This window comes from Dendrobates tinctorius, unplaced genomic scaffold, assembly GCF_039654945.1.
Source record: "Dendrobates tinctorius isolate UK_male_01 unplaced genomic scaffold, ASM3965494v1 ptg000042l, whole genome shotgun sequence".
Classification (NCBI taxonomy): Eukaryota; Metazoa; Chordata; class Amphibia; order Anura; family Dendrobatidae; genus Dendrobates; species Dendrobates tinctorius.
Genome location: NW_027361710.1, coordinates 798,740 through 942,918, shown reverse-complemented (window position 1 = coordinate 942,918; position 144,179 = coordinate 798,740). Strand labels below are relative to the sequence as shown.

At 42.5% G+C, this 144,179-nt stretch overlaps 1 long non-coding RNA gene across 2 annotated transcripts; it reads left to right on the top strand.

Moving 5' to 3' along the window:
- The first annotated feature begins 65,687 nt into the window (after positions 1-65,687).
- On the top strand, positions 65,688-121,949 carry LOC141088897 (uncharacterized). Of its 2 annotated transcripts, XR_012232097.1 has the most exons (4): positions 65,688-65,906; positions 98,609-98,665; positions 99,083-99,252; positions 121,903-121,949. It is a non-coding gene; the product is annotated as an uncharacterized lncRNA (long non-coding RNA). The 2 variants fall into 2 exon arrangements; XR_012232096.1 differs by lacking the exon at positions 121,903-121,949 and having other exon boundaries at positions 99,083-99,662.
- Positions 121,950-144,179: the final 22,230 nt, after the last annotated feature.

Sequence of the window (144,179 nt, the reverse complement as noted above, 5' to 3'; positions counted from 1 at the left end):
CTATAAGGCCTTTATTTCACGTTTGTGTCTCCAGTACATACATTATTCATTTTTTCACAGATACCACATGTACCCATTATAGCCTGTGGTACTTTGCACATGTCTATATTTTTACATGAACCGTGTTCCTCTGCAAAACACATGGAGACATGTCTGTTTTTTCCAGCAGCTCGGAAGACAAGGGCCAATACAAGTCTATGGGTCTGTGAAAAACACGTACAGCACACGGATGACATCCGTGTTCTGTCCGTGTTTAACATTGCAAAGTATGAAGGAGAGCTTAAAGACTATCAGTACTTTAAATAGAATCTCTAGAAGAGACCTTTTTACAACTTTTCTTCTCAATAAAATTGATCAGTTTTACAGCTTTTCATTAAATCTTGCTGTGATGTTTTGCATAAAACATTGCCGAATATGCTAAATGTTTTACCTACATATTGATTAAAAACATTTTTTGCTAAATTAAAAAAAAAAAGAGCCTTCAAAAACATAAAACAGTTTTTTAAAAGAGAGTGGTCTTGAGACAAAACTACACATTGATTCAGCTAATGAATTATGAAGAGCTTTTAATGGCCAGCTACCAATATTGACTGAGTGAATGAATGAGCAAGATTAAGTTACCCGCAGTACTTTAAAAATAAAAGTCTTGCAATCAAAGGTAGAGATTTTTTCATTCCGTTTAATTTGGGAAAGGTTCAGTATCCTTCCAGCAATGAAATTCAGAATGGCCTCTCTCCTGAATTAATTCCTCAACAGATGTTTTAATCTCACTCGTCCTTTTGGATACCAGACCAAGTTTAATTTAACCTGCCTGAACTGTTTCACTGGAAGCTGTTTCTGCATGAGTGGATTTAATTCTTTGCTCCACCATATAATTATATGTTATTGCTTCCCTATGTGTATATACGTCTCTCATTTACCATGTCATCTTCACCTTATGTGCGCTACTTTTTTTTTCTTTATCTCCTAACACTGTACTTTTTCACTAAAATATATCAAAGAGCAAACATAAATCTTAAGTACATTGCATATAATGGGGTCAGAACATGAACATTTTAAAGTGTTTCGATTAGAAAAAGATAAAATAAATTTTATTTAAATTGAGCATGTTATTCACCACTCCTTGGGCTAGCTGATTGCATTTCACCCTGACTTTCACCCTGACCTTGTCTCTGAGTTCTTTATTTGCCATTTGGATTTTTCATCTGGTACTTGTAAATTAAGTTCTTTACTGTGCCGCCTTGTTTGTTTTCGGATGACATCGTAAGGTGATTTTACACTGCAGAATTATCGTGAATGGGCGTTCCTAGGAACACTAGTTTCACGATGATCATGAAACAGGCTGCCTGACACCAAACAAACAAGCATAATGCAAACTGATCATTTGTCAGATGCAGCGATCTTTTAGTTTTGAGGGAAAAGATCAACATGTTCAGCAGTGCATTGTTCTGTGTCATCAGGTCCAACGCTGACTAGAAGAAAAGTATGTGTGCTGAATTATCTATTAATAATTGTTCAGTGTCTACACATCTGGAGTGAGATAAGCCTGTGTAAACAGGTAATTAGGTGTAACGCTGGTGGCTTTGGACCCACTGCGCCATGGGCTAGTCTCAAGTGCCCGTTACACATAGCGATATCGCTAGCAATATCGCTGTAACGTCACCGATTTTGTGACATAGCAGCGATATTGCTAGCGATATCGCTACATGTGATACTTACCTCCGACCGGCTCCCCCGCTGGTTATCGCTGTTGGCGCGAGAAGGTCCTGGACCATTTCTCGTCGGGCGCTTCCTGTGGCGCCGACGAGCGACGCGTAGAGGCGGGCGGGAGGACGTAAGGATCGCTGTGTCTGACAGGTAAGTAGCGACCCCCGACCCCTGCTATGTCGCTGGTGAGATCTGCCTGTGTGGCAGCTCACTAGCGACCACTTAGCGATGCACCAGCGATCCATATCATTGTCGGGATCGCTGGTGCATCGCTAAGTGTAACGGTACCCTCACCCTGAAGACGCTTGACTAAGTGACTATCTGGTTTTTTCTAGAGCCTCTGATGCTTTGACTATGGTGAGTAGAACATTGCTGAGGAGGCATGTGAGTTATTGCCATGACATAAGTCAAATGCCAAGAGGTGAAAATGTTGAGGTTGGTGGCCCATTAAACCTGCACATTATGCAGTGTAAATAGACCTTTACTAACAAGTATAATGTGAACAAGGGTTACCTATAACCGACTAACTGAAAAAAACCCTATTAAAATATAACTTTTATTAAGTACAAAAATAACCATATAAAATTGCACAGATGTCCCCTATTATAAAGCCTAGTAAAAAATGGGCTATTGTATTGCTGGAAAGAGATAAGGTATAACAGTCAAACCAAAACTAACCAGCTGAATCTGCCAATCCAATCATGTGGTCAGAAAAACCTGAATCATAGCAGTTAAAAACTGCACAATGCTATTATAGCCCAAAAACCTCAAAAAATGGAAAAAAAAAGGGGAAATGGACATAAAGAAGATGTATAAAAATTGATAATACGTGCTACCATCTGATAACAATTTCACTCAGCCGATGTGAAGAAAAGAGTGACCTGGCCCTATACAAAATGACTATCTGAACACCTACCTAGGTGCGGAGGGTGACACCCTAAGAAATACGAGAATGGCGCCCCCACTCGTGCGATGGCTATCCCTAATCTCCTATATCATCCTATAAGACAACAGATTAGAAACAGAGGGCCAGATGGCCTGTATCCATTTGCTTAGAATATCTTCATGAATGCAGTAAAGTAGATTTATACAATCATATATGCATGTGAGGAAAGGTAGAAAGTCCAGACAGTCTGAATAGATGCATAACATTCACACACAGTAGAACCAGTTACATATACATTTGTAGCAAATTATGCCCTTTCCCAAAACCACTTTTTTTTTTTACTAGGCTTTATAATAGGGGACATCTGTGCAATTTTATATTGTTATTTTTGTACTTAATAAAAGTTATATTTTAATAGGGTTTTAAATAGACCTTTAGTCTAATCCTCTGGTTTGCTATGGTCTGCCTTTGTCTTTGATTTTACTGTGTATCTGCTGTCATTCTCTATGTATCTGATGACAATCTCTTCACTGTAGAGAATTTTTTTAACACATCCCACTGATGAAGCTGGGTGAAACGTGAGTTGGAGGGTAAGGTTACACAGCTAATAGGGCTCCACATTACTATGTAAGTCTGCATCCTATATTCTTCTATGTGATATATATGTTATACAATAGGGAAAGTGCAGCATAGATATGTGGGTATAATAAATATAAACTGTTCATAGCCTGGGGAGGTTTGCTGTTTGCATCCATTGAGCTATTCTTTTTTTTTTAGCAAAATCTGTTTTAAAATTTTATATTTATTAAAGTTGATATATTTGTGGGATATTTTATAGCACCATATTTCTTTTGGTTTATCTAGAGATAATTTCTGGCCTCAGCCAGAAATTATTTCTGCAGTGGGACTTTAGACTGACAAGTTACATAAGGCGGAACTTCTATTGTAATTGGAATTTATGTCTGATTGCATTTGAACTCTTGTGGTACCCCAGCACAGAGATTTTACTTAGTAATAGACATTGTTTTGTAAATGACTTACAGGTGTCCATTTTATCTTGTGTAGCGGGTGTACCTTACTTTAGAGGTGCCAGTATATTATGGTAGTTGTATTATTATTTCTATTTAAAAAAAAAACTTGCTGCAAACAACGTAATTTTTTGAGCATTTTTCCTACCAAGGGATTTGAAAAATATCTGGTGAGTGAAGCTAAAGCATATCCCGATGCAAAATGCTCCAAACTAGGCACAGTTCAGTAAATATGCTACAAAAAATGCTACTGTAAAAATAAAATCTCCAGAAACGCTATAAAAACTTTTAAGAACCGCTTAAGGAAATGAAAATTTCCTTCCCAAAGAATTTATTTTCCTGAAATGTCTTGTTTTAGTCATTTCCTGATGCTTTTTTTTCAATGTTTTTTGCCACAGAAGTCTTTTTGAAGATTTTTTTCCAGCATTTGTAGGTAGTCTTTTATAATGGCATTTTTTAAAAAAAAAATTCTATTCAACAATGAATACTTTGGTATGCATCCTGCATTCCCCTGCATGCCTATCTTTAACATTGGGTGCACAAGGATGTGTTGTATGCGGATGCGTCCGCATGCAGCGATTTGACATGGGCAGCGACCGCACGAAAACGCTAAATTTAGCATTTTCGTGTGGTCGCCGCACACATCAAATTGTCGCATGCGGATGCATCCGCATACAAAGCATGTCCCTGTGTACCCAATGTTAAAGATAAGTATGTAGGGAAATGCAAGACGCCTACAGAAGTAGGCGGAGCTTCAGGGAGGAAGAAATGAGGAAGTAGGCAGCCATCCACAGCTTCCTGAATGCAAGTGTGAACCTAGCCATAATGAGATGTTGATGCTCCTGAGTGGGACTGTAGGCAGGGTGTTGTCTTGGTGCTGTAGGCCAGACAAACCAATAAAAGATCTGCCCACAAGCCCACCCCAAAGCACAAACATGTTCCACATCATAGAGACAGAGAAAGAGATGGAATATTACCAATCATACTACTATACTAAGGACAAATAATACTACTAAACCTTAACTATATATTACCACCACAGAGAGAGTGAATAACACCACCACACTGATGATTAACAAAAACCAGTGTAGCAAAACCAAAATTACTATTAAGGGAAAAATTATAGAGTCAGACCATAGCCACTTATTAAGACCATACAAAGTAGTAATATACCAAAATCAACTTTAAAATAAATACACTAATATGAATATTATCACAACACAGTTACACTATATTGTGTAAGCCCATCTGTACCACTAATCTCCACAACAAGAGGAAGCAAACAGAATAAACACAAAATCTCAATATTATCTCAATTATTGTATTCACATTTATTAACAAAAATTAATTAGTTAAAAATCCATGGTAACCTCACATACTGAGGGACACTTCATGCTACTATCACCTTTAACCATTCCATCTATAAGCAAATATTGCCTTTCTCAAGCCTGTATATTAATCTCATTAAAGTGCACACTGCACTAATTAAGGGGGAAAAAATAGCTCACGATACTCCTGAGACTAAATACCGTACTTGAAATCATTCCACCACTTATAGCGCAGGTGACATTACTTTATTATATTGAGCTTCAATGCAATAAAACTTACATGGCATGTGGCTACAGTGCAGTGTCCCTTCACCCCGACACGCGTTTCATCCACACTTCTTCAGGGGCGCCCGCCAATACATCTTTTTACTGACCTGAGATAAAAGAGAATAGCTTCCCCATACAGATGACAATCCAGAAACTGATGACTGTACACTATAGCTGTCAACTTGCTGCATCAGCCACGGTCAGTGCTGGCACCGTCCATATCTGTTTAACCGCTTTTATGCTGCTGCCTATAGTGACTATATCATATAAAATAAATTTATCATTAACATAAAGTGCAACATGTCACGAAAAAACATTCTCAAAATCATTGGGATCTGTTGAAGCGTTCCAGAGTTATTACCACATAACTGGACACTGGTCAGATTTTAAAAAAATTTGGCCCCGTCGCTAAGGGGTTAAATTATGTCAAACAGAGATAATTTATTTTTTTTAATTTTGTTTAGAAAGTCTAACCCTTTTTGATACTTACCCAGGATAGATTACCTAGATTTAGGGAATAGTGGACAGAGTTGTTTTAGGCTGGTTTCACATTCGCGCTTTTTAAGCGCACGCACGGCCGGGGGTAGCTCCGCCCTCGAGCCGGCTCTCTGCCCGGCGTGCCCCCCCCTTCCTTGTAGCGCCGCCTCCTAGCGCACAGCGGCGCCTGCAATCGGCGCACCCTATCTTTAGCATAGGGTGCGCAGATCGTGCGCAGGCCGTGCGCTAGTTGCGCTTTGACCTGCACTGCGCACTTTTGACGGTGCGCCGTGCGCGCCAAAATCAAACTTTTCGGATTTTGGCGCGCACGGCGCACCGTCAAAAGTGCGCTGCGCAGGTCAAAGCGCAACTAGCGCACGGCCTGCGCACGATCTGCGCACCCTATGCTAAAGATAGGGTGCGCCGATCGCAGGCGCCGCTGTGCGCTAGGAGGCGGCGCTACAAGGAAGGGGCGGGCACGCCGGGCAGAGAGCCGGCTCGGGGGCGGAGCTACCCCCGGCCGTGCGTGCGCTTAAAAAGCGCGAATGTGAAACCAGCCTTAGTCATACATTCGCAAAGAGCATTTTTACCTATTTTCCCTTTTGAAACCTTGCATAGCTTTTTATCTATTGAATTAGTCAATAAAAAACCTTTTATACCAAAAATGCACACCGTCGTATCTACGATGTCTCTGTCTCTGGTGGGTATTACAATATAATTGCATCAGAGATATGCATTTCCATGATTGAAAATTAATTCTCTATCTGTTGTGCTGTAAGGCACTAGATTATTCATTCTGTACATACAAATAACATGTACATTAAATCAATTATTCATACATTGCTGCTTGCTCAATGAATAATAGCAAACAGAGTGCATTTTGTATTATGCAGCAAAGGACAAAATAACAATAAGGACTGAGCTACATAAAAGCTCAAGTAGAAAAACAGTCACGCTCAGCAATTTCATCCATTGGTGTTGCTTTGAGGAAAAATTGTTCAATGTTAGTGGACATTGAAATTGTTGCATCTGTAAAAATCCAGTCTATTAAAACTATCAAAACATAAAATTAATAAACCCATATACTATGCTACCCATATACTATTGCGTGGTCTGTGGCACATTTCGGTGTTGTTTAACACTCCAAAAGAGCTTTGAATTTTTTTTGTATTCAGTTATTAATCCATATACTATTACATGGTCTGTTGTACATTTCTATGTTATATAACACTCCAAAAAAGTGTTAAAACTTTTTTTCTGCATTCAATCAGTTATTCATATACTATTAAGTGCTCTGTGGTACATTTCAGTGTTATATATCAGTCCAAAAAAGCATTAAAAATGTTTTCTGTATTCAATCACTCTTCCACATACTATTAAGTGCTCTGTAGCACAATTTAGTGTCGTATAACACGCGCAAAAAGCACTGAAGCATTTTCTGCTTTCAATTACCGTATATACTCGGGTATAAGCCGAGATTTTCAGCCCATTTTTTGGGGCTGAAAGTCCCCCTCTTGGCTTATACGCAAGTCATATACGCCAGGGGAATGGCAGGGGAGGGGGAGCGGGGGTGTCATATCATACTGACCCCCCCTGGCGCATCTCTGCAGCCCCTGCTTCTCCCATGGTCTCCCTTCCTTCCTTTAGCGGTCAAGTGGTACCGATCATTAAAGTAATGAATATGCACATATTTATGACTTTAATGAAGGGTATCACGTGACCGCTGAAGGAAGGAAGGGAGACCATGGGAGAAGTGGGGGGGCTGCAGAGACCGTGCCAGGAGGGGGTAAGTGTATGCAGTATTCACCTGTCCCCATTCCAATGTTGCTTGCCGCTGTCTGCCGCGTCCTCTGTCAGTGACATTCAGGCAGCAGAGGATGCGATGACGTGGTTAGTGCGTGCCAAACAGTCACTGACAGAGGATGCCGCAGACAGCGGCGAGCAGAGTTGGAATGGGGATAGGTGAATATCTCAGGTGCTGGGGTCCTGAGCCAACAGTGACACCGGCACCTGGCCCCCAGCGACGAGAGGTGAGTATGTCATTAGCTTTTATTCGCAGCAGCGGCAGCAGTAGCATTTGGGGGTATAATCTATGGAGCATCTTATGGGGCAGCATATGGGACATATTCTATGGAGCGTCTTATGGGGGCATAATCTATGGAGCATCTTATGGGGGCACAATCTATGGAGCATCTTATGGAGCAGCAAGCATATGGGGCATATTCTATGGAGCATCTTATGGGGTCATTATTAACTTTGTGCAGCATTATATGGGGTGTATTTTGTATGGAGCATCTTATGGGGCCATCATGAACTGTATGAAGCACTATATGGGGCTCCTGATTCAATATGGATATTCAAAAGCATTTAACCTACTGATTTCTCAATTAATTTTACTTTTATTGGTATCTATTTTTATTTTTGAAATTTACCAGTAGCTGCTGCATTTTCCACCCTAGGCTTATACATGAGTCAATATGTTTTCCCAGTTTTTTGTGGCAAAATTAGGGGGGTCGGCTTATTATCAGGTTGGCATATACACGAGTATATACAGTACTCATCTACAGTATATACTATTATGTCCTCTGTGGTAAATTTAGGTGGCATGTAACACTCCCAAAAACGCGTTGAAAAATGTTTCTGTATTCAATTACTCATCCATAGAGTATTATGTGCTCTGTGGGTGACAAAGATTGCAGAATCAAGCAAGACTACAGAGGGAGTGATCAGAGGAATATTGGAGCCAGAGGAAACTGGTGCAACAATGTAGGTGGAAGGAGACTGTGATCCAGAACCGGACGTTTTCCCAGAACAACCAAGGCATGAACCCAGGCAGCAAGCTTCACCACAGGGGTTTTTGTGCACTGCAGACAGGAGAGCCAGGATCCAGGAACTGATTAGTGGACTGCAGGACTTGGCAGGTTGGAAGAGACATAGAATCAAGCCAGGCCCAGGACTGAAGAAATGCTAGCCCTCTAGCTGAAAAGTATTGACAGTTTTTATTCTGTGGGGAGGTCTTTACATATGACCAGCAGGAGAGATGCAAGTCCAGTGACAAGTTTGGGGCCCGTCATCACATCTCATTCAACCAGGCAATGAAGACAAAACACTTTCCTCAAAGGCTACCAGAACTGAACAGGCCTTGGAGAGACTCCTTTAGGTGACTTGAGATGGGGCTTTTTCCACCCCAGAGATTGGACTGTCCTTGGGATTCTCTACCTCCTATGCGGGGGCAGGCAATGGTGCAGGTGACACAGGGGCTGTAGCTCATTTTTTCATGTTAGGGGCTTTGGTGCTACACAATGGTCACTTACATGAAAAGCACTGGGGAATTGGACCCCAGGAAGCAGAAGGAGGCAGTCCCCCAGCCTCCCAAGGAAGGAGAAGAAGAAGCAGACACCTGAAGAGGATTATTGTTTTGCTCAGTTAAAACCCTTTATGTGTTTAGGAATACAGAGACTACACTTTAAAAATGTCTGAATGTGGCCCCCAGTTGTTTCCTTTCTGGGGTCTATAGATGACTGAATGACCCGCCTTATAAATTTTTCCTGGCATTACATTTTCTGCAAAGGCTTTATAAGTGTATGAGCACATGAACTAAACTTTGAAAATATTTACATACAAAAATTTTTTATGGATTCAATTATTCATCCATACATTATTATGTGCTCTGTTGTACATTAGTGTGGTATATTAGACTTTAAAACAGTTAGGGTTAGCGGATGGCACTGAATATAAAAGATAGTAAAGTGTGATCGCAACCCGAGCTCCACCATGCAGTGATGGGAAACCACAGCTATTGGGCAATGGCAGAGTGAAGCTGTGAGCAAGCACAGTAAACACACCAAGGTAAATGTCACTCAGCATGAACAGAGTGCAAAACACCTGACTTTATTACTTCACAGAGCAGTATAAGAAGAGGAAGCACTTGAGACTATACCTTGTTAGATGTCACAGGAGAATAGTGTTAATGACGCTAGATGGAGTCCCTATAGCTACCCCCAGGGAAGACTAGGCTGGTGGTTGTACTCGCTCTGACACTCAGCTGGGCAACTGCACATGCAACTTAGGATGCCAGGAGTCAGATGCTGAATCAAGCAGGAGTTCCCACCCTACACTGCCTGCCTAGACACACAATCGCCATGCTAGATGCAGCACAGGTACACAAAGGGTGGTAGCATATCCACCAACACACCAAACACATATGATCTTAGAGCACCGATGCAGACAGGACCTTGCTCATGCTGGAAGCTCTGCCGCACTACCTCAGGGAAGCAACAACAGACGTGTGTGATAATAGCTGTGACCTGTTGTTGGCTGTGAAACTTGGCAAGCTCATACATGTATACATGTACTGTGCTTGACCAATATAATCAATAGTATTTCATCAATTTTTGAAAACCTTCCCTTATTTGCCAGAGCTTCTGGTCAAGATACGTCTCATCAGTGGCCATTTCTACAGTTAGCTACAGCTGCCACCGCAATGGCAGTACTGCAGCAACTCATGTAAGTGCCAGTTCACCGACTGGTATGCGACATGACCACACACTAGAACTCCACACTGTACATGGTGTCAAGACTTTGTGAGCAGAGGAGGCCAGTTATGGAATACTAGCTCCAACACATCCACCGGTATTCTGGTCGACGTCTGCACATAGCAACTGAAGAATGGGCATGGATGTATGACATTTGTGGGGTTATTCAAGACATTGAGGACTTCACAAAGATGGTGAGTGGAGATGATGCCATCATCAGGGCAACAATACCTCTTCTGTGCCTACTTAAAAAGGCGCTGCTGACAATTAAACATGAAGCTTTGCATGTGGACCAGGTGGAGAAGGAGGAAGACATGAGACAGGGAGATACTACCCAGCCTCATTTCATCTTTTTAGCATGGATTGGGTAACAATGAGGATGTGATGGCTGAGGAGGAGGAAGAACAGGAGCTGAAACCCACACAAGGTTTGTCCTGCCTCTCCTACGTGGATGGGCTAGGTAGGGGAAAGAGGAGGAAGAGGGATGAAGATGAGATGGAGAGTAGTCATCATTGTGCAGACAGGGAACTGTTGGCTGTAGGGAACTTGGCATATATGGCTGACTTTATATACCGCTGCCTTTCCAATGACCCTCATTTTGGCCAAAAAAGAGTACTGGTTGTTCACCCTGCTAGACCGACGCTCCAATGATAACTTTGCTTCTCTTCTTCATGGGGCAGAGAGATTTTCTAAAATGGTGCTATAACAGAAGGCCATTGTGGAAAATATGTAAAAATTCCCATCAGACCACACTAGCAGCAGGGGCAAGCTTCTGTGCCCAACCAAGGAGGAGAGGAGAGGGAAACACACAACACGTAAAGCAGATGCAGGAGTACACTGTCAAAGGCCTGGGCCAATTTCATGACACTCTCCCAGCAAACATGCCCTGATAACTGGATATTTTTGAAAAGGAATTAAACAATTTTAAAGATGATCATGCATTACCTGCCTGACAAAACCAGCATACTCCCTTATTCCTCAGCAACCACCAGCTATTGGGTCTCAAAGCTGGACACCTGGCATGAGCTGCCTCTCTATAACTCGGAGTTGTTGTGCTGCCCTGCCACTAGAGTCTTGTCTGAGCAGCTTTTTAGTGCCATCAGTAGGGTCATAACAGACAGATCATTTTGCCTGTCAAAAGTAAGTGTTGAGAGGCGCACTCTGATTACAATGAACAAAGCCTGGATTAGACTGGACTTTTCCACACCATCAAATGACAGAAGTAGAGATAAGCAAACTTGTTCGAAAAATGATCGCCAGTCTCAAATTCGGCACGAACATATCACATACAGATTCGGGTTTGGTTTCGTGAGCATTTTTACTCTAAGTTGTCAAAATTCAGTCACTAGTGTTTTTGTTATGACTTAGGCTAGGATAATGCTGCATGATGAGCGGTGCTTACGGAGGGACTAGTTTGATGAGGGTCAGGGTGTGTCTAGCTCAAAGGAGCTGCAGAGTATAATTTTTTTCATTTTTATTTCTTTAATAACTTAATATTAGAGTTGAGCGACTTTTGGTTTTTTAGGGTCGCGTTTCGTTTCGTGAAACCCGACTTTTCCAAAAGTCGGGTCGAGCAAGATCGTCCGATTATAGGGAAAAGTCGGGGTCGTCCCGAAACACGAAACCCAATGTAAGTCAATGGGGAATAAAAGTCGGCAGTGAGAGGAGGACAGGAAACACACCTACAGTGCCCATTTGAATGTCAAAAGCATCAATTCTTCTTACTTAAGCTTGTCAACCTTAATTAACTTCATAATACAAGTTACGCACTGAAAAATGGGGGTTATTTGGCTAAAGTTGTGGGGGGGAGGGCTGGCTGCAGGTTTTCATGTGCCCTGGGCGAAAGATCGCCCCTTTAACACATACCACAACTCATCATGCTTCGATACGGCAGAGAAATAGCGGTATAGTACAATGAAAAATACCTCACTTTTTACATCTCATGACGAGGCCCATCTATTTCTCCATACAGAATCATTGGTCCCATATAATGTTTGAAACAGTATATGATGAGCTCCACATAATGCTACAGTATATGTTGGTCCCCATGGATGAAGCTCCACTGTCTTATGGGCCCAAATAATGCTCCAAACATAATGGGCCCCATTTCTAATGCTCTAGTGTATAATGGGCCCTGTAAATGCTGCTCCAGTGTCTGATGTCCACCTTTGGAATGTTCCAGTGTATGGTGGGCCCCATCTATCATTCTCCAGAGTATAGTGCTCCCCAAAAATTGCTGTCCCAACATTGAAAACAATCAAATAAGTCTCCTCGCTAGGGAATCCCTGCACTTGTCTGGATTCCTCGTCGTCCCCATCTTCCATCTCACTGCACAGTATTTCAACTTTGCAAGTGCTGTGATCCTAAGCAAGCAGGGGGGGCCCACTCATTGGCGACGGCACTGGCACAGGGCCCCTGATAGTACGGTGGTGTGTCTGATGGCGGGTGGGCCGAACCTGCACTTTCATCTGCAGCTTCCTCTTTGTCACCGTGTAAGATGGAACTGTATATGGGAAGGGTAACCTGAGTTTCATCAGGGTCAGATTCAGGTCGTGTAGCGTGCGAGGGGAATGTAGTGGTCTGGGTCAATGTACCAGCAGATTCATCGAGCAGTGGCTGGGCATCAGTGCACTTGTGTCGCCCCCAGGAGTACGGTCACCACAGTGGCATTACCTTCTTCCTAGGGAGTGTGATGTCATGCTTAGGAGCAACGAACGATCTCTCTAGCTGGTTAACTGATTGGGCGGCGTTATTCCCACGAGTCATGACCCTCCAAACAGCGCTCATGAAGGCAAAGTGTTTGCTTTACGTGGGCAGTATGGTTGCAAAGCTGAACCTTAAAGGAATGTCCAGAAGGGCACCACCAGGAGTGGAGCCTACTGTTAAATTCGACTCCACCTGGGAAACCTCAACCATGCCAGCTACAGAACAGATGCACACATTGCAAGCTTAATTCCGTTAACGAACGAGACTCCGTCATGCCCCGCGGTCCGAGTCCGGCTTACTAGAGGGACACGTGAGGCTCTGGCACATGAGATTGGCCAATAACTGGTGTGTCATGCCCTTACATGTCCGTGGCTGCATGTGCGCTACACTGAAAAGGCCAGCGTTTGTCGCTTACAGGTGCAGATAACCCGCTGAACAACGTTAGTGATGGGGATCACTGATTACAATTATTACCCGCGAACAATGATTTCCCAGTAAGTGCAGGTCAACCGCAATTCCGGAATTAGGCCTAACCGTCATTCCTGAAAAAATGAAAAACTTACGTGTGCAAACCACAGGTGCTGTAGCTTGCTTAACAGCTCGCCAGCCGTTCTCACGCCCAGTATGGATTACACGTGATTGCACAAAGGTGAGAAAGGGTACCGTATCCCCAGATAACATGTATGGATAGCGTACACATTCAAAATATATGTCTATACATCAGGAGGCAGGCTCAGACGGTGTTAGGCCCAGTATGGATTGCACAAAGGTTAGAAAGGGTACCGTATCCCCAGATAACATGTATGGATAGCGTACACATTCAAAATATATGTCTATACATCAGGAGGCAGGCTCAGACGGTGTTAGGCCCAGTATGGATTGCACGTGATTGTACAAAGGTTAGAAAGGGTACCGTTTCCCCGGATAACATGTATGGATAGCGTACACATTCAAAATATATGTCTATACATCAGGAGGCAGGCTCAGATGGTGTTAGGCCCAGTATGGATTGCACGTGATTGCACAAAGGTTAGAAAGGGTACCGTATCCCCAGATAGCATGTATGGATAGCGTACACATTCAAAATATATGTCTATACATCAGGAGGCAGGCTCAGATGGTGTTAGGCCCAGTATGGATTGCACGTGATTGCACAAAGGTTAGAAAGGGTACCGTATCCCCAGATAACATGTATGGATAGTGTACACATTCAAAATATATGTCTATACATCAGGAGGCAGGCTCAGACGGTGTTAGGCCCAGTATGGATTGCACGTGATTGCACAAAGGTTAGAAAGGGTACCGTTTCCCCGGATAACATGTATGGATAGCGTACACATTCAAAATATATGTCTATACATCAGGAGGTAGGCTCAGACAGTGTTAGGCCCAGTATGGATTGCACGTGATTGCACAAAGGTTAGAAAGGGTACCGTATCCCCAGATAACATTTATGTATAGCGTACACATTCAAAATATATTAAGTACCAAAAAAATCCCCTGTTAATGGGAAATAAATAATAGCATAACTCAGACAACAGTATATATCAACAAAGAACCATATCTCAACTATTAAGTGAAAATTAGGGACCAGAAGAGTTTTAGCAAAAAAAAATTAAATTTTATTACAAAATAATTAAAAACAAAAACAGAGCATCAATGCTAAAGCAGGCAGTGATAGACATGAATAATAGGTGACATCTAGAGAAAAAATCCAAGTGAAAAGAATAATAATAGAGAGCATTACTCCCTTAAGGTACTCAATAAAAAGTCTCATCCATATAATATAAATATGATCTAGAAAGCCTTATTCATTAATCTGCCATATTTATGTAGTAGAGATAATGGGGAATATTTCTTTTGCCAAAGAATTTATTATAACAAATTCACTAAAATGTTGGTTATCAGCTAAGGAAAAATACAGAGTCAAAATTGTATAATGTACATACCGCCGTAAACAGTTTTCACCGCATGGAGAATGGATTTCAAAGAGCTGCACCAATCACGTGAACTCGCATAAAGTGGCAAGAGTTAACAGTGAGTATAAATAATTGCCACAATGATAGCCGGCAGAAAAGTTTTTTTTCACTATAATGTTCAAAACGAACAGTATAAGCAAACAATTAGTTGCTCGGCAGAGTAAACCACTTATTAAAGCAAATAAGACTAACCACAATTTGAAAAGAAAAGTACAAGTAGTAACCTCAGCAACTACTGGCGAAAGTAAGCCATAGAGATAACCAACCTAGGGCAAAGCAAACTATACTCTACTATGCAGAGAAAAAGACCTAATAAATAAAGTGGCAAGAGTTAACAGTGAGTATAAATAATTGCCACAATGATAGCCGGCAGAAAAGATTTTTTTCACTATAATGTTCAAAACGAACAGTATAAGCAAACAATTAGTTGCTCGGCAGAGTAAACCACTTATTAAAGCAAATAAGACTGACCGCAATTTGAAAAGAAAAGTACAAGTAGTAACCTCAGCAACTACTGGCGAAAGTAAGCCATAGAGATAACCAACCTAGGGCAAAGCAAACTATACTCTACTATGCAGAGAAAAAGACCTAATAATAAAAGTTGGACCACCACCGTCAGAGACACTTGATTGCACTATGAAGGACCCTGTACCAGTGCCCGCGCCCAAGAGTCGGCCTACCCACCTGTCCAGGGCAACGGCACTCGCACGGTGTCGTGCGCTAGGTGGTGACCCCAGCCATGGGGGGGAGGCAGCACAGTTAGGGAGTTTTAGAAAGTGGCATATGTTGATGTTGGACATTCAGCTGATGCAAAAGGTGAAATAGGTCAAGTCCCAGGAAGAGGTGGACCAAAGCAAGCCATTTTTCTGTCACCCTATGTGTCATCAGGGGAAGGTGAGACAAAATCCTTGGAAACCCATGCGTGGTTCATTTTTTCTGTCAGGATTGATCCAGCTGCACTGAAGACTCTTTCCGATAGCACACTTGCAGCTGGGCAAGCGAGCTCCTGTAAGGCATATTGTGCCAATTCAGGCCAGGTGTCCAGTTTAGCGGCCCAATAGTCAAAGGGGAATGACCTGTGTGGGAGAACATCGATATGGGAGGAAAAGTAGTTTGTAACCATAGTTGACAACTGCTGTCTCCTGTCACTTTCCATCGATGCAGTATTACCAGTTGTGTGAGCGGTACTTGAAAAATCAGTCCACAACATTGTCATGAAACCCCTGTCTCCAACGCCACTTCTGCTGTGTGCACCACGAACACCTCTGTCAAGCTGCCCCCGGCCCGTACGGCTCGTGTGAGAACCATCACCGCTGCTGTGTGCTGGGAATGCCTCAAGCAACCGATTTACCAGAGTTGCTTGTTTATTAGCCAATATTAGGTCAAGGTTCTCCTGTGGCATGATGTTTTGTAATTTGCCTTTATAGCATGGATCCAGGATGCTGGCCAACCAGTAGTTGTCATCGTTCATCATTTTGGCAATGCGTCGGTCCCTTTTTAGGATCTGCAAGGCATAATCTGACATGTGGGCCAATGTTCCCGGTGTCAATGATGCACTGCGAGTGCTGGTTGGAGGAGCACTTTCTGGCAAATCCACATCCCTCCAGTCACGCACAAACCCTGTACCAGACCTTGCCACGCCAACATTTTCACTTGCCCCACGAGATGCATCCTCCTCCCCTAAGTAATCATCCCCATCATCCTCCTCCTCCTCCTCTTCTTCCTCCACCTCGTCCAGGAGAGGTCCCTGAGCAGACAATGGCTGAATGTCATCAAGGATTCCCTCCTCCTCTTCCTCCTCATCAACATTGGCTGCAGACGCCTGCTCCTTAAGGTGCGTCAAAGTTTGCATGAGCAGACGCATAAGTGGGATGCTCATGCTTAGGATGGCGTCGTCTGCGCTTACCAGCTGTGTGCATTCCTCAAAACACTGAAGGACTTTACAGAGGTCTTTCAGCTTCGACCACTGCACACCTGTCAACTCCATGTCTGCTCTCAAAGTGCCTGGCCGTGTATCCTCCCACAAATGCATTATGGCCTGCCTCTGCTTGCACAGCCGCTCCACCATGTGCAGGGTGGAGTTCCACCTTGTTGCAATGTCGATAATGAGGCCGTGGTTGGGAAGGTGGAGCAATCGCTGCAGCTTCTGCAAACGAACGGAGTGTACAGGCGACCGGCGGATGTGCGCGCACAGTCTTCGCACCTTCTGGAGCAGGGCTGTTAACTCCGGATAATTTTTGAGGAAGCACTGCACCACCAGGTTCAAGGTGTGAGCCAAGCAAGGTATATGGCTGAGTTTTGAAAGGGCTATGGCTGCCACAAAATTACGGCCGTTATCACTAACTACCTTGCCTGCCTCAAGATGTACACTGCCCAGCCATGACTCAGTTTGTTGCTTCAAGTACTCGGCCAGCACCTCGGCGGTGTGTCTGTTGCCCAAACACATCATCTGCAACACAGCCTGCTGACGCTTTCCACTAGCTGCTCGATAGGGGGACACATCGTGTGCAACAGTGGCAGCTGCAGATGGAGTGCTCGTACGACTGCGCTCTGTGGACGAGCTTTCGCTTCTGGAGGAGGAGGAGGAGGAGGGTCGAACGCCTACAGCCAACTGTTTCCTATACCGTGGGCTAGGCAGCACTGTCCCACCACCGCTGTCCCCTGTGGACCCTGCATCCACCACATTAACCCAGTGCGCAGTGATGGACACGTAACAGCCCTGGCCATGCCGACTGGACCATGCATCAGTTGTGAGGTGCACCTTTCCGCTCACTGACTGCTTGAGTGCATGGACAATGCGGTCTTTCACATGATGGTGGAGGTCTGGGATGGCTTTGCGAGAGAAGAAGTGGCGACTGGGTAGGTCATAGCGTGGTACTGCATAGGCCATGAGTTCGCGGAAAGCTGTGCTTTCCACCAACCGAAAGGGCATCATCTCAAACGAGATTAGTTTGGCAATGTGGGCGTTCAAACCCAGTGTACGCGGATGAGAGACTGAGTACTTTCTTGACCTACTCATAGTGTCTGGGAGGGTGAGCTGGACTTGAGAGCTGCATATGGTGGAAGTAGCGGTGGACAGGGCGGACTGAGAGAGGGTTGATGATGGTGATGGAGTTGTTGTTCTTTCTGATGGCCTAGAATCAGTCTTTCGTTGATATAACAGTGGGATTCCCTGACTGCTGTGGCCTTGCAACGACACCTCAACATTTGCTGCTGTGCTAACCGGTGGGCTTACAGTGGGGGAAACAATGTAGCGTTGCTGACTACCTTCGGTGTGATCAGTTGCACATGTGGCACTTGAGGTTTGGTGTTGTGTCCACGCTTGCAAGTGCATGCTGGTTAAATGTCTAAGCATGCAACTGGTATTCAAATTTTTCAGATTTTTCCCTCGGCTAAAGGTCTTTGTGCACTTCTTACAGATAACCTTGGCCTGATCATGAGGATTTTGGTCAAAAAAGTGCCACACTGCACTCTTCCTACTTTGGCAGACATTTTGCGGCCTAGCACGCTGTGATCTTTTGACCCTCTGGACAAGCTGTCCAGCAACTCTTTTGATGTTTGGAACCTGTCTTTGGAGTGCTCCGGGCCTGCCAGATAACAGCTGTTGCGATGTCGATGTCTGCTGTGGATGCTCCTCATCTGAGCTATTGGAAGCAGCACCCTCTTCCCCCAATGGATGCCAATCTGGGTCAACAACTGGGTCATCCATCACCTCCTCTTCTATGTCATGTGCACCTTCCTCTGTGTCACCGTGTATGGTGGTATAGTGTGCGGGAAGGGGCACCTGAGTCTCATCAGGGTCAGAATCTGGCTCTGTACACTGCGAGGACAATGTAGTGCTCTGAGTGAATGTACCAGCAGAATCATCCATCAGCGGCTGTGCATCAGTGCACTCCATGTCAGATTCATCTTGGCCTGGGTAATTCACCATTTGACTTGATAATCCAGGCATGGTATGTGAAAACAGCTCCATGGAGTAATCAGTAGTATGGCCTGCGTCATCCTTCAATCTTGGTTGGGGTGAAGGACACAAGGAAAGGTGTGGTTCATGAACATGAGCCTCCAATGACGACTCAGTGCTTTTTCTTTTTACAACTGAAGAAGAGGAGGCGATAGAGCTGGAGGCTGAGTCAGCAATGTAAGACAAAACTTTTTCCTGATGCTCTGGCTTTAAAAGCGGTTTGCCAACTCCTAGAAAACTAAGCGTTCGAGGCCTTATGTAGCCAGACGATGACGCAGGCTCAACACCTCCTGCATTCGGTCCTATTTTGCTCTTGCCACTACCATCAGATCCACCACCAACACCATCATTACCAGCTGCCAACCCCCGCCCAATTCCACGGCCTCTTCCACCAGCCTTCCTCATTTTTGGTAGAAATGTAGACAAAATCCAACAAACTATATAGTAATGTAAAACAAGGTACAAGGTGTCTATAGGACAGGGGAGATTTTGAATTTCTGCAGACACTTGTGGACACTGGACACTTTTGGATTGTGTGAGGCCCACTGATATCTGAGCGCTATGTCACAGGCTCGATGGCACAGCTGTGACCAAAGTGACTAGAGGATAAGGGAGATTTTGAATTTCTGCACACACTTGTGGACACTGGACACTTTTGGATTGTGTGAGGCCCAATGAATATCTGAGCGCTATGTGACAGGCTCGATGGCACAGCTGTGACCAAAGTGACTAGAGGATAAGGGAGATTTTGAATTTCTGCACACACTTGTGGACACTGGACACTTTTGGATTGTGTGAGGCCCAATGAATATCTGAGCACTATGTGACAGGCTCGATGGCACAGCTGTGACCAAAGTGACTAGAGGATAAGGGAGATTTTGAATTTGTGCACACACTTGTGGACACTGGACACTTTTGGATTGTGTGAGGCCCAATGAATATCTGAGCGCTATGTGACAGGCTCGATGGCACAGCTGTGACCAAAGTGACTAGAGGATAAGGGAGATTTTGAATTTCTGCACACACTTGTGGACACTGGACACTTTTGGATTGTGTGAGACCCAATGAATATCTGAGCGCTATGTGACAGGCTCGATGGCACAGCTGTGACCAAAGTGACTAGAGGATAAGGGAGATTTTGAATTTCTGCACACACTTGTGGACACTGGACACTTTTGGATTGTGTGAGGCCCAATGAATATCTGAGCGCTAAGTGACAGGCTCGATGGCACAGCTGTGACCAAAGTGACTAGAGGATAAGGGAGATTTTGAATTTCTGCACACACTTGTGGACACTGGACACTTTTGGATTGTGTGAGGCCCAATGAATATCTGAGCGCTATGTGACAGGCTCGATGGCACAGCTGTGACCAAAGTGACTAGAGGATAAGGGAGATTTTGAATTTCTGCACACACTTGTGGACACTGGACACTTTTGGATTGTGTGAGGCCCACTGATATCTGAGCGCTATGTCACAGGCTCGACGGCACAGCTGTGACAAAAGTGACGAGAGGATAAGGGAGATTTTGAATTTCTGCACACACTTGTGGACACTGGACACTTTTGGATTGTGTGAGACCCAATGAATATCTGAGCGCTATGTGACAGGCTCGATGGCACAGCTGTGACCAAAGTGACTAGAAGATAAGGGAGATTTTGAATTTCTGCACACACTTGTGGACACTGAACACTTTTGGACTGTGTGAGGCCCAATGAATATCTGAGCGCTATGTGACAGGCTCGATGGCACAGCTGTGACCAAAGTGACTAGAGGATAAGGGAGATTTTGAATTTCTGCACACACTTGTGGACACTGGACACTTTTGGATTGTGTGAGGCCCAATGAATATCTGAGCGCTATGTGACAGGCTCGATGGCACAGCTGTGACCAAAGTGACTAGAGAATAAGGGAGATTTTGAATTTCTGCAGACACTTGTGGACACTGGACACTTTTGGATTGTGTGGGGGCCACTGATATCTGAGCGCTATGTCACAGGCTCGATGGCACAGCTGTGACAAAAGTGACGAGAGGATAAGGGAGATTTTGAATTTCTGCAGACACTTGTGGACACTGGACACTTTTGGATTGTGTGAGGCCCACTGATATCTGAGCGCTATGTCACAGGCTCGATGGCACAGCTGTGACAAAAGTGACTAGAGGATAAGGGAGATTGGATTGCTTTTAAAAAAGCAGTTTGCAGAGCAGTGGGTAAACAGCAATGCCAGCCTGTCAGGAAGCCTTAAAAGGCAGCCCAACAACCAACACCACTGATACACCACAATATAGCCTCCCCTTGCACTGCACACACAGTGACAGGTGTGTTGTGCAGGCCAAATCGCTAGCAGCAGAAGCAGTTTTTTTTTCTTCTCAGCAGGACAAAAAAAAAAAATTGGGATTGCATTTAAAAAAGCAGTTTGCGGAGCAGTGGGTAAACAGCAATGCAGGAATGTCAGGAAGCCTTAGAAGGCAGCCCAACAACCAACACCACTGATACACCACTATATAGCCTCCCCTTGCACTGCACACACAGTGACTGGTGTGTTGTACAGGCCAAATCGCTAGCAGCAGAAGCAGTTTTTTTTTCTTCTCAGCAGGACAAAAAAAAAAAATTGGGATTGCTTTTAAAAAAGCAGTTTGCGGAGCAGTGGGTAAACATCAATGCAGGAATGTCAGGAAGCCTTAGAAGGCAGCCCAACAACCAACACCACTGATACACCACTATATAGCCTCCCCTTGCACTGCACACACAGTGACTGGTGTGTTGTGCAGGCCAAATCGCTAGCAGCAGAAGCAGTTTTTTTGTCTTCTTCCCTGCCTAACGCTCTCCCTACAGAATCAGCAGCAACCTCTCCCTATACTGAGATCGGCAGAAGTAAGATGGCGGTCGGCGTGCACGCCCTTTTATACCCCCTGTGACGCCCACCAAAGCAAGCCAATCACTTGCATGCCCTTCTGAAAGATGGTGGTGACCCCTGCCTATGTCATCACGTTGCCCACAGTGTCCGTGGATCCTGATTGGCTGAAAAAGAGCGCAAAACAAACTTTTGAAACGCGACTTTGGCGCGTAAGTCGCCGACCTCGTGGCCGACCTCATCCTAGGGTCGGGTTTCGTTTCATGAAACCCGACTTTGCCAAAAGTCGGCGACTTTTGAAATTTTTCGACCCGTTTCGCTCAACTCTACTTAATATGTGTACATTCCAGCAGACAATCAGGGAACAGAAACCATTCACGTCATAATGCAAGGTGTTCTGTGTTTGTCTGTTCCCTAAGTAACATGTTCCTTTCCATATGAACAGCAGACATTTTACTTTTTTTCAATGTCACAGTGCAAAGAGGTCACTCCTCCTAGTGCTGCTGCTGAAAGTGGACGTGCTAGCTACCAAGATAAGGATCCTGTCCTGTGTGAAATCAATCTTTCAGAATCAAGCTAAATTATGCTAAAACTGTGTTGCAGTCGCAGGAGGCCCCATTTGCTAATCCAAATTGTTTGTGACAAAACTGTTTCAGTGTGAAATCATATTGCCAGATTTCCACTTAAAAATCATTATGCCTAATATTGGGGTGCAGCCAGGAGGCCCAATTAGCTAATCCAAATTGTTTAAGATAAAAGTTGTTTCAGTGAGAAATTAGAAAGTCAGATTTCCACTTAAAAATTGTTAGGACTACTATTGTGGTGCAGCCAGGAGGCCAAATTTGCTAATCCAAGTCTTTTGTGATAAAACTATGTTTCAGTGAGAAATTAGAAGGTCAGATTTCCATTTAAAAATCGTTAGGACTAATATTGGGTTGCAGCCAGGAGGCCCAATTTGCTAATCCAAACCATTTGAGATAAAACTGTTTCAGTGAGAAAACAAACACTGCCTCGACCTAACCAAAGACCCCTGACAACATCTGTTACTAGATAGATTACTCTACTCCCTTTCTTTTGTAGCCACACAGCATTACACCTTGTACATGGGGGGCCAGAAGAGCATGTGTTCCAGTGCATGGCAAGCACTGAATCAAGTGGCCTCTCCTTCTCTTCCTTCACCTTAATAACACACACAATACAATCCTCGAAGGTGACACCTCCATCATCCTTGCTTCCCCCGCGTCATAATTTTCCAAAAGCTTAACTGACTGTGGTGAATCACAGATGGGCCATGCTGCAGAGCTGTTCACACATTCTTTTCCATTGTCATCAGAGGTTTGCTCCAAAAATTCACAGAATCCAAAGGAGATTTTGCATCGATGCCCCAAATTTTTTCATGTTGGGTCTAGAGCCGGACAAAGTAAGGTCCAAGCAGAATCAAGTTTCTCATCAGACGTTAACAACCGGGGATGGGGGTGATCCTGATGAGACTCAGATACCAGAGGAGCATGAGGACTTAACTGTGGTGTCAGGGCAGGAGGAGGAGGACGACGACTCACAGGGTGAGGAGTGTAAGAACAAAGAGGATGACAATGAGGTTGTAAGTCGCACTTGGTGTGAACTAAGAGGCAGACTGTTACGGATCTGCAACACAGGACTAGGGTAGAAGGGGAAAACTGATCCTGCACTATCACTAGGCTGATACCCTATGATGGAGTGGGCAACCCATTCCTTGCGAATAGACCCACTGATGATCCTAAGTTAAACTCAAGCAAAGACCTATAGATGGGGGAAGGGGGTCCCTGAAAGATCTAACGACTGGGTACAAAAACGGGTGACCTCCTAATAGATAGCACAGAGAAGGCTGCTGAAACCAACGGAATACATAAACAAAGGCTAGCAGAACCAGAGGTCCCAGCACTGCACAAATTACACACACAGAAGGCAAAGCAAAGCAGCAAGCCAGAACTCAAGCAGATAAACGCTGTTGTCCAGCAAGGACTGGGAGGCAGGTGCTGGGTAATAAAGAGTGATACCATCACCTGACCCAAGACAAACCCAGCACCATAAGAAAAAGACCAGCAGCCAGAACACCACAAGAAAATGACAGATAGTCACAAACTAAACAGATTCTAACTAGAGATGAGCGACTTTGCCTTTTTTAGGGTCGAGTCGGTTTCATTAAACCCGACTTTCGCAAAAGTCGGGTCGAACGAAATCGGCCGACTATAGGGAAAAGTCGGAGGCCGACTCAAACACGAAACCCAATGCAAGTCAATGGGGAAGCAAAGTCGGCAGGGAGTGGAGGACAGTAAACACACTGACAGTGCCCATTTCAATGCCAAAAATACCAATTCTTATTACTGAGGCTTGTCAACCTTAATTTACTTCATAATAATAGTTATGCATTGAAAACTGGGGGTTATTTGGCTAAAGTTGTGGGGGGGTAGGGCTGACTCCAGGTTTTCGTGTGCCCTGGGCCAAGGAGTGTCAGTGCGCCCCTTTAACACATACCACAACTCATGATGTTCCGATACGGCACAGAAATATAGGTATAGTACAATGACAAATACTTCACTGCTTACATGACATGACTGATCTATTGTAAATTGTACGATAGTTCAAAAAAAGGACAGTATATTACTTCATACAGTATGGCCACCACATTGTGCGCCATACAGAATAATGAGCCCCATATATTTCTCCATACAGAATAATTGGTCACATATAATGTTCCATACAGTATATGATGAGCTCCACATAATGCTACAGTACATGATTGTCCCCATGGACGAGGCTCCAGTGTATTATGGGCCCAAATAATTCTCCATATATAATGGGCTCCATTTCTAATGGTCCAGTGTATAATGGGCCCCGTAAATGCTGCTCCAGTGTCTAATGTCCCACATTTGGAATGCTCCAGTATATGATGGGCCTCATGGATGATGCTCCAGTGTATGATGGGCCCTAACAATGCTCCATATATAATGGGCCCCATTTCTATTGATCCAGTGTATAATGGGCCTCATAAATGCTGCTCCAGTGTCTGATGTCCCCCATTTGGAATGTTCCAGTATATGTTGGTCCCCATGGACGATGCTTCAGTGTCTTATGGGCCCTAAAAATGCTCCATATATAATGGGCCCCATTTCTAATGATCCAGTGTATAATGGGCCCCTTAAATGCTGCTCCAGTGTTTGATATCCCCCATTTGGAATGCTCCAGTAAATGATGGGCCTCATGGATGATGCTCCAGTGTATGATGGGCCCTAATAATCCTCCATATATAATGGGCTCCATTTCTAATTTTCCAGTGTATAATGGGCCCCGTAAATGCTGCTCCAGTGTCTGATGTCCCCCATTTGGAAAGCTCCAGTATATGACGGGCCTCATGGATGATGCTCCAGTGTATGATGGGCCCTAATAATCCTCCATATATAATGGGCTTCATTTCTAATGCTCCAATGTATAATGGGCCCCCGTAAATGCTGATCCAGTGTCTGATGTCCCCCATTTGGAATGCTCCAGTGTATGATGGGCCTCATGGATGATGCTCCAGTGTATGATGGGCCCTAGTAATCCTCCATATATAATGGGCTTCATTTCTAATGCTCCAGTGTATAATGGGCCCCGTAAATGCTGCTCCAGTGTCTGATGTCCCCCATTTGGAATGCTCCAGTATATGATGGGCCCCATTTTTAATGAACCCAGGCATGGTATGTGAAAAGAGGTCCATGAAGTAATGGGAAGTGTGTGCTGCTGCATCCTTCACTTTTGGTGTGGGTGAAGGACACAAGGAAAGGGTTTGCTCCTGACCGGAATACTTAATCCAAACAAAAGGAGAAAAAATATATATCCACCCTAAAAGTTTTTAATAATTATTTATTTAAGTAGACACACTAGAATCATATACCCAAAAGAAACTACTTAAAAATCAGACTTTTTCATAATACTCTTCAAATAGATAATTTTTATTAATTGTAGACACCAACAACATATTTTTTTAAAATTTGTTAAAATACAATAGTGGAAACCGGTCAGCACACACTGTAAGTATACAATAAATCATTACCCAGGCTATATGATATCTCCAAGAGGTTAGAGGACAATTAACATTACCATCTGTGAAAAAGTGCAGTGCTCATGTGCAATCTAATGCTAATATGCTTCATCTACACTAATGGAGATATCATATAATATATCAAGTAACACAATATTATCATTATATATTAGAGACTCTGTAAAGTGCATAGTGCATTTTTCATGTTTTGAAAGTAAATTTAAGCCATAAAGATAAGGGGTTAAATAAACTACCGACCTGGATTTATGCTGTGCATGTGAACGCTGTGGCCTCTCACTCCAACGTGCGTTTCACACGTTTGGTTCCTCAGGGCCCCGTAAATGCTGCTCCAGTGTCTGATGTCCCCCATTTGGAATGCTGCAGTGTATGATGGGCCCCATTTTTAATGAACCCAGGCATGGTATGTGAAAAGAGCTCCATGGAGTAATGTGAAATGTGTGCTGCTGCATCCTTCACTTTTGGTGTGGGTGAAGGACACAAGGAAAGGGGTTGCTCTTGACGAGAAGCCTGCACTGACGACTCAGTGCTTGCATTTTTTTAAACTTCAGAAGAGGAGGCGATAGAGCTGGAGGCTGTTTCAGCAATGTAAGCCAAAAACAGTTCCTGATGCTCCTGCTTTAAAAGCAGTCTACCTACTCCCAGAAAAGGGAGCCTTACAGGCCTTCCAGAGCTACACCATGATGCAGGCTCAACACCTCCTGCCTTAGCTGCTATTGTGTTTTTGGCACTACCAGCAGATGCACCATCACCACCATCAGTATCAGGTGGCCCCCCCAAGCCCATGTCCACGTCCTTTTCCACCATACTTCCTCATGTTTTGGAAAATGGACTCAAAATACCAGCAGATATATGGTACTGTATCAGAAGTGTACAGCTCTATACAGTCTAGGGATAACAGTAAATCTCCATATATATTTCATGAGTCATACACAGACACTCACATGCTCAGTATGGATTACACAATAAAATAAAAAGTTGAAAAAGGGTACAGTATCACCAGATACAAGGTATATATAGTATAGTGTAAACATTCTGAATCTCCGAAAATATTTCAGGAGGCAGACACAAATGCTCTCAGGCCCAGTATGGATTACACAAGAATATGAAAAGCTGTAAATGGGTAATGTAACACAAGCATACAACTGTATACAGTGTTGGGGTAATCTTAAATCTCCAAAAATATTTCCGGAGTAACAGAGAGACGTTTACAGGCTCATTATGGATTACACCAGAATTTTAATAGCAAAAAAGGTTACTGTATCAGAAGCATACAGCTATATACCTTGTTGGCCAAATTTGAAATCTCGGTATATATTTCCGGAGTCACCCTCAGACGCTCACTCAGTCTGGGTTTGACAATAATAAAAAATGTCGTAAAAAAGGTACTGGATAACAAGAAAGCAAGTATATATAGTATAGGGTACAATTGAAATCTCTGTATACATAGTCCCGTAGTCACTCTCAGATGCTTACTCAGTATGGATTTGACCGTAATACTAAATGTCGAACAAAGGTACTGTATAAATAGATACAAGATGTATCGAGCATAGGGTAAATATTGGTATCTCTGATTCACCGTATATATAGAAGGCTTAAACCACATACGCTTACTCACTATGGATGATACCGTAATAAAAAAATTTGAACAAAGGTAGTGTATCAGCACATACCAGGTGTATCCAGTCTAGGGGTAATTGTAAATTTCCGTCTATACTTCCGGAGTCAGACACAGACACTCACAGGCTCAGTATGTATTACACCAGAATTTAAAAAGTAGAAAAAGGGAAAGGTATTCGAAGCATGCACCAGTATACAGTATTGTGGTACTTTTAAACCTTCGTATATATTTCAATCTCAGTAAGCCAGTCCAGACTCTCCACTACTGGAAACTAAATGGATACAAGTACAGACGGAAAGTCCAGTGTTAGCAGAAATTTGGGAATTACTCATCGCGGGAAAACCTCCCGGTACATGTTGCAGAGGCGATGCAGACCCTCAATTACTGTGTCTGTGGAGACAGCGAAAACAGTTCTTTGTGAAGAAAGGATTGCTTTATCGCAGTAGCGTGGATCACCTCACCGTTACTCGTCTCCATCAAATTGTGATCACAGGGAGAGATGCAGACATGGTCCTCACTGCCTATCATGATGTGTCTGGTCATTTTGGAGTGCAAAAGACAGAAGCCACAGGCCGTAGGCGATTCTATTGGATTGGCATGAGTGGAGACATTGAAAAATGGTGGCAGGAATGTCACACGTCGGTGACTATCACAACTGTGAAAGGTGATCATAAAGCACCACTGCATCCACTTTCAAGTTGACATCCTGTTAGGAATGGCGGAACGCACTAAATAAAAATAATAATAAAGTCCGTTCGCCGCTCGGGGTCCACCGTGCAGTAGGTGTTACAACCACTGCTGAGTAATAGCAGACGAGCAATATGGCGATATAATGTGCACGGGTTCAACTTCACCCGAAGTGTGCAGAGCAGGCTCTGTTCACACACAGAGGCGCCGCAGCAAAAACATACAAAAGGCTGAGCCTGTTAGAGTCACAGGCCTTAGGTAAATGCACACACGGTATAAGGTCACAGGAGCAGGAACTAAGACAGAGGGGCTGCGTCCACCTAGACCTACCGTGTATGCGGCGTCGCTACTGCGACCGCCAAGAAGGGCTGCAACTGCAGCACGGCGCAGGACACTGCAGCTGGATGACACAGCTACAAAGCAGGCACTATGTTGGACGCTAGCGCAGAGGTGTCGTGTGCACAGTGGCCTAAGGCTTGCCACAGACTGGCGCAGACTACTGAACTAATTCCCTAACCACATGCATAATATCAGAGGGAAGGGGTTTCATAATAAGTCAGTCTCCAGAATCATACATCTGTCACCATTCACACATAGCTGTATAGTCTAGACTAGCGCATGGCGGAATGGCCATGCGCGCTTATTATAGCAGTCGGGACCTTCCGGAAGCATCCAGATCTCCAAGATGGACCAATGAGATCTGGAGCAGGACCTGAGCACATGACTCCCGATCTCCAATGGGAAACTGTCTCATGAGCATGCTCAGTAGGAGGACAGAGGGACTTAGCCCCTGGAGATAAAGCCCCTGCGGTAGATAAAGAGCAGGAGACCGCAGAATGTAAGGGTCTGGATTCCTGCAGAACAAACGCAGGAACCTGACTCCTAACACATCCATTACAAATGGTAGCCATTGATCATCTGAAGGTAGAGGCCAGCAGGACAGGCCATAGCTACATCTTAACCATCATCGATCAATACACCAAATTTCTAGTGGCCGTCCTTGTGAAGGATTTAACTGCCCAGACTAAACAGCGGTGGAGCAGGGAGAGGTAAGTATTGCAACTTGCAAGTGCTGTGGCCCTAACCAAGCAGGGGGGGCACACTCATGGGTGATGGTACTGGCACAGGGCCCCTCATAGTACACCGGTGTGTCTGACGGCGAGTGGACCCCCCCACCATTGGAGACACTGTATTGTACTATGAGGGGCCCTTTGCCAGTTCCGTCTGCCATCAGTGGGCCCATCCACCTGTTCAGAGCAACGGCACTTGCCCGGGTGCGCCAGGTGTTGACCCCAGCCCTTGGGGGGGAGGCAGCCCGGGGGGGAGGGCAGCCCAGTTAGGGAGGTTTAGAAAATTTCATGTGTTGATGTGTAGGCTGGACATTCAGCAGCTGTAAATGGCGGAATGGGCAAATCTGAGAAAGAGGAGGACAAAAGCGAGGCAGTTTTCTGGCAACCTATGTGTCATCAGGGGAAGGTGGGACAAAATCCTTTGAAACCCATGCATGGTTCATTTTAATGAAGGTTAGATCATCAACATTTTGGGTCGACAGACGGGTCCTTTTTTCTGTCAGGATTGATCCAGCAGCACTGAAGACTCTTTCAGATAACACACTAGTAGCAGGGCAAGCGAGCTCCTGTAAGGCATATTGTGCCAACTCAGGCAAGGTGTCCAGTTTAGAGGCCCAATAGTCAAAGGGGAATGACCTGTGAGGGAGAACATTGATATGGGAGAAGAAGTTTGTAGCCATAGTTGACAACTGCTGTCTCCTGTCACTTTGAATCGATGCAGTATTAGCAGTCGTGTGAGCGGTATTTGATAAGTCAATCCACAACATGGTCATGAAACCCCTGTCTCCAACGTCACTTCGGCTGTGTGCACCATGAACACCTCTTCCATTGTGCCCACTACGGCTCGTGGGAGAACCAGCACCACTGCTGTGTGCTGGGAAAGCCTCAAACAAACGGTTTACCAGAATTGCATGTTTGTTAGCCAATACTATCTCTAGGTTCTCCTATGGCATGATGTTGTGTAATTTGCCTTTGTTGCGTGGATCGAGGATGCTAGCCAGCCAGTAGTCATCATCGTTCATCATTTTGGCAATGCGGGGGTCCCTTTTTAGGATCCGCAAGGCATAATCGCACATGTGGGCCAATGTTCCAGGTGTCAATAATGCACTGCCACTGCTGGGTGGAGGAGCACTTTCTGGTAAATCCACATGCCTACAGTCATGCACAAACACTGTACCTGACCTTGGAACACCAACATTTTCTCTTGCCCCATGAGAAGCATCCTCCTGCTCAAAATAATCATCCCCCTCATCCTCCTCCTCCTCCTCTTCCTCTTCTTCCTCCACCTCATCCAGTACTGTTCCCTGACCAGACAATGGCTGACTGTCAGCAAGGCTTCCCTCCTTCTCCTCCTTCTCCTGTTCCTCCTCCTCTGCTGCAGATGCCAGAACCTTAATGTGCATCAAATTTTGCATGAGCAGACGCATAAGTGGGATGCTCATGCTTATGATGGCGTCGTCTGCATTTACCAGCTGTGTGCATTCCTCAAAACACTGAATGACTTTACAGAGGTCTTTCAGCTTTGACCACTGCACACTGCCACTGCTGGGTGAAGGAGCACTTTCTGGCAAATCCACATCCCTACAGTCATGCACAAACCCTGCACCTGACCTTGGAATGTCAACCTTTTCTCATGCCCCCTGAGAAGAATCCTACAGCCCAAAATAATCATCCCCCCTCATCCTCCTCCTCTTCATCTTCTTCCTCCACCTCATCCAGGAGAGTTCCCTGACCAGACAATGGCTGATTGTCAGCAAGGCTTCCCTCCTCCTCCTGTTCCTCCTCCGCTGCAGATGCCAGATACTTAATGTGTGTCAAACTTTGCATGAGCAGACGCATAAGTGGGATGCTCATGCTTATGATGGCGGCGTCTGCGCTTACCAGCCGTGTGCATTCCTCAAAACACTCAAGGACTTTACAAAGGTCTTTCAGCTTTGACCACTGCACACCTCACCTGACAATTCCATGTCTTCCCTCAAACTGTCTGCCCGTGTATCCTCCCACAAATGCATTACAGCCTGCCTCTGTTCGCACAGCCTCTCAACCATGTGCAGGGTGGAGTTCCACCTTGTTGCAACATCTATGATTAGGCGGTGCTTGGGGAGGTGGAGCAATCGCTGCAGCTTCTGCATACGACTGGAGTGTACGGGCGAGCGACGGATGTGCGAGCGCAGTCTTCGCACCTTATGGAGCAGGGATGTTAACTCCGGATAATTATTAAGGAAGCACTACACCACCAGGTTCAAAGTGTGAGCCAGGCAAGGTATGTGTGTGAGTTTTGCAAGGGCTATGGCTGCCACAAAATTACAGCCGGTATCACTGACTACCTTGCCTGCCTCAAGATGTAGACTGCCCAGCCATGACTCAGTTTGTAGCTGCAAGTAGTCGGCCAGTACCTCCTTGGTGTGTCTGTTGACGCCCAAAGACATCATCTTTAACACAGCCTGCTGATGCTTACCACTAGCTGTTAGATAGTGGGACACCTCGTGTGCAACACTGCCAGCTGCGGATGAAGTGCTCGTGCGACTGCGCTCTGTGGATGAGCTTTCGCTTATAGAGGAGGAAGGTCGAAAGCCAACAGCCAACTGTTTCCTATACAGCGGGCTAGGCAGCACTGTTCCACCGCCGCTGTCCTCTGCGGAGCCTTCATCCACCACATTTACCCAGTGCGCAGTGATGGACACGTAACGGCCCTGGCCATGCCTACTGGACCATGCATCTGTTGTGAGGTGCACCTTTCCACTCACTGATTGCTTGAGTGCATGGACAATGCGGTCTTTCACATGCAGGTGGAGGGCTGGAATGGCTTTTTGAGAAAAGAAGTGCTGACTGGGTAGCTCATAGCATGGAACTGCGTAGGCCATGAGCTCGCAGAAAGCTTCGCTTTCAACCAAACGGTAGGGCATCATCTCTAATGAGATTAGTTTGGCAATGTAGGCATTCAAACACAGTGTACGCTGATGAGAGGATGAGTACTTTCTTGTCCTACGCAGAGTGTCTGGTAGGGTGAGCTGGACTGGAGAGCTGCATATGGGGAAAGTAGCGGTGGACCGGACGGAGTGAGAGGGGGTTGGTGATGGTATTGGTGGTGATGGCCTAGATTCAGTGTTGTGTTGCAAAACCATTGTGATTCCCTGAGTGCTTTGGCCTTGCGACGACACCTCAACATTTAGCACTAGTGATGTGCTTAACGGTGGCGGTGGTCTTACAGTGGGGGAAGCGATGGAGCATTGCTGGCTACCTTCAGTCGGAGCAGGTGCACATGTGCTACCTGAGGTTTTGTAGTCCGTCCACGCTTGCAAGTGCATGTTGGTTAAATGTCTAAGCATGCAAATGGTATTCAAATTTCTAAATTGTTTACCTCAGCTAAAGGTCCTTCTGCACTTCTTACAGGTAACCTTTGCCTCATCAGTTGGATTTTGGACAAAGAAGTGCCACACTGTACTCTTCCTACTATGGTATACATTTTCTGGCCTTGCACTCTGTGCTAAGTTGACCGTCTGGCCAAGCCGTCCTGCAACTCTTTTAGTTTTTGGACAGCTACGGGCCTGCCAGATAACCGCTGCTGCGTTGTCAATGCCTGCTGCGGACCCTTCATCTCATCTGAACTATTGCCAGCGCCACCCTCCTCCCCCAATGGATGCCAATCAGGGTCAAGAACTGGGTCATCCATCACCTCCTCTTCAAAGTCATCTGCACCTTCCTCTTTACCTTCCTATGTGTCACCATGTAAGGTGGCATAGTATGCGGGAAGGGGCACTTGAGTTTCATCAGGGTCAGATTCTGGCTCAGTAGACTGCGAGGGCAATGTAGTGCTCTGGGTCAATGTACCAGCAGAATCATCTAGCAGTGGCTGTGCATCAGTGCACCCCATGTCAGATTCATCTTGGACTGGGGAATTCAGGATTTGACTGGATAACCCAGGCATGGTATGTGAAAAGAGCTCCATAGAGTAATCTGAAGTGTGGGCTGTCACATCTTTAACTTTTGGTGGGGGTGAAGGACACAAGGAAAGGTGTTTTTCCTGACCAGAAACCTGCACTGACGACTCTGTGCTTGCATGTTTCGAACGTTCAGAAGAGGAGGCAATAGAGCTGGTGGCTGTTTAGGCAATGTACGCCAAAACCTGTTCCTGATGCTCCGGCTTTAAAAGCGGTTTTCCTACACCAAGAAAAGGGAACCTTACAGGCCTTATTGGGCCAGATGATGACGCAGGCTCAACACCTCTTGCCTTAGCTGCTATTGTGCTTTTGCCAGAACCAGCTGATGCACCACCACCATCAGTACCAGCTGCGCACCCCTGCCCACGTCTGCGGCCTCTTCCACCATACTTCCTCATGTTTGGGAAAATGTACCAATCATAGAATCATAGAATTGTAGAGTTGGAAGGGACCTCCTGGGCCATCTGGTTCAACCCCTTGCACAAAGCAGGATTCGCTAAATCATCCCAGTCAGATGTCTGTCCAGCCTCTGTTTGAAGACTTCCATTGAAGGAGAACTCACCACTTCTCGTGGCAGCTTGTTCCACTCATTGATCACTCTAACTGTCAAAAAGTTTTTTCTAATATCTAATCTGTGTCTCCTCCCATTCAGTTTCATCCCATTGCTTCTAGTCTTTCCTTGTGCAAATGAGAATAAAGTTGATCCTTTTTTACAGCCCTTTTGATATTTGTAGACAGCTATTAAGTCTCCTCTCAGTCTTCTCTTTTGCTAACTAAACAATCCCAAATCCTGCAACCTTTCCTCATAAGACAGGGTTTGCAGACCGGTCACCATTCTGGTTGCCCTTTTCTGAACTTGCTCCAGTTTGTTGATGTCTTTTTTAAAATGTGGTGCCCAAAACTGGACACAATATTCCAGATGAGGTCTGACCAAAGAGAAGTAGAGGGAAATAATGACTTCACGTGATCTAGACTGTATGCCTCTGTTAATACATCCTAGAATTGCATTTGCCTTTTTTGCTGCTGCATCACACTGTTGACTCATATTCAGTCTGTGATCTATTAGTATACCCAAGTCTTTTTCACATGTGCTGTTGCTTAGGCCTATTCCTCCCATTCTGTATATGCTCTTTTCATTTTTATTGCCCAGATGTAGTACTTTGCAGTTTTCCCTGTTAAAAAACATTCTGTTAGTTGCTGCCCACTTCTCCAGTTTATTTATATCTTTTTGAATCCTCTCTCTCTCTTCTCTAGTATTAGCTATCCCTCCAAAAAGACCAGCAGAGAGATGGTACTGTATGAGGAGCATCCAGCTGTGTAAGGTGTATTAAAAAAATTAAATCTACGTATATATTTTGTTAGTCACAGACGCTCCCCCAGTATGTATTTGACCGTTATCCAACAAGCAGATATACGGTACTGTACCAGAAATATACAGCTCTATACGTTTTTGTGTAACTAACAATCTCCGTATATGTATTTACGGAGTGTCACATACACGCTGACTCTGTATAGATGTGACTGTAATGCGAACAGCAGATATAAAATACAGTTTGAGAATCGGACAGCTCAATACGGTGTATGGAGAAATGGAAATGTCCATCTATGTATTTACGGAGTGTCACACACATGCTGACTCTGTATAGATGTGACTGTAATGCGAACAACAGATATACAATACTGTTTGAGAATCTGACAGCTCAATACGGTGTATGGAGAAATGGAAATGTCCGTATATGTATTTATGGAGTGTCACACACACACGCTGACTCTGTATAGATGTGACCGTAATGCGATCGGCAGATATACAATACTGTTTGAGAATCGGACAGCTCTATATGGTGTATGTATGGAAAATTGTAAATCTCCGTCTATTTTTATACGGAGTGACACACGCTGTCTCTGTATAGTTTTGACCGTGATCAAACAGTAGATATACGAAACTGTTTGAAAATCAGACAGCTCTATACGGTGTAGGTCTGGAAAAATGGAAAATCGCCTCGGCTTGTTTTTCCAGAGTCACACACAGATAGCTTTCATTTGTCCGTGATACCAGCCAGTACACGCTAGTGTGTGAGGAGCGTACACCGATATACGGTGTCAGAATGGAAAATTTTAAATCTCTGTCTATTTTTATACTGAGTGACACACACTGTCTCTGTATAGTTTTGACTGTGATCAAACAGCAGATATAAGAAACTGTTTAAAAAGCAGACAGCTCTATACAGTGTAGGTCTGGAAAAATCACACACAGATGGCTTGTATTTGTCCGTGATACCAGCCAGTACATGGTAGTGTGTAAGGAGCGTACACCGCTCTACAGTGTCTGTATGGAAAATTTTAAATCTCTGTCTATTTTTATACTGAGTGACACACACTGTCTCTATAGTTTTGACCGTTATCAAACAGCAGATATACGAAACTGTTTGAAAAGCGGACAGCTCTATACTGTGTAGGTCTGGAAAAATGGAAAATCTCCTCGGTTTGTTTTTTCAGAGTCACACAGAGACAGCTTGTATTTGTCTGTGAAACCAGCTGGTAAACGGTAGTGTGTGCGGAGCGTACACCGCTATACAGTGTCTGTATGGAAAATTGTAAATCTCCATCTATTTTTATATGGAGTGACACACGCTGTCTCTGTATAGTTTTGACCATAATCAAACAGCAGATATACGAAGCGTACAGCGCTAAACGGTGTGTGAAAAAATGAACGCTCGGTAACTGACCAGAACAAAATAATAAAAGTTGGAGTGCTTTGAAAAAAGCAGTTTGAACAGCAGTGTGCACACAGCAATGCAGCTATCAGGTAGCCTTAAAAGGCAGCCTAATCACCACCAGCGCTGCAGCACACAACAAAAATCCTCCCCTTTCACTGCACACTAACTGTACAGTGAAAAGTGCTATCAGCAGAAGCTATTTTTTTTCTTCTTCCCTGCCTTACGCTCTCCCTATTCAGAATCAGCAGCAGCACCTCTCCCTATTCTAAGATCAACAGAAGTAAGATGTCGGTCAGCGGTCACGGCCTTTTATAGCCACTGTGATGCCACGCAAAGCCAGCCAATCACTTCAATGCCCTTCTCTAAGATAGTGGTGGCCGCTGCCCATGTCATTGCGCTGCCCACAGTGTGCGTCCTCCATCATTGGCTGAGAAAAGGCGCTGGAAGTATTATTTGAAATGCGACTTTGGCGCTCGGATCAGCTACCTCATGGCCGACCTCACGCTATGGTCGGGTATCGATCGGCAACACCCGACTTTAGCTAAAGTCGACGACTTTTGAATTTGACCAACCATTTCGCTCAACTCTAATTCTAACAGTACCTCCCTTTTAATGAGGATTCCCCAGATCCGCTATTCCGGGCCTTATTCAGAAATCTCCTGTGAAAAGTCTTAATTAACCTTGAGGCTGAGACGTCCACAGCTTTCACCTAGGAATTGTCCTCGGGGCCGACTCCCTTCCCTGACACGAGATACTGTAACCCTCCTCTGTGCCACCTGGAATAAAGAATGCGTGAAACCTCAAACTCGCAGTCCTCATCAACTGGAGGTGCAGACGGCATAGCCACCTTATCTGGCGTGTCAACTTTCTTCAGCAAAGATACATGAAAAACTGAATTAATTTTCCAGGATGAAGGAATGTCTAATCTCAATGCTGCAGAGTTGACAATCTGACCACTTTGAATGGTCCTACAAACTTAGGCCCCAACTTTTTAGAATGGATCTTCAAATGCAAATTCCTAGAAGACAACCAAACCATGTCCGCAACAACAAACTTTGCCTCTTGTCAAAACATTTCTTAGGCCTCCTATTAGCCTGTTTCAGATTATGGCGCACACTGGTCCAAACCCTTTCCAAATTTCCAGAAAAACTCTCCTCCTCAGGCATCACTGCCCCAATCCTAGAAAAAGGACTGAAAAAGATGGATGCTTCGCAGTACAACAAAAAAGTAGAACACCCAGCCGAAGAAGACGTATGATTATTGAGAGCAAATAGTAGATATTCCGATCATATCTCCTGATTGTTTGCTACAAAACATCTCAAAAACTGCTCAATGTCCTGATTCTTCCTCTCTGTCTATCCATTGGACTCCAGATGATAACCCGACGAAAATGACAAATGAACCTTAAGTCTGTCACAAAAGGCACGCCAAAAGCGAGCCACAAACTGTAGTCCGCTATCGGAGACAATGTCCCTGGGAACACCATGGAGCCTGACAATCTCTTTCACAAATGCCCTGGCAAGTGCCGTAGCGCAGGGTAATTTATTGAACGGGTCCAGATGACACATCTTACTAAAACGGTCCACAACAACCCAGATGACAGAATAACCCTCAGAGACCGGCAGATCGGTGATAAAATCCATTGCAAGATGCGTCCATAGAGAACTAGGAGCCTCTAAAGGGCAAAGCAACCCTGCAGCCGGAGCATGAGAAGCCTTAGACCTGGCGCACATGGTACACTGATGCACCCATTTGACGATTTCTCTTAGCCACCCCGACAACCAGAAACTCCGACCGATCAACCTTCTAGTTTCGATAATCCCTGGATGACCCGCAAAACGAGACTCATGACATTCAGTAAATTAGCTCTCCTCAGGGCTTTAGGCACAAATAATTTTCCATATGGAGTTTTAGTTGGTGCCCCATTCTGGGCTTTAAGAATGCTATTTTCCAACTCAGAACCTAATGCTGCCACCACCACCCCTCTCTGCAGAATAGATTCATCCTTTTCCGTATTAACCGCTGGGGAGAAACTTTGAGACAAAGCATCAGCTTTAACATTCTTTGTCCCAGGGATATATGTCAAAGAGAAATGGAACCGGACAAAAAATAATTCCCACCTAGCTTGACGAGCATTCAAACGTTTAGCAGCATCCAGATAGATCAGATTCTTATGATCAGTAAAGACTTGTATAGGATGTCTATTGCCCTCCAAACATGTTGCCAATGCAATGCAAGCTTAATGGCCACCAATTCTCAGTTCCCAACATCGTAGTTGAGCTCCGCCTCCAAAGATTTCTTAGAAAAGAACGCACAGGGATGCACCCCATCCTCTCCTTCCTGTGACAGAACAGCCCCCACTCCTACTGATGAGGCATCCACCTCTACCAGAAAGGGCTTAGTCTCATTTGTCTGGATCAAAACAGGAGCAGAGCTAAACCTCTCCTTGAGATGCTCAAAAGCCTTAACAGCCTGAGGGGACCATTGGACAGTATTGTAACCCTTCTTAGTAAGATCAGTAAGAGGTTTTGCGGTAACAGAAAAATTCTTTATGAATTTTCTATAATAATTAGCAAACCCCAAGAATCTCTGAATTGACTTCAAGCATTCAGGTCTAGGCCACTCCAATACTACGTGAACCTTCACCAGGTCCATCTCAAACCCATCACTGGAAACAAAGTACCCCAAAAAACTAATTTTCTGTACCGCAAACTCGCATTTCTCCAGCTTAGCAAAGAGTGTGTTTCCTCTCAGAATCTGCAGAACCTCGCGGACTCTATGCCAATGCGACTCCAGATTGGGCAAGTAGATCAAAATATCATCCAAATAAACATTAACACTCCAGCATCACTTTTATGATCATCTACATGCTGGAGGACACTGTACATACTCTGTGTGAGGAGGTGGTGAAAATCATAGAGGAAGAGATGGAACCAGAGGAGGATGTGGAAGGAATAAAATTATCTCAAATTCCAGACTGTTATCACACAGGTGGGTGCCAAGTGAGGGTGGCTTGCATTGTTCGAGGAGGGCTCATGGTACCAGACAAACTATTAATGAAGGTGTAGGAGCCGAGGAACAAATGGAAGAGGATGAGGAGGAAGAGGTGATGCACGCACAACAGTTGGAGATGAAGAGGGTAATGATCCCCTCTCTGATGTCCATGGTTAGCGGGAGGGAATGGAGGAAGCCACCTTGAGTGTTACCCCCCCACCAACACACCATGGACTTGGACCTTTGGGAAGCACTCTACACATTCTTGCTGCACTATCTTCAACACGATGCCTGTATTATTAGGGTTAGAAATAGTGCTGACTATTGTGCCAGATGTTTCCCCTATAAAGGGATGCACACATGCTAGAGTATCAAAACACGCTTGTAGACAAACTAAAAAGTAGTTTTCCACTAGACAGCATTAAGACAAACAGTCGGCATCACAGTTCTAGAAGTCCAACCCCAGGAACATCAAGGCTTCATCGCAAAAACAATAGCAGCAGCAGTGAAGGTGGCATAAGTAATTTCTGTGAGTTGTTTCACACATTTTTTAGACCAGTCCGTGCAAAGCCCGTGCAAAGTACAAGTCTGACACATTATGAATGACTGGAGAGGATGGTTCAGGAGAATCTCAACCTCAATATCATTGCGATTCAGGGGGGTTGGACCCTTTTGCATTTTAGACTTCAAAAATGGAAAAGTGGCCTGAGTTAATCTGTCAAGCCTTGAAGGTTTTGTCATGCCCGGCAGAGAGCATTCTCTCAGAACATGTCTTCAGTGCTGCTGGTGGTGTCCTGTCAGATAAGCACATAAGCTGGGTGGTGGAACCACTGTGCCAAAGCCCAAGGAAGACCTGGAGGGGCTTTAGACAAGAGAGGTGATCCAGGTGTTACCCAGGGACTGACCTTGGGTAGATGGCGGCTGGAGTGGATAGCTAGAATGGCTCAAGGGAATGTCCAACAGATGCAGGCAGGTAGAGAAGATGACAGGAACCGCAGGTGAAGACAGGACCGTTTGCAGGAGAGATGAGTACTGGCAGGTGAAGCTGGTTAAGCTGACATTGAGGTGGGCAATGGCAGGTACAGCTGGCTCTGCTGCCATTGAGGTGAGCACTGGTGGGTAGTGCTGGCTCTGCTGCTGTTGAGGTGAGCACTGGCAGGGGCAGCTGGCTCAGCTGCCTTTGAGGTAAGCATTGGTGGGTGCAGCTGGCTCTGCTGCCATTGAGATGATCACTAGAGGGTGCAGCTGGCTCTGCTGCCATTGACGTGAGCACTGGTGGGTGGAGTTGTCTCTGCTGCCTTTGAGGTGAGCACTGGCAGGAGCAGCTGGCTAGATGCTATTACAGGGACCTGAGAACTGACAAGCGTGTTAGGAATAAATTCACAACATTGCAAGGCACCTCCATGTTGGATGAGGTGGTTTAAATAGTAAGATACCTTCAGCTATTGGCTGGGGACACTTTAGAGGAACGCGCACGGCCCCATTAAGAAAGAGGAATTATGCACACATGCTCTCTAAGTACAGTGCTTGGAGACCTGCTAGGAGTGCGTGCACCCCGGACAGCAGCAGACCCGGAAGGAGTAGGTCAGGAGCCTTGGCAGTGAGTACACTGATGTCTCTGCAGGGAGAGAGGGACTGCAGGCAGAGATACGGGCCCTACAGTATGTCAGAGGCCCATTATACTATTTCTATTATGTGGAATTTAATGCCACTTTAGCGATGTGTGATAATATTTTTTTTTAAATGTGGAGTCTCGAATTTGGATCTCCATCTGGTCGGTTGCCTGTAGTGGAAAGTGTGTCAGAGGCCTATTATATTATTTCTACTCTGTGGAAATTGATACCACTTTAGTGGTATGTCTCAATTTTTTGAAATATGGAGACTTCAAGATAGGTCTCCATCTGGTGGGTTGCCTTTAATGGAAGCAGTGCTAGAGGCCTATTATACTGTTTCTACTCAGTGGAAATTGATGTCACTTTAGTTGTGTCAGATAATTTTTTTTTTAAATGTGGAGTCACCAAGTTTGGTCTCCATCTAGTGGGTTGACTGTGTACGCAGTATTCCCCAAAAAAGGAAGGCCTGCACTTACTTTCAACTCACTGTGTTTTCTTTACTTACATGTTCGGCAAAAAGCTCTAAACATTTGGCGAATCCAGCCAAACCGAACTTTAAAAGGTTCTCTCATCTCTAGTCAGCAGCACATAAAGTGTTTTTATTGGTCAATATTTGAATGAGGCCAGCCAGTTTTTGGCTTCTAGGGTCAATGAATGACTGTATTACCCTACTTATAATTTTTTATTGGCTTTGCACTTTGCAAAATATTTATGAGTGTTGAAGTACCAGAGCTACACTTTCTTAATTTTGTAAAGAGGCGCTCCAATTGATGCCTTCAAAGATGTATAGATGACCCTGATTGTAATTATTTGCAGGCTTTGCGCTATGTGCAGAGCTTTTATGAGTAACACAATTACACTTTGTTCACAATATTTGAATGAGGCACTACAGCTAGTGCCTTAAAGGGTATATGGATGATCATGCTTGTAATTTTTTGCCAGGATTTGCAGTTATTACTTAGCCTTATTGAGTCTAGGAGTACCACTACATTACAATTTGAACAGAATGTGTATGAGGCCCTCCTTTATGTCTAATACAGAGTATATCTGAGTCACTATGAGTCCCTAATTTTTGCCACTTCTTGCTTAATTTATAAGTTTTACTGAAATTTCCCATTTATTAATAAGAAATTAAATTTTTGCTTACTTAAATTATTATTTTTTTTTAAATTCTTTCTAAATTTGCCTTATATACAAGTCATTATACAGGGAGAAATGTTTCTTAACATTTTTTCTCGTGTAAACTCCAATTTCTCACCGATCTTGAATTTTTTATTGTCAGCCCTTAAAGTGGAGTAAAAATGTGACCCCACTGTTCTCAGGATCGATGTGGGAATCAGATGCTTTCAAGGGTCTTACCCATGCTGTTTTCCTTCCTTTCAAAACTTTGTCCATTCATTTCAACATTTTCACTACCTTCCAGACCTCCTTGTAGAGTCTGCCGGAAAAAAAGCTCGACTTTCCCATTGACTCCTATTATACTCATTACCTGAAACGACCATCCAAGCATTAGAAAGTGTTCTAATTGAGTAACAAGCATCCAAGCACTTTATTGCTCACTCATCACTAATGTCAAATTAGCATGCAAACAAAAAGCCCTCACACAGCTTTATAGGAGGAAAAATACAAATGTTACAAGTTTCAAAAAGGGCATAACATTTTTTTTGTAAAGAAAGAAATCTATGAAAGTTTACAAATTACAAAATCTCATTAACCTGGAGAATCATGTAACATACAAGAATACCATAAAAGTCAAATTCAAAAAGTAAGGACAGAATTGTATTTATTCACTGCAGGTTTATATTGCACTATGTGGAGGGGCACAATTTCAATTTTCACCTCAGGCAGCTGGGACGTTAAAATTGGTCCTGCTTATATTGCAATGTTATAGATCAATATTTTACGGTACCTGCATTTTCTTACCATATTAATCACTCCTGCATTTTGCACTGAATGCATGACATTCAATGTTAATGAGGCCACATATTTTTTCTGGGGTCATAATTTAATATAAACAATTATTAAAGTTAACAGAATATGTATGTGCAAACCAGAATGAAGGCTACAAAATACACTGGTGAGTATGCCTTAGGTGAGTTGCTAGCATCTTGATCAATGCTTGTTAAAACACTTAAGACATAGCTGTGACTGCATTAAAAGAAACAGTATCTTGATTTGAAAGACAGAGGTCACACACACTTTGTAAATGAGTCCACAGAACACAATTATCCCTATATTGGCGATGCAGTTACTACTCTATAACACTTTCATTTTATAGTGTGATTAAAGTGAACTAGGTTGCAACCTTGTCACAAAGATAAAGTTGTAAAATTTAGACACAAGATAAACAATCAGTTCATGCACAGTATACATTCGCCTTTGTATTATTTTTTTCAGACTGTTATTTACCCTCAAACCCATGTATGCAAAACTAGCAAAATAGCTCATAAATGTGCTTGCTGCAGTTTATATATTTCCTATTAACTTAGCTGAAAATATTAAAGTTCTTACAATATTAAACATGCAGATTTTACTGAATGACAGTGAAGGAGAACAACTATTGCCTTGAATTCCTATGCATAAATCCAATCTTAATTATGGTCCTACTGTAAATCTAAGTGCTCATACGGATTACCAATTTTTTGGTTTAAGTTTGATCCTACAAATGATCATATCACACTCAGACGAATGTTATTCTTTGGGGCGATTCACATGTTCAACTTTTTCCTTGGACTCTGTCAGTACAAGTGTCATGATCTCAGTGCTGGTTGGACCCGCACGCTTTGGGTTAAGGTCTGGAACCAGTGCTGGTGGACCTGCACTTCTGGGGTTAATGTTATGATCTCAGTGCAGACTCTTACCAGCACACCTGGGGCTTATTATTGTGGCCTCTCCTTGGTTCTGGGAAGGCTTCTTATAGCCTTAGGAAGCTCCAATCCCCGTCAGTTATACTTTCACCCTTGGCAGAGTGTGTTGACCCCTGAGTGTGTTTGTGCTGTGTTCTGGTTGCCTGATACTTTGGATTTGATTCGGTCTGTTCTCTGGATATTGATTGTTGGATTCTGCTTGGTACCTTCTATGTCTGTTTGGTTTTGACCTCTGCTTGGCCCTGACTATCCGTTCTGTCTCATCCCATTACTTTACTGCTATCTCTGTGTATGACCCCCGTTTGCCTTACTTTGAACATTCCTGTAGTTGTGTCCTGCCGATCTATGGCAGCAGGACGCTGAGCCCCGCCACTTGTAGTCACATGACCGTAGGTCCTTCACTGCTTGCTAAACTTCAGCGTCCACAGGTCCTGTTTGTCTGAGCTTTCCGACCGTACCTGATCCCGGGCCCCCCTACAGTTCGGGTGAGTCCCTGCTCTGCGGAGGCTGCATGCCGGCGCTAACAGGACCCTGACAACAAGGAAAAAGAATAAAAGAATCACACAATGCCCTCGTTTGATTCAATATTCAGATTGCACTTATTTGACATCTGGGTACAGTCTGATATTCACAGATTGGCAAATTGGAGAAGTTGGAGACTTTTTTTCTCCAAAATGTCAGCATTTCCCTCTTCTCTGAGAGAATCATATCAAATTGTGACCATACTCTGATAAAACTCTGATCATAGTGGCAGCAGCATAAAGGGTTTGATTGTGCCGGATGAGAAAAAATGCAGTCGCATGTCCCTAGCCTAAGAAGTATACCATGAAGCAAGATTGTTGCTTATTGGTATTATTCTGGAAGTTGTTTCGTTACAGAGTGATTACATATGACATTTCTGTATGCATTTATATTGTACATGAGCACAAAAAGGCCATGATTCAACAAGATTATAATTTTATAGGCAGACTTGATGATGGTTCCGTGGAGTAAGATATACCAACACCAAATATGTTGTGAAGCATGGACCTCATAATGAATTTAGAGCTATGGTCTAGAGTAGGAAATGCACTCCATGCAAGAAAGTAAATTATGATGAATTTGTTGGCCACTCTCAGCCCCTCTCCACTGAATCACACCCACTTTTCAACAAGTTTGCATTGCTGGTATAAAAATGCAACAATTATTTTAGTAAAATTGCTCACATTATTTCTCTTATGCCATTTCTCTTTCTCTATTTTTCTGAAGAAAACTGCTTTATCTGTCAAAGTATATTCCATGCACCACTCCGTAGTTCATGCTAACTTGGTACAACCCTACACAAAGTTTTAAAAATGCAGCCAATTCAGAAATACAAAGTTCCGAGGATCCTCTTTCACAAAAAAATTATTGATACCAATGTATACACAAGAAAAAATTCATGCAACATTTTTGTCAAGCCCCCTAATATTATTCATGGCCTTTATGAAACCCTAATAGGGATACTGGAGGAGATTTGGAGTATTGTACAGAAGGCCCGTGCCCTTGGTGTCATTGATTATAACCTTTATAAATAATTGGATCAAGAGAACCATATTACACCTGTGCTGTACATGCTCCCAAAGATCCATATGGGGCTAGAGAATATTCCTTGCAGGCCCATTGTCGCAGGAATGCAGTATATTTTTAGCTCTTAAACCTCCTTCCCTGATGACATTCTACGGGAGTTTTAAATAAGTATAAAGTTCTATGTTAAATACACAGTGGACTGTTTGACCAAGATTGGCAATTAACATATACAGGCAGGGGTCTTTCCAGTCTCCAGCCTCTGATGTATGTAGCTTATACATATTGATTAATCATGAAAGTGAGATGGAGGCAATACAAACCACACTAATGAGGTCAACTATGTCAGAAAAACAACAATATTTTATACTTTCTCTACTCAAAATTATTTTGTATAAAAATTATTTCTTATTTAACCCCTTCCTGACATTGAACGTATTATTCCATCCATGTGCCCTGGGACTTAATTCCCATGAACAGAATAGTATGTCATACGCGATCAGCCGCGTTCACGGAGGGATGGGGTATCAGCGTACTCAGGACAAATTGTACAACTTTTGGGGTCAAATTTCTCCTGTTACACTTGGTAAAATAAAACAAATTGTATCTGAAGTAAATTTTTTGTGAAAAAAGTTAAATGTTCATTTTTTAAACATTCCAAAAATATTCCTGTGAAGCACCTGAAAGGTTAATTAACTTCTTAAATGTGGTTTTGAGCACCTTCAGGGTTGCAGTTTTTAGAATGGTGTCACTTTTGGGTATTTTTTATCAAATAGACTCCTCAAAGTGACTTCAAATATGCTGTGGTCCATAAAAAAATGGTGTTGTAAAAATGAGAAATCGCTGGTCAACTTTTAACCCTTATAACTTCCTATCAAAAAAATTTTGGGCCCAAAATTGTGCTGATGTAAAGTAGACATGTGGGAAATATTATTTATTAACTATTTTGTATGACATATTTCTTTGTTTTAAGGGCGTGATAATTCAAATTTGGAAAACTGAAAAATTTTCAACAAATTTCTGTTTTTTCACAAATAAAGGCAAGTCATATCAAAGACAAAACAGTGTCAGAATAACTGGGATCCATGGAAGTGTTTAAGATTTATTACTTCATAAAGGGACAGTGGTCAGAATTGTAAAAATTGGCCTGGTCATTAGTATGCAAATCACCCTTGGGGGCAAAGGGGTTAAGGATGCTCTGGGGACCAATGTGGCTCCCACATATGCTAATCTCTTCTTGGCAGAGTTTGAGGAATCCTTTGTGTATCACAGCCAGATCATCCAACTTTTTTGTAGAATCTGGCTGTGATACATACAGTAGAAGACATCTTCACCATATGGACTGAAGATGAGTCATCATTGCATGAATTCCTTGAGGAACTTAACTCCAAACATGATACAGTAAAATTTGCAATGGTCTGTAGAACTGAGCTTCTTGAATACATTAGTGTACATCATTGACTTGACAACTGACCTATATACCAAGAGCACAGACAGGAACTCCCTTTTACGGTATGACAGCTTCCACCAAACGTCAATAGTAAAATCCCTTCCAAATAGCCAATTCAAAAGGATAAATAAAATTATGTCTGTTCCTTGCAAGAGGAATATTAGACAAAGTGAGATGGTCCATAGATTCTGAACAAGGGGATATCCTACAGATTTAGAAACAGCCACTTCTATCATATCCTATATATATCAAACATTGAGAGAAGTGAAGGGAATAAACGTTTGACATTTGTCTTTGATTGTTATCCTCACAGTCAGGACATTGGCCAGGTTCTACAGAAATACTGGCTTATGTATAGTGAGTGATTCCCATTCAGGGTTAGAGTAATTCAGGAATCCCCTCATCTTGACTTTTTGTAGGGTTAAATCTCCACAGGAAGAATTGGTAAGGGCAGCCTTGGTGTCTAGAAATCCTCAAAAAAGGTTTACTTTTTATCACAACCAAAGAAGAGTACTTTTCCCTTCCTTTCCTGTTGCAATTGCAATAATATTGTCAAGGTGTTTTAGACTCCCCCAAACATGAAAAAAGGGTTTTATTAAGGATTTCTATACTTGTAACATTGATTTTGCCATCTACCTTATTACTTGCCCCTGTGGTATTTCAATATTTAGGTGAAGCAAGACAACTTGTAAAAAATAGAATTGAACAACATAAATTGACTGTTAGTCAACCAAGATTTCAAGTCATTGGTCATGTACCACCTTTCAGATGAAGAGGGGATCGGGTTACTTGTGGGAGAAAAAGGAGATGATGTGGATTCAAAAGTTATACACTATGAGCTCCAATGGGTTGAATAATGAGTTTAATGTCCTTTCCTTCATCTAACAATCTATGTCCATATATTCGATTCTAGGTTGAATAACAATGAGTGGGGCCTGTAGTGTGAGTATGATGTTTTTATACCTGTCCATATTCTAGTGTTATAGTCATTGTGGCTCCATTCCCACACCCTCTTTGTTTGGTGATTCAAGACATAGGTATTATTTATAGAGTTTAGTGTTGTTCGAAAATAAATGTTAAAGTATCTTTAAACAGTTGCAATAAGAGGGAAGTAGCTATGTCAATCTATATGAAAGCATGTGTGGGAAAGCATTATATGGTGAAAGTTATATTTCTTCATCCTTATTCTCTCACCCCAGTGTGATTAATTTTACTAAAATATGTTTCCTCTTTGACCTCAATTTAATTATTGATAGTGATTGTCTTTATTTATACTTAATAGTGATGAGCGAGTACACTCATTACTCGGCTTTTCCCGAGCATGCTCGGGTGTCCTCTGTGTATTTCGGCATGCTCGGAGATTTAGTTTGTGTCAATGTAGCCGCATGATTTGCAGCTGTTGGACAGCCTGAATACATGTGGGGGTTACTTGTTTGTTAGGGAATTCACACATGTATTCAGTCTGTATAGCACCTGCAAATCATGCAGCTGCGTCAACAAAAAGTTAATCTCCGAGCACGCCAAAATGCTCAGAGGACATCCGAGCATGCTCGGGAAAACTCGAGCAACAATTATACTCACTCATCACTAATGCTTAACATAGCCTACCTAGAAATATATGGATCCTTTCCTTATATCCTGCTGAATCTAGATGTCTAGCAACAGATGACACTATCTCCCATATAATCTCCCATGGAATAAATGGCGCTATAGTAATAAATAATAATATTAATAATTTTGTAATTGTCCCCCAAATGTGTGATGTGTGTGAGGAGTAGTGTCCTCCTTTTACCCTGCCGTCCTAATGATTTTACCTTGTGACTAGGACCTTGTGATGTCACTGTGGAAGATTCTGGAAGATGCTGTCATCATGTCACTGCTGATTTCAAGTAAGGCACATGACCACAGGGATCAAGTGTTGAGGCCAGCTGTGACATCACACCCTTTTCTCCTGCTGATTGGCTCTTGGGATTGTGATGGGAGCCGCTGTGTCTTCCGTGATGACATTCCAATGGGGCATTGCATTAGTTTGCAGTGTTGTATACATGCAATGGAGGTAACCTATCAGCGATTATAGTGCCTTTTCAAAAAAAGATTAATCCATTCCTAGCGTCTGTTTGATGCTGTGAGACCAATTGTCTCTTCTTATGCCCCTGAATGTATGAAAGAAAACAGCACTCTAACTCCTATTGACTGAGGTGGAATTTTGTGGTGTGCTTTATTCTAATGTCTGAGGGACAAAAAAAAGTGTATATATTATTAGCCTTATAAATACACATACGCTAGGTTATTTTTGTTGAGGATTTCTATATAAAACTGTCCAGCCTTTGATAAATATTCCATCAGTGACATTTGATGACTTCATATCATTGTTTTTAACTTGTATTTTATCTGCATTTGTTGTTATGTACTGTCTCTATTGTAACTGAGGTTGGACAAACAGGAGTAGGGACTAAGGGGAGTGGTCTACAATTGACTAAAGGGCCTTTTACACATAGCGATATTGCTAGCGATATCACTAAAGCGTCACCGATTTTGTGACGCAACAGTGATATCGGTAGCGATATCGCTACATGTGACACTTACCTCCGACCGGCTCCCCCTCTGGCTATTGTTGATCGCGTGAGATCGTCCTGGTCCATTTCTCATCGTTGGCTTCCTGCTGGTGCTGACGAGCGACTCCATGGACGTGGGAAGAAGTAGTCATCAGAGCTGCCATCTGACAGGTGAGTAATGACCGCTGACCGCTGCTGCATCGCTGGTGAGATCTGCCTGTTTGGAAGCTCATTAGCGACCATTTAGCGATGCACCAGCGATCCTGACCGGGTCATTTCGTTGTCGGGATCGCTGGTGCATCGCTAAATGTAACGGGACCTTAACTATAAATAGTAATTTGTCTGTGTAGTGTTGTTATGCATACCTTTTTAAGGACTTGATAAAGGTCCTGCGTGTCCAAAATGTTGCATGATCTTTTTCCTGTGTGTACCTCAGGGTGGTCCTTAGTTTGAAAGTGTGAATTCTTCTGTCGGCACTCCTTGATTCTGTTTCTGCATGTAAACTAGAAATGCAGAAAATAATTCAGCCAGATGCACACAGATTTTGGGGTCCTTACCTACCAACAAACTTTCTGGATTTTTGCGATTTTTGCCATAGCCGAGTTCCATTTGCACCTTGTTTAAAAGATCTGGTTGTGGCAGGATGATGCAAATTCTCATTAATATAGCCTGACATTAATAAAAATCTCCTTTTTCAGCTAAGTGATCCAATAAATTCTGTCGTCTGTCCTCCCCCAAGTTGCCACGACAATATATCTCTGAGAGGATTAATGTATCTTTCTGAAAAGCACTGTCTAATTTTGTTCACATCAGTTCCTGTACACCATAATCCCTTTAAAGGTGTTACAAAAATGAAAAATCAAACATAGCAGCTAGCACTGCAGTATGCCCAAGCCAACAACCAGAAGCAAAACCAACTTGTGGCTTATTGGTCAAATGTCTGATAGCAGTTTATCTTCAACTAACCTGCCATCCAAAAGAGAGGTTATAGCACTGTTCTACTACTACAAAAAAGTGACTAAACAGACAGTTTGTGGTGCAGTTAGATTAGCAGCTAATGATGTTCTTGATGTCTGGGCAAAAGGCAGCCATCTCAACAAGACTGAAAAGCCTGTGATTGAAAAAGTGTATGGTCTCTTCAAAGAATTTGAAAAGCTGAAGAAAAACAAAGAAAACAAAACTAAACGTTCTGATAGTCTGAAGAAGGAGGAGGAATGGAACGTAGGTTTAGAAAACTTGTCTCATGTCGAGCTACTAGGGCTATGGATATGACAAGAACACTAGAAGATCATAAGTTATACACAGTAAATGAAGAACATAAATAATTTATGCTGCTGGTAGTCAAGGAGCAACAAGATTCATATGGAGAGAGAATGAAAAAGACACTCATTGACTGCAAATAATAAGTGACACTACCAAAAAAGTATGTAACTGTCAGGCAACAAAAGTAACTGTTTTTGTTGAAAAACAGACATGATTTGTAATTGCCAATTATAATTGTTAATTTTTAAAAAGATATATTAAGACAACTGTATATCTTGATTGGAAGGGACCGGTACAATGGAAATTTTTTTTAAAGGTTTGTGGTTTATTTAGTTTTTTACCAAAATGAATAATTTTAGAGGGTGCCCCATCAAAAAATGTATAATATAATTTCTTGCTTGCATTAAGGACCACCCTAGTGTACATTGGTATCAATAAAGTTTTTGTGACGGAGTATCCTGGGTGCTGTGCATTTTTGGATTGATTGAAAACTGTTATATCAATTGCACCAAAATCTGTACAAGTTAGGTACAGTCATAGAGATGAGCAGATTATTTGAAATTTGAATTCCTAGGTTTGCTGCATTTTTGCCAGAGCTTTGATTTGTGCAGATAAATTAATGTAAGCATCAGTACAAGAGAGAGATTTCAATATGATACATATATTCAACTCACCCAGTGGAATCTGGAGATGGAAACTGACTGCTGTATATACTGCCAGTCCTGTGCTGGGATCCGCTGCTTTGTGATGGCCCAGATACTGACCAAAAATGCAAAAAGTAGGATAATCCACTAGATGTCACTACTGCAAGGCATTATGGGGAATCAAATATGGCCACAGAAAACAACAATAACCCACTCACTGATACTTCAGCATTGTGGGAAATGTTTTTGGACAATTTATTATTTTATTTGCAAATTGTGAATCAAATGTCAAAGTGCTTGAATTTATGTGGCTCTGCAAATTTCCCAACAAATAGCTCCATCACCTGTGGATCCATATGGTCATCTCTACACAGTACTTCAACCAGTAGCAAGTTGGGAAGAGGGACAGTAAAAGGGACTTGAAGATCCGGACAGCAAGGATTCATAATACTACCTTGAGATTTAGCCTTCTTTTGCAACTTGTCAATTATTTCTCCTTGTACTGTATCTGGCTTTTATTTTTTTATGATTCCAGCAGTCGCTGCTTTTCAGTATCTACCACTACAGATACAATCAGCTTCTAACGTCCACAGAGTTCAGTTAAATCATATATTTTTATACCACGGTTGAGACTCACGACAATTACTGAATCTTTGAAACAGCTTCAGCATTTTTTCCATTCTAGAAAATGCCACTCTCAGCAAACGCTGCATATTACTTTGAGTTTGTTGTTTTGCAAACACCACAGAATTAATTCATAGTGATAAAGAGCAACTTTTTTTTTCCTTTTTTCATTGTCGTTGACTGCACAATAAAATGTCTTTAATTACCAGGTTAAATATTCTGCTACATATGAGAAATATCACAAATTGTTCTGAGCTCCCTGTACTGCAATCATATTGCAGAGAAATAGCTTTGACTCTTTTTCTCTCTCTTTCTCTTTCTTTCATTTTTGTCGTCCTGAAATCTTTGTGTGTACTTGCTAATTTTGTATATAATTAATTATTTTTAAATTGGCTAGTTAGTTAATTGAAACCAGTTTGCAATTCAATTAGCATTTAGATGCCAATGTCGATGCTAGAATCTCTGGTGAATTCATTAGCGAGCAGGATATTTCAGGCACAAAATGCATGTATTAGTAGTCATATTCTTATCAACCACAATATATAAGTATCCTCATCCTTGACAAGACTTTTAATTAATACAATTAAAGTCATTTTTGAATAAGCAACATTTCATTAATATTGCATATATTTGCATTTTCTATAGTAAACTCTAAACATACATAAATTAAATATAGACACTATAAATGAAGACTGAGCTATTAACCAAGTAACTATAGAATTAACTTCTTATAATCTCTCATCATATAGTAGGATCATAAGCTAGGATCCTAGTGGTTTAAATGGTATGTTCACATGTGACAGATTTAATGCAGATACTTTTGTGACTCAAATGCCAATCTATGCATCAAATGAGGTTTTTCCTGAATAGTGATGGCCAAACCCATGGATGTTGGGGTTCCGCAGGTTTGGACAAACATTTTAACAAAGTTTGGTTTGGGTACCAGAATGGTACCAGAAATCGAACCCGGACCCCATTCAAATGAATTGTGGCTCGACAATCTCGTTTTCCCCTGGCTGACGTCTGTGTGACAGTGTGAGAAACAATGGCTGTGATTGGCTATAAGTTTGTACTTTATTAACAAATAAAGTAACCTTAGTTCAGAGCCTCCAGGTTTTTCAGCAGCTGGAAACTCCAGTATCCTTAAAATGTCCCTCAAAGTGTTCCATCAGGTTTCTGAGTCTTACAGCTGCCGGAAGACCCAGTAGCTGTGAACTCGGTAAGATTACCTAAATTCATAGCCACTGGGCTTAACAGTAGTTTGAGTGCTGGACAAATGAATGCCAGAGAGCCGAGTGGGTGGTCATTCATCAGTCTAGTACTGGCACTTCCAAATCAAGCGAAACAGCTGCTATGAACTCAGGTCATCTTACTGTACTGAATGATAAAAATAAATTAAAAAAACGGCGTGGAGTCTAGAGATGAGCTAACCTTTCAAGGCTCGGTTCAGATTGGCGAACGTCCTGATGTTAGCCGAACAGTTCGCCAAACATATCCGAGCCCCATTTCATTCTATGGAAGGCAAATCCAAAGCATAGACAACACCTTCAGGGGGGCCAAAAGCTGCCAAAATAGCTCAAATTGGTTGCAGACACCTTGAAAAGTGGCATCAATGGACCCAGAGTACAAATAGAATAATTGTGTAGCATAGATGATTGGGACAGTGCTTGGGACTGGGCTTGCACCAGCATTGATGGATTAAATATTAATCACTGACAGGTGGATGAGTGACAGGTGTAGGCCTGGTGCTCTGACAGCCCTGCTAAATTCAAGCAACGCACATGAAAGAGACCCTACCTGGATCCCAAATATTTCCAAATATTTGGGGCAGACACAGGAAAAGTTATGACATTTGTCCCACAATGCAAATGCTATAATGGCACAGCAGCAGTCAGGCAAGAGCCATTTATAAGTAGGGATCTGGGCCATCATTTACAGCTTTGAATTAAAGTTCAAATGAAAATGTGGGTGAGGGACCAGCTGTGCTGGGAGTCCTGATACCTCATGTAACAGCTCAAACTGCTTTTATGCTCAGCCACACTCAGGTGTTACAAACATCAGTTTCGTAGACTACTAATGGTAGAAAAATGTAAGGATAGTAACACAAGTAGTTTACTGATCAATTCACCCACAATATAAATTTAATAATGGCCCAACAGCAGTTAACCATGGGTCATGCATGAGATATCAGGGTCTGGGACAGATGTTACAGCCTTGAATTTAAATTCAAATTAAGATGAGATGAGTGAGGCATCGGTGTTGGCCTGCTGTGCTGGAAGCCCTGATACCTAAAGCAACAGCTTAGGCCTGTTTCACACATCCGTATGTTACCATCAGTAAAAATCCGCCGCTTTGCAAAAAAACGGATCTGCCATTTTGCTTGGCAGATCCGTTTTTTTTCCCATTGAGTTGCATTACCGGCGGATCTTGACGGATGGCCGTTTTTTAGCGGATCCGCCAAAATTTTGGCATCTGCCGACTAGAGTTGAGCGAAACGGGTCGAAAAAATTCAAAAGTCGCCGACTTTTGGCAAAGTCGGGTTTCATGAAACGAAACCCGACCCTAGGATGAGGTCGGCCACGAGGTCGGCGACTTACGCGCCAAAGTCGCGTTTCAAAAGTTTGTTTTGCGCTCTTTTTCAGCCAATCAGAATCCACGGACACTGTGGACAACGTGATGACATAGGCACGGGTCACCACCATCTTTCAGAAGGGCATGCAAGTGATTGGCTTGCTTTGGTGGGCGTCACAGGAGGTATAAAAGGGCGTGCACGCCGACCGCCATCTTACTTCTGCCGATCTTAGTAAAGGGAGAGGTTGCTGCTGATTCTGTAGGGAGAGCGTTAGGCAGGGAAGAAGACAAAAAAACTGCTTCTGCTGCTAGCGATTTGGCCTGCACAACACACAAGTCACTGTGTGTGCAGTGCAAGGGGAGGCTATATTGTGGTGTATCAGTGGTGTTGGTTGTTGGGCTGCCTTCTAAGGCTTCCTGACACGCTGGCATTGCTGTTTACCCACTGCTCCGCAAACTGCTTTTTTAAAAGCAATCCAATCTCCCTTATCCTCTCGTCACTTTGGTCACAGGCAGCTGTGCCATCGAGAGTGTCACATAGCGCTCAGATATCAGTGGGCCGCACACAATCCACAAGTGTCCAGTGTCCAAAAGTGTACGCAGAGATTCAAAATCTCCATTATCCTCTCGTCACTTTGGTCACAGGCAGCTGTGCCATCGAGCGTGTCACATAGCGCTCAGATATCAGTGGGCCGCACACAATCCACAAGTGTCCACTGTCCACAAGTGTACGCAGAGATTCAAAATCTCCATTATCCTATCGTCACTTTGGTCACAGGCAGCTGTGCCATCGAGCGTGTCACATAGCGCTCAGATATCAGTGGGCCGCACACAATCCACAAGTGTCCAGTGTCCAAAAGTGTACGCAGAGATTCAAAATCTCCATCATCCTCTCGTCACTTTGGTCACAGGCAGCTGTGCCATCGAGCGTGTCACATAGCGCTCAGATATCAGTGGGCCGCACACAATCCACAAGTGTCCACTGTCCACAAGTGTACGCAGAGATTCAAAATCTCCATTATCCTATCGTCACTTTGGTCACAGGCAGCTGTGCCATCGAGCGTGTCACATAGCGCTCAGATATCAGTGGGCCGCACACAATCCACAAGTGTCCAGTGTCCAAAAGTGTACGCAGAGATTCAAAATCTCCATTATCCTCTCGTCACTTTGGTCACAGGCAGCTGTGCCATCGAGCGTGTCACATAGTGCTCAGATATCAGTGGGCCGCACACAATCCACAAGTGTCCAGTGTCCAAAAGTGTACGCAGAGATTCAAAATCTCCATTATCCTCTCGTCACTTTGGTCACAGGCAGCTGTGCCATCGAGCGTGTCACATAGCGCTCAGATATCAGTGGGCCGCACACAATCCACAAGTGTCCACTGTCCACAAGTGTACGCAGAGATTCAAAATCTCCATTATCCTATCGTCACTTTGGTCACAGGCAGCTGTGCCATCGAGCGTGTCACATAGCGCTCAGATATCAGTGGGCCGCACACAATCCACAAGTGTCCAGTGTCCAAAAGTGTACGCAGAGATTCAAAATCTCCATCATCCTCTCGTCACTTTGGTCACAGGCAGCTGTGCCATCGAGCGTGTCACATAGCGCTCAGATATCAGTGGGCCGCACACAATCCACAAGTGTCCACTGTCCACAAGTGTACGCAGAGATTCAAAATCTCCATTATCCTCTCGTCACTTTGGTCACAGGCAGCTGTGCCATCGAGTGTGTCACACAGCGCTCAGATATCAGTGGGCCGCACACAATCCACAAGTGTCCACTGTCCACAAGTGTACGCAGAGATTCAAAATCTCCATTATCCTCTCGTCACTTTGGTCACAGGCAGCTGTGCCATCGAGCGTGTCACATAGCGCTCAGATATCAGTGGGCCGCACACAATCCACAAGTGTCCAGTGTCCAAAAGTGTACGCAGAGATTCAAAATCTCCATTATCCTCTCGTCACTTTGGTCACAGGCAGCTGTGCCATCGAGCGTGTCACATAGCGCTCAGATATCAGTGGGCCGCACACAATCCACAAGTGTCCAGTGTCCAAAAGTGTACGCAGAGATTCAAAATCTCCATTATCCTCTCGTTACTTTGGTCACAGGCAGCTGTGCCATCGAGCATGTCACATAGCACTCAGATATCAGTGGGCCGCACACAATCCACAAGTGTCCACTGTCCACAAGTGTACGCAGAGATTCAAAATCTCCATTATCCTCTCGTCACTTTGGTCACAGGCAGCTGTGCCATCGAGCGTGTCACATAGCGCTCAGATATCAGTGGGCCGCACACAATCCACAAGTGTCCACTGTCCACAAGTGTACGCAGAGATTCAAAATCTCCATTATACTCTCGTCACTTTGGTCACAGGCAGCTGTGCCATCGAGCGTGTCACATAGCGCTCAGATATCAGTGGGCTGCACACAATCCACAAGTGTCCACTGTCCAAGAGTGTACGCAGAGATTCAAAATCTCCATTATCCTCTCGTCACTTTGGTCACAGGCAGCTGTGCCATCGAGCGTGTCACATAGCGCTCAGATATCAGTGGGCCGCACACAATCCACAAGTGTCCACTGTCCACAAGTGTACGCAGAGATTCAAAATCTCCATTATCCTCTCGTCACTTTGGTCACAGGCAGCTGTGCCATCGAGCGTGTCACATAGCGCTCAGATATCAGTGGGCCGCACACAATCCACAAGTGTCCAGTGTCCAAAAGTGTACACAGAGATTCAAAATCTCCATTATCCTCTCGTCACTTTGGTCACAGGCAGCTGTGCCATCGAGCGTGTCACATAGCGCTCAGATATCAGTGGGCCGCACACAATCCACAAGTGTCCATTGTCCACAAGTGTACGCAGAGATTCAAAATCTCCATTATCCTCTCGTCACTTTGGTCACAGGCAGCTGTGCCATCGCACAGGGTCCCTCATAGTGCAATCAAGTGTCTCTAACGGTGGTGGTGCACACCCGCCGTCAGACACACCGCTGTACTATGAGGGGCCCAGTGCCAGTACCGACGCCCACGAGTGGGCCCCCCTTGCTTGGCCAGGGCCCCAGCATTTGCAATCTTTACCTCTCCCTGCTCCTCCGCTGTGTAATCTGGGCCGTCAAATCCATACTGTGCCTGACACCGTCTGAGCCTGCCTCATGCTGTATAGACATATATTTTGAATGTGTACGCTATCCATACATGTTATCCAGGGATACGGTACCCTTTCTAACCTTTGTGCAATGACGTGCAATCCATACTGGGCCTAACACCGTCTGAGCCTGCCTCATGCTGTATAGACATATATTTTGAATGTGTACGCTATCCATACATGTTATCCAGGGATACGGTACCCTTTCTAACCTTTGTGCAATGACGTGCAATCCATACTGGGCCTAACACCGTCTGAGCCTGCCTCATGCTGTATAGACATATATTTTGAATGTGTACGCTATCCATACATGTTATCCGGGGATACGGTACCCCTTCTAACCTTTGTGCAATGACGTGCAATCCATACTGGGCCTAACACCGTCTGAGCCTGCCTCATGCTGTATAGACATATATTTTGAATGTGTACGCTATCCATACATGTTATCCGGGGATACGGTACCCCTTCTAACCTTTGTGCAATGACGTGCAATCCATACTGGGCCTAACACCGTCTGAGCCTGCCTCATGCTGTATAGACATATATTTTGAATGTGTACGCTATCCATACATGTTATCCGGGGATACGGAACCCCTTCTAACCTTTGTGCAATGACGTGCAATCCATACTGGGCCTAACACCGTCTGAGCCTGCCTCATGCTGTATAGACATATATTTTGAATGTGTACGCTATCCATACATGTTATCCAGGGATACGGTACCCTTTCTAACCTTTGTGCAATGACGTGCAATCCATACTGGGCCTAACACCGTCTGAGCCTGCCTCATGCTGTATAGACATATATTTTGAATGTGTACGCTATCCATACATGTTATCCGGGGATACGGTACCCTTTCTAACCTTTGTGCAATGACGTGCAATCCATACTGGGCCTAACACCGTCTGAGCCTGCCTCATGCTGTATAGACATATATTTTGAATGTGTACGCTATCCATACATGTTATCCGGGGATACGGTACCCCTTCTAACCTTTGTGCAATGACGTGCAATCCATACTGGGCCTAACACCGTCTGAGCCTGCCTCATGCTGTATAGACATATATTTTGAATGTGTACGCTATCCATACATGTTATCCAGGGATACGGTACCCTTTCTAACCTTTGTGCAATGACGTGCAATCCATACTGGGCCTAACACCGTCTGAGCCTGCCTCATGCTGTATAGACATATATTTTGAATGTGTACGCTATCCATACATGTTATCCGGGGATACGGTACCCCTTCTAACCTTTGTGCAATGACGTGCAATCCATACTGGGCCTAACACCGTCTGAGCCTGCCTCATGCTGTATAGACATATATTTTGAATGTGTACGCTATCCATACATGTTATCCGGGGATACGGTACCCCTTCTAACCTTTGTGCAATGACGTGCAATCCATACTGGGCCTAACACCGTCTGAGCCTGCCTCATGCTGTATAGACATATATTTTGAATGTGTGCGCTATCCATTCCTTTTATCCGGGGATACGGTACCCCTTCTAACCTTTGTGCAATGACTTGCAATCCATACTGGGCCTAACACCGTCTGAGCCTGCCTCATGCTGTATAGACATATATTTTGAATGTGTACGCTATCCATACATGTTATCCGGGGATACGGTACCCCTTCTAACCTTTGTGCAATGACGTGCAATCCATACTGGGCCTAACACCGTCTGAGCCTGCCTCATGCTGTATAGACATATATTTTGAATGTGTACGCTATCCATACATGTTATCCAGGGATACGGTACCCTTTCTAACCTTTGTGCAATGACGTGCAATCCATACTGGGCCTAACACCGTCTGAGCCTGCCTCATGCTGTATAGACATATATTTTGAATGTGTACGCTATCCATACATGTTATCCAGGGATACGGTACCCTTTCTAACCTTTGTGCAATGACATGCAATCCATACTGGGCCTAACACCGTCTGAGCCTGCCTCATGCTGTATAGACATATATTTTGAATGTGTACGCTATCCATACATGTTATCCGGGGATACGGTACCCCTTCTAACCTTTGTGCAATGACGTGCAATCCATACTGGGCCTAACACCGTCTGAGCCTGCCTCATGCTGTATAGACATATATTTTGAATGTGTACGCTATCCATACATGTTATCCGGGGATACGGTACCCCTTCTAACCTTTGTGCAATGACGTGCAATCCAAACTGGGCCTAACACCGTCTGAGCCTGCCTCATGCTGTATAGACATATATTTTGAAAGTGTACGCTATCCATACATGTTATCCGGGGATACGGTACCCTTTCTAACCTTTGTGCAATGACGTGCAATCCATACTGGGCCTAACACCGTCTGAGCCTGCCTCATGCTGTATAGACATATATTTTGAATGTGTACGCTATCCATACATGTTATCCAGGGATACGGTACCCCTTCTAACCTTTGTGCAATGACGTGCAATCCATACTGGGCCTAACACCGTCTGAGCCTGCCTCATGCTGTATAGACATATATTTTGAATGTGTACGCTATCCATACATGTTATCCGGGGATACGGTACCCTTTCTAACCTTTGTGCAATCACGTGCAATCCATACTGGGCCTAACACCGTCTGAGCCTGCCTCATGCTGTATAGACATATATTTTGAATGTGTACGCTATCCATACATGTTATCCAGGGATACGGTACCCTTTCTAACCTTTGTGCAATCACGTGCAATCCATACTGGGCGTGAGAACGGCTGGCGAGCTGTTAAGCAAGCTACAGCACCTGTCCAGACAAGTACAGGGATTCCCTAGCGAGGAGACTTATTTGATTGTTTTCTATGTTGGGACAGCAATTTTTGGGGAGCACTATACTCTGGAGAATGATAGATGGGGCCCACCATACACTGGAACATTCCAAAGGTGGACATCAGACACTGGAGCAGCATTTACAGTGCCCATTATACACTAGAGCATTAGAAATGGGGCCCATTATGTTTGGAGCATTATTTGGGCCCATAAGACAGTGGAGCTTCGTCCATGGGGACCAACATATACTGTAGCATTATGTGGAGCTCATCATATACTGTTTCAAACATTATATGGGACCATTGATTTTGTATGGAGAAATAGATGGGCCTCGTCATGAGATGTAAAAAGTGAGGTATTTTTCATTGTACTATACCGCTATTTCTCTGCCGTATCGGAGCATGATGAGTTGTGGTATGTGTTAAAGGGGCGCTCTTTCGCCCAGGGCACATGAAAACCTGCAGCCAGCCCTCCCCCCCCACAAATTTAGCCAAATAACCCCCATTTTTCAGTGCGTAACTTGTATTATGAAGTTAATTAAGGTTGACAAGCTTAAGTAAGAAGAATTGATGCTTTTGGCATTCAAATGGGCACTGTAGGTGTGTTTCCTGTCCTCCTCTCACTGCCGACTTTTATTCCCCATTGACTTACATTGGGTTTCGTGTTTCGGGACGACCCCGACTTTTCCCTATAATCGGACGATCTTGCTCGACCCGACTTTTGGAAAAGTCGGGTTTCACGAAACGAAACGCGACCCTAAAAAAGCAAAAGTCGCTCAACTCTACTGCCGACATATGCCTGGATGGACAATGCAACGCTTTTTCGGGCAGCCGGATCAGCATTTTACATTGCGCATGCCCGGAGGACTTGCCTCGGTCGCAAATTTAACCCTGAACTCTGTTCTGGCGGCTGAAAAATTCTCTCTCTCCTCCCCAGACAGCGGTTCCTTTAAATTTCTTCCTTCACCGGATCCGTCAAAAAAACGGTCTGGTGGCATGCATTGATGTCCGTACACAGGCGGATCTGTTTTCCTCCATTTTGGCGGATTACAACTGACAGAAAAAACTGATGTGTGAAACAGGCCTTAATCTGCTTTTCAGCTCAGCCATTCTCAGGACGCTCAAGCATTAGTTTTGCAGACTGCTATTAGTAGAAAAATGTAAGGATACTAACACAGGTAGTTGACTGAAAGTAAAAGCAGGCCTGGCAGTCTGAGAGTCCTACAGGTTCAGGTAACACATATGAAGGAGACCGAACTTGGAGCCCAAACATTTAAAAAAGTTCGGGGCAGACACCATGAAAAGTAGCATTAATTGACCCACAGTAGAAATGTTATAATGGCACAGCAGTAGTCAGGCAAGAGCCATGCATGACAGAGGGTCTGTGCCAGTATTTACAGCTTTGAATTTAAGATCCAGTTAAATAAAGAGGTGGTGAGTGACCGGTGTAGGCCTGCTGAGCTGTGAGCCCTGATACCTCATGCAACAGTTCAAACTGCTTTTCTTCTCAGCTACACTCAGGTGGCACAAAAATCAATTTCAAAGACTACTATTGATAGAATAATTTAACAATAGTAGCACAGGTATTGACTGAAAGTAAGTGCAGGCCTGTCTGTCTGGGAACCCTACTGCTATAGGCAACGAATATGAATCAGACCCAACTAGGAGACCAAACATTTACTAAAAGACACCACTAAAGTTGCATCTATTTCTCCAGAGTAGAAATAATATAATGGGGCTCTGATACCGCTTCTCCTTCAGTCAACCCTTTAGATGGAGACCCAACTCAGAGTCTCTACTTTTCAAAAAATTATTGACACACAACTAAAGTGGCATCAATTTCCCCAGAGTAGAAATAGTATAACTGCGAGCATTTTGACAACTTCTGCTACTGGACAGACTACTCGACTCCCTTTCTTTAGCAGCTGCACAATGATATTGTTACTATTTATTGTTACAGAGCCAATTATTCCATGGCACTTTACATGTGAAAATGGGAATACACAATAAAAACAATACAATAATCTTAAACAATACAAGGCACCAACTGGTAGTGGAGGAGAGAAGACCCTGCCTGTTGGGTGTCACAGTCTACAAAGGAAGGGTGAGAATACAGTAGGTGAGGGTTCGCTCAGATCATGTCTTCAGTGCTGCTGGTGGTGTCCTGATGGATAAGAGTATCTGTGTGTTTCCTGAAAGTGTAGACCACTTAACTTTCATCAAGATGAACAAGTCATGCAACTCCAATGACTTTTTCACCCCAGTCACAGACTGGGCACTGGGCAGACTACCCAATAGTGTAGTTTTTAATGTGCTGCATTGATCTTGCGTTATTGCATTTTGTCATACCTTTGTCTGTAGTGGAAGGGGTGTCAGAGTTCTATTATACTATTTCTACTCTGGGAGAAATTGATTCCACTTTAGTGGTGTCTGCTACTAATTTTTGGAACTGTTGGGTCTCCTTCATGATGTTGGGTCTCCATCATGTGTGTTGCCTGTAGAAGTACAGCTCCCAGACAGGCAGGCCAGCACTGCCTGTGTTACTATCCTTACATATTTTAAACAATAATAGACTACAAAGCTGATATTTGTGCCACTTGAGTGTGGCTGAGCAGAAAAGCAGTTTGTCTTGTTGCATGAGATATCAGAGCTCCCAGCACAGAAGGCCTTCACCAGTCCCTCACTCACCTCTTAATTTGAACCTAAATTCAAAGCTGTAAATGATAGCTCAGATCCTAGCTCATGAATGGTCCATGCCTGTCTGCTGCTGTGCCATTTCAAAATTTCTACTATGAGTCAATTGATGCCATTTTTCCTGGTGTCTAACCATAATTTTTGGAAATGTTTGGGCTCCAAGTTGGGTCTCCTTCATGTGTGTTTCCTGAATTTGGCCAGAATCTCATAGCACCATGCCTACACCTGTCACTCATCCATCTGTTACCAATCAATGTTTAAGCTAGAAATGCTGGTCCAGGCCCTATTTCAGGCCTTGTCTCATGCATCCATGCTGTCTAATTATACTATTTGTACTCTGGGTCAGTTGGGCTGTTGGAGAGTTGTGACACAGGGTGAACAAGGCTAATTGGGGTGTCACCTTTTAGATGCAGTGCTTGCCATTCACTGGAGCACATACTCTTTCTGGCCCTCATCTACAAGGTGTACCGCTGTGTGGCTGCCAAAGGAAGGGAGTCGAGTAGCCCATCCAATAACAGAAGTTGTCAGTTGTCTTTGCATAGGTTGAGCCGGTGTTTGTTCATTAAAGCCTTCAGTAACATTACCAACTACCCCACATGCACATGAACACCAAGCCTATTACTACTTCTACCATGACCTCTACTTTTCCCACTCATGTTGTATACACCCTTCCCCTCTTTTAACAAGGTGTTTCACAACTCTAGACCCACACCTTTCAGTAAATTAACAATCTGTATTCATTTGCTGACATAGTGTGACTGGACAACAGAATTAGCACAGAAGATTTAGATGTTGAAATGTGAACCTTTGGATGGGAAACACAATTACCACAAAGGATTTAAATTCTGAAATGTGGACTCTTGACTAAACCACACTATCAGCAGAAAAAATTTAGATTCTGAAATGTGGCCTGGTTTCAAGTCTACACTATTAGTATGGTCCATACTATTAGCATAAATTATTTAGACACTGAAATGTGTATTCTAGGCTGGGCCATGCTTTAGAAGAAAGAATTAAGATTCTTAAATGTAGAATCCTGGCTGAACCACACTCTTAGGTCAAATTATTTTGATTCTAAAATGTGGACTCCTGGATCCACCACACTATTAGCACAAGCGATTTAGATTCTGAAATATGAACTATTGGCTGCACCACACTATTAGGAGAAATTATTTAGATTCTCAAATTGTGGACTCCTGGCGGCACCACACAATTTACATTAATTATTTAGGTTCTCAAATATGGACTCCTGGCTGCACCAAACTATTAGCACAAACAATTTGAATTCTCAAATGTGGACTCCTGTCTGCACCACACTATTAGCGCAAATAAATTAGATTGTCAAATGTGGACTCCTGGCTGCACCGGTTTATAAGCACAAATGACTTAGATTTTCAAATGTGGACTCCTGGCTGCACCACACTATTAGCACAAACTATTTAGATGCTGGAAGATTGATTTGACACAGGGTTCTATGTACCTGAACTAGCTTGACAATAAACCGTCTATCTATCTGACTACTGGCAGCAGCAGGAGCAGCCTCTCTGTGCTAATACACTAACAAAATGGCACAAAAACAACATGTACGCTTTTTATATGGTGAGGGACATGTGACTTCAGCAGCCAATGACAGAAGCTCTGGTGTCTGGATGTTGTGAATGGTTTCTTCGCCCTGATTGTCTGCCAGTATCTCCACATACAGTATTAAGTTAAAAAAAATACAGTCCACCGCTACTCTGACATTTACCAACCTCTTCCCCACATCAAACATGGCTCTCCCGCTCATCATACAGCACCCCTATCCTAGCCAAAGTCATAATAAAACCATTATCGGAAACTTGATCATTTAATGAACTTTGGCAGAATTTTGCCCATTTTGAGGAAAATGTTCGGGAATCCGAACACAAATCCTAATGTGCAACATTTGTGCTGAATTTGAGATTGTGAACGCTTTCAAAACAAGTTCGCTCATCTCTAGTGGGTTCCCCCATAACTTTCATCCCAGCTGAGGGAAAGCCAACGGCTGGGGCTAATGTTAATATTCTGCGAATAGGCCAATATCCATAAAGGTTCACAATCTATTAATATTAGCACACAGCTGTTTGATTTGCCTTTACTGGTAAAAAAATTGTGTGAGGTCCTCCTTCATTCAAAAACCAGCAAAGATGAAACAGACAGCTGATCTGCTGGCTGATTTTAACCCCTTAATGACAGCTAATATGTCTTTTTACTGACCTAAGATATAAGAGAATCCCATCCCCATAGAGGTGACAATCCAGCTGCTGTACACAACTTGCTGTATCACAAACAATCAGTGTTGGCACCATCCACATCTGTTTAACCCCTGAGTTGCTGCTGTAAAAAGTGACTACATCAAATAAATGGTTAATAGATTGTGGGGCATCCGGTTTAATCTAATTGAAACACCGAGATCATGATTGTGAGGTCCTGATGTTTGCCATAGTAGTTCATGGCCAAATAGCGGCCTTAGAGTCTCCCGGCAATAGCGGTCAGTTCAGAAGTTAGCGACATTTAAGTGGTAAAAATACACTTTATCATTCCTGTCATGTCACGTTGCATTAATTCCTGAAAATCACCTGAAGGGTAAATAAACTATCTGACAGAAGTTTTCAATATGTCAGGGGGTGCTGTTTTTAAAATGGTATCATGTTTGGGGTTTTACAATATATAGGACCCCAAAGTCACTTCATACCTGGATAGGTCCTTCAAAAAAATAAATTTTGTAAATTTCATTGAAAAAATGAAAAATACTGCTACATTCAGTGGCGTAACTATAAAGTTATGGGCCCCAGTTTGAACTTTCAAATGGGCTCCCCATGCCAAAATACACGCACATCTTTGCTCCGTACACCTCTTACATGCGCAGCTACGCTCCGTACACCTCGTACACGCACGGCTCCGCTTGTGAGGTTCTGAGCCATGTTTCTGTTCTGCTTGACTTTGCCCTTAATTTTGCCCTTATCAAAGATGGAGTGAGTAGCTTCACAAGGGGCCATCTTGTTCCTGTTTGACTTTTCCTGTTTCCTGCCTGCTGTGTACTAAAGGGACTCTGCACATTATACCTGTGCTTGTGTATCTGGATCTTCAGCTGCTGCCAAGCTTGTAGAACTTGCATTCTGCCTGCTTCTTCTAAGCCTCGGGATTCCCCATTTGTTACTTACCTGCTGTCCTGCCTGACCGCCTCTCCTGTCCAGATCTGCTCTGCCTCTGTCATCTCTGCTGCCTGCTCTCCGCTTGGAGCCCGGTCCAGTCTCAGGACCTTAGGACTGTGTGCGCCTGGACCTCAGACTCTCGCCAGTTGGTTCGTACAGACTTTACCTGTTGCCAGAACTTATATCTACATACCGTGCAATACTGAAGCCTGTTTACTGTAATACCATGAACTACATCTGCATAGTACTGAGACCTGTTGCTACAATACAATACTGAACCTTTGAACATATACTGTGTTTGTCTTCTCTGACCCATGCCACCGAGTTCCATAGAACCTATAGTACTAATTTGACACCGCTCCATACACATCGTACAAGCATGGCTCTGCTCCCTGCACACAAGGCTCCTCTCCGTCCACCTCATACACATGCGGCTCCGCTCCGTACACCTCGTACACACGCGGCTCCGCTCCGTCCACCTTATACACACACGGTTCCACTCGGTACACTTCATAAACACATGGCTCCTCTCTGTACACCTTGTACATATTCGGCTCCACTCCGTTCACCTCGTACAAGCGCGGCTCCGCTCCATACAGTTTGCATACATGCGGCTTCTCTCCATACACCGCGTACACATGCGGCTCCGTTCTGTACACCTCATACACACGCAGCTCCGTTGCGTACACTTCATCCACACAAGGCTTCTCTCCGTACACCTCGTACACATGCAGCTCCGCTTCGTACACACACGGCTACGCTCCATACACTTCGTACACACACGGCTCTGCTTCGTACACACATGGCTGTGCTCCATACACTTTGTACACACACGGCTCTGGTCCATACACTTTGTACACACATGGCTCTCCTCACCTCGTACACACGTGGCTGCGCTACATACACCTCATACACACACGGCTATTCTCAGGACACCTCATACACATGCTGGTCCGCTCCGTACACCTCGTACACACACGGCTCTACTCCATATACCTCATACACACGTGGCTGCACTCCATACACTTCACACACACGCGGCTCCACTCCATACCATACACCTTGTACACACACGGCTCCATTACATCCACCCTGTAAACCCCTCCTGACCCCAGACATAAACTTACCCCTTTTCAAGCTCCATGGCAACCAGCACAGCAGAGTCCTGCAGACAGAGAGTCTCCTGATCATGTGACCCCTGACTCCTCCCCTCCTGTGACCTCATCACAGGACCTGTGCGCACAGAGCAGCCTTCGCATCAGGCCAATTGCAGCCTGGCAGCCAATCAAAGCACAGAGCTGCACAGCCAATGAGCGGCTGCAGCTCCGCGATCAGGCCCCTAGATAAAATGAATGTAAACTTGTCTGCGAATAGTACATTAACCCCTTTACCCCCATGGGTGGTTTGCATGTTAATGACCGAGCCAATTTTTACAATTCCAACCACTGTCCCTTTATGAGGTAATAACTCTGGAACATTTCCATGGATCCTGGTGATTCTGACATTGTTTTCTCGTGACATATTGTACTTCATGTTAGTGGTAAAATTTAATTCATGTAACTTGCGTTTATTTGTGAAAAAAATGAAATTTGGCAAATAATTTTAAAATTTTGCAATTTTCCAACTTTGAATTTTTATGCCTTTAAATCACAGAGATAAGGCAAACAAAAAACTTAATAAGTAACATTTCCCACATGTTTACTTTACATCAGCACAATTTTGGAACCCAAATTTTTTTTTATTAGGAATAGAGTTGAGCGACTTTAGTCGGATCGGGTTTCATGAAACAAAATTTGTTTCAGATGAAACTGGTCCGACTAGGGCAAAAAAAAGTTGGAGTTTCGTCCAAATCCAGAGCCCAATGCAAGTAAATGGGGAATAAAAGTCAGCATTCAGTGGATGAATGTCATCTGCTCAATGCCGACTTTTATTTCCCATTGACTTGCATTGGGGTCGGGTTTCGGACGAAACTCCGACTTTTTTTGTACTAGTCGGGCCAGTTTCATCTGAAACAAATTTTGTTTCATGTAACCCAATCCGACCAAAGTCGCTCAACTCTAGTTAGGAAGTTATAAGAGTTAAACGTTGACCAGCGATTTCTCATTTTTATAACACCATTTTTTTTAGGGACCACATCACATTTGAAGTCTCTTTAAGGGGTCTATATGATAGAAAATATCCAAAAGTGACACCATTCTAAAAACTGCACCCCTGACGGTACTCAAAACCACATTCAAGAAGTTTCTTAACCATTCAGGTGCTTCACAGGAATTTTTTGAATGTTTTTTAGCTTTTTTTCACAAAAAAATTACTTCAGGTCCAATTTTTTTTATTTTGCCAAGGTTAACAGGAGAAATTGGACAGCAAAAGTTATTGTGCAATCTGTTCTTAGTATGCTGATACCTGATATGTGGGGTGCAACCACTGTTTCAGCACATGGCAGAGCTCAGAGAGGGAAGGAGCACCGTTTGACTTTTTCAACGCAAAATTGGTTAGAATTAAGATCGGAAGCAATGTCGCATTTGGAGAGCCCCAGATGTGCCTAAACAGGGGGGAAACCCCCCACAAGTGACCCATTTTGGAAACTATACCCCCAAGGAACTTTTCTAGATGTGTGGTGATAACTTTGAACCGCCAAGGGCTTCACAGAAGTTTATAACGTACAGCCATAAAATTAAAAAATTATATTTTTTCCACAAAAAGGATCTTTTCACCCCCAATTTTTATTTTCCCAAGGGAAACAGGACCCCAAAAGTTATTGTGCAATTTGTCCTGAGTATGGTGATACTCCATATGTGGGGGTAAACCACTGTTTAGGCGCATAGCAGAGCACAGAAGGGAAAGAGCACGTTTGACTTTTTCAATGCAGAATTGGCTGGACGCCGTGTTGCGTTTGGAGAGCACCTGATGTGCCTAAACAGTGGAAACCCCCCACTAGTGACCCCATTTTGGAAAGTAGACCCCCCCAAGGAATTATCTAGATGTGTGGTGAGAACTTTGAACCTCCAAAGGCTTCAGGGAAGTTTATAGCGTACAGTCATAAAATGAAAAAAATCATATGTGGGGGTAAACCACTGTTTGGGCACATGGCAGAGCTCAGAAGGGAAGGAGCGCCATTTGACTTTTTCAATGCAAAATTGTCTGGAATTGAGATAGGACGCCATGCCGCATCTGGAGAGCCCCTGATGTGCCTGAACAGTGGAAACCCCCCACAAGTGACCCCATTTTGGAAACTGGACTCCCCAAGGAACTTATCTTGATGTGAGGTGAGCAATTTGAACCCCCAAGTTCTTCACAGAAGTTTATAATGTAGAGCCATGAAAATAAAGGAATCATATTTTTTTCCAGAACTATGATCTTTTTGCCCCAAATTTTCTGTTTTCCCATGGCTGCCAGAGCCACAAGCGATTTTATTAAGATATTGTATATATAGTGGGCAGCATGGTGGCTCAATGGTTATCACTGTAGTCTTGCAGTACTAGGGTCCTGGGTTCAAATCCCACCAAGGACAACATCTGCAAGGAGTTTGTATATTCTCCCTGTGTTTGCGTGGGTTTCCTCCAGGTACTCCAGTTTCCTCCCACATTTCCTAGACATACTCTGTCCAATGTGCCATTTAATAGCGAGAAATAGGGTCCATGATCCCTCCCTGGGTCGCCTGGCTTTCCCCCATGACTGCCGGCATCTTCTTCTTCTGAAAAAAATAGTAAGTAAACCCTCCTTTAACACCCAGTTAGATAGGGATAAATAATGAAATTAAGAAAATATATTTATTTCCATTTTTTCACTAGGGTTAGAGTTAGGCTAAAGTGAGTTGGGCTAAAATTAGGGTTAGGGTTGGGATTAGGGTTGGGATTAAGTTTAGGATTAGGGATAGGGTTAGGGATGGGGTTAGGGTTGAGATTAGAGTTAAGGTTGGGGTTAGGGTTGGGATTGGGGTTCGGGTTGGGATTAGGGTTAGTGTTGGGTTGAAGGTTAGGGTTGGGATTAGGGTTAGGGGTGTGTTGAGGTTAGGTTTGTGGTTAGGAATATGGTTAGGGTTGGGATTAGGGTTAGAGTTGTGGTTAGGGTTATGGTTAGGGCTAGGATTAGGGTTAGCATTGTGGTTAGGGTTATGGTTAAGTTTTGGATTAGCATTAGGGGTGTGTTGGGGTTAGGGTTGGAGTTAGAACTGGGGGGTTCCACTATTTAGGCACATCAGGGGGTCTTCAAATGCGACATGGTGCCATCATTGATTCCAGCCAATTTTGCGTTCAAAAAGTCAAACGGTGCTCCCTCCCTTCTGAGCTCAGCCAACAGTGGTTTACCCCCATGTATGGAGCATCAGCGTACTCAGGACAGATTGCCCAACAACTTTAGGGGTCTAATATCTCCTGTTACCCTTGGGAAAATAAAAAATTGGGGGCTAAAAAATCATTTTTGAGAAAAAAAATGATTTTTTATTTTCACTGCTCACCGTTATAAACTTCTGTGAAGCACTTGGGGTTCAAAGTGCTCACCACACATCTAGATAAGCTCCATGAGGTGGTCTAGTTTCCAAAATGGGGTCACTTGTGGGGGTTTCTACTGTTTAGGCACATCAAGGTATCTGCAAATGCAACATGACGCCCGCAGACTATTCCTTGAAAGTCTGCATTCCAAAACGTCACTACTTCACTTTCGAGCCCCGACGTGTGCCCAAACAGTGGCTCCCCCCACATATGGGTTACCAGCATACTCAGTACAAATTGCACAACAACTTTTGGGCTCCAATATCTCCTGTTACGCTTGTGAAAATGAAAAATTGAGGGCTAAATTATTATTTTTGTAGAAAAAAATTATTTTTTATTTTCACGACTCTGCGTTTAAAACTTTAGTGAAACACTGGGGGATTCAAAGTTCTCACAACATATCTAGATAAGTTCCTTGGGGAGTCTAGATTTCAAAACAAGGTCACTTGTGGGGGGTTTCACTGTTTAGGCACATCAGGGGCTCTCCAGGTGCAACATGACGTCCCCAGACCATTCCATCAAAGTCTGCATTCCAAAACGTCACTACTTTCCTTTTGAGCCCTGACGTGTGCCCAAACAATGGTTCCCCCCACATATGGGGTATCAGCGTACTCAGTGCAAACTGGACAACAACTGTTGGGCTCCAATTTCTCCTGCTACCCTAGAGAACATAAAAAAATGAGGGCTCAAAAATCATTTTTGTGGAAAAAAATCATTTTTTATTTTCACTGCTCTGCGTTATAAACTTTAGTGAAACACTTGGGAGTTCACAGTTCTCACAATATACCTAGATAAGTTCCTTGGGGTGTCTACTTTACAAAATGGGGTCAATTGTGGGGGGTTCTACTGTTTAGGCACATCAGGGGCTCTGCAAACACAACATGATGCCCGCAGACCATTCTATGAAAGTCTGCATTCCAAAACGGAGCTCCTTCCATTCCAAGCTCTGCCATGCGCCCAAGCAGTGGTTCTCCCCCACATATGAGGTATCAGCACACTCAGGACAAATTGCACAACAATGTTTGGTGTCCAATTTCTCCTGATGCCCTTGAGAAAGTAAAAAATTTGGGGGTGAAAACACATTTTTGTCAAAAAAATGTTTTTTTTTTTATTTTCGCGGCTCTACGTTACAAACTTCTGTGAAGCACTTGGGGGTTCAAAGTGCTCACCACACATCTAGATAAGTTCCTGGTTGGGTATAGTTTCAAATATAGATTCACTTGGTTTCCAATATAGATTTCTACTGTTTAGGCACATCAAACACAACATGACGCCCGCAGACCATTCCATCAAAGTCGGCATTCCAAAACATAACTGCTGCTTCCCTTTAGAGCCTTTAGAGCCCCGATGTGTGCCCAAACAGTGGTTTCCCCCACATATGGGTTACCACCGTACTCAGTACAAATTGAACAACAACTGTTGGGCCCCAATTTCCCCTGTTACTCTTGTGAAAATAAAAAAATTGTGGGCTAAAAATCATTTTTGTGGAAAAAAAGATTGTGCATTTTCACGGCTCTGCATTGTAACCTTCTGTGAAGGACTTGGGGGTTCAAAGCGCTTACCACACATCTACGTACGTTCCATAAGGCGTCTAGTTTCCAAAATGGTGTCCTTTGTTGGGGATTTCTTCTGTTTCGGCACATCATGGGCTCTCCAAATGCTACATGGCGTCTGATCTCAAATCCAGCCAATTCTGTATTGAAAAAGTCAAACGGCGCTCCTTCCCTTCCGAGCTCCGCAGTGCCTGCAAACAGTGGTTTACCCCAATAAATGGGGTATCAGCCTACTCAGGACAAATTTCAAACAACGTTGGTGGTCTAATTTCTCATGTTATCCTTGTGAAAATAAAAATTTGGGGCAAAATACAATTTTTGTGGAAAAAATATGATTTTTTATTTTCACGGCTCTACGTTATAAACTTCTGTGAAGCACTTGGGGGTTCAAAGTGCTCACCATACATCTAGATAAGTTCCTTAAGGGGTCTATTTACCAAAATGGTGTCACTTGTGGGGGGTTTCTACTGTTTAGGCACATCAAGGGTTCTCCACATGTGACATGGCATTCGATCTCAATTCCAGACAATTTTGCATTGAAAAAGTCAAACGGCGCTCCTTCCCTTCCAAGCTCTGCCGTTCACCCAAACAGTTGTTTACCCCCACATATGGGGTATCAGCGTATTCAGGATAAATTGCTCAACAAATGTTGTGGTTCATTTTCTCTTTTTACACTTGTGAAAATAAAAAAATGCATTCTGAAGTAAAATGTTTGTAAAAAAAAAAGTTAAATGTTAATTTTTTTCCTTCCACATTGCTTCAGTTCTTATGAAGCACATCAATTGTTAATAAACTACTTGAATGTGGTTTTGAGCACCTTGAGGGGTGCAGTTTTTAGAATGGTGCCACTTTTGGGTGTTTTCTGTCATGTACACCCCTCAAAGTGACTTCTAATGTAATGCGGTCCCTAGAAAAAATGGTTTTGTAAATTTTGTTGTAAAAATGATAAATCGCTGGTCAACTTTTAACTAGAGTTGAGCGAAACGGGTCGAAAAAATTCAAAAGTCACCGACTTTTGCCAAAGTTGGGTTTCATGAAACGAAACCCAACCTTAGCATGAGGTCGGCCAAGAGGTCGGCGATCATCGCGCCAAAGTCGCGTTTCAAAAGATGCTTTTGTGCCCTTTTTCAGCCAATCAGGAAGAACGGACACTGTGGGCAACATGATGACATAGGCAGCGGTTACCACCATGTTTGTGAAGGGCATGCAAGAGATTGCCTTGCTTTGTGTGGCATCACAAGGGGGTATAAAAGGGCGTGCATGCTGACCGCCATGTTACTTATGCTGATCTCAGAATAGGGAGAGCTGCTGCTGATGATGATTCTGTAGGGAGAGCATTAGGCAGGGAAGAAGATACCAAAAACTACTTCTGCTGCTAGCGATTTTGCCTGTACAACACACCAGTTACTGTGCAGTGCAAGGGGAGGCTATATTTTGGTGCATCAGCTCTGTTGGTTATTAGGCTGCCTTTTAAGGCTCCCTGATAGCTGCATTGCTGTTTTCACACTGCTGAGCAAACTGCTTTTTTCAAAGCAATCCAAATTTTATTGTTTTGTCCTGGTGAGTTACCTGAGCGTTCATTTTTTCACACACCGTACAGCGGTGTACGCTCCTCACACAGTACTGTGTACCGGCTGTTATCACGGCCAAATTGAAGCTATCTGTGTGTGACTCTGTAAGGAAAAGCCGAGGAGTTTGTCCGTTCTTACAGACTTACACTCTAAGGAGGTTCCAATTCTGCCCAATTCTATAAACACCTTGTAGTCAGTCATACACTAGGCAATTTCTGCCTGTCACATTGCGGTGTAATCTGTCCTGGGCCTGAGACAATAGTTCAGCGTCCTCCAATCTACAGTGAGCTTCAAATTCTCACCAATACTATATACAGCTTCTGCCTTCTCATACACAAGCCAATTTCTGCCTGTCACATTGCGGTGTAATCTCTACTGGGCCTGAGACAATAGTCCAGCGTCCTCCAATCAACAGTGAGATTCAAATTCTCACCAATACTATATACAACTTCTGTCTTCTCATACACCAGCCAATTTCTGCCTGTCACATTGTGGTGTAATCTCTACTGGGCCTGAGACAATAGTTCAGCGTCCTCCGATCTACCGTGAGCTTCAAATTCTCACCAATACTATATACAGCTTCTGCCTTCTCATACACAAGCCAATTTCTGCCTGTCACATTGCGGTGTAATCTCTACTGGGCCTGAGACAATAGTTCAGCATCCTCCAATCTACAGTGAGATTCAAATTCTCACCAATAGTATATACAGCTTCTGTCTTCTCATACACCAGCCAATTTCTGCCTGTCACATTGCGGTGTAATCTCTACTGGGCCTGAGACAATAGTTCAGTGTCCTTCAATCTACAGTGAGCTTCAAATTCTCACCAATACTATATACAGCTTCTGCCTTCTCATAAACCAGCCAATTTCTGCCTGTCACATTGCGGTGTAATCTCTACTGGGCCTGAGACAATAGTTCAGTGTCCTCCAATCTACAGTGAGATTCAAATTCTCACCAATACTATATACATCTTCTGCCTTCTCATAAACCAGCCAATTTCTGCCTGTCACATTGCGGTGTAATCTCTACTGGGCCTGAGACAATAGTTCAGCGTCCTCCAATCTACAGTGAGATTCAAATTCTCACCAATACTATATACAGCTTCTGTCTTCTCATACACCAGGCAATTTCTGCCTGTCACATTGCGGTGTAATCTCTACTTGGCCTGAGACAATAGTTCAGCGTCCTCCAATCTACAGTGAGCTTCAAATTCTCACCAATACTATATACAGCTTCTGCCTTCTCATACACCAGCCAATTTCTGCCTGTCACATTGCGGTGTAATCTCTACTGGGCCTGAGACAATAGTTCAGCGTCCTCCAATCTACAATGAGATTCAAATTCTCACCAATACTATATACAGCTTCTGTCTTCTCATACACCAGGCAATTTCTGCCTGTCACATTGCGGTGTAATCTCTACTTGGCCTGAGACAATAGTTCAGCGTCCTCCAATCTACAGTGAGCTTCAAATTCTCACCAATACTATATACAGCTTCTGCCTTCTCATACACCAGCCAATTTCTGCCTGTCACATTGCGGTGTAATCTCTATTGGGCATGAGACAATAGTTCAGCATCCTCCAATCTACAGTGAGATTCAAATTCTCACCAATACTATATACAGCTTCTGTCTTCTCATACACAAGCCAATTTCTGCCTGTCACATTGCGGTGTAATCTCTACTGGGCCTGAGACAATAGTTCAGCGTCCTCCAATCTACAGTGAGATTCAAATTCTCACCAATACTCTATAGACCCTTTACCTTGTTTTACAGTACCATATAGCTGTTGTTATTTTGGGTACCTTTTTGAAAAAAATGAAGAAGTATGGTGAAAGAGGCCGTGGAAGTGGGCGGGGGTTGCCAGCTGGTCCTGATGGTGGTGTTGGTGGTGGTGCTTCTGCTGGTTGTGGCAAAAGCACAATAGCACCTAAGGCAGGAGGTGGTGAGCCGGCGTCATTGTCTAGCTCTACAAGGCCTTGTAGGCTCCTTTTTCTGGGAGTAGGTAAACCGCTTTTAAAGCCGGAGCTTCAGGAACAAGTTTTGACTTACTTTGCTGACTCAGCCTCCAGCTCTATCGCCTCCTCTTCTGAAATTTCAAAAAATAAAAGCACTGCGTCATCAGTGGAGGCTCCTGGTCAGGAACAACACCTTTCCTTGTGTCCTTCACCCCTACCAAAAGTGAAGGATGTGGCAGGCCACACTACAGATTTCTCCATGGAGCTCTTTTCTCATACCATGCCTGGGTTATCAAGTCAAATCGTGAATTCCCCAGTCCAAGATGAATCTGACATGGAGTGCACTGATGCACAGCCACTGCTAGATTTATCTGCTGGTACATTCACTCAGAGCACTACATTGTCCTCGCAGTGTACTGACAGAGAATCTGACCCTGATGAAACTCAGGTGCCCCCTCCCGCATACTATACCACCATACACGGTGACACAGAGGAAGGTGCACATGACATTGAAGAGGAGGTGATGGATGACCCAGTTGTTGACCCAGATTTGCATCCATTGGGGGAAGAGGATGCTGCTGCCAATAGCTCAGAAGAGGAGGAGCATCTGCAGCAGGCATCGACATCGCAACAGCTGTTATCTGGCAGGCCCGGAGCAGTCCAAAAACAGGTTGCAAAAACCAAAAGAGTTGCAGGACAGCTTGGCCAGACGGTCAAATAAGCACAGTGTGCAAGACCTCAAAATGTCTTCCATAGTAGGAAGAGTGCAGTGTGGCACTTTTTTTAACAAAATCCTAATGATCAGGCAAAGGTTATCTGTAAGAAGTGCACAAAGACCTTCAGCCGAGGGAAAAATTTGAGAAATTTGAATACAGTTGCATGCTTAGACATTTAACCACCATGCACTTGCAAGCGTGGATGGACTACCAAACCTCACGTACCACATGTGCAACTGCTCCCAAAGAAGGTAGTCAGCAGCGCTACATTGTTTCTCCCACTGTAAGCCCACCGGTTAGCACACCACCAACAGCAAATGTTGAGGTGTCGTCGCAAGGCCAAACCAGTCAGGGAATCACAATGTTATATCAACGAAAGACTGAATCTAGGCCATCAGAAAGAACACCAACTCCATCACCATCATCAACCCTCTCTCAGTCGGCCATGTCCACTGCTAGTTCTACCATATGCAGCTCTCAAGTCCAGCTCACCTTACCAGAGACTATGAGTAGGACAAGAAAGTACTCATCCTCTCATCCGCGTACACTGGGTTTGAATGCCCACATTGCCAAGCTAATCTCGTTAGAGATGATGCCCTACCGGTTGGTTGAAAGCGCAGCTTTCCACGAACTCATGGCCTATGCAGTACCACGCTATGACCTACCCAGTCGCCACTTCTTTTCTCGCAAAGCCATCCCAGCCCTCCACCTTCATGTGAAAGACCGCATTGTCCATGCACTCAAGCAATCAGTGAATGGAAAGGTGCCCCTCACAACTGATGCATGGTCCAGTAGGCATGGCCAGGGTCATTACGTGTCCATCACTGCGCACTGGGTTAATGTGGTGGATGCATGGTCCACAGGGGACAGCGGTGGTGGGACAGTGCTGCCTAGCCCATGGTATAGGAAACAGTTGGCTATAGGCATTCGACCCTCCTCCTCCAGAAGCGAAAGCTCGTCCACAGAGCGCAGTCGCGCGAGCACTCCATCCGCAGCTGCCAGTGTTGCACACGAGGTGTCCCCCTATCGATCAGCTAGTGGAAAGCGTCAGCAGGCTGTTTTGCAGATGATGTGTTTTGGCGACAGACACACCACGGAGGTACTGGCCGACTACTTTCAGCGACAAACTGAGTCATGGCTGGGCAGTCTACATCTTGAGGCAGCCAAGGTAGTTAGTGATAACGGCCGGAATTTTGTGGCCGCCATAGCCCTTTCAAAACTCAGACACATACCTTGCTTGGCTCACACCTTGAACCTGGTGGTGCAGTGCTTCCTCAATAATTTTCCTGAGTTAACAGGCCAGCTCCATAAGGTTCGAAGATTGTGCTCGCACATCCGCCGGTCGCCGGTACACTCCAGTCGTATGCAGAAGCTGCAGCGATTGCTCCACCTTCCCAAGCACCGCCTAATTATCGACGTTGCAACAAGGTGGAACTCCACCCTGCACATGGTTGAGCGGCTGTGCGAACAGAGGCAGGCCGTAATGCATTTGTGGGAGGATACACGGGCAGGCACTTTGAGGGCAAACATGGAGTTGACAGGTGTGCAGTGGTCGAAGCTGAAAGACATCTGTAAAGTCCTTCAGTGTTTTGAGGAATGCACATGCCTGGTAAGCGCAGACAATGCCATCAAAAGCATGAGCATCCCACTTATGCATCCCTGCTCATGGAAACTTTGATGCACATTAAGGAGCAGACTTCTGCAGCTGAGGTAGATGAGGAGTAAGAGGAGGAGGGAAGCCTTGGTGACAGTGAGCCATTGTCTGCTCTGGGACCTCTCCTGGACAAGGTGGAGGAAGAGGAGGAGGATGATGATGGGGATGATTATTTAGGGGAGGAGGATGCTTCTCGTGGGGCAAGAGAAAATGTTGGCGTGGCAAGGTCTGGTACAGGGTTTGTGCGTGACTGAAGGGATGTGGATTTGCCAGAAAGTGCTCCTCCACCCAGCACTCTCAGTGCATCATTGACACTGGGAACATTGGCCCACATGTCAGATTATGCCTTGCAGTTCCTAAAAAGGGACCCCCGCATTGCCAAAATGATGAGCGATGACGACTACTGTTTGGCCAGCATACTGGATCCACGCTATAAAGGCAAATTCCAAAACATAATGCCACAGGAGAACCTTGACCTAATATTGGCTAACAAACAAGCAATTCTGGTAAACCGGTTGGTTGAGGCATTCCCACCACACAGCAGCGGTGATGGTTCTCACACGAGCCGTAGGGGCCGGGGGCAGCTTGGAAGAGGTGTTCGTGGTGCACACATCAGAAGTGGAGTTGGAGACAGGGGTTTCATGACCATGTTGTGGACTGATTTTTCAAGTCCCGCTCACACGACTGGTAATACTGAATCGATTGAAAGTGACAGGAGACAGCAGTTGTCAACTATGGTTACAAACTACTTCTCGTCCCATATCGATGTTCTCCTGCACAGGTCATTCCCATTTGACTATTGGGCCGCTAAACTGGACACCTGGCCTGAATTGGCACAATATGCCTTACAGGAGCTCGCTTGCCCAGCTGCAAGTGTGCTATCAGAAAGAGTCTTCAGTGCAGCTGGATCAATCCAGACAGAAAAAAGGACCCCTCTGTTGACCCAAAATGTGGATGATCTAACCTTCATTAAAATGAACCATGCATGGGTTTCCAAGGATTTTGTCCCACCTTACCCTGATGACACATAGGTTGCCAGAAAAATGGCTTGCTTTGGTCCTCCTCTTCCTCGGACTTGACCAATTTCGCCTTTAGCAGCAGCTGAATGTCCCAGATCAACATATGCCTTTTTGTAAACCTCCCTAACTGGGCTGCCCCCCCATGGCCGGGGTCACCACCTAGCGCACACAATCGTGCGAGTGCCGTTGCCCTGGACAGGTGGGTAGGCCGACTCTTGGGCGCGGGCACTGGCACAGGGTCCCTCGTAGTGCAATCAAGTGTCTCTGACGGTGGTGGTGCACACCCGCCGTCAGACACACCGCTGTACTATGAGGGCCTCAGTGCCAGTACCGACACACACCAGCGTGCCCCCCTTGCTTGGGCAGGGCCACAGCATTTGCAATGTTTACCTCTCCCTGCTCCTCCGCTGTGAACTCTGGGCTGTCAAATACTTCACTGGGACTGCCACTACAAATTTGTTGAACTGATAGATGATAGTTAAGACGTAGCTATGCCCTGTCCCGCTGGCTGGGCTCTAGCTTCAGATGATCAATGGCTTCCATTTCTTATGGGCGTGGACTCACAATGACATACAGTGGTGGTTTATCATCAGCTTTCAGTTTTACTACTCACAGACGTGTGACATTCTGGCGCACATTGTTAAATGTGACCTCTCATGCCAATCCCATAGAATCGCCTACGGCCTGTGGCTTCTGTCTTTTGCACTCCAAAGTTACGTGACAGATCATGATAGGCAGTGAGCAACATGTTTACATCTCTCCCTGTGATAAAAATTTGATGGAGATGAGTAACACTGATGGCATCAACGGTACTGCAATACAGCAACACATTCTTCACAAAGTTTTGTTTTCGCTGTCTCCACACACAAATTAATTGAGGGTCAGCATCGCCTCTGAGAATTGTGACGGAAGTTTTTCCCGTGATTATTAATTCCTAGATTTCTGCAATCACTAGACTTTATGTCAGTAATTGTATGCATCTCATTTCCTATTGCAGAGAGGCTGGACTGTCTTACTGAGACAGAAATATATATGAAGATTTAAAAATACCACCAAAGGTGTATACTGGTGTACGCTTCAAAAACATTTCCTTTTTTCTACTTTTTAGATTGTTGTCTAATCCATACTGAGAACACGGAGATTTTAAATGTTTAAACTTTTCTATATATACCTGCTCTCCAGTGATAATGTACCCTTTCTCACCTTCGTCCAATCACGTCTAATCCATACTGGGCCTGAGACCGTCTGAGCCTGCCTCCTGATCTATAGACATAGGTTTTTAATGTGTAAACTATGCTACATATATACGTGTTATCCGGTAAAACTGTACCCTTTATCAACTTTCTACAATGTTGTCGAATCCATACTGGGCCTGAGAACGGCTGCCGAGCTGTTAAGCAAGCTACAGCACCTGTGGTTTGGACACGTAATTTTTTCATTTTGTCAGGAATGCCGGTTAGGCCTAATTCTGTAATTGCAGTTGACCTGCACTTACTGGGAAATCATCGTTCACGGGGAATAATTGGAATCCCAGATCCCCATCACTAACGGTGTTCAGCAGGTTATCAGCACCTGTAAGCGACAAAAGCTGGTCCTTTCAGTGTAGCGCGCATGCAGCCCCGGACATGTAAGGGCATGATAGACCTGTTATTGCTCGATCTCGCGTGCCAGAGCCTCACGTATCCCTCTAGTAAGCTTGACGTGTACCGCGAGGGCATGCCGGAGTTTCAGTCGTTAACGGAATGAAGCTGAGAAATCGCTAGCACAACTACAAACGGACATACCACACACAGAATCGACAAAGCTTGCAATCTGTCCATCTTTTCTGTAGCTTGTATGGTTGTGGTTTCCCGGGTGGAGTCCAATTAAGCCACAGGCTCCACTCCTGGTGGTGCCCTTTTGGACATTCCTTTAAGGTTCAGCTTTGCAATCATACAGCCCCCTGAAACCAAACACTTTGACTTCATGTACCCAGTTTGGAAGTTCGTCGGAATAACGCCGCCTCATCGGCAGTTGGCATAATTTATTGGTGGGAAGTCCGACGGTTTATGATCGTGTTCGATTTCAGAATTTTTTTTTTTGGTTTGTATTTTACATTTTTATTCCAGCCTTTCTTGACTTCATAAGGGCATGACAAGCCTATATCTGTCCCCTCCACCTCCTCCTTTTACTCCTCCACCTCTTTTCTAAATGTAGTTCCCCTTTTCCATATGTTATTTTTTTCTTCTGAGCATTTTGTCTGCTTTGGGACACCTTTAAAGGTGTTTTGTAATTGTTTTCTATGTGTTTGTATGTGTTTGCCTGCCATTGCTTTCAATGGGGTTTGGCGGTGTTCTTCGAACATTCGACGAACTTGCCTCCTGTGCGACAAACCAAAACACTAGCGGGGTGGCTCAACACTACTCCTGATATATAGAAGTACATTGTTAATGTTTAAACTATGCTATATATACCTGGTATCTGGTGATACTGTACCCTTTCTGCCAGGAAGTCCTCCTCCAACCAACACTCTAAGTGTATCATTGACACCTGGAACATTGTCCCACATGTGTGATTATTTCTTGCGGATCTTCTTGTTATATTGTGGTGTGATCCATCCTGAGCGTGTGAGTGTCTATGGGTTACTCCTGCAATTTAGATGTACATTTAAAAATTACCCCAACACTGTATACACCTCTACGCTTGTGATACATTACCCATTTACTGCTTGTTATATTCTGGTCTAATCCAAACCGACCAAGTGAGAGTTATTTTCTGACTGTGGAAATAAATACTGAAATTGACAACAATGACACCTACACTGTGTACAGCTGTACTCTTGAGATCTATTACCGTTTTATGGCTTTTTAGATTGTGTTGTTATCTAATACTGAGCCTGAGAGTGTCTGTGTGTGCCTCCTCAAATATCTACAGAGATTTAGAATGTTTAAACTCTACTATATATACCTGCTATCTGATGATACTATACACTTTGTCTAATTTTTATATTCTTGTCTAATCCATACTGAGCCTGTGAGCGTCTCTGTGTGACTGATGGAATATATAGGGAGATTGACAATTATCCTTTGACTGAATAGAGCTGTACGCTTCTGATATAGTGCCATATATCTGATGTTATTTTGTGTCTATTTTCTGCAAAATTTTGAAGTTTGTTGGAAGAGGCCGCGGACGTGGGCGTGGGGGGGCCAGCTGGTGCTGATGGTGGTGGTGCATCTGCTGGTAGTGGCAAAAGCACAATAGCAGCTAAGGCAGGAGGTGTTGAGTCTGCGTCATGGTCTGGCTCCGGAACGCCTGGAAGGCTACCTTTTCTGGGAGTAGGTTAACCGCTTTTAAAGGCGGAGCATGAGGAACTGGTTTTGGCTTACATTGCCGAAACAGACTCCAGCAAATATGCCCTCCTCTTCTGAAGTTTCATAAAATGCAAGCACTGAGTTGTCAAGTGCTGGCTCCTGGTCAGGAAGAACCCCTTTCCTTGTGTCCTTCACCCCCACCAAAAGTGAATGATGCAGCCAGCCACACTTCACATTAGTCCATGTAGCTCTTTCTATCATACCATGCCTGGGTTATCAAGTCAAATCGTGAATTCCCAAGTCCAAGATGTATCAGACATGGAGTGTGGGTGGCCAGCCAGGGCAGTGGGGTTAATCGGTACCGGGCCGGTGTCTCACAGGGATGTGTCACGGTGGTGGTGACCCGTTCCGTGGCCCTGGGCATCCATGCAAAGGGTGAATTACGTTTATAGGTGAATGATATGTGACGCCACCTGTGGTTTCTGATTAGATTGACCAGCGCTGCAGTGTTGCTTCTCTGGGACAGATGTTGTGGGGCAGCTAAGATGTAGAAGCCCTGCACAGGTAGGGCCGTAGTCGCAGGGCAGATGAAAGAGTTGGTAGATGGTGTGCAGTGCAGGATGCAGCAGAGCCATGCGCCAGGCGCAGGAGAAAGATGACAGACATAGTCATGCAGATCCTTTACCTGTACTTGGTAAGTGCCATCCAGGACCCAGAGTACAGATGGAGAAGGAGTTGGTCAGCCTGGAAGCCAATTTCAAATTCTCTCTCTGCAGATAGGTAGTGTGGAATCCGTTCTAGCGCTTATCTGAGGTACTCGCAGTGCTGAGTTCAATGAAGTTCCCCCTGTTGACTCTCTTTTGGAACTTTCTCGTATGGCAGGCAGCCGTAGCCTTTTCCTTCTGGCTCCCACACGTCTCTGCTGGGGTCTCCCAGCCTTAGTTGGGTACAGAGCATTTACAGCTGCTACTTCCTCCGGTTTCTGCTGCAGGAACGTCAGTGTCTGTTGTGAGTTCATTTTCCCCTTCACCATTGAGGTCTGATGAACTCCCTCTTCTGGTGAAGGAAGGTAGTGAGGCTGATTACGAAGCATCTGGGCAGGATGATGATGACTGGGTGACGGGAATTGCTGACTGGATATAAGGCAGCCGACGCCCTTCTGCCTTGCTGGTGATCTCTCTGAGGGATTCTAGGAGACCAGTCTGATTCCTGCTCCTCAAAAGCTAAGTTTTCTGTTCTCCTTTTTGCATTAGTGTTTTGGTTTTGTTTTCCTTGTTTTTCTGGATTTCTGTCATTCCCTGCTGGGGTGTGCTGAATTCCTTTTTGCTCTGTCTTCAGAAAATACCTGAGTATGGATATAGTCTTTTTGAAGCCTAGCGTCTTCAGGGCTTTTTTCCCTATCAGCTGTTGGCTCTTGTTTTGATAGGGTTTTGGCGGATTACAGACAGCAGCTTTTCTATCCTGTCCTATGTAGTTAGCTTGGGCCCCATCGTTTGCTCAGCCTATCTTTCTATCTGTGTGAGAGTTTTTTTCATCTTGCTTCACCGTCATTATATGTTGGGGGCTGCCTATTGCTTTGGGGTCTGCTCTGGGGCAGTTTAGATTTCCCTTTCTGTCTTTTGGCTATGTAGTTCTCCGGCTGTGATCGAGGGGTCTAGGGCACCATGGGAACTCCCCACGGCTGCTGCTGGTTGCTGTTGATAGGTTCAGGGGTCTGTAATCCGATAGCTGCCAACTTCTCTGGTTTTCTGGACTTGGCTAGTACTTCTGTTTTTGCCTCCTACGGTAACTCATTCATAAGTGTCCCTACAAACTCAGAGACCGGAATCTGGACCATGCGCTACAGCTAGGAGTGAGCCTTAACTCTGCTCATCCTCCAGCTCCCCTTCTCATGTCCACACACTTCCCCTTCCCTGCACAGAGTGCCCTAACTTACCTCCTCCCGACCACAGAGAGCAGCTCCTCAGCAGTCAGGTTCAGAGGTCTCCCTGCTGGTCTGGAGTGGGAAATGTGTTGTGTGTTGGTTGAACTGCTAGAGAGATCCTTTGTTGCTCCCAAGCATGACATCACACTCCCTAGGAGGAAGGTAATGCCACTGTGGCGACTGTACTCCTGGGGACACCACAAGTGCACTGATGCCCAGCCACTGCTAGATGATTCTGCTGGTACATTGACCCAGACCACTACATTCCCCTCACACTCTACACAGCCAGAATCTGACCCTGAGGAAACTCAGGTTCCCTTTCCCGCATACTATACCACCTTACACGGTGACAAAGAGGAAGGTGCAGATGAAAGTGCAGGTTCCTTGAGCAGGTGGGGGGCATACTCATGGGTGATGGCACTGGCACAGGGCCCCTCATAGTATGCAAAAGTGTCTCTGCCAGTGGGAGGGGAGGGCCCACCCGCCGTCAGGCACACCACCAAACACTGCCGTACTATGAGGGGCCCTGTGCCAGTGCCATTGCCAATGAGTGCCCCCCCGCTTGCTCCGGATCACAGCACTTGAAATACTTACCTCTCCCTGCTCCACCGCCATGACGTCTTCCGCGTGTCCTGACAGTGATATTCTGATCAGAGAGCACAATGACATCACGTCTGTACGCCCTCTGCCTAAACAACCAAGTGCAGTGAGATGGAAGATGGGGACGACGAGGAGTCCAGACTAATACAGGGATTCCCTAGCGAGGAGACTTATTTAATTGTTTTCAATGTCAGGACAGCAATTTTTGTGGAGCACTATACTCTGGAGAATGATATATGGGGCCCACCATACACTGGAGCATTCCAAAGGTGGACATCAGACACTGGAGCAGCATTTACAGGGCCCATTATACACTTAGAAATGGGGCCCATTATATATGGAGCATTATTTGGGCCCATAAGACAGTGGAGCTTCATCCATGGGGACCAACATATACTGTAGCATTATGTGGAGCTCATCATAAACTGTTTCAAACATTATATGCGACCAATGATTCTGTATGGAGAAATATATGGGCCTCATTAGTCTGTATAGCGCACTATGCAGTGCCCATAATACTGTATGGAGTAATATACTGTTCGCTTTTGGAGCTATTGGAGAATTTAAAATCGATATCAGTCATGAGATGTAAAAAGTGAAGTATTTTTCATTGTACTATACCGCTATTTCTTTACCGTATCTGAGCATCATGAGTTGTGGTATGTGTTAAAGGGGCGGTCTTTGGCCCAGGGCACATGAAAACCTGGAGCCAGCCCTACCCCTCCACAACTTTAGCCAAATAACCCCCAGATTACAGTGCGTAACTATTATTGTGAAGTAAATTAAGGTTGACAAGCTTCAGTAATAAAAATTGATGTTTTTGCCATTCAAATGGGCACTGTAGGTGTGTTTAATGTCCTCCACTCCCTGCCGACTTTGCTTCCCCATTGACTTGCATTGGGTTTCGTGTTTCAGTCGGCCTTCGACTTTTCACGATAATCGGCCGATTTCGTTCAACCCGAGTTTTGAGAAAGTCGGGTTTCATGAAACCGATTCGACCCGAAAAAAGGCAAAGTCGCTCATCTCTACTTTTAACCCCTATAGGTTCCTAGCAAAAAAACATGTTTCCAAAATTGTGCTGATGTAAAGTAGACATGTGGAAAATGTTATTTCTTAAATATTTTGTGTGACATATCTCGCTTACTTAAGGGCATAAAAGTTTATAATTGCAAAATGTTAAAAAATTTTGACATATTTCTGCTTTTCACATAAATAAATGCAAGGCATATCAAAGAAATTTTACCACTAACATGAAGTACAGTATGTCACGAAAAAACAACCTCAGAACGAGCTAGAGTTATAACCTCATAAAGTGACAGTGGTCAGAATTATAAAAATTGGCCTGGTCATTAAGCTGCATATTGGCTGTCACTAAGGGGTTAACATTGAAGTCTATGGAAACAGATCCGTTATTTAGGCATCCAGTTATTCTCACATTTGAAACTGATTTTTGTTTACTGGATCAGCTTCAAATAAATGATCATTTGAAAGTCGAGTATTATATGATAAATATTTATTTTTCTACCCCCTATTAAACCATGGATCCTTTAAATAAATATTCATTGCTCTTCCATTTAAAATGGGCAAAAAAGTTGTGCCTGTACAACTTTTTTGCCAATGAATTGCTGCTGGATCCATTCTAAAAGAAGATGATCTCTGAACATGTGAACATAGCCTTATTCTTAAAATGTCTTAAAATATGCCAGAATTATCACAGTGGTTCACTCTGATAAATTTGTCTTACTTTAACCACTTGTTGTCTTACTTTGTGCAAGAGATGTCTAGTACTATTCTGACCCTATAATTGGCACAATGAGGCCGATTCATTAAGACTAGTGTTGTAAATGCCAAACTTAGTGAATATGATTGATGAAGTACGTCACAACAAGTTCGTTAGGAGGAGCATGCCACTTAATCAATCAGATGTAACTATTAACTGGAAAACATTTCTGGAGTAAGTTAAGCCACTAAAGTGCCTTAACTTTACATAAATTTGATGGATAGCCATGATCATTCCCTATACTGCCCCGTCTCCATCCAAGTTTTGAACATATTGGCATAGCTGACACCTGACCAGCATGAAAAGGCCAAAAGTCACAATATTTTTTTCTCAACTTCCAAGTTGCACAAAAATACTTTAGTTAGTAAGGTGTTTTAAATCATAATCCTGACTTAAACACCTTGAATAGCATAAATGTCTCGTGAAATGCATCACACATACATACCCACAGGGTAATGTTCAATTCTATCAGTAAAACTAATAAAAAAGGACTAATTGTGGGACTAATCGCATATCAAAATACCAACCAATGAAAAAAACACTATCAAAAATCCAAATATAATGAGATTAACAAATATTTATTAAATTACACAGATACATGGAGGGAAAAAGCTACCCACAAGGCATATGTTGGAGAAAAAAAGACACTCAATGGATAAGTGCACATAATATCATGTGAGGGTAAAGACAAAATGTATGTGTATACACAACTACATTCATATGGTAAAGGATAGACTATAGCATTAACATAATCTTGGAATTATAAATACCAAGAGCCCACACATAGGACTGCATAATGTAGCGATACCCATCTCAGAAAAAGTGCATGTGCAAAGAACCACCCGCTTCTCAAATATTCCCATATAGTGTTGAAATTTACCTAAATAGATGTGAGAGCAAGGGTCCGTTCCAGGAGCGTCACCCCGACGCGTGTTTCGGCTTAGAAGCCTTTCTCAAGGGGTGTAGCAATGGTAGGGAAGGGGAAGGTTTAAAAAGCCCAAACAGCCAATCAGAGTGGCTGTGACAACAGCTACCATGGCCACAACCTGGCCAATGGAAGATCACAATTAAATGTGGTGCTGTGACATCACTCAGGCCCCGGAAGTTGGCGCCTGCGCAGTGGAGGTCAAAGAATGAATGATGGTAGCGGTGTCGCGTGACACACAATAGGGGCCGCGGTCGTCATGATCTTAAAATGGCCAAAGAAAATAGTGGTTCTGTATAGTGCATTACGATCACTCCGACACCATGAGTTGACGCATGCGCAGCCGAGGACAGGGGATGAAACACGGCAGCGGCGTCACGTGACATGCGACGTAGGAGTCATCGCCATGTCAACACAGACGTCGAAAGCCAGTGCACAGCCTGAGGCCTTAGTGCGCACGGGGTCGGAGGAAGGAAGACATCCAGGGAATCACATGACCCACAAACTAAACATAGGTAGCCATGCAAAAAATGATGTCGGGTCAATAAATGAAAACAGCACCCACTGTATCACGTGACACATAATGTAAACATAGATTATCCTGACAACATCAATGTATAAGAGAACACTCTAAGGTGAAGTACAATTAGAGGGAATCGGAAGTGATTTACAAACCAGGTATGGGCTACATTAGCATGACCGATGACCAAAATAGTATAAAGAAATAAAAATTCTTATAGTGAATACGAAATGTATGCAAACTCATACAAATGTGAAAATACACTAAATACCATGCCATAAGGAAGCCACATAAGCAAAAATGTTTCATAATGTAGATGTCAAAATGACTATATCATATCAGAATATACCAAAATAATAAATGTAAAAATAAAAATAAAATCTGTGGCACACAAGTATATATGAAGAGAGAAGGAAGATCCGGCACTGGAGACTTGATAAAATCCACGATAAGTTTTTCCTTTCTTCTTGCAAGGGAGTGACTCCACCAGTGATTTGAGGGCTTAGTTGTCTGCCTCTTTGATTATACACATGTGTGGAGTCCCTCTGCTGATTAGGAATGTTTATAATCATTTTGTGAACTGTTTTGTTTCATGTCTCTGAGGAAGAACCTGGTTAAGGTTCGAAACGCGTCAGGCGTGGGGGTCTGTTTTCCCCTTTATGGTTTTATCATGAAATTATGTGAATAAAACTTATCGTGGATTTTATCAAGTCTCCAGTGCTGGATCTTCCTTCTCTCTTCATGTTTGCAACACATGGTGGTCAGCCATTTGATCCCTAGGCACGACCGGCTTATAGGACTATTTTGGTGAGCACAAATTTCCCTTTTCCCTTCCTAATTTTCTACACAAGTATATATGACATAATAGTTGTGCCAAACAGATTATGCAAATGACAATCAAATATAAAAAAAAATTATAAAATGGTTCATTTTTTATTTATTAGTTTTGATTTTTAAATGATAATAAGATAGCATCCTGTCATACTTTCTCAGGATAATTGCATGTAGTAGATTCCCCAATCGCCGCATAGCTGTCATTGGAGTCATGTAGGACAAATAGAAGATGATGGCAAGGATATCACTAAATCCTTGCCATCATCTTCTATATGTCCTACACGACTCCAATGACAGCTATGCGGCGATTGGGGAATCTACTACATGCAATTATCCTGAGAAAGTATGACAGGATGCTATCTTATTATCATTTAAAAATCAAAACTAATAAATAAAAAATGAACCATTTTATAATTTTTTTGATATTTGATTGTCATTTGCATAATCTGTTTGGCACAACTATTATGTCATATATACTTGTGTGCCACAGATTTTATTTTTATTTTTACATTTATTATTTTGGTATATTCTGATATGATATAGTCATTTTGACATCTACATTATGAAACATTTTTGCTTATGTGGCTTCCTTATGGCATGGTATTTAGTGTATTTTCACATTTGTATGCGTTTGCATACATTTTGTATTCACTATATGAATTTTTATTTCTTTATACTATTTTGGTCATCGGTCATGCTAATGTAGCCCATACCTGGTTCGTAAATCACTTCCTATTCCCTCTATTTGTACTTCACCTTAGAGTGTTCTCTTATACATTAATGTTGTCATGATAATCTATGTTTACTTTATGTGTCACGTGATACAGTGGGTGCTGTTTTCATTTATTGACCCGGCATCATTTTTTGCATGGCTACCTATGTTTAGTCTGTGGGTCATGTGATTCCCTGGATGCCTTCCTTCCTGCGACCCCGTACACGTGCGCACTAAGGCCTTGGGCTGTGCACTGGCTTTCGGCGTCTGTGTTGATATGGCGATGACTCCTACGTCGCATGTCACGTGACGCCGCCGCCGTTTTTCATCCCCTGTCCTCGGCTGCGCATGCGTCAACTCATGGTGTCGGAGTGATCATAATGCACTATACAGAACCGCTATTTTCATTGGCCATTTTAAGATCATGACGACCGCGGACCCTATCTTGTGTAATGCAACGCCGCTACCATCATTCATTCTTTGACCTCCACTGCGCAGGCGCCAACTTCCGGGGCCTGAGTGATGTCACAGCACCGCATTGAATTGCGATCTTCCATTGGCCAGGTTGTGGCCATGGTAGCTGTTGTCACAGCCGCTCTGATTGGCTGTTTGGGCTTTTTAAACCTTCCCCTTCCCTACCATTGCTACACCCCTTAAGAAAGGCTTCTAAGCCGAAACACGCGTCCGGGTGACGCTCCTGGAACGGACCCTTGCTCTCACATCTATTTAGGTAAATTTCAACACTATATGGGAATATTTGAGAAGCGGGTGGTTCTTTGCACATGCACTTTTTCTGAGTTGGGTATCACTACATTATGCAGTCCTATGTGTGGGCGCTTGGTATTTTTAATTCCAAGATTATGTTAATGCTATAGTCTATCCTTTACCATATGAATGTAGTTGTGTATACACATACATTTTGTCTTTACCCTCGCATGATATTATGTGCACTTATCCATTGAGTGTCTTTTTTTCTCCAACATATGCCTTGTGGGTAGCTTTTTCCCTCCATGTATCTGTGTAATTTAATAAATATTTGTTAATCTCATTATATTTGGATTTTTGATTGTGTTTTTTTCATTGGTTGGTATTAAACACCTTGAAGAATCAGCCCTATTGTGTCTCACGTTAGGCCATATATCTTTTCCCATAGCCCACACTCTTTTTCAGCAATGCCCCTCCTTCCTGATGGCAAAGGTGGCTAAAACTTAGTGTTCAGATAATGAAAGACAGATTTCTGGAGCAAATTATTGTAGAAATTTAGTACATTTGGCTTTAAAATCTGTTCCATTATCTTTTAAACTAATTTTTCCCCAAATATAATTAGTCACAAAGAAGTATGCACCCTTATGTTTCTGCAAATATCATTAACAGTCAAAATTACTCCTTAAACAATTTCAAGACATTTTAGTAAGAAGCAGGTGGCACCATTTATTGTTAGGGTACCAACCTCTGCGGTCAGGTAGATTCAACCATGTAGATTCATTTACAGTGTGGTAGTTTAGCTTTACTATCAAAAAGACTTTTGTTTGTATAGTCCATTTTTAATGCATATCTAATTGACATATGTTTAGTTTTTTTATGACATGCAAGCTTGTGATGACCAAGGATTTATTTACACTGGTTTTTCAAATACAATAAGGACAAAAAGTACAGGGTGGGCCATTTAAACTGTGTTCCAAATTATTTTGTAAAAAGAGTTTAGGAGTGATAAGGTTAGAATTTTTTTGTTTGTCATTTAAACTCATTGATGGTGATGTGTGTCAGGGCTCTTTATATCAATGAAAGCAATTGCAGATACCTGTGCAAATTAGTTTGGCAGGTGTGTCCAAATAAAGGCAAGACTACTTAAGAAGGCTGTTCCACATTATTAAGCAGCCTATTTTTTTTGCCAAAATGGGAAAGAAAAAGGATGTGTCAGCTGCTGAGAAGCAACAAATTGTGGAGTATTTAGGTCAAGGCATGACTACAATCAACATTGCCAAGACACTTCATCGTGATCATCGCACAATCAAGAAGTATGTAGCTGATTCCCAGCACACACGTGTGGTGCTGATGAGGAAAAATTGAGGACTCTTTCAACAGTCAACTGCGTCAGGTTAAAAGAGCAGCTGCAAAAATGCCTTGTCATAGCAGCAGACAAGTTTTTGAAGCTGCTGGTGCCTCCAACGTCCCCCGAACAACAAGATGCAGGGTCCTTCAGAGGTTTGCAGCTGCGCGTAAGCCATCCTGTCGACCACCTCTATATACTGCTGTGATACAAATGGGATATGCATGAGTGAGAGACTGGTATAGATAGGCATCCAGTCAATAAGATAGTGATTGCAGTACATTGAAACATCCATTTGGATACTATGGATTGTGACCAGAATCTGAACTTTTCCTACCATGAGGAGAGCACACACTCAGGAATGTGAAAAGCAACCACCTGCTTTCGCATTGTTGTGGGAGTTGGAAGGGAGGAATGTGAGAACCAAACCAACTGAGATAAAGGAGGAATGTGAAAAAAACAAGTTACTGCGCATGACAGCGCGTGATCAAGGTGAAACCTGATTCACTGCGCATGTCAGTGCGTGATCATTCCAATTAATATTATAAAAAGTACTGACCTCCTCAGCGGGTGGGGACTTTCCAGACGATTCAAGTGGACGCACTTAGTCTGTGATGCTTACCGAGGAAAACCCCTTCCCGCTGATCGAGGTCCCCCGATGAGAAGGGTGATGCTACAATAACTCGGTAATTATTATTGATGCTGAAATCTTTCATGTCATAACTGTCATTTTTCTTAAATCTTGAGACTATTCATGTGCTATGTAAAACAAAACGATTGCTTGCTAAAATAAAAGATTGTCAATAATCTTTGCCTGGCTGGGATGTCAGTGAGCGCTACGTAAGTTAAGGTAAATAACCTAATTTGGGAGAAAATTTAGCAGGACATAAATTGACGTAGTCGGCAGGATTTTTCAAATTTCAGGCTTTTGAGTAAAAAGATTTTTGTAGTTGTAACTAGGAAGGTTTTTGGTATGTTCTATAGTCTGGAGAAGTGATAATTGTAAAGTTGTGATAGGTTGCGTCTATTTGGCAGAAAGCCAATTTTGGAAAATCCTAAATAACTTTTTGCCTGAATATAATTTTGAAATTCTATTTTTGTCAAAATACGGAATATTAGTTAAGGTTTCTTTGTGCAAAAAATCAGCATTTGGCATTTTGCCAAATTTTTTGTTACAATGTTCAGGCGAAGTAATAAAGAAAAGTTGAGGAAAAACCAGAGGTTCCTGGCTGGACCGAAGCTCTGTATGATATAATAGCGCATGAATTGGGGAGTAGTGGACTTGCAGAGGCATAGGATAATAAGCTCAAGGGCTCAGAGCCCCATGATGTTGTTAGTGTACTCATGGGGATCCCTGCAAAGGCAGGTGATGCAGATAACCCCTCGATGTTGTTTAGTTACTCGAGGTTTTCCCTGCAAAGGCAGGTGATGCAGTTAACCCATGATGTTGTTGGTTTACTCATGGGGATCCCTGCAAAGGCAGGTGATGCAGTTAACCCCTCGATATTGTTAAGTTACTCGAGGGTGTCCCTGCAAAGGCAGGTGATGCAGTTAACCCATGATGTTGTTGGTTTACTCATGGGGATCCCTGCAAAGGCAGGTGAGGCAGATAACCCATGATGTTGTTGGTTTACTCATGGGGATCCCTGCAAAGGCAGGTGATGCAGATAACCCCTCGATGTTGTTTAGTTACTCGAGGTTTTCCCTGCAAAGGCAGGTGATGCAGTTAACCCATGATGTTGTTGGTTTACTCATGGGGATCCCTGCAAAGGCAGGTGATGCAGATAACCCCTCGATGTTGTTTAGTTACTCGAGGTCTTCCCTGCAAAGGCAGGTGATGCAGTTAACCCATGATGTTGTTGGTTTACTCATGGGGATCCCTGCAAAGGCAGGTGAGGCAGATAACCCCTCGATGTTGTTTAGTTACTCGAGGTTTTCCCTGCAAAGGCAGGTGATGCAGTTAACCCATGATGTTGTTAATGTACTCATGGGTGTCCCCGCCAAGGCGGGTGATGTTGTGTCTTTAGGGCGACGAACTTGGATTCTGCTCAGTGCATATCGCGCGTTGCATGAGCGGAATCAACAGATGCGGGAGAAAAATATACCCCATTTGAACAACAATTGTTAGCCTGTTATTGGGCTTTGGTTGAAACAGAACAGTTGACATTAGGACATGAAGTCCTACTCAGACCGTTGATACCAATCATGCAATGGGTCTTGTCTAATCCGAAAACCAACAGAGTGGGCCATGCCCAGGAACAAAGTATTATCAAATGGAAGTGGTATGTCTCTGAAAGAGCGAAAAAAGGGGAAGGCGGGACCGCCACCCTCCATGAGAAAGTTGCAGAAATTGGGGATGACATAGTCAACCCACTTGAAAAAGCATCTATGATGGAGGAATCCCCTGTAAAATGGGGAAAAACCTATGAGGATCTAACTGCAGACCAGCAAGAGCATGCTTGGTTTACTGATGGTTCAGCTAGGTATGTAGGAGGGAAGAGACTATGGAAAAGTGTTGCTTATAATCCAAAGTTGGAAAAGCATCTCCAAATGGAAGGAGAGGGAAAAAGTAGTCAATATGCTGAACTATATGCTGTTTTCCTAGCAATAGCTTTTGAAAAAGGGAGACAATGTCATGTTTTCACTGACTCATGGTCAGTGGCAAATGGTTTAGCAACATGGATGATGGGATGGAAAAAGCATAATTGGATGATTCATGGTAAAGAAATTTGGGGTAGGGAAGTGTGGTAATATTTGGAGGAAATGGTGCAAGAGACACCTACCACTGTCTTTCATGTTGATGCTCATATGCCAATTGACTCACTTGAACGTTTGTTTAACTCTGAAGCAGATAAAGCAGCTGCTATTCGACAAAATACTACTGAGATTGATGCTGGAGAAAAAGAAGCATGGCTGCAAGGTACAGCCGTTTGGGCTCATCAGAAAAGCGGACATCTTGGAGAAAAAGCCACTTACAGGTGGGCCCAGGAGAGAGGTGTGCCTCTGACACTTGACATAATAAAACAAACTATACAACATTGCCCAATATGTCAACATTCACAAAAACGAGAGGTACCACACACCGTAATGGGACACATAGGCAGAGGCCAGTTACCTGCTCAGATATGGCAAATGGATTTCATCGGCCCTTTGTCAGAGAGTAGGGGGTGTAAGTATGTCTGTACTGCGGTAGATACATATTCAGGACTGATGGTGGGCTTTCCGTGTAAAGCAGCCACCCAATGGAGCACAGAGCGGACCTTAGAGATAATAACACAGTATTATGGGGTCCCCTTACAAATTCAAACTGATAATGGATCTCATTTCACTGGGGATGCCATTAAGAAATATGCTCAGGACAACAATATACAATGGGTATATCATATACCTTACTATCCACAAGCAGCAGGTTTGGTGGAAAGAATGAATGGATTATTAAAATCCACATTGAGAAAACTTAATCAATCTGATACACAGTATGGACAATGGAGAGACAATTTGAGTGAGGCTTTACAGATAATTAACAACAGGCCTATCACAGACTCTATGACTCCTCTCATGAGGATGCTTACACCCAATCTCACCATACATGAGGCACACCTGGTAAAGTCCGTCGTATGGTGGAAAACTGATCAAGAAGCACGAATACCGGAACGAGCAACTCCACATTCAGCAGGTTTGGATTTGAGTGCATTGGAAACTGTTGTGATCCCACAGGGGAAAGTAAAACCAATAGCTACAGGATTGGGGTGTCAGATTCCAAAGGACCACTATGGACAGATAGCCACTAGGTCTAGTTTGGCATTAAAGGGGGCCATGGTGGTGGGAGGAGTCATAGGTGCAGATTATCAAGGAGAAATCAAAGTATTAATGATAAATTTGGGGAATGAGCCTCTAATTTTGGAGAAAGGACAGCGTATTGCGCAAATGCTTTTGATTCCAATAAATTTGTCAGATGTGCAAGAGGGAACAGCCCCTTCAGAATTAACGATCAGAGGCTCAAAAGGTTTTGGCTCTTCTAACATCACTAATGTGGGAGCCAAAATCTGGGTTCAAAATACCCAAGGACCGCCTTCAGAGGCTGAAGTGATAGCAATAGGCAAAGACCATACCCTGTTAATCATGAGGCCAGGAGTGGAAAAATGGGACTATATCCCACAAGAAAAATGTTATTTGAGAGAATAATGTTGATTATTGATTTTATAGATTCCAAATCTTCAAATATGGTTAAGTGGAATCCTTGGACTCGCGTGTTTGGACAGCATCGGTGCCTGGACTCCTGGAATCTGACTACAAAATTCAGGAAGGAGTACGTTCCGAGGCCAGGAGTGGAAGTGTGATTTGCGGGAATAATACTGTTTTAGTTTTATTTTAGAATCAAAAACTGTTGACAACCATTGGAATCCTTGGTATCGTGAATTTGGCAGTTCCTTAAAGTGACGCTCGGACGTCGGGGAAAAAGGTGACGAATACCAGAAAAGGAATGATGGGATGGGGATCGGTCAATTCGACCAAATCCAGGAATCAAGATAATTTTATTTGTGAAGCAAATCAAAGGTGTTACTTTCTAAATATTGCATATGATGGAACTTTCTGGGAGCCCTGAAATCAAAGGAGATACCGATCTATATATGCGGTGCACAAGAATACTGGAAAGGTTGAAATAAATGATGTTGAAGATATTTTGACTTTGCAAGATAAGCGGATGCCTACAATATGGCAGCCAGTTAGCATGCAGGTTGGAATAGACACTATTATGCTGAATTTACAGAATGTTACTAACAAATTTAATTTAATGAACAAGCGTGGAGGACCGTGATCAATACAATCCTCCAAAATGGTTTGCAATGATATATATTGTACTGGAGTAATTTATGTATGTAATGTTACCAAATCAGATGTAAGGTGTAGATATGTAGTGGCCCCATTGATATTGGAGGTACCAGAAAATTTGTATTATTGAATGCCTCGATTTAATGGTCCATATATAGCTTACAAAATGTGTTGCAAGAAACCACAAGTGCTCATGGTGTCCTATAAAGATGGTGTTTAAAAGACTGCAATCAAGGACCGATTGTGATACAAATGGGATATGCATGAGTGAGAGACTGGTATAGATAGGCATCCAGTCAATAAGATAGTGATTGCAGTACATTGAAACATCCATTTGGATACTATGGATTGTGACCAGAATGTGAACTTTTCCTACCATGAGGAGAGCACACACTCAGGAATGTGAAAAGCAACCACCTGCTTTCGCATTGTTGTGGGAGTTGGAAGGGAGGAATGTGAGAACCAAACCAACTGAGATAAAGGAGGAATGTGAAAAAAACAAGTTACTGCGCATGACAGCGCGTGATCAAGGTGAAACCTGATTCACTGCGCATGTCAGTGCGTGATCATTCCAATTAATATTATAAAAAGTACTGACCTCCTCAGCGGGTGGGGACTTTCCAGACGATTCAAGTGGATGCACTTAGTCTGTGATGCTTACCGAGGAAAACCCCTTCCCGCTGATCGAGGTCCCCCGATGTGAAGGGTGATGCTACAATAACTCGGTAATTATTATTGATGCTGAAATCTTTCATGTCATAACTGTCATTTTTCTTAAATCTTGAGACTATTCATGTGCTATGTAAAACAAAACGATTGCTTGCTAAAATAAAAGATTGTCAATAATCTTTGCCTGGCTGGGATGTCAGTGAGCGCTACGTAAGTTAAGGTAAATAACCTAATTTGGGAGAAAATTTAGCAAGACAACTGCACACAAGCAGAAACGGCTCCAGTGGGCCAAACGATACATGAAGACTGACTTCCAAACTGTTTTGTTCACCGATGAGTGCCGTGCAATGCTCGATGGTCCAGATGGATGGAGTGGAGGATGGCTGGTTGATGGACACCCCATGAAAACATGGCTAAGGCGCCAACAAGAAGGAGGTGGAGTAATGTTTTGGGCTGGAATCATGGGGAGAGAGATTGTTGGCCACTTTAGGATCCCTGAAGGGGTAAAGATGAACTCCATAATCTATGTGGAGTTTCTAAAACAGCACTTCCTGCCATGGTTCAAGAGGAAGAACCGTGCTTTTCTCAGCAAGATCATTTTTATGCATGATAATGCACCGTCTCATGCTGCAAATAACACATCTGCATCTCTGGCTGCTATGGTCATAAAAGAGGACAAACTTATGGTGTGGCCTCCATCTTCCCCTGACCTCAACCCCATTGAGAACCTCTGGAGCATCATCAAAAGGAGTGTCTATGATGGCTGGAGGCAGTTCACATCTAAGCAACAGCTCTGGGAGGGTATTCTGTCCACATGCGAAACAACTGAAGCACAAACCATCCAAAAACTGACAAAATCAATGTACGAGAGAGTTCAGAAGTTTCTTTCGAACAAAGGGTCCTATGTGCAAGTGTAACATCACCTAGAATAAAGTTTTGACTTGAATACTGTTTGATTTCATTTTGTAATAAACTGATAATGCTTCTAATTTCACAATTGACCTTTATTTTGTTCAAAATAAAAATAAAAAGGTTGAAAACTCTGCTTTTCATAATAATTTGGAACATGTATTTTGAGTGTTTCTTATTTTTAAAAATATACTGTTTTCATAGGCAGTTTGTTCAAAAACATTGCAATTATACTAGAATATTAGATGACTGGAAAATAACAATGACTGCAATTCATATAGGTAATTTAGAGAAAATATGAGGAAATATTTTTTGTATAATAATTTGGAACACAGTTTATATAGATACACCTAAATGAAATGGGAATGATTGGTGATATCAACTTCATGTTTTGTGGCACATTAGTATATGGGACGGGGGAAACTTTTCAAAATGGGTGGTGACCATGGCAGCCATTTTGGATCCCACTTTATTTTTTTCAATGGGAAGAGGGTCATGGGACACATCAAACTTATTGAGAATTTCACAAGAAAAACAATGGTGTACTTGGTTTTAACGTAACTTTATTCTTTCATGAGTTATCTACAAGTTTATGACCTCTTACAAAATGTGTTCAAAGTGCTGCCCATTGTGTTGGATTGCCAATGCAACCCTCTTCTCCCACTCTAGACACACTGATAGGAACACCACAGAAGAAATGCTAGTCATTGAATGATTTGAATGGTGTGTGTTTTTTTCTGCATATGTTGCTAATAAATATTTATACCTTTTTGAAATATATATCTGATCTTTTTTGGGTGATCGCCGGCTTAGAATGCCTTTTTTTCTTTTGTTGATCATAAGAAGACGGGATGCGCCGGACCAAGAAGAGCAACACCCCTAGAACAGATCGCCCCGCAGGTGAGTATAATAAAAAAAATATTTTTCTTCTCTTAAAGGTCTGATTGGTGGCTAATATACAGCATTATAGAATGCTCTATATCAGCTCCAAAAGGTGGTGGTCACATCTCATATTGGCTTAACCTGGTGACAGGATCTCTTTAACTATGTGTACAGGTTTCTATGAAGAACATTGCAGGAATTTTATAATAAGTAGTTACATATATATTATACATTCTTACATACATTCTAGTATATAACTTTGATAATAGGAGTGCATTTAAAAATAAATTTTAAAGGAAGGAAAAGGCTTTAAGAAGCATTTTAAGGTTTCTGGATCGAAGGAAATTTCTTATTCCACAGGTGACAATATCTAGAGTAATTGCTGTAAATGCTCTCTTTTTTATGCCTTAATACTTATTGGTTATTTTCATTCAGGTATATTTGCTGGGAGTTTTACAGAAAACTGGATTGGGTCATAGTGACTACGGATGAACGGACCTGTGGAAGATGGTGTTCTGATACTAATCTTGAAATTTAGTCCAAAGTTCAATTCTAGTGCCAGAACTTTACTCGAACTTGAACCAGAACCTGAATCCCATTGAAATGTAAGGTGATGTAAACTTTTGAGCTGTAAAAAATTATTTTCTTTCTCCTCTCTGCAACGTACTTCCCCCTGAACTTTTAACATTGCAATGGACTTCCAGGACAAGTCCATGTTCGGCAATAAATCGCACACTAGCTGTCTGGAATGAACTCCATACTTTTCAGTTCGGGTTTGCTCATCTCTAATAGTGACTAACAAAATATGACAAATTATGCTTTTTGGATTTGTAGAGGCATTGTGATGTGACTACAGACTGGACCCTTATGTTTTATCTCTACCAAATTCCTTTTATTTCATCAGCAACCTCTTTCCTTCATAGTAAGTTTCTAATTTTTATTGTAAAAAAATGAAGTAAGGGTATCGTATGTAAAAGATTTCATCCTAATTTTAATAATTACTTTTACGTTTATAAAGAATAAAGACATGCTTTCATCTTAAGATATGATACCATTATTCAGTCTCTGTAGTGAACACTAAACTGAACTGCCTTTGCTCCAGACGCTGGCTGTTAAACTCAAGAGATATTATCACCACAGTGATCGCTCTGTTTGGATTCCATGGCATCCAACCAGAATGAGCGAGCCATTGATAATATGTATTAATTTCACAAAGAGTCATCCTGTATGGGAAAATTGTAGTTTTTATAATTTATACTGTTAAAAATACAGTATCTTAGGCTAGCTTCACACTAGCTTATTTTCCACGCAGCGCTCGGCGCTGCTAAGCCCCACCCCCTGCCGGCTCCCTGCCTGCCTCATCCGGTCATCGCCGCCTACTATCGCACACGGCTGCATGCGATCTGCGCACCCTATCTTTAGCATAGGGTGCACAGACCGTGCGCTAGTAGGATGTTAGCGTGCGCTGCACACTTTTGAAGGTGCGCCGAACGCGCCACAATGCAACATGGTGCGTTCGGCGCACCTTCAAAAGTGCACAGTGCATGCTAAAATCCTACTAGTGCACAGTCTGGGCACGGTCTGCACACCCTATGCTAAAGTTAGGGTGCGCAGATCGCGTGCAGCTGTGTGCGATAGTAGGCGGCGATGACCGGATGGGGCGGGCAAGGAGCCGGAAGGGGGCAGGGCTTAGAGGCGCCGAGCGCTGCGTGGAAAATAAACTAGTGTGAAACTAGCCTTAGATACAGATGGAAGCCTAGAAAACACTCTTTTGGCCTCTTTTTGTAAATTACAGCATATGCTAGCTTTAAAGCATAAATGTCAAGGAAAACACCTGTCGGCTAATGCAGTGTACACGTTTAGCTTTGAAAGAGAATAAATGAAATTTTAAGAGGGCTGAGATGCAATGGATACAAAAATTGCTGTGTCAGGAAAAATTAGTATGCTACCCTTTTGCAAATGAATTTATCTTTCAGACAGGTTCAATCTCACACCTGTAGTTATGCTTCAGTCATTTGCTACAAGGCTGTTTATAGCTGCTTTGTCTAGAACGGTAATTATAAAATGATTATTAATCAACACTATAACAATGGTGCTTGATATGCTTACATTCAACACAAATGAGTGAATAAGAGGCTCTATTCACTTTGCTAGGTGGTTAATGAAGTCATTCCTTACTTCAAGGATGAATAAAGCTGCTGATTTTTTGCCACTAAAGTACTTGGTAATTCATAAATGTTTCCTTTGAATTTACGTGCCCTATTCACCCCATTCTTGTTAGTGATGAATCATGAGGGATAAGACAAAGGAAGGATGACAAAAAGCAGGAAAAATAGAAGTTAGAAGCAATTTATATATGTCAATCATAGCACATCAGTTTTCAAGGTACTGTTTTCACAGTGATCTAATTTTTAAAAATTTTGTTCTTTTTTTCTATTACTGAACTGGGATAAAGGAGTGGAGTGTTAACATTTTAGTTAGACCAGATTCACATATCCATTTTTCACACTTCACGATCCAAGGACTAACCACAGGCTTCCTGACCTGAACTCGGCAGTCTCGTTTATTCTTATGACGATGCCTAAAAATCCTTCAAGTTTGGTCTGTTCCTAGACTGCAAAACATAAATGTTTGAATCCAGCATTAAAGTGTCATTTTTTTTTCAAAAATATAAAAATTTGAGAGCCCTTAGTGGTTGATACCTTTTAATGGCTACCTGAAAAAATGGTAATAAATCGAAAGTTATGGAGACTACTCAGGTCACTTCAGCAGGCATAGTACAACCCAGAATCTGAAGGCCCATATTTATGCAAAGCAGGATACAGGAATAGTGCACTTACAAGTGACATAAAGCAGAATCAATATAGGAGAGGGAGAAGCAGTTGTGTCAGTAAACATTAGAGCAGTCCTTAGATATGGATTGTAAACATTTTAATCTCCTCTGATTTAAGTCTGGTTTGGGTTGTGATGCCTCCATGAGGTCCGAAAAGTACATTTGTTAATTGATGGCGAAAGACTTAAATCGATGCAAGACATTCATTCCTGCACTGAGTATGCCAAAGGTTGTCACAAGTTTGTACTCCAAGACTCTTCTGTCTCTCTGGGAATTTAATTTTCCTTTCAATGCCGGCAAATTCATATCCACAATGTTGTAATCAGAGCATGAAAAATATTAGGCCACAGATAAATGTATTATTTTTTCTTTTCTTGTGTGTGTCGATGAGAATGCATCTGTCATGATCCAGACCGGGTTTTGAGTTCTGTCTGCCCCTTTCCCGGTCTGGTCATGTCAGGGGTTAACTTTGCCTTACCTCATTTTGGTTTCACATCTGCTATTTCTCCCCACTGCATCCTGCAGGCAGTGTTATTTATATCTTCTGCCTACAGTGTGAGTATCTGACTCTGGTAATACTCTGATTTGTCCTGCTGCATTTACTGACTTTGCCCATGTCTGTTCTTTCCTCCCTGCCCATCCCGACTTAGTTTTTCCCTTTGTGTTTTGGATTTCCCATTATTTGACTCAGCTTTGGCTCTGACCTGACTTTGTCTCTTGCTTCTGGTACTTCTGCTTTTGACTGGTATTGACCCTCTGTCGCTCCACTGACTCTGTGCTTGGTTTTTCCCTTTGTACTGCGTGACGGCTAGGTATTGACTCAGCATGTTTGACTACTCTGCTGCCACCTGGTGGTAGCCTCACTGCAGCTCTTTAGGTCTGCTCTAGCAGACTAGCTGTCCGCCTTCCACTCTATTGCTATCTAGTGGATCTTGAAGCTAACTGCATAGCTACAGTGTGACAGCATGCTTTTTCAAAGCTTTTCTCCAGTCCTCACTATGTGCAGATCCCCCTATCGGACAATTGGTACATACATTGGCATGTAAAAGTTTGGGCACCCCTGGTCAAAATTATTGTTATTGTGAACAGTTAAGCAAGTTGAAGATGAAATGATCTCTAAAATGGCTGAAGTTAAAAACACATTTCCTATATATTATAGGATATACAGTATATTTACATATATACACTGTTCAAAAAATAAAGGGAACACTTAAACAACAGAATATAACTTCAAGTAAATCAAACTTCTGTGAAATCAAACTGTCCACTTAGGAAGCAACACTGATTGACAATCAAATTCACATGCTGTTGTGCAAATGAAATAGACAACAGATGGAAATCATGGGCAATTATCAAGACACCCTCAATAAAGAGTGGTTCTGCAGGTGGGGACCACAGACCACATCTCAGTACTAATGCTTTCTGGCTGATGTTTTGGCCCCTTTTGAATGCTGGTTGTGCTTTCTCCTAGTGTGTGTGTGTGTATATATTTAAACATATATATGTATATATATATTAGGGTGACCGCAAAAAATCGATGTCGGAATTTTGTCCGTCTGGACCCCACAAAACGAAAAAAGCATATATAGAATGGGAGGAATAGGGCTAAGTGACAGCACATGTGAAAAAGACTTGGGTATACTAATAGATCACAGACTGAATATGAGTCAACAGTGTGATGCAGCAGCAAAAAAGGCAAATGCAATTCTAGGATGTATTAACAGAAGCATACAGTCTAGATCACGTGAAGTCATTATTTCCCTCTACTCCTCTTTGGTCAGACCTCATCTGGAACCATCAGAGCACGCTAGGGTTGTAAATCCAAAAGTTAGGAAAGAAAAATTAAAAGGGGTAGGAAGTAACCGACTTTAACGACCTTCTGACAAAAGATGAAGAACAAAAGCAATATGTCCTGCAAGTTGTAAGCAAATGCCGAGCATTATATTCTGACGTTTCAAAAACTACTTTAACAAAAGCTCTAGAATAGATTAGATAACTATGTAAAATTATCATCTCATGTAGGTTAGCGTGCTCTGATGGTTCATCTGTGCTACTGAGCAATTTATTAGCCATTAACAACTTTTCATTGTCTGTAATGGTGGGATCAAAAAACGATAATCCCACCAACTCTGCATTCAAATACCACAAATGGTTCGAAAATTTGGTCAGGGCTATTTCTGCAATGTTGTTGTCACATTCTTTATAGTCTAACAGACTATGCAAAATACCTAAATCTTAAAATACCTCAATTTGGATTTTTTCAAACTTTGAGCGACGAGTGGCATGGGTTAACGTCGTTTGATCGAGCTCAAATTTTGGCTCTCTCAATATCTGGAAAGGGGAATCGGTTTGTGGGGTCCAGACGAACAAGATTCTGACATTTTTTCCCCCCCATATGAGATCCGGTCACCCTAATATATATACTACATATATATATATATATATATATATATATATATATATATTTTACATTTTAAAAATTGGGTACCCTTCAAGATTTGTGTGCTCAGATAACTTTGACCAATGTACCAGACCTTAATTATGGGTTATGTCTTGCTCGTTATCTTTGTTAAGAAAGGCCAGATTATGCAAATTTCCAACCTTTATAAAAACCCAGCCTCCTCTAACATCATGCCAAAAAAACAGAAGCCATAGGTTCTTCTAAACAGCTGCCTGTCACTTTGAAAGTGAAAATAGTGTAGGCCCACAAAGCAGGAGAAGACTATAAGAAGAAAGCAAATAACTTTTCAAATTGCCATTTCCTCATTTGGAAATCTAATTAAGAAATGGTAGTAAACAGGAACAGTGGAGGTTGAGGTAAGGTTTGGAAAACCAAGCTAAATTTTAGTAAGAGCTGCTTATAGATTTGCTAGATAAGCAAATCAGAATCCCGCTCGACTGCTAAATACCTTCAGAAAGATTTAGCAGACTCTGGAGTTGTGATATATTGTTCTACTGTTTAAAGACTCCTTCACAAATGTGGCCTTCATGGAAGAGTTACCAGAAGAAAACTTCTCCTGCATCCTCACCATAAAATTTAGTGTCAGACTTATGCAAAAGAACATCTAAACAAGTCTGACAAACTTTGTAAACAAGCCCTGTGGTCTGATGAGGTTAAAATAGAACTCTTTGACAACAATGATCAAAGGTATGTGTGGAGAAAAATGGACACATAATTTAAGGAAAAGAACATCTCACCAATAGTGTTGAGCGATACCATCCGATATCCAGAAATATCGGATCGGATTGGATCGGCCCGATACACAAAAAGTATCGGGTATCGCCGATTCTGATACCAGAAGACCCATTCAAGTCAATGGGACAGAAATATCGGATTTAAAAAAAACACTTTCTTTCCTTGTACATCAAGTTTGGGAGGGGGGAAGAGTGTGGGCGGTGCATGGGCGGACATTGTGCGTGTCTGTGTGTGCGGGCGGGCTCTGTGCGGGCCTCTCGGGGGTCTGTACGGGCCTACCGGGGGTCTGTGCCAGCTGCCGGGGGGTCTGTGCCGGCTGCTGGCGGTCTGTATGGGCCTACAGGGGGTCTGTGCCCACTGCCGGGGGTCTGTACGGGCCTGCCGGGGGTCTGTGCCGGCTGCCGGGGGGTCTGTGCTGGCTGCCGGTGGTCTGTACGGCCTGCCGGGGGTCTGTGTGTGTGTGCAGGCATCGTCCGATGGGACTACAAGTCCCATCGGGCGATGCCTGCTACAATGACAGTGATTGACACATTAGCCAATGATGGGACAGTAGTAGTCCCATCATCTGGCTAATATACTACAGTACATACTACATTCATACAGCATACATACATACTACATACATACTTCATATATACTACATTCATACAACATACATACATACTACATACATACTACATATATACTACATTCATACAACATACATACATACTAAATAATAAATACATACTACATATATACTACATTCATACAACATACATACATACATACTACATACATACTACATATATACTACATTCATACAGCATACATACTACATACATACTTCATATATACTACATTCATACAACATACATACATACTACATACATACTACATATATAATACATTCATACAGCATATATACATAATACATAATACATACATACTACATATATACTACATTCATGCAACATACATACATACTACATACAGTATACGCTACATTCATACAACATACATACATACTGCATACTACATACATACTACATATATACAACATTCATACAGCATACATACTACATAATACATACATACTACATATATACTACATTCATACAACATACATACATACTACATACATGCAACATATATACTACATTCATACATACATAGTACATGCTACATATATACTACATTCATACAACATACATACTACATACATACTACATTCATACAGCATACATACATACAACATACATAAAACATGCTACAGATATACTGCATACATACTACATACAATACATACATACTACATACAATACATTCGTTCATTCATACAATACATACATATAGACAAACAGTACATACAGAGTAACATAGAGTACAAGTCAAATATAAAGCCACTGCACACGTGGATTTTTGCAAAAGTGGGTAATCTTTTTTTCTATTGGACGGTGAATAAGCGACAACTTTTTTGACGTTTCGGCCTCACAATGGCCTTTATCATATAGTCGCTGAAAAAATAAAATATATACAATAAAAATCACAAACCGATATATACAATAAAAATAACATGTAGGATAAATCATAGGATAAGTATCTCGTAGAGGAGCATCATTAAGTAATGTGCCAAAGGATCATTAGGGAATATGGAGACATTTTTAGACAAAAGATAGAGAGAAAGGAAAGCATGGCGGCAGACAGAGTATCACTCTATAAGTAAATATTGAAATCATACCCCTTAAAGAAGAGAGATTGTAGTCACCGGTTAGATAGTTTCACTGTTGGACAATGTTTTTAGAGTCAATGGATTGTCCTGTAAGTGGGGGTTGAATGAGAATATAATTAGATGGGAACCAACAATAGAGTACATTGATTGTAATGTCAAGAGAAATGTGGTCTCCATATCACAGAGTAAAGGAGTTATTATAGAGAAGTCTTAATAAAACAATCATATAGTATGGGCCGTGTGTTATGATACCTTGTGCTACTAAGGTCACGCATATAGATTCTTATGTTGCCAGAAATATTTTGTTTATAGTGTAACCAATTGTGATGGAAATTTATGTGCTACTCATGTAAAATATATGATATATGATATAAACCTATGGTAAACTGATATAGTAATCTAAATAGCCGGTCATATAATGAGAGAAGTGGAATCAACGGGAAAATTGGAATACCTTTGTAGCAAGTGGTCCTGGTTCAAGAGGATCCACAACTGTATGGATGTGCCCAAAGCTAATTGCCTTAAAAGAAAAAATCTTTTATAGGTATGCACCACAAAGGCATAGTAATTAGTTATAGTATAAACAGAACTGAGATACATATGTAATCATAAGGAAAAAATTGGATACCTTTAAGATAAGTGATTCTAGAGGATCCACAATTGTGTGCCCAAAGTACATCGCCTTAAAAGTAAAAACATACACATAGTGACATGTAAATAGGGAAAGCCATTGGTGGTGCAGCGGTGGTTGAAAGAGTCTCTTCCATGTTACTCACAATCATTGGTGGCAGTGGTGGATGCAGGCACCGCCGTGCCTGTGCAGTGAATGAGCGCTGTGTCTGTATCTGCGCTCTTTAATAATGGCAGGGCCGGTCATCTGACCGGAAGTGACGTCAGACGCCGGCGCCTGCGCTGTAGGTGTGGAACATGTCACCCATAAGGGGAAAACCACCAAGAAAATGGCGCGGGTAACCCGCGCATGCGCAGTAGCGCTTGATGAGAAACATTAACACAGGAAAGGCGCCGAGGGGTGGAAGCAGATGTCGCTATGGGCAGAGTTGAATGAAGGAAATACAGGCTCCATGTGGAGCAAATAAAAATACATATACATCAATTGTAAGGCACAGCATGGTGTGAAAGATATAAATAAATGGCAATATTTACAGCAATCTATTATACAGATTTAATGAAAAATGACAATACTCTATTGTAGGAGTCCAAACTGAAAAGAAGGGAGATAAAGGAAAAATACAGTATATACAAGAAAAGGAGGAAAAAAAAGTTTAATGATATATTTTATTTTTTCAGCGACTATATGATAAAGGCCATTGTGAGGCCGAAACGTCAAAAAAGTTGTCGCTTCTTCACCGTCCAATAGAAATAAAGATTACCCACTTTTGAAAAAATCCACGTGTGCAGTGACTTTATATTTGACTTATGCCAGTGGGACTACCAGTTCCCTTCTCACTAGCACCGTACATCTACACTTCTTAGTTGAGTGCTAACCATCTGTATTACCTAACATAGAGTACATACTCACCATTACTTGTCACTTTGATCCCCGAAGCCAGTGTCATCTGTGAAAAAAATATGAAAAAAACAAACCACCAAATACTCCCTGTTCCGCAGAAATCCACAAGTGTCCCACGCCGATCTCCCGTGGAGAACAGCAGCATCAGCTGATGCGACCATTCTCTAGGGGCTCCAGGAATCCAATGATGGGAGCTAAGTATCCTTCCGCACTGTATTCCTCCACCACTGTAAAAAAAAAATAGTCCCTAGTCTCACTTTATGGCAAAAGCTGCATGGGAACTTTCTCACACAGCAATGCCAAAAGTGAAACTAGGGGCTATTTTTTTTACAGTGGTGGAGGAATACAGTGCGGAAGGATACCTACTGTACCTCCCGTCATTGGATTCCTGGAGCCCCTAGAGAACGGTCGCATCAGCTGATGCTGCTGTTCTCCACAAGAGATCAGCGTGGGACACTCGTGGATTTCTGCGGAACAGGGAGTATTTGGTGGTTTGTTTTTTTCATATTTTTTTCACAGATGACACTGGCTTCGGGGAACAATGTGACAAGTAATGGTGAGTATGTACTCTATGTTATATGTACTGTATGTCTATATGTATGCATTGTATGAATGTATGAATGTATTGTATGTAGTATGTATGCAGTATATCTGTAGCATGTTTTATGTATGCTGTATGTATGTATGTAGTATGTATGTATGCTGTATGAATGTAGTATATATGTAGTATATATGTAGTATGCATGTATGCTGTATGAATGTAGTATATACAGTGGGGAAAAAAAGTATTTAGTCAGTCAGCAATAGTGCAAGTTCCACCACTTAAAAAGATGAGAGGCGTCTGTAATTTACATCATAGGTAGACCTCAACTATGGGAGACAAACTGAGAAAAAAAAATCCAGAAAATCACATTGTCTGTTTTTTTTTCATTTTATTTGCATATTATGGTGGAAAATAAGTATTTGGTCAGAAACAAGCAATCAAGATTTCTGGCTCTCACAGACCTGTAACTTCTTCTTTAAGAGTCTCCTCTTTCCTCCACTCATTACCTGTAGTAATGGCACCTGTTTAAACTTGTTATCAGTATAAAAAGACACCTGTGCACACCCTCAAACAGTCTGACTCCAAACTCCACTATGGTGAAGACCAAAGAGCTGTCAAAGGACACCAGAAACAAAATTGTAGCCCTGCACCAGGCTGGGAAGACTGAATCTGCAATAGCCAACCAGCTTGGAGTGAAGAAATCAACTGTGGGAGCAATAATTAGAAAATGGAAGACATACAAGACCACTGATAATCTCCCTCGATCTGGTGCTCCACGCAAAATCCCACCCCGTGGGGTCAGAATGATCACAAGAGAGGTGAGCAAAAATCCCCGAACCACGCGGGGGGACCTAGTGAATGAACTGCAGAGAGCTGGGACCAATGTAACAAGGCCTACCATAAGTAACACACTACGCCACCATGGACTCAGATCCTGCAGTGCCAGACGTGTCCCACTGCTTAAGCCTGTACATGTCCGGGCCCGTCTGAAGTTTGCTAGAGAGCATTTGGATGATCCAGAGGAGTTTTGGGAGAATGTCCTATGGTCTGATGAAACCAAACTGGAACTGTTTGGTAGAAACACAACTTGTCGTGTTTGGAGGAAAAAGAATACTGAGTTGCATCCATCAAACACCATACCTACTGTAAAGCATGGTGGTGGAAACATCATGCTTTGGGGCTGTTTCTCTGCAAAGGGGCCAGGACGACTGATCCAGGTACATGAAAGAATGAATGGGGCCATGTATCGTGAGATTTTGAGTGCAAACCTCCTTCCATCAGCAAGGGCATTGAAGATGAAACGTGGCTGGGTCTTTCAACATGACAATGATCCAAAGCACACCGCCAGGGCAACGAAGGAGTGGCTTCGTAAGAAGCATTTCAAGGTCCTGGAGTGGCCTAGCCAGTCTCCAGATCTCAACCCTATAGAAAACCTTTGGAGGGAGTTGAAAGTCCATGTTGCCAAGTGAAAAGCCAAAAACATCACTGCTCTAGAGGAGATCTGCATGGAGGAATGGGCCAACATACCAACAACAGTGTGTGGCAACCTTGTGAAGACTTACAGAAAACGTTTGACCTCTGTCATTGCCAACAAAGGATATATCACAAAGTATTGAGATGAAATTTTGTTTCTGACCAAATACTTATTTTCCACCATAATATGCAAATAAAATGAAAAAAAAACAGACAATGTGATTTTCTGGATTTTTTTTTCTCAGTTTGTCTCCCATAGTTGAGGTCTACCTATGATGTAAATTACAGACGCCTCTCATCTTTTTAAGTGGTGGAACTTGCACTATTGCTGACTGACTAAATACTTTTTTTCCCCACTGTATGTAGTATGTATGTAGTATATCTGTAGCATGTTTTAGGTATGTTGAATGTATGTATGTATGCTGTATGAATGTAGTATATATGTAGTATGTATGTATGCTGTATGAATGTAGTATGTATGTAGTATGTATGTTGTATGAATGTAGTATATTTGTAGTATGTATGTATGAATGTAGTATATATGTAGTATGTATGTAGTGTGTATGAATGTTGTATATACAGTATGTAGTATGAATGTAGTATATATGCAGTATGTATGTATGCTGTATGAATGTAGTATAAATGTAGTATGTAGTATGTATGTATGCTGTATGAATATAGTATATATGAAGTATGTATGTAGTATGTATGTATGCTGTATGAATGTAGTATATATGTAGTATGCTGTATGAATGTAGTATATATGTAGTATGTATGTATGTTGTATGAATGTAGTATATATGAAGTATGTATGTAGTATGTATGTTGTATGTATGTAGTATGTACGTTTTTTTTTCATATTCAACACATTAGCCGGATGATGGGACTACTACTGTCCCATCATTGGCTAATGTGTCAATCACTGTCATTGTAGCAGGCATCGCCCGATGGGACTTGTAATCCAATCGGACGATGCCTGCACACACACACAGACCCCCGGCAGGCCCGTACAGACCCCCGGCAGCCGGCACAGACCCCCGGCAGCCGGCACAGATCCCCGGCAGGCCCGTACAGACCACAGGCAGCCGGCACAGACCCCCGGCAGCCGGCACAGACCCCCGGCAGACCCGTACAGACCACTGGCAGCCGGAACAGACCCCCCCGGCAGCTGGCACAGACCCCCGGCAGGCCCGTACAGACCGCCGGCAGCCGGCACAGACTCCCGGCAGGCCCACACTGACCCCCCGCAGGCCCACACAGACTGCGCATCATGATGCGCACAGACCGCGCATCATGATGACATCATTTCAGCAGCCAATCACAGCCACAACAGTGGCTCATTGCATTATGGGAACTTCCGATTCCGGTATCCGATATTGAAAAAAAATCGGTACTCGGTATCGGAATTCCAATGCAGCGAATATCGGCCGATTCCAGATATTTGCAGTATCGGAATGCTCAACACTGCTCACCAACCTTTAAGAATAGGGATGGATCAATCATGCTTTGTGGTTATGTTGCAGCCAATGGCTCAGGGAACTTTTAACAAGTGGAGAGAAGAATGGATTCAATTAAATTTCAACAAATTTAAGGATGCAAACATAACACCCTCTGTAAAAAGCTTTAGTTGAAAAGAGGATGGCTTCCTGAACACACATCAAAATCCACAATAAAATACCTCATAAGGCGCAAGCTGAAGGTATTAAAATGGCATCACAGTCCCCTCAAAAGAGCAGGACTTGCAAGACAACCTAGGAATTGCAACAAACTGGAAGAATTTTCCAAGGAAGAATGGATGAAAATCCTGCAAACAAGAATTTAAACGTTTTCGCCTGTCTACAAAAAGCATTTACAAGCTGCGATGCTTGCAAAAGTGCGTGCTACTAGGTACTAACCATGTATGGAACCCAAACTTTTACATCTGCTCTTTTTCCCTTTTTGTATCTTTTAAAAGATGAATATGAATACATATATATATATATATATATATATATATATATATATATATATATATATATATATATATTTGTATTTGTCATCTTTAAATTTAGCCCCTTTATAAATAAATTAAACTTCAACTTTCTCAACTATTCAAAATGACAGTGATTTTGACCAAGGATGCCCAAGTTTTTACATGCCTCTGTATAATTAAGAAGAACATGTTAGATACATGATGCAGCTGTAAGTAACTAGAATGTTTAAGTCCTGATGTGAGTTGGGAATCTTTTTCTTTTCTGTTGTCATCATCAATGGACTGGTTTTACATCTTTTCTGGTTTCAGGGAAAGGTTCATGTTGTTGGACAGGACAGAGCACTACTGACAATGTCGCGTCTTAGATTTGGATATTGCCTAAAGAACAGAAGTGGGGGTTCTAGAAATATAGTTTTTAATAGGCCATCTTTTGGAATAAAGTTTCTAGTTTTCATGCAGCTCCCCCCAACACCTCCAGATTTGGATTATAGGTGACTAATAGAGGCACCAGGTTGCTTTCTTCTTTGGTTTTATAATGTAATATGTATAATGTATATATATATTTGTATTTGTCATCTTTAAATTTAGCCCCTTTATAAATAAATTAAACTTCAACTTTCTCAACTATTCAAAATGACAGTGATTTTGACCAAGGATGCCCAAGTTTTTACATGCCTCTGTATAATTAAGAAGAACATGTTAGATACATGATGCAGCTGTAAGTAACTAGAATGTTTAAGTCCTGATGTGAGTTGGGAATCTTTTTCTTTTCTGTTGTCATCATCAATGGACTGGTTTTACATCTTTTCTGGTTTCAGGGAAAGGTTCATGTTGTTGGACAGGACAGAGCACTACTGACAATGTCGCGTCTTAGATTTGGATATTGCCTAAAGAACAGAAGTGGGGGTTCTAGAAATATAGTTTTTAATAGGCCATCTTTTGGAATAAAGTTTCTAGTTTTCATGCAGCTCCCCCCAACACCTCCAGATTTGGATTATAGGTGACTAATAGAGGCACCAGGTTGCTTTCTTCTTTGGTTTTATAATGTAATATGTATAATGTATATATATATTTGTATTTGTCATCTTTAAATTTAGCCCCTTTATAAATAAATTAAACTTCAACTTTCTCAACTATTCAAAATGACAGTGATTTTGACCAAGGATGCCCAAGTTTTTACATGCCTCTGTATAATTAAGAAGAACATGTTAGATACATGATGCAGCTGTAAGTAACTAGAATGTTTAAGTCCTGATGTGAGTTGGGAATCTTTTTCTTTTCTGTTGTCATCATCAATGGACTGGTTTTACATCTTTTCTGGTTTCAGGGAAAGGTTCATGTTGTTGGACAGGACAGAGCACTACTGACAATGTCGCGTCTTAGATTTGGATATTGCCTAAAGAACAGAAGTGGGGGTTCTAGAAATATAGTTTTTAATAGGCCATCTTTTGGAATAAAGTTTCTAGTTTTCATGCAGCTCCCCCCAACACCTCCAGATTTGGATTATAGGTGACTAATAGAGGCACCAGGTTGCTTTCTTCTTTGGTTTTATAATGTAGGAGATGATTTATTGATATTCTTGTGGTTCTTGTAACCTGGTTTTCAATTGTCCTTGAATGATAAACCTTATTCAAAAAGACCACCAAGAAGTTTATCTCTATCTGTAGGGTTGGAACATATCCAGTGTGCCTGTACACAACAATGATTTTTCATTCAAAACTTAAAAACGCAGTATGCACTAGTCTCCTGTGACTTAGAAACCATAACAGACAGCTTCTGCACTCATGTGAATCGATTTGGACTTGACTAGCCTAGACTGAGAAAATCTGTTCACATAATTTGAATTTGTCTAAAATTTTACAAAAATATTCAAATTCAGTCAAATCTAAAAAATTTTCGTGAGTCACCTTGTTTGATTCCATCAAAATGGTAGCCAGCTGCCATTTTTCCAAATTGTAGAAGACATCCCTTTCCATGCCTTTATTCACTCTGCCTTAGTACTTCCTGTGCTGACTTTGTCACAAGTGGCTCTTTACATATAACAAAAGAAGCAAAGACAGATGAGCAGCAAGGTTAATATACTAAATAATTTTTATTACTCCTAAGTTTGTTATGGTTTGTGGTCTAGAGAGACTTCAGAGCATATTACGGCACATTCAACTGACATCAAATAAATTTGAAGAGAATTGCATTTCCTAGAAAAATTCGCTCAGCACTAAATGTAGCATTTTCAAACATGAAATACCACAATCAGACAAAATTTCTTGATGCAACTTGACATCCAAGTTAAAAAGTTTAACCTCTTCCTACTTTTGGATATTCTAGTAAGTCAAGTCTCGAGTCCCCTTGTATGATGCAGGTCAGCACTTGTTTCTGACAACATTTCTCCATATCTGACAGTGATAAAATGTACATTCTGGGAGGGCACACAGTTCCATGTGCCCATCATTCTCCCACAATAGTTTAATAACTTGTGCAGTGCTAATTGTATTGTTACAGATATATTTCTGAGAAGTGGAATAGATAACATGAGTTGAGTTTAAAATTAAATATTCTAAATTATTATTCGATACAAAAAAAATAAAAACATGCCACACCTTGAATGCTCTTGATAATTATTTACCATCTGGAGGTTTTACTTTATGCAGATCCATATGCATCTATCTATTATGAACCTGCAGGTACTCAATATGGCATTACATGTTGTTTTATTAAGACGTAGTATTTAAAGAGACCCTGTAATGTAAAATAATTCTATTAACCTGCAGATATGGCGTTAATCTGCAGGTTTTTGCAGTTCTGATACTGAGTGGCCGTCACTAGAGTTGAGCGACTTTGGTCGGATCGGGTTTCATGAAACAAAATTTGTTTCAGATGAAACTGGTCCGACTAGGGCAAAAAAAGTTAGAGTTTCGTCCGAAACCCGACCCCAATGCAAGTCAATGGGGAATAAAAGTCGGCATTGAGTGGATGAATGTCATCCGCTCAGTGCCGACGTTTATTTCCCATTGACTTGCATTGGGGTCGGGTTTCGGACGAAACTCCGACTTTTTTTGCCCTAGTCGGACAAGTTTCATTTGAAACAAATTTTGTTTCATGAAACCCGATCCGACCAAAGTCGCTCAACTCTAGCCGTCACATTGAGAGCCCCGGTGCCAGGAGGGAATGAACTTTATTTTCCCCGGCAGTGTGTTTGAATACCATTTATAGTGGTTGTGATTGCATGGGTTCAGTCCTCAATCTGTATAATGAGAAGTGGCTGTTACCACGCCCCCAGCACAGACTGACAGCCAGCTCTGCATTAGAGTTTCCACATTGCATATTTGATGCAAAATTTTTTGCATTGTATAGATAGCTTACCACTGCATTTTTTACCACTTATTTTTATTCATGGGGTGAATATCATTTAATTTTACTCATTTACTTATGGGGCTTGTTTTATATTTCTTTTACTTTTCATTTAACATACATGCTGAAGTTCAGCACTTGATGGCATCATATTGTATCACAGATCTATTTTTTCCCTCCTTTATCTGTTTGTCATGTACAGTTGTATTTATCATAGAATCATAGAATCGTAGAGTTGGAAAGGACCTCCTGGGCCATCTGGTGCAACCCCCTTCTCAAAGCAGGATTCGCTAAATCATCCCAGACAGATGTCTGTCCACCCTCTGTTTGAAGGCTTATATTGAAGGAGAACTCACCACCTCTTGTGGCAGCCTGTTCCACTCATTGATCACTCTAACTGTCAAAAAGTTTTTTTCTAATATCTAATCTGTGTCTCCTCCCACTCAGTTTCATCCCATTGCTTCTAGTCTTTCCTTGTGCAAATGAGAATAAAGTTGATCCTTCTACAACGTGACAGCCCTTGAGATATTTGTAGACAGCTATTAAGTCTCCTTTCAGTCTTCTCTTTTGCAAGCTAAACATTCCCAAATCCTGCAACCTTTCCTCATAAGACAGGGTTTGCAGACCGGTCACCATTCTGGTTGGTCTTTTCTGTGGCGCCCAAAACTGGACACAGTATTCCAGATGAGGTCTGACCAAAGAGGAGTAGAGGGCAATAATGACCTCACATGATCTAGAATGTATGCTTCTGTTAATACATCCTAGAATTGCATTTGCCTTTTTTGCTGCTGCATCACACTGTTGACTCATATTCAGTCTATGATCTATTAGTATACCCAAGTCTTTTTCACATGTGCTGTTGCTTAGCCCTATTCCCCCCATTCTATATATGCTTTTTCATTTTAATTGCCCAGATGTAGTACTTTGCATTTTTCCCTGTTAAAAACCATTCTGTTAGTTGCTGTCCACTGCTCCTGTTTATTTATATCTTTTTGAATACTCTCTCTCTCTTATCTAGTATGCTTCATATTCTTCCCTCTTTTCGGAATTGTTAACAATTGTGCTTTGAGAATTTCAGTTTTCAAGATTTCCCATCCTTCCTGGACATTTTTGTCCTTAAAGATAGCCAGCCATTGGATCCCTCCAATTCTCTTTCTGAATCCCTTAAAATCTGCCTTTCTGAAATCTAGCCTTGACGTCTGAGTGTTCACAGGTCTTCCTCCTCTAGTTATCCAAAATTCTAAAATAGCATGGTCGCTACCTCCTAGGGTCCCAACCACTTTTACCTCCTCAACCATTTCCTCCCTGTTTATAAGGATTAGATCCAAGGTAGCAGTTCCCCTTGTTTTCTCCCCTACCTTTTGGAAGATAAAGTTGTCAGCAAGAGAGGATAAGAATTTCCTTGACCTGTTAGTTTTTCCTGAGAGAGATTCCCAACAAATGTCTGGATAGTTGAAATCTCCCATGACAACTATGTAATATTTTTTAGAGAACTTGGCCAATTGATGCATAAAGAATTCATCCATATCTTCAGCTTGCACAGGCAGTTTGTAGTAAATGCCTACAATGGTGTCTTTTCCATTGTTCTGTCCTTGTATTCTTACCCAAACAGTTTCCACAGAACTCCATGTCTCTGAAGCTTCAATCTCTGTGCAGATATACGCGTTTCTAACATACAATGCGACACCCCCTCCTCGTTTATCAAGTCTGTTTCTTGCAAATAAGCTGTATCCTTCTAGCCTTGTATTCCAATCATGTGTATTGTCCCACCAAGTTTCAGTGATTCCAATGACATCATATTTCTTTTCCTGCATTAGTAGTTCCAATTCTCCTTGTTTGTTGCCCATGCTTTATGCATTAGTATAGAAACATTTTAATTTGTGATTGGTTTCTCTTTCTCCTTCTATTTTTATTATTTAGATTCTTTTGTCTTTGTTCTTCCTTTTCACTTCTAATAGCAGAGTTCTCAATAGCATTTGTCAGGTGTATGGCTTTTTCTGGCCTTTTGCTTCCCTTCCCACATTGTCTAGTTTAAAGCTCTCCTGATGAGTGTAGCAAGGTGACTTCCAAATATATGTTTTCAAGTCTTCGTAAGGTGTACCCCATCTCTAGCAAGTAGTCCATCATATAGGTAATTCACTCCGTGATCCAGAAATCCAAAACCTTGCTGATGGCACCATCAACATAGCCAGTTGTTCACCTGCAGAATCCTATTCCACCTCCTTGTTCCATGGCCATCCACTGGGAGGATGGAAGAGAAGACCACCTGCGCTCCCAGTTCTTTCACTTTCTTACCTAAGTTTTCAAAGTCACTGCAGATGGTTTCCAGGTCGTTTCTTGCAGTGTCATTTGTCCCCACATGTATTAGCAGTAATGGGTAGTCATCTGTATGTCTGAAGAGTCCTTATATCCTGTCAGACACAACTTTAATTTTTGCACCTGGAAGACAGCACATTTCTCTTCAGGTTATATCCTGTCTGCAGATAGCGGCCTCTGCTCCTCTCAACAGGGAATCCCCCATGACCACCACTCTCCGTTTCTTCTTCACAACATTTTTCTTTCTCCATCCAGGAGGATTCTGAAGGTGTGCGAGGTTGCTGTTTGTGGGTAAATTCTTATCCTGATGTATTTCTTCATCATTCTCCTGCGTAAGAGCCTGGTACTGGTTCCTTAGCAGTATGGGCGATGACTGCCTCCCGATCCTCCTGCTTCTCTGGGTCACATGTTTCGATTCTTCTGTTTCTTCAGGTGCACTTCAAATTTCTTCTCTTTCTGTAACATGTAGAGATAATTCTGCTCTGTCTAAGAACTCTTCACCTACCTTAATGATCTTCAATGTAGCGAACCTCTCTTCGAAATTTCACAACTTTTCCTCCAACAGGGACACAAGCTTGCATTTGTGGCATGTGAAGTTTGGCTTTTCGAGTGGTAAGTCTGTGAACATGTAGCAAGAAATGCAGCTCACAAATGGCTCCTGGCCTCTTCCATGTTGTTATTGCTAAAGAGATTTCAAAACGATAAAAATGAGTCAAAATTCAGCACGCGGTTTACCAATTTCCTCTTTTCAGCTGCAACGGCCAAAATCCAGTGATCGTTGAGCTCGCGGAGACTCTTCACTTATCCCAGAAGGCACTGGGAATATGTAAATTCTCTCCTCAGGACTCTTACCCTGGTTTAATTTCCATGGTAACAAATCAACTCTATTATGTGACCAGCACGTCACTTATTCCCTTCCTCTTACTCTGTGGCTCCGAGTTACTAAATACAAACGCGGATTCTGTGGTGCACATGATGCAGTCACGTAATGCTGTTCTCTGACGTCGGAAATATGTAGCCTGGATGCCTTTCTTAAAAAGTATAAAATTACAGGTTATATACAGTAGTTTCCTTGATATTGCGTTGATCCAGGGAGCTAGTCTGATTGGTGTATGTGGACTGGGGAAGGAATTTTTTTTCCCAATGTGAAGCTTAGTTTGCCACATGGGTTTTTTTTCCTTCCTCTGGATCAACATGTTAGGGCAGGTTTGGATAGGATATGGGTTGAAATAGATGGACTTAAAGTCTTTCTTCAACCTTAATAACTATGTTACTATGATACGTCACATCCTTCACCGCATTCGGGAAGTCGTCACCGGGCGTCATATGACGTACTATTCCGTCCATGTGCCCCCGTAATTAATCCCCATGGATGGAATGGTACGCCATATGAGATCATCCGTGCTCATGGGGGGAGCGTGGCTAATTGCGGCCGGTTGTCAGCTGATCTGATTATCACAGCTGACACCCAGCACCAAGTGCCAGAAGTGGTCACAGAATACTGGGATCAAACATGATCGAAACATTCTGAGAGCAGGCAGAGGGGATGTCAGCTATGACAGCCCCTCTGCCTTTGGATCGGATACCCCACGGCAAGATGCGGGGTACCGATCGCTGCCATGGAGACCCGATGTCATCACAACGACATCTGGGTATCCACTGCTGAGAGACTTCCTGTCATGCGCAGTTCATGACAGGAAGCCTCATAGGTCAGTGTGCAATTCTTTGCAGGGCTGACAGCATTTATAGCATGCAGATCTGCATGCTATAGAAGCACTCAGCCTGCACAGAATGAGTGTCCCATAGTGGGACACTGTGAAAAACTAAGAATTAATAAAAAAAAATAAAATTATTGCAAAATTATTTTAAAAAATATAAAAAAATAATAAAAAAATCAATATTTATAAAATCAATAAATAAATATTTAAATAAAAGAAAAATCTACATAATAATAGTACACATATTTAGTATCACCGCTTCCATAATGACCCGCCCTATATAACTAACCCACTAGTTAATCCCTTTAATGAATACCATGAAAAACAAGGGAAAAAAACTATGCTTTATCATCAAACCGCAGAACAAAAGTGGAATAACACGCGATCTAAAAGACGGATATAAATAAACGTAGTACCGCTAAAAACATCATCTTGTCCCATAAAAAACAAGACTCCATACAGGGTCATCAGCTAAAAAATAAAAAACATAGCTCACAGAATAAAGCGATGCAAAAATAATTATTTTTTTATATAAAATAATTTTTATTGTATAAAAGCGACAAAACATAAAAAATACAAATGAGGTATCGCTGTAATCGTACTGATCTGAAGAATAAAAGTGCTTTATCAATTTTACCACACGCGGAATGGTGTAAACGACCCCCACAAAAGAAATTCATGAAATGCTGTTTTTTGTTCATTCTGCCTCACAAAAATCGGAATAAAAAGCGATAAAAAAGGCATGTGCTCGAAAATAGTACCAATAAAAACATCAACTCGTTCCACAAAATACAAGACCTCTCATGACTCTGTCGGCTGAAATATGGAAAAATTATAGCTCTCATAATGTGGTGATGCAAAAACTGTTTTTTTGCAATAAAAGTTGTCTTTTAGTGTTTGACAGCTGACATATATAAAAACCCGCTATGAAAAACCGGTTATAAATAGTAAATCAAACCTCCCTTTATCACCCCCTTAGTTTGGGAAAAATAAAATAATAAATCTATTTATTTCTATTTTACCATTAGGGATAGGGCTAGGGTTAGGGTTAGGGCTAGGGTTAGGGCTAAAGTCAGGGTTAGGGTTGGGGCTAAAGTTAGGTTTAGGTGTTATGAATGGGTCACCGAGGAGGACAACAAAGGGCCAAGTCCCAGAAAACCAGAGAGGTTGGTAACTATGCAGATTGCAGATCCCTGATCCTATCCACACATCTAGCAGTAGCAGTGGAGCGTTCCTACGATGACCTAGACGTCTCATCACTGCCAGAGGACTACATAAGCCTAAAGCAAGAAAAGGGGAAAACTAACTGCCCCAGAGCAGACCCCAAAGGAATAGACAGCCCCCACACATGTATTGACGGTGAAACAAGATGAAAGCACAAACACAGGCAGGAAAATAGGCTGAACAAACGATGGGGCCCAAACTAACTATAAAGGATAGGAAAGGAAAGACACTGTCTGCAATCTGCCAAAAACCCTACAAAAATAATGTCCAACACGTCTGATAACAAAATTAACCCTGAAGTCACTAGACTTCTCCCACTATATCAGCACTCTGAAATATTCTGAGACAGAGCAAAAAAGAGGCCAATCTAATAAGGGACTAAAAAGCAAATTGGCAAATACAGATAGATAAAAGTGGAAATTCAGCACAGCCCCCGCCGGGGCTGGCTGAACACACAAAAAACTGAATAGACCAACAAAATCAAGTGTGAACATTAGCAAAAACACTTAGCTTCGAGAAGGCTGGAACAGAGCTGAAAACAAAGACCTGAGCAGCCTGAAGCAATCACCAGCAATGACTTAGGGCATCGGCTGTCTTAAATCCAGTCTAAGATTCCTGAGGCCCAATCGTCATCCTCATTATCAGGTGGTATTAAAACAGCCTCATTACCTCCTGTTACCACCAGAGGGAGTCTGGAAGGAGAACTCACTACTGGTGGACCAGAGAATGAACTCACAACATTTAGGGTTACAATTGGGAATAGGGTTAGGGTTGGGATTAGGGTTAGAGGTGTGTTAGGGTTAGGTTTGTGGTTAGGGTTATGGTTAGGGTTGGGATTAGGGTTAGGGGTGTGTTGGGGTTATAGTTGGGGGTTTCCACTGTTTAGACACATCAGAGGTTCTTCAAACGCGACATGGTATCTAATCTCAATTCTAGCCAATTTTGCATTGAAAAGTCAAACAGTGCTCCTTCCCTTCCGACCACTGCCATGCACCAAACAGTGATTTACCCCCACATATGAGGTATCAGCATACTCAGGACAAGTTGTAAAACAACTTTTAGAGTCTAATTTCTCCTGTTACCCTTGGGTAAATAAAAATTGTGGGCGAAAAGATCATTTTTGTGAAATAATATGATTTTTTATTTTTACAGCTCTACATTATAAATTTCTGTGAAACACTTGGGGGTCCAAAGTGCTCACCACACATCAAGATACAGTACAGACCAAAAGTTTGGACACACCTTCTCATTCAAAGAGTTTTCTTTATTTTCATGACTATGAAAATTGTAGATTCACTCTGAAGGCATCAAAACTATGAATTAACACATGTGGAATTATATAATTAACAAAAAAGTGTGAAACAACTGAAAATATGTCTTATATTCTAGGTTCTTCAAAGTAGCCACCTTTTGCTTTGATTACTGCTTTGCACACTCTTGGCATTCTCTTGATGAGCTTCAATAGGTAGTCACCGGAAATGGTTTTCACTTCACAGGTGTGCCCTGTCAGGTTTAATAAGTGGGATTTCTAGCCTTATAAATGGGGTTGGGACCATCAGTTGTGTTGTGCAGAAGTCTGGTGGATACACAGCTGATAGTCCTACTGAATAGACTGTTAGAATTTGTATTATGGCAAGAAAAAAGCAGCTAAGTAAAGAAAAACGAGTGACCATCATTACTTTAAGAAATGAAGGTCAGTCAGTCCGAAAAATTGGGAAACCTTTGAAAGTGTCCCCAAGTGCAGTGGCAAAAACCATCAAGCGCTACAAAGAAACTGGCTCACATGAGGACCGGCCTAGGAAAGGAAGACCAAGAGTCACCTCTGCTGCGGAGGATAAGTTCATCCAAATCACTAGCCTCAGAAATTGCAGGTTAACAACAGCTCAGATTAGAGACCAGATCAATGCCACACAGAGTTCTAGCAGCAGACACACCTCTACAACAGCTGTTAAAAGGAGACTTCAGCATGCCTTCATGGTAAAATAGCTGCTAGGAAACCACTGCTAAGGACAGGCAACAAGCAGAAAAGACTTGTTTGGGCTAAAGTACACAAGGAATGGACATTAGACCACTGGAAATCTGTTCTTTGGTCTGATGAGTCCAAATTTGAGATCTTTGGATCCAACCACTGTGTATTTGTGCGACACAGAAAAGGTGAACGGATGGTCTCTACATGCCTGGTTCCCATCGTGAAGCATGGAGGAGGAGGTGTGATGGTGTGGGGGTGCTTTACTGTTGATACTGTTGGGGATTTATTCAAAATTGAAAGCATACTGAACCAGCATGGCTACCAGAGCAACTTGCATTGGCATGCTATACCATCCGGTTTGCGTTTAGTTGGACCATCATTTATTTTTCAACAAGACAATGACCCCAAACACACCTCCAGGCTTTGTAAGGGCTATTTGACCAAGAAGGAGAGTTATGGGGTGCTACGCCAGATGACCTGGCCTCCACAGTCACCAGATCTGAACCCAATCAAGATGGTTTGGGGTGAGCTGGACCACAGAGTGAAGGCAAAAGGGCCAGCAAGGGCTTAGCATCTCTGGGAACTCCTTCAAGACTGTTGGAAGACCATTTCCGGTGACTACCTCTTGAAGCTCATCAAGAGAATGCCAAGAGTGTGCAAAGCAGTAGTCAAAGCAAGCGGTGGATATTTTCAAGAACCTCGAATATAAGACATATTTTCAGTTGTTTCACACTTTTTTGTTAATTATATAATTCCACATGTGTTAATTCATAGTTTTGATGCCTTCAGAGTAAATCTACAATTTTCATAGTCATGAAAATAAAGAAAACTCTTTGAATGAGAAGGTGTGTCCAAACTTTTGGTCTGTACTGTAAATTTTTTAGGGATAGTTTAATATAGCCGATACAATGGGTGATAAGCAATTTCCAAATTCCCCAATGGGGATGGGCAACTCCAACCATAGTTAGAATATACACATTAAAGGAGCATCCAGCCCTTGCATAAAGAAAAACACAAAATTGAATATAAAATATGCCTTTTATTAATCATCACATAAAACCACAATTAACACAGTAATAGTAGATGAAGTGGTCAGTTTTGGGAAACAAACAGAATATTCCCCGGAACCGTTCAAAGCCAAGGCAGAATAATGTGCACCAGACAGAAAAACCTCCAAGGGAGACATATAATGATATGGTAAAAAACACCACGAGATCTAAATAGACTGTCATTCAAAATCAGAGTCATACCCTACATATACTAGTGTATCAGTTAGTATACCATATAAACCAGAAGTAAAGTCCAATGTAAGGTGACAGAACTGTAAGAGAATAATAAATGTGGCTACCATAACATAGAACTCCAAAAGGAGAGTCTGTATATCAAAGTTGTATCCTTGAGTATATAAAGTGACGATGCAGGTTAAAGTGCCATTTAGTGCTTACCCATGTGGGTGAATATCCCGGCTCCAGGAACGTGCCCCGACGCTCGTTTCGTCTAATTGGCTTCCTCGGGGGGCAGTGTGGAAAGGTATGCTAACCAAGCATAAATAACCTCACAATCAGGTGCATGAAATCAGCCGCGGTATAACGGCGCATGGGGGGCGGAGCTTCCACAGGCACCGTGTCACCACCGGCCCTCCAATTCCAGCGCAGGTCAGGAGAAATCTCCCATGACGTCAGTGGCCTGCACGGTCACCATATGGAGGCCTTAGGGAACGTGAGACTATGGAGCCGCCCGCACATGCGCACCCCCGCGGTGGACATATTAGTAACTGGCAAAAAGATGGGCAAACAAAATCCGGCCGATGTCGAGTCTCTGTACACCAGCATTAATCATATAGATGGGCTGGAGGCTGTACACTTCTTTCTCAGTATGGGTGATCTTGGTCCGTCCCTGCGCTCCTTGGTCATGGAGCTGCTGGAATTCATTTTGACCCATAATTTTTTTACTTTCAAAGACAGGTTTTATTTACAGAAACGCGGCACGGCGATGGAGGCGGCGTGTGCGCCATCTTTCGCGAATCTCTTCCTTGGTTACTGAGAGAGTGGAGTTTTCGGGGATGGCGCATGCGCCGCTTCCCATGCGCTGTGCTGGTACAGATATATTGATGACATTTTATTGATTTGGCAGGGTCCCGAGCATGCTCTTCAGGATTTTATAGACAATCTCAATCACAAAAATTTGAATATCAAATTGACGTACAAGATATCCAAGAAAATCATTGATTTCCTAGATATCAAAATTATAGTGTCAGATGGTGGCACAGTGTTGACCGATGTCTTCCGTAAGGAGACCTCGGTCAATGCGTTTTTGCATGCTACATCTGCACATACTTCTTCCACCATTCGTGCCATTCCAACTGGCCAATTTTTGAGATTAAAATGCATTTGCTCTACTGATGGGGTGTTTGAAGAGCAGGCTCGGGACCTTTCACAGCGGTTCCGTGATCGGGGCTACAGCAAGAGATCGATCAAAAGGGGTTATTTGCGAGCTAAAAAAAACTCCACGCAACCAACTTTTGGGGGGAGACATAAGGTGGTTAATCAAAACCAGCCCATAAGATTTATATCTACATTCAGCAATCGTTGGTCACAGATATGAGACATCATGACTAGACATTGTCCCGTTTTACGATCAGACCCGGCACTGAGGAGCATTTTGCTGAACGCCCCCTACTCACAGCCAGGAGACCCCAAAATCTGAGGGATATTTTGGTAAGAAGCCACTATGTGGCCAGTCCTCCAGACCCTTTTGGTGCTGGTGTACAGAGACATGGCTGTTACCTCCTGTGCTGACTTTGTCACAAGTGGCTCTTTACATATAACAAAAGAAGCAAAGACAGATGAGCAGCAAGGTTAATATACTAAATAATTTTTATTACTCCTAAGTTTGTTATGGTTTGTGGTCTAGAGAGACTTCAGAGCATATTACGGCACATTCAACTGACATCAAATAAATTTGAAGAGAATTGCATTTCCTAGAAAAATTTCGCTCAGCACTAAATGTAGCATTTTCAAACATGAAATACCACAATCAGACAAAATATCTTGATGCAACTTGACATCCAAGTTAAAAGGTTTAACCTCTTCCTACTTTTGGATATTCTAGTAAGTCAAGTCTCGAGTCCCCTTGTATGATGCAGGTCAGCACTTGTTTCTGACAACATTTCTCCATATCTGACAGTGATAAAATGTACATTCTGGGAGGGCACACAGTTCCATGTGCCCATCATTCTCCCACAATAGTTTAATAACTTGTGCAGTGCTAATTGTATTGTTACAGATATATTTCTGAGAAGTGGAATAGATAACATGAGTTGAGTTTAAAATTAAATATTCTAAATTATTATTCGATGCAAAAAAAATAAAAACATGCCACACCTTGAATGCTCTTGATAATTATTTACCATCTGGAGGTTTTACTTTATGCAGATCCATATGCATCTATCTATTATGAACCTGCAGGTACTCAATATGGCATTACATGTTGTTTTATTAAGACGTAGTATTTAAAGAGACCCTGTAATGTAAAATAATTCTATTAACCTGCAGATATGGTGTTAATCTGCAGGTTTTTGCAGTTCTGATACTGAGTGGCCGTCACTAGAGTTGAGCGACTTTGGTCGGATCGGGTTTCATGAAACAAAATTTGTTTCAGATGAAACTGGTCCGACTAGGGCAAAAAAAGTTAGAGTTTCGTCCGAAACCCGACCCCAATGCAAGTCAATGGGGAATAAAAGTCGGCATTGAGTGGATGAATGTCATCCGCTCAGTGCCGACGTTTATTTCCCATTGACTTGCATTGGGGTCGGGTTTCGGACGAAACTCCGACTTTTTTTGCCCTAGTCGGACAAGTTTCATTTGAAACAAATTTTGTTTCATGAAACCCGATCCGACCAAAGTCGCTCAACTCTAGCCGTCACATTGAGAGCCCCGGTGCCAGGAGGGAATGAACTTTATTTTCCCCGGCAGTGTGTTTGAATACCATTTATAGTGGTTGTGATTGCATGGGTTCAGTCCTCAATCTGTATAATGAGAAGTGGCTGTTACCACGCCCCCAGCACAGACTGACAGCCAGCTCTGCATTAGAGTTTCCACATTGCATATTTGATGCAAAATTTTTTGCATTGTATAGATAGCTTACCACTGCATTTTTTACCACTTATTTTTATTCATGGGGTGAATATCATTTAATTTTACTCATTTACTTATGGGGCTTGTTTTATATTTCTTTTACTTTTCATTTAACATACATGCTGAAGTTCAGCACTTGATGGCATCATATTGTATCACAGATCTATTTTTTCCCTCCTTTATCTGTTTGTCATGTACAGTTGTATTTATCATAGAATCATAGAATCGTAGAGTTGGAAAGGACCTCCTGGGCCATCTGGTGCAACCCCCTTCTCAAAGCAGGATTCGCTAAATCATCGCAGACAGATGTCTGTCCACCCTCTGTTTGAAGGCTTATATTGAAGGAGAACTCACCACCTCTTGTGGCAGCCTGTTCCACTCATTGATCACTCTAACTGTCAAAAAGTTTTTTTCTAATATCTAATCTGTGTCTCCTCCCACTCAGTTTCATCCCATTGCTTCTAGTCTTTCCTTGTGCAAATGAGAATAAAGTTGATCCTTCTACAACGTGACAGCCCTTGAGATATTTGTAGACAGCTATTAAGTCTCCTTTCAGTCTTCTCTTTTGCAAGCTAAACATTCCCAAATCCTGCAACCTTTCCTCATAAGACAGGGTTTGCAGACCGGTCACCATTCTGGTTGGTCTTTTCTGTGGCGCCCAAAACTGGACACAGTATTCCAGATGAGGTCTGACCAAAGAGGAGTAGAGGACAATAATGACCTCACATGATCTAAAATGTATGCTTCTGTTAATACATCCTAGAATTGCATTTGCCTTTTTTGCTGCTGCATCACACTGTTGACTCATATTCAGTCTATGATCTATTAGTATACCCAAGTCTTTTTCACATGTGCTGTTGCTTAGCCCTATTCCCCCCATTCTATATATGCTTTTTCATTTTAATTGCCCAGATGTAGTACTTTGCATTTTTCCCTGTTAAAAACCATTCTGTTAGTTGCTGTCCACTGCTCCTGTTTATTTATATCTTTTTGAATACTCTCTCTCTCTTATCTAGTATGCTTCATATTCTTCCCTCTTTTCGGAATTGTTAACAATTGTGCTTTGAGAATTTCAGTTTTCAAGATTTCCCATCCTTCCTGGACATTTTTGTCCTTAAAGATAGCCAGCCATTGGATCCCTCCAATTCTCTTTCTGAATCCCATAAAATCTGCCTTTCTGAAATCTAGCCTTGACGTCTGAGTGTTCACAGGTCTTCCTCCTCTAGTTATCCAAAATTCTAAAATAGCATGGTCGCTACCTCCTAGGGTCCCAACCACTTTTACCTCCTCAACCATTTCCTCCCTGTTTATAAGGATTAGATCCAAGGTAGCAGTTCCCCTTGTTTTCTCCCCTACCTTTTGGAAGATAAAGTTGTCAGCAAGAGAGGATAAGAATTTCCTTGACCTGTTAGTTTTTCCTGAGAGAGATTCCCAACAAATGTCTGGATAGTTGAAATCTCCCATGACAACTATGTAATATTTTTTAGAGAACTTGGCCAATTGATGCATAAAGAATTCATCCATATCTTCAGCTTGCACAGGCAGTTTGTAGTAAATGCCTACAATGGTGTCTTTTCCATTGTTCTGTCCTTGTATTCTTACCCAAACAGTTTCCACAGAACTCCATGTCTCTGAAGCTTCAATCTCTGTGCAGATATACGCGTTTCTAACATACAATGCGACACCCCCTCCTCGTTTATCAAGTCTGTTTCTTGCAAATAAGCTGTATCCTTCTAGCCTTGTATTCCAATCATGTGTATCGTCCCACCAAGTTTCAGTGATTCCAATGACATCATATTTCTTTTCCTGCATTAGTAGTTCCAATTCTCCTTGTTTGTTGCCCATGCTTTATGCATTAGTATAGAAACATTTTAATTTGTGATTGGTTTCTCTTTCTCTTTCTATTTTTATTATTTAGATTCTTTTGTCTTTGTTCTTCCTTTTCACTTCTAATAGCAGAGTTCTCAATAGCATTTGTCAGGTGTATGGCTTTTTCTGGCCTTTTGCTTCCCTTCCCACATTGTCTAGTTTAAAGCTCTCCTGATGAGTGTAGCAAGGTGACTTCCAAATATATGTTTTCAAGTCTTCGTAAGGTGTACCCCATCTCTAGCAAGTAGTCCATCATATAGGTAATTCACTCCGTGATCCAGAAATCCAAAACCTTGCTGATGGCACCATCAACATAGCCAGTTGTTCACCTGCAGAATCCTATTCCACCTCCTTGTTCCATGGCCATCCACTGGGAGGATGGAAGAGAAGACCACCTGCGCTCCCAGTTCTTTCACTTTCTTACCTAAGTTTTCAAAGTCACTGCAGATGGTTTCCAGGTCGTTTCTTGCAGTGTCATTTGTCCCCACATGTATTAGCAGTAATGGGTAGTCATCTGTATGTCTGAAGAGTCCTTATATCCTGTCAGACACAACTTTAATTTTTGCACCTGGAAGACAGCACATTTCTCTTCAGGTTATATCCTGTCTGCAGATAGCGGCCTCTGCTCCTCTCAACAGGGAATCCCCCATGACCACCACTCTCCGTTTCTTCTTCACAACATTTTTCTTTCTCCATCCAGGAGGATTCTGAAGGTGTGCGAGGTTGCTGTTTGTGGGTAAATTCTTATCCTGATGTATTTCTTCATCATTCTCCTGCGTAAGAGCCTGGTACTGGTTCCTTAGCAGTATGGGCGATGACTGCCTCCCGATCCTCCTGCTTCTCTGGGTCACATGTTTCGATTCTTCTGTTTCTTCAGGTGCACTTCAAATTTCTTCTCTTTCTGTAACATGTAGAGATAATTCTGCTCTGTCTAAGAACTCTTCACCTACCTTAATGATCTTCAATGTAGCGAACCTCTCTTCGAAATTTCACAACTTTTCCTCCAACAGGGACACAAGCTTGCATTTGTGGCATGTGAAGTTTGGCTTTTCGAGTGGTAAGTCTGTGAACATGTAGCAAGAAATGCAGCTCACCAAATGGCTCCTGGCCTCTTCCATGTTGTTATTGCTAAAGAGATTTCAAAACGATAAAAATGAGTCAAAATTCAGCACGCGGTTTACCAATTTCCTCTTTTCAGCTGCAACGGCCAAAATCCAGTGATCGTTGAGCTCGCGGAGACTCTTCACTTATCCCAGAAGGCACTGGGAATATGTAAATTCTCTCCTCAGGACTCTTACCCTGGTTTAATTTCCATGGTAACAAATCAACTCTATTATGTGACCAGCACGTCACTTATTCCCTTCCTCTTACTCTGTGGCTCCGAGTTACTAAATACAAACGCGGATTCTGTGGTGCACATGATGCAGTCACGTAATGCTGTTCTCTGACGTCGGAAATATGTAGCCTGGATGCCTTTCTTAAAAAGTATAAAATTACAGGTTATATACAGTAGTTTCCTTGATATTGCGTTGATCCAGGGAGCTAGTCTGATTGGTGTATGTGGACTGGGGAAGGAATTTTTTTTCCCAATGTGAAGCTTAGTTTGCCACATGGGTTTTTTTTCCTTCCTCTGGATCAACATGTTAGGGCAGGTTTGGATAGGATATGGGTTGAAATAGATGGACTTAAAGTCTTTCTTCAACCTTAATAACTATGTTACTATGATACGTCACATCCTTCACCGCATTCGGGAAGTCGTCACCGGGCGTCATATGACGTACTATTCCGTCCATGTGCCCCCGTAATTAATCCCCATGGATGGAATGGTACGCCATATGAGATCATCCGTGCTCATGGGGGGAGCGTGGCTAATTGCGGCCGGTTGTCAGCTGATCTGATTATCACAGCTGACACCCAGCACCAAGTGCCAGAAGTGGTCACAGAATGCTGGGATCAAACATGATCGAAACATTCTGAGAGCAGGCAGAGGGGATGTCAGCTATGACAGCCCCTCTGCCTTTGGATCGGATACCCCACGGCAAGATGCGGGGTACCGATCGCTGCCATGGAGACCCGATGTCATCACAACGACATCTGGGTATCCACTGCTGAGAGACTTCCTGTCATGCGCAGTTCATGACAGGAAGCCTCATAGGTCAGTGTGCAATTCTTTGCAGGGCTGACAGCATTTATAGCATGCAGATCTGCATGCTATAGAAGCACTCAGCCTGCACAGAATGAGTGTCCCATAGTGGGACACTGTGAAAAACTAAGAATTAATAAAAAAAAATAAAATTATTGCAAAATTATTTTAAAAAATATAAAAAAATAATAAAAAAATCAATATTTATAAAATCAATAAATAAATATTTAAATAAAAGAAAAATCTACATAATAATAGTACACATATTTAGTATCACTGCTTCCATAATGACCCGCCCTATATAACTAACCCACTAGTTAATCCCTTTAATGAATACCATGAAAAACAAGGGAAAAAAACTATGCTTTATCATCAAACCGCAGAACAAAAGTGGAATAACACGCGATCTAAAAGACGGATATAAATAAACGTAGTACCGCTAAAAACATCATCTTGTCCCATAAAAAACAAGACTCCATACAGGGTCATCAGCTAAAAAATAAAAAACATAGCTCACAGAATAAAGCGATGCAAAAATAATTATTTTTTTATATAAAATAGTTTTTATTGTATAAAAGCGACAAAACATAAAAAATACAAATGAGGTATCGCTGTAATCGTACTGATCTGAAGAATAAAAGTGCTGTATCAATTTTACCACACGCGGAATGGTGTAAACGACCCCCACAAAAGAAATTCATGAAATGCTGTTTTTTGTTCATTCTGCCTCACAAAAATCGGAATAAAAAGCGATAAAAAAGGCATGTGCTCGAAAATAGTACCAATAAAAACATCAACTCGTTCCACAAAATACAAGACCTCTCATGACTCTGTCGGCTGAAATATGGAAAAATTATAGCTCTCATAATGTGGTGATGCAAAAACTGTTTTTTTGCAATAAAAGTTGTCTTTTAGTGTTTGACAGCTGACATATATAAAAACCCGCTATGAAAAACCGGTTATAAATAGTAAATCAAACCTCCCTTTATCACCCCCTTAGTTTGGGAAAAGTAAAATAAAAAATCTATTTATTTCTATTTTACCATTAGGGATAGGGCTAGGGTTAGGGTTAGGGCTAGGGTTAGGGCTAAAGTCAGGGTTAGGGTTGGGGCTAAAGTTAGGTTTAGGTGTTATGAATGGGTCACCGAGGAGGACAACAAAGGGTCAAGTCCCAGAAAACCAGAGAGGTTGGTAACTATGCAGATTGCAGATCCCTGATCCTATCCACACATCTAGCAGTAGCAGTGGAGCGTTCCTACGATGACCTAGACGTCTCATCACTGCCAGAGGACTACATAAGCCTAAAGCAAGAAAAGGGGAAAACTAACTGCCCCAGAGCAGACCCCAAAGGAATAGACAGCCCCCACACATGTATTGACGGTGAAACAAGATGAAAGCACAAACACAGGCAGGAAAATAGGCTGAACAAACGATGGGGCCCAAACTAACTATTAAGGATAGGAAAGGAAAGACACTGTCTGCAATCTGCCAAAAACCCTACAAAAATAATGTCCAACACGTCTGATAACAAAATTAACCCTGAAGTCACTAGACTTCTCCCACTATATCAGCACTCTGAAATATTCTGAGACAGAGCAAAAAAGAGGCCAATCTAATAAGGGACTAAAAAGCAAATTGGCAAATACAGATAGATAAAAGTGGAAATTCAGCACAGCCCCCGCCGGGGCTGGCTGAACACACAAAAAACTGAATAGACCAACAAAATCAAGTGTGAACATTAGCAAAAACACTTAGCTTCAAGAAGGCTGGAACAGAGCTGAAAACAAAGACCTGAGCAGCCTGAAGCAATCACCAGCAATGACTTAGGGCATCGGCTGTCTTAAATCCAGTCTAAGATTCCTGAGGCCCAATCGTCATCCTCATTATCAGGTGGTATTAAAACAGCCTCATTACCTCCTGTTACCACCAGAGGGAGTCTGGAAGGAGAACTCACTACTGGTGGACCAGAGAATGAACTCACAACATTTAGGGTTACAATTGGGAATAGGGTTAGGGTTGGGATTAGGGTTAGAGGTGTGTTAGGGTTAGGTTTGTGGTTAGGGTTATGGTTAGGGTTGGGATTAGGGTTAGGGGTGTGTTGGGGTTATAGTTGGGGGTTTCCACTGTTTAGACACATCAGAGGTTCTTCAAACGCGACATGGTATCTAATCTCAATTCTAGCCAATTTTGCATTGAAAAGTCAAACAGTGCTCCTTCCCTTCCGACCACTGCCATGCACCAAACAGTGATTTACCCCCACATATGAGGTATCAGCATACTCAGGACAAGTTGTAAAACAACTTTTAGAGTCTAATTTCTCCTGTTACCCTTGGGTAAATAAAAATTGTGGGCGAAAAGATCATTTTTGTGAAATAATATGATTTTTTATTTTTACAGCTCTACATTATAAATTTCTGTGAAACACTTGGGGGTCCAAAGTGCTCACCACACATCAAGATACAGTACAGACCAAAAGTTTGGACACACCTTCTCATTCAAAGAGTTTTCTTTATTTTCATGACTATGAAAATTGTAGATTCACTCTGAAGGCATCAAAACTATGAATTAACACATGTGGAATTATATAATTAACAAAAAAGTGTGAAACAACTGAAAATATGTCTTATATTCTAGGTTCTTCAAAGTAGCCACCTTTTGCTTTGATTACTGCTTTGCACACTCTTGGCATTCTCTTGATGAGCTTCAATAGGTAAGATGGGCAAACAAAAAGATGGGCAAACAAAATCCGGCCGATGTCGAGTCTCTGTACACCAGCATTAATCATATAGATGGGCTGGAGGCTGTACACTTCTTTCTCAGTATGGGTGATCTTGGTCCGTCCCTGCGCTCCTTGGTCATGGAGCTGCTGGAATTCATTTTGACCCATAATTTTTTTACTTTCAAAGACAGGTTTTATTTACAGAAACGCGGCACGGCGATGGAGGCGGCGTGTGCGCCATCTTTCGCGAATCTCTTCCTTGGTTACTGAGAGAGTGGAGTTTTCGGGGATGGCGCATGCGCCGCTTCCCATGCGCTGTGCTGGTACAGATATATTGATGACATTTTATTGATTTGGCAGGGTCCCGAGCATGCTCTTCAGGATTTTATAGACAATCTCAATCACAAAAATTTGAATATCAAATTGACGTACAAGATATCCAAGAAAATCATTGATTTCCTAGATATCAAAATTATAGTGTCAGATGGTGGCACAGTGTTGACCGATGTCTTCCGTAAGGAGACCTCGGTCAATGCGTTTTTGCATGCTACATCTGCACATACTTCTTCCACCATTCGTGCCATTCCAACTGGCCAATTTTTGAGATTAAAATGCATTTGCTCTACTGATGGGGTGTTTGAAGAGCAGGCTCGGGACCTTTCACAGCGGTTCCGTGATCGGGGCTACAGCAAGAGATCGATCAAAAGGGGTTATTTGCGAGCTAAAAAAAACTCCACGCAACCAACTTTTGGGGGGAGACATAAGGTGGTTAATCAAAACCAGCCCATAAGATTTATATCTACATTCAACAATCGTTGGTCACAGATATGAGACATCATGACTAGACATTGTCCCGTTTTACGATCAGACCCGGCACTGAGGAGCATTTTGCCGAACGCCCCCTACTCACAGCCAGGAGACCCCAAAATCTGAGGGATATTTTGGTAAGAAGCCACTATGTGGCCAGTCCTCCAGACCCTTTTGGTGCTGGTGTACAGAGACATGGCTGTTACCCATGCGGCTCCTGCCTGGCTTGCAGGAACATTCTTCGGGCTACTTCTTTTTCGGCTGCGGATGGAGGTGGGAGCCATCGGATCACTAACTATATATCCTGCAGCACATGTTATGTGATTTATCTTGCCACATGTCCATATGGATTGAGATATGTGGGTTTGACCTCTCGCGAACTCCATGTTCGTGTTAGAGAACACATTAGAGATATCAGGGCAGCCAAATAAATTGTGGATCCTGTGCTGCTTAAGACGATCCCTAGACATTTCAAGCTGCACCATAAGTGTAATTCTTCAGGCCTTAAATTTATTTGCATTGATCGGGTGCGTGGGGGGATCAGAGGAAGTGATCTCAAACACACATTGGCGCAGCTTGAATGTCGGTGGATCGTCAGCTTAAAAACCATGGTACCCAACGGCTTAAATGAAAAATTATCCTTCGCCTGTTTTTTGTAATTGGATATTTAATACCCTCCTTTCCTCTGTTTTCTTTTGGTTTTAATGGCGTGCTGTTTTTAATTTTATTTTGTTTACAATTATTGCAGTAATTATCTATGAATGATGTGACCTATCCAGAGGCATGATTGACGGCGGTGGTGGGCTTCAGTTCCGCTGACATGGCTTTCTGACACTTTGAAGTTGATAAATAATTAATCCGGTGACCCGTGATGGAGGCACTGATCTTCATCGTTGACTGCCCAAGAAGCATTATGAACTATGTTGTATTAAAAGTCTAATTTTATTTTACATGACTAATTTGGCAACTATATTGTTTATTAAGAATGGGCTCATGTTGTTGATGGGTGTATTGCAATTCCTGCAATGGGTGGTATTGTGGGCCATTAGATTTATTCCTTCTCCTCTTTTTCCTTGGTTCTGTTTTTTATTATTATTTTTTCTCTTTTTCTTTTTCTCCCCCTTTTTTTTAATTTTTGTGCCCTCATCACATGTGTGGTATCTATATATTCCATATTATTATACATTGTCCTCTTCTCTCCTTTTCCTGCCAACTGTTAATATATCTGTGGTATGGACGCACATGCGTAGGTGGCAGCATAGCACTGTTTCTTCTAAGGCTCCTACGGAACATCAGTGTGGTTCTGATGCTTTTGAAACCTCCTTGGTCTCGTGCTTTTTTTCTGCTCTTCCCTTTTCCCCTCCCCCCTTTTTTCATTTTTCCACATTCATTATTTTTTCATTTTCTCTTTCTTTTTCAGTTCCTTTCGACAATTGTATGACCCTATTGGGTTTGCGCTCTTATTTTGTGAGCACTACTTAAAATCCTAACATTACCATGCACCGGGTTTTGTTTGCCCATCTTTTTGCCAGTTACTAATATGTCCACCGCAGGGGTGCGCATGTGCGGGCGGTTCCATAGTCTCGCGATCCCTAAGGCCTCCATATGGTGACCGCGCGTTCCACTGACGGCATGGGAGATTTCTCCTGACCTGTGTTGTCATTGGAGGGCCGGTGGTGACGCGGTACCTGTGGAAACTCCGTCCCTCATGCGCCGTTATACTGCGGCTGATTTCATGCACCTGATTGTGGGGTTATTTATGCCCGGTTAGCATACCTTTCCACACTGCCCCCGAGGAAGCCAAATAGGTGAAACGTGCGTTGGGGCACGTTCCTGGAGCCGGGATATTCACCCACATGGGTAAGCACTAAATGGCACTTTAGCCTGCACCGTCACTTTATATACTTAAGGATACTACTTTGATATACAGACTCTCCTTTTGGAGTTCTATGTTATGGTAGCCACATTTATTATTCTCTTACAGTTCTGTCACCCTACTTTGAACTGAACTTCTGGTTTATATGGTATACTAACTGATACACTAGTATATGTAGGGTGTGACTCTGATTTTGAATGACAGTCTATTTAGATCTTGTGGCGTTTTTTACTATATCATTATATGTCTCCCTTGGAGGTTTTTCTGTCTGGTGCACATTATTCTGCCTTGGCTTTGAACGGTCCCGGGGAATTTTCTGTTTGTTTCTCAAAACTGACCACTTCATCTACTATTACTGTGTTAATTGTGGTTTTATGTGATGATTAATAAAAGGAATATTTTATATTCAATTTTGTGTTTTTCTTTATGCAAGGGCTGGATGCTCCTTTATTGTGTATATTCTAAATTTCTTAGGGAGTCTACTTTCCAAAATGCTGTCACTTGTTGGGGGTTTGCACTGTTTAGGCACATCAGGGGATCTCCAAACACAACATGACATCCGATCTTAATTCCAGCCAATTTTGCATTGAAAAGTCAAACGGCGCTCCTTCCCTTCCGAGCTCTGTCATGTGACCAAAGAATGGTTTACGTGCACATATAGACCCTTCAAAGTGACTTCAAATGTGGTGTGGTCCCTAAAAAAATGGTGTTGTAAAAATGAGAAATTGCTGGTTAACTTTTAAACAAAATTGTGGTGATGTAAAGTAGACACATGGGAAATGTTATTTATTAACTATTTTGTGTGACATATTTCTCTATTTAAAGGCATGAAAATTCAGTTGGAAAATTGCAAAATTTTCAACAAATTTCCATTTATTTTCACAAATAAATTCATTCATATCAAAGAAATTTTACCACTATCATGAAGTACAATATGTCATGAGAAAACAATGTTAGAATCACTGGGACCCATGAAAACTTTCCAGATTTATTACCTCATAAAGGGACAGTGGTTAGAATTGTAAAAATTAGCCTGGTCATTAACATACAAACCACCCTTGGGTGTAAAGGGGTTAACAGAGGCTATTCAGCCTCTGTGTCATTGACCATTGACATTTTAGATAGATTTCTGACCAATTGCCCATCACCCCTGGACAAAGAATTTCAAGCAAAATGAGGGTTGAACGTGGTGGGAACCTGGATACTTTCACTCTGCGGTAAACATGTTTTTTGTCATTTGTATCTACATACTGCATTAGTGTGGGTTTATTAGGTGTATCTGCCAGGGCTTAGACTTTATAATACTGTAAGCCACTTTGTTGGTTGTTTATTTATATACATATATATCTTTGCAGATTGAGTTCATGATTAGCTTTACCTGATTGCACTTGCCTTTACCTTATTATATTTGCATTTGCACTTTAATTTACCCTTTCTGGCCATGGTATGAAAACATACTCTTTTCTTAATACATATATATGCACTTTTTTATTATATTTTGTACATACATATATGTAGGTGTTCCAGCTGATAATAGCAATTTATATGAGATATACCGTATTTAAAAATAATTTTTTTTGCATATCCAGGTGCACCCACCTTTTTCTGTTCTTGTTCTTGTGTGTCCCCTTCTGTCTCATTGTAATTAATATATTTATATATGATTGAATATGTCTTTTTAACTTTGTTTAAATTAAAATATTTTTAGCCCTTTCAGAAAAGTTTGATTTATCTCAGTGTCTGTCCTCTGAAATTCCCTTTTCTTCGGGGCAAATATTTGGGATTGAAGTTATTGGTGTAGGTAGATAGCTCATTTACTGAAAAATCTGTGCATGTTACAGACAAAGTTTGCACCAAATTTTGTTTCAGATTTGGTGCACATTTCACCTTTTCAATTGCAAAAATGAAATGCAGAAGATTTTAAGTTTTGTACAATTGCCAGCTACTTAGCTGGTATTGTTGTACTCATTGAATTTTCTACATGCAAAACTGTCCAGGAAAGCAGCACCAAGTTTCCAATGTGTAAACTGAGCCTTAACGAGGACTTTTCACAAATTTTGACTTTAAACTATAACATTTTGCACATAGTTGTATTATTATAGAAAAAAGTGTTCTTTTTCTAAATCTTTTTGTGGAAAATAGAGGTAGACATTACGGTAATTCGGTTTCTAGTAACCCACCGCGACAGCACACCAGGAGGATGTTACCCCTTTCCTAATAGGGACAGGAAATGACAAAGAGGTTATTACCCCTCCCACATCCTCCCCCTTCAGTGTTATTATAAAGGACCACAGGAGAAGGAATGCTTCAAATTATATTTATTCTCTCCAAAACACAATTTAAGCAAAGGGAGGGATTACTCCTGCTGTCGTGGTGGGTTACTAGAAACCAAATTACCAGTAAGTCTAATTCTATTTTCTCTATTAACTCCCCACGACAGCACACCTGGAGCAGTACCCAAGGGTAATCATTAGGGAGGGACTATAGCCATATGGACTTTTCTTCCGTAGGTCAAATCTTCTTTTGACATCAGGTCCAGTCCGTAATGTTTGGAGAATGTATGGACCGAGGACCAGGTAGCAGCTCTGCATATCTGCTCAATGGAAGCACTGGCTTTCTCAGCCCAGGAGACAGTTGTTGCTCTGGTAGAGTGGGCTGTAAATATTTCTGGTGGTGGAAGGTCCTGAACCTGGTATGCCTCCAGGATTGCTCTCTTGATCCAATTGGCAATTGGAGACCTGGAAGTTTTCTTTCCCTTATTCTGGCCTCGAAGGTGAATAAACAGGTTATGATCCTTCCTGATCTTCTCAGATATTTGGAGGTAATGGAGAACCATTCTTCGGATGCCAGAGTGTGGAATTGCTCTTGATAGAAGGAGGGGAGAATCACTTCCTGGGATCTGTGAAACTCTGAGACTACTTTAGGAAGAAACTATGGATCCAATCGCAGAATAAGTCGGTCTTGCAAGATCTTCATGTAGGGTTCATTGATTGAGAGAGCCTGCAGTTTGTCCACTATCCTGGCTGTAGTTATTGCTACCAGGAAGGTGGTTTTCCAGACAAGTCTGTCTACATCTATTGACAAAAAGGGCTCAAAAGGTGGAACTTTGAGCCCCCTCAGGACCACATTGAGGTCCCAGGATGGAACTAGGCTAGAAATTCTCAGACATATGCAGGATGCTGCCATCATAAATCTTCTGATCCATCGGTGGTTGGCTAGTGACTGGTCAAAATATGAGCCTAGGGCCGCCACTTGGACCTTGAGGGTGCTAGGTCTGAGACCTTTCTCGAGCCCTTCTTGTAGAAAGTCTAGGATCCGGGCTACATTTGGTTGGTGTGGGTTTGGTCTTTTGGGTGCACTCAATGTGATAAAGGTTTTCCATATCTTTTGGTAAATGGAGTTGGTCACTGTTTTCCGGCTCTTTTGTAGTGTCTTAATGACCTTCTCTGATAACCCTCTTGTTCTCAAGATTGAGGATTCAGAAGCAAGGCCTTCAAGTGCAACCTCTCGGGATCCGGATGGATTATTGGACCTTGGTAGAGAAGGTTCTTGACTGGAGGTAGTGCTATCGGTCCTTCTACTCTTAGGTTGGCCAGGGTCCCGAACCAGCTTCTCTTGGGCCAGAATGGAGCTATCAAGATTGTTATGACCCTCTCCCTTCCTATCTTCTGCAGAACTTTCAGTAGAATTGGCAAAGGAAGGAAGGCATAAGCCAGTCTGAATGCCCATGGGTGGGATAACGCATCCACACCTAAGCAGGGATCGGTTTGAGGAAAAATATTGATCCACCTTTGTATTTTGACCACTCTGGAAGGCCCAATATTCTGATTAGTATCTGAAAGACCTCATGGTCTAGACCCAATTCCCCCAGATGAATTGTTGTTCTGCTCAGGTAATCGGCCTGTACGTTTACCGCACCCCTTATATGAAGAGTGGACAGGGAGATAAGGTGTTTTTCTACCCAAGAAAATATTCTGGCTGAAATTGCTTTTAGATCCTCATGCCTTGTACTTCCTTGCTGACGAAGGTGGGCAATTGTTGTCATGTTGTCTGAGTATATCTTGATGTGGGTATCCTGGACAATGGTTACTGCTGCTCTCAGGACCTCCTCCACTGCTTTCAGTTTCCTGAAATTTGAGGACCTCTGGCTTATGTTGTCTGACCTGCATCCTTGCAGTATGTGTTGGGCTACTGTGGCTCCCCATTCTTTTCCTACTGGGCATCTACCTTTATAGTGACCGTTGGGTCTTGTGTCCAGGAAACCCCTCTGCTCAAGTTTTTGTCTTGTAGCCACCATGTTAATGAAGACATTACCCGAGTTGGAATTGGGATCTTCCTATCTAAGGAACCTGGGGATCTGTCCCATTTTGTCAGTATGTGAGTAGTCAGAATGTGTGTAGTGTCCTGGTGTGAGCTTGTGTCCATGCTACCATCTGGATGCAGGATGCCATGGATCCAAGAACTGACATGGCCCATCTTAATGATACTATTTCCTTGCTCCACAGCATTCTTATCTTTGCCTTTAGCAAGACCTGTTTCTGCTTGGGCAGGAAAGACATCTGGCCTTGAGAGTATAGGAGGACTCCTAAGAACTTTCGTTGTTGCCGGAATCATATCTGACTTCTTGTGGTTCACTATCCAGCCTAGGGATGATAGGATCTGGGATGACATCTGTATATGTTCTTGTAGCATGGGTGCTGAAGGAGCCACTAACAAGACATCATCGATGTATGGGAGTATGCATGTGTGCTGACCTCTGATGTAAGCCATGATCCTGGACAAGATCTTTGTGAAGATCCATGGGGCTGAGGACAGACCAAACGGGAGGATGTTGAACTGTTCTATGTGCTCACCCCTGGTGATTGTGAACCTCAGGAATCTCTGATAAGTTCGATGGATCGGGATGTGGTAATATGCATCCTGTAGGTCTATCATCACCATGACAAAATCTTGTCCAATCAGAGGTACAGTTGACCTGATAGATTTCATCTTGAACCTTCTGTTGGTTATGCAAAATTTCCTTGATGACCACCGTCAGCACGGCACCTCCAGGATGACCTCTTCATCGCTAGAAGGGACAGGAAAAAACACTAAGGAGGGAGGATGTGGGATGGGTTTTTAACCTCTTTGTCATTTCCTGTTAGGAAAGGGGTAACATCCTCCAGGTGTGCTGTCGTGGGGGATTACTAGAGAAATATAGGGTGCCAAAATTTCTGGCATCTAATGTGATTTTTTCTTATTGTTTGGGCTTGCTCACACTGGCGAGTAGCATACAATGAGTCTCTAGTTGAGATAATCAGATGATATATGCAAATGAACCTCAACTCAAACTCTACCGAGTGTCATTTTACTGTGATCCGAATCTCTTCCATGACAAAATCGCAGCACAGGTGCGAGGGGGACGAAGAAAGTAATGTCTTCATCTCTCCATTACCAGCATCCAATGTAATCAGACTGCACTAGGATAAAATATGAGTACAGTCCAATGTTTCACTGGCACCCATGGACTTGTATGGGTGTGCACGATCTGATTAATGGATGTACGAATTGGCACAAGAAAGTAATTTCATATCCACACTGCCACATAGTAAAACATTGGGCCGAGTTCTATCCAATAAAACACTGAATAACACTCGGTAGTGTGAGTGACCCCTTTACCTGGGCATTTCTTTCATTTCTGTGGATGTGCACTTTTATCCATCAATGATGCTTGCCCTGTCATAAAATGACAGCATTATGTGAATGAAAAAGTAGATGCCCACAGTTCTAACTGAAATGAAATGTGACAATAGGGTCAGAACTGTGCTAGCATGATAATTATTCATTCTCGTTCCCCAGATGTGCGAGCTGCCAACTTTTACTTCTGCTCTGACAATGTGATGCTCATGTTGCGGCCCAATACTGTACAAGAAGATCAGGCAATTCATGTGACCATACTGACGATTCCCTCCCAGAACTTCTCACGTGCAATGCTCTCCTTCTGGTAGTTCACAGGTGACCATGCTGACAATGCCTCCCTCCAGGAACTTTTTGTTAGAAAAGCACTGAGAGAGAAATAGGACAGCAGCATCACAGTGCAGGAGCAGCAGAAACAGTGAGGAGTGTCGCAGGAGGACAGAGGATGAGTAAGCATTGGCACAGTTCTTACCTTCTCTATAGACTTTTCCTTTCAGTTAGACCTATGAGCGTCAACTTTTTCATCCCTATGACACTTCCTTTTTAAGAATGGACAGCATCATAGTGGGATTAAAGTACAAGCTCTCAGAGCTGAAAGTAATGAAATGCCTAGTTGAAATATAACAAAATTAACACATTAAGTGCCAGTAATTTTGTCGCACTGTATCTCTACAACAAAGTGGAGAAAAAAAATGAGAAAGCAAAATTTTGTGAAAGTTTCTCTGTAAAACATTACAAATTTTTTTTCAATTCAATTTGTAATGGGGCCCAATTTCATTTTTTTTCTCTCTGAATCTCATGAAATTCATGAGGAAAAAAAGAAAAGAACCACAAACACATAATGAGATTTGGATTCGAACTGCAAAATATTTGGAAGCTGAATTATGATCGGTGTCTTTTGTATCAGTCTTAGCATACAACTTCTCGTTCACAATCTTGTTGACATGTGGCTTACTTGGAGTTTGCTTCAAACTTGTTGATAATAATTTCTAGTAAAACCTTGTTACATTCTTAGCAGACAACTGCGTGAGTGATTGTGACAAGTAAACAATGCTAGATGTACCGTACCGTATGCATACACAGGTAGGATCAATCTAACAATGCTTTATTGTAGATAGCTAACCTAAAAAAAAAGAAAGGAAGGAAAAAATCATTATCTATCTACACAGAATAGTACAAAAATGTGATTAGACTTTAGGTTTTTTGCATGGATGGAGAAGGAGGTTAATATGATATTATTAGGCTGACCTGAATATGAATGAAGTCAGACAGTCTTAATAAATGACTGCTAACTGAAAACATGAACAAATTAGCGTATGGTCCATTGCTTTTTAATAATGTCCTAGCCTCGTGTTTCCTCCTACACCTGGGAGATGAGTTAATCTTTGGAATTGTACATTAGATTTCTTAACTACTTAGCTGCTGAGCAAGAGGATAATTCTGATGACTCAGTTGCATACGTTTTAATGATAGCAGTAAAATAAGACAAATTCCTAGGTGAAGGTATTTGTGAAAATGAAAACAGAAAAACTCATGAAGCTGTGCCAATATAAAAAAGTCTAACCTAATGTATTTCTATATCCTCAACTGAACTTATGTATTTTTTTTTTGCTTCAGATAGTTTAATCTCTTTATAGTTATAGGGTAACACTAATACACTAACAGTTTTATGCAAATTAGACATCTGTAACTGTAGTGAGGTCATTTGCATTCAAATATCTGGTGTCACAAATGAGAAAGCTTACAGAACCTATTTTAATGTAGGCTTATTTTTCCTTGCCTATACATATTTTAATATATTGTATTGCCTGATGTTTATATATCATTCTGCTCTTTAAAACTCAACCTGAATTTTTCAAGTGCAGCAGTAGTTCCCAGTTTTGCTAAATATAAATAACAAAAAAATATATATTCATTCAACATTTCATAGTAATCCTCTTTCAAAAGTTCTGTTTTGGTTTAACCTTGCATTTATTGCTCTCAAAACAACAGAATCTTTAAACCATTCCTATAGTTTTAGGTGACTTTTCAGAATTGGCTGTATCTAAATGTACATGTGGATAAGTGCTGAGGATTGGTTCACAAGTTTTAGATAGGTTTGGCAAAAATGCTTCAAAAGTAATAATAAAAGAACTGCAAAATCAGAATAGTTAATAATTTATTTCTATGAATAAAAAAAAAGCTAAGTGAATCAATATTTGATGTAATCAGATACTGCCTTAAAAACACAGTCAAATCATCAATTCTTCTAGGTACACTTGTACACAGTTTCTGAAGGAACTCAGCAGATAGGTTATTCTAAACATCTTGGAGAACCAAGCACAAATCTTCTGTGGATGTAAGCTTGTACAAATCCTTCTATCAGGGATCAGGAATCTATGGGGGCCATATCATCACTTCCAGGATGCCTTATAAGTCTTTGCAAAGAAAATAGTTCTAAATGACATTGAGTCCATGTTCAGGGTCATTGT